Genomic DNA, 144,179 nt, shown 5'->3' with positions numbered 1-144,179 from the left:
ATCATGGCTGATCTATTTTTCCCTCTCAACCCCATTCTCCTGCCTTCTCCCCATAACCCCTGGCTCCCTTACTAATCAAGAATTTGTCAAACTCCACCTTAATATTTCCCGTGACTGCCTCCACATCCTTCTGTGGCAATGAATTCCACAGATTCACCACCCTCTGACTAAAGAAATTCCTCCTCATCTCCTTTCTAAAGGTCCTTTATTCTGAGGCTGTGGCCTCTGGTTCTAGACTCTCCCACTAGTGGAAACATCCTCTCCACACCCACTCTATCCAGGCCGCTCACTATTCGGTATGTTTCCACGAGGTCCCCCCTCATCCCTCTAAACTCCAGCGCACAGGCCCAGTGTCGCCAAACGCTCATTCGTACGTTAACCCAATCATTCCTAGGATCATTCTCGTAAACCTTCTCCAAAACCAGTACATCCATGAGGTGGTGTTAGTATGAGGCACCTTCTGTAGACAGTCAAACACTGCCCCCTAGGGGCTAGATGGAAGTCAAGCCTAATGCCAGTGTGGGACCTCCAGTCAAGTGTCACCGATTACTGAGTAACAAAGACAGGCTTCCTTGTCTAATGCAGAAACAAAGAACTGCAGATGCTAGTTTATACCAAAGATAAGACACAAAGTGCTGGAGTAACTCAGCAGGTCAGGCGGCATCTCTGGAGAAAAAGGATGGGTGACGTTTCGGGTCGGGTCAGGTCTGAAGAAGGGTTCCGTCCGACCTGAAACATCTTGCATCCTTTTCTTCCCGAGATGCTGCCTGACCCACTGAGTTACTCCGACACTTTATGTCCATCGTTGGTACAAACCAGCATCTGCAGCTCTTTGTTTCTTTATAACACAGCAGCCAGCTGTAGTTTGGGGTATGGGATGGTGCCCCTTTAATGAAAGTGCCTTGCATTAACAGGTTGAACTGAACCTAAAAGGGTATTACATTGGAATCTTTACATGTTCTCTCCCACCATTCCCACTGTGTCACACACAACCCGGACTTGGAAACTCCTTGGTTGTTTCTCAATGGCATTGCATCAACATTTAGACTGGCACAGTGTCCGTAAGTCAAAGAATGCTTCTGAAGGTTGATGAACACTGGTCTGTCTAGCGATGCCCACATCTCTTGGTTTCCTGTTAATAATCATGCTCCATTATTGAAATGAATGAAGCAAAGAACGTGTCAGTCTTGGTAAAAGGATGGGTGATGTTTCAGGTTGGGACCCTTCTTCGATCTGAAGAATCGAAGCTAACAAGATGAACTAACAAAGTTCACTGGGCTTTTTCTCCAGAGATGCTGCTTGACCTGCTGTGTTACTCCAGCACGTTGTGTCTGTCTTTGGTATAAACCAGCATCTGCTGTTCCTTGTTTCTATACTACGACTCGTTAGGTGAATGAGATGTGCTTCAGAACTGTCCTTCCGTTAAATCCATCAATTCCTATCTGTGGGTCCTAGAGATGGGATCGTCGCAGAGTTGGGTGGTCACGTTAGGAATGAAGTAGAAAAGATTTCCGCCCTCTTCCCATCCAGAATCCTGTCAATCGCCAGGGTTAAATTCTCCCTCAAGATACGTTTCAGGTCAAGAAGGGTCCCGAAGCATCATCTTGTCCATTCTCCTCCACAGATGCTGCCTGCCCGCTGATTTCTTCCAGCAGTTTGTGTTTTGCTCAAGGTTGCAGCATCTGAGCCCAGTGAACTTTGTTAGTTCATCTTGTTAGCCTCCACGTTATCCGATCCTGCCTCTTGTGTATGACACCCAATGTTATTGTAACATGCCCACCCTTCTCCTGGTGATAGTGTGTTGGGGTGCCAAAGATGGAAAGCAGACCTTGACTCCCGAGCAGACTTGTGGACCTTCTGGGCTCCAAGGTTGCGGGTCCTTCTGGAGAAATTGTGTCCGTTGTGGAATGTCTGCAGCTCGCAATTCACCTGAAAGAGAGGCCTTGGCCACTTTTGGCCAATGTTGGGCACTTCACTCAACTGCCAACTGTGAATCATCTCCTGTGTGGGGGGTGTTGGTCTTGAGGGAGAGAGGAATAGTTCAACAAGTGTGAAGTGCTAAATTCTTTTTCATACAAACAGTCCAGTGGTGTATTGCCACACCCCTGATCCCCGGTTATCAAGTGTACAGAAATACTCTACTGAGCCCACATGCAAGAGGCGCCATGTTTTGGCACCATTTTCAAAGTCCACTCTCCAGTTCTCATGAGCGGTGCCTGTTCTAGGCGAGCCCCAGGCTCCTGCAGGGCCTCCAGCCATCACTTTCCTTGTCCTGTAGCCACTCTTGATGTTTGAATAGGCTTTGTCCAAAGTATTTTCCCCCTGGTTGCACGTTTAATGTGTTGAATTATCTCTCCCTGTGATCCGTGGGTTTCCTTCGGATGCTCTGGTTTCCTTCCACATCCCAAAGACGTGCGGGTTTGTAGGTTAATTAGCCCCCTGCAAATTGCTTAGGGAGTGGATGAGAAAGCAGGATAACATAGCGCTAGTGTGAATGGGTGATCGATGGTCGGCATGGACTCGGTTGGCAGAAGGGCCTGTTTCCATGCTGTATCTCTCACAGACCATCAATCGCCCATTGGCCGTGGATGGGGGCTGGACAGGGGATTAAAAAGATTAGGGGATTAAGTTAACTCAATCCTACCACAGAAACACATCCAACCGACCCAAAGACCATTTCTCCCCAGGAACGATTCCAAGGCCATTGAAACAATGGAGAAACCAATTTGTTTCCCCCGCCCACCCTTTTGCCCAGTAGATAAGTAGCAAAAGCATGGGTACTTGGATAATGTAAAGCCCTTCCTTGCCTTGGGTTGACTGGAATAAGACTGAATGGTGTGTGAGAGGGAGAGAGAGAGAGAGCGCAAGAGTGAAGAAATGTGTATGAGAAAGAGAGGGAAAGCTATATTCTGAAGGTCAAAATTACCCCTAGTTGTGTTGTTTTCAAGTCTCCTTGTCACTGCCAGGAGACTAATGCATGATGGAGCTAGATTTTAGAATGTGGTTTACCTTTAAAAGTGCAAGCATTGAGTACAAGAGATTCGATCGCCTCTGGCCATTATTACGTTTTGTATGAATAGGTGATTATAACTGTAAGCCTCATTACGATGGTACTAAAAGTCTACTTCTGGTTAAATGCAATCAAATGGATTTTAATACTATATTAAGATTACTGATTAAATTTATAAAACTGTTTCAGACTTGAAACGACTGTGATGTCAGTGGTGCAGTGGGGCTCTGTAAATATCAGGCCTTCTTATTTTGAAGTCCAGCAGATTTGCTACTTGTACATAAACAGGGGCATCAGGAAAGATTAAACATTTTTGCTAAATAAAAAAAAAACGAAAGAGTGGTTGTGTTTTTTTGTTGTTGTTCATGCTGCCTTTGGAAAGACATCCACACAAGGAGCTACAGAGTGAGTGAGAGGGAGTTAAAGGAGACCATGGAGGAATTGGTATTGGTATGGTATATATTATTCACCTCAAAACTAATTAATACAAATAAAAACATAGAAATATGGAAAATAGGTGCAGGAGTAGGCCATTCGATCCTTCAAGCCATTCAATATGATCATGATCAGTCTGAAGAAGGGTCTCGACCCGAAACGTCGCCCATTCCTTCTCTCCTGAGATGCTGCCTGACCTGCTGAGTTACTCCAGCATGTTGTGAATAAATACCTTCGATTTGTACCAGCATCTGCAGTTATTTTCTTATATGATCATGGCTAATCATCCAAAATCAGTACCCAGTTCCTGCTTTCTCCCCATATCCCTTGATTCCGTTAGCCCTAAGAGCTAAATCTAACTCTCTCTTAAATATTCCAGTGAATTGGCCTCCACTGCCTTCTGTGGCAGAGAATTCCACAAATTCACATCTCTCTGGGTGAACAAGTTTTTCCTCATCTCAGTCTGAAATGGCCTACCTACCCCTTATTCTTAAACTGTGACCCCTGGTTCTGGACTCTCGCAACATCGGGAACATTTTTCCTGTGCCTGTCCAATCCCAAATACATTTTCACTCAGAGGGTGGTGGCTTTTATGGAACGAGCTGCCAGAGGGAGCAATTAAGGTATGTAGTCATTTCGAGTGGCACAGCTGGTAGAGCCATTGCCTCACAGCGGCAGAAACCCATGTACGATCCTGACTACAGGTTATGTCTGTGTGGCGTTTGTACACTTTCCATGTGTCCACGTGGGTTTTCTCCGGGTGCTCTGGTTTCCTCCCACGTTCCAAAGGCATGTAGCACGGTAGGTTAATTGGCTTTTGTAAATTGTTCCTAGTGTGTAGGGTAGAACTAGTATATGGGTGATCGCTGGTCGGCGTGGACTCGGTGGGCTGAAGGGCCTGTTTCCACACTCTTAAACTAAACTAAAGGTGCTAGAGCAGTGTATAAAAAACATTTGGACAGGTACATGGAGAGGAATGGTTTAGAGGGATGTGGGCTAAATGCGGGCAAATGGGACTGGCTTAGATGGGGCATCTTGGTCGGTGTAGACGAGTTGGGCTGAAGGGCCTGTTACTGTGCTGATTTGCTCTGTGAGTCTGACTGAGTTAATACCAAGTAGCAGGCAATGACCATCTCTGACAGAGTCTGGCCACTGGTGCTTGACATTCAGTGGGATGACGAACACCACCAACATCGCCAAGATCATCATTGACTAGAAACCCAATCAGACCAGCCTCAATGAGCAGCTGCCTTACATCGCCAGAGACCAGGTTCGATCCTGACCACGGCTGTTGTTTATACGGAGTTTGTACATTCTCCCAGTGACCGCGTGCATTTTCTCCAGGTGCTCCGGTCTCCTACCACATGCCAAAGAAGTACAGGTTTGTAGGTTAATTGACTTTGGTAAAAGTTGTAAATTGGCCCAAGTGTGTAGGATAGTGCTAGTGTATGGGATAATCATTGGCCAGCGTGGACTCGGTGGGCCGAAGGGCCTGTTTCTGCAAACTAAACTAAAAGTAGTTCAATGGTTCTTCATTATCACATGTACTGAGGTACAGTGAAATTTCTTTTTTGGCATAGATGTTCGGTAAATTATTACCATGCGTAAGTACAATCCATGATTAAGTGCAGAATGTATAGAAACGGCCCACTGAGACCATGTGCAAGAGTCACCAGGTTTTGACGCCATTTTCACAGTCCCAGTACTGCTGGCTGTAAAGGCCCATTGCAGCCGTCGCCTCCTTCCAGATCATCCCGCGAACCGTCGTCTCCCTCAGCCGCCCTTGAGGGCACGGAAGGTATGAGCTCGGTTCATTTTACTGACCCTTTGTCCAGCGGCCACCGTCGCCGATGATCCCCCATGGTCCTCTGGGATGAGCAGGGGCCGGGCTCGGCGGCTCCCTCTACAGGCTGCTTCCCGGTTTCTTAAGCCAGGCCTAGTTGGCCTGCTGCCGGCGGTTGGCAGTGGCCCAACGGGATCTTCTGCCGCGTGGCTGGAGGGCTACTGGAGACGGTCATGGACTGGACAGGGTGTGCCAGCAAGTGAATTATCTCCCTACTCCCCAACACCGTTCTGCCATCTACGAAGCACATGGAAAGTGTGATGCGATACCCCCCACCAGCCTGGGTGAGCAAGGGTGGTGGGTGCATGGAACGAGCCGCCAGAGGAGGTAGTTGAGGCAGGTACTATCGCAACGTTTAAGAGATAGGGGTGATATTATGGAGATGTGTAAAATAATGAAAGGAATTGATCGGGTCGACACACAGAGTCTCTTGCCCAGAATAGGGGAATCAAGAACCAGAGGACATGGGTTTAAGGTGAGGGGGCATAGATTTAATGGGAATCCGAGGGGCAAACATTTTCACACAAAGGGTGGTGGGTGTATGGAATGACCTGCCAGAGGAGGTAGTTGAGGTAGGGACTATTGCAACGTTTCTACACTAGTCCCACCTGCCTGCATTTGACCCATATCCCTCTAAACATGTCCTATCCATGTACCTGTCCAAATGTTTCTTAAAAGTTGCGCTTGTCCCTGCCTCAACCACCTCCTCTGGCAGCTCTTTCCATGCACCCACCACCCGTTATGTAAAAAGGTCGCACCTCAGATTCCTATTAAACCTTTCCCCCCCTCACCTTCATGTTTGAACAGCGATGTGCTGGAAAATTGTGAACGTTTAACTGCCGCTGCTTTGCAACTTTAATTGCGACTGCAATGCCTGATGATTTATGGTTCACCACTGCAACATTCATTCAGGAGAATGTGACTAATCTTCTGGATATAATACAACCATTAACGAGGAGAAACAACCAATTAAGAGCTTTTGAGATTGGACAGATCTCATCTGAAGTTGTTTATAACTGAGCTGCGAAAAAGGAGTTGTGAAATCTCAAAAGCTCAAATCCAATCAATCTCTACCTGTTAGCACAATAAAGAGTGATTTAGATTCTTCGCCTTCTCCACTTGAGATAGTTTCCAGATATTTGCTCTCTCTCAGAATTTGAATTTGTGTTGCGTTCCACTGACACCTATCATCACCTCCACCAAATGATGTATTTTAATTGCTTCTATTGTTCCTCACCCCCCCCCCCCCCACCCCTTAATTATGCGAGACTGGATTATTGTGACGCTCTCCTCTCTGGAGACTTTGAGCAGAATATTCTGGAATATGCAGTCACACCAGAGGCCTTGTCTTTTAGACGAGGCATGAAATCAAGGCTACACTGCTTTCTCCCTCCCTCAAGAATCCAGTGACATTATCCTGAAGATCTGGGGGATTTGTCCCGCTACCCTGTGGCCATTTTTTATCATTAATTATCATCCTTAAACTGCAGAGCTCAGCGCGTCTTGTACACAACCTATAATCACTCGGATGTAGACACCAGGTGTAGCCTCACAGCTAAATATAATTTTTTTAAAAAATTAAAAGTCATGGGGTGGCGCAGTGGTAAAGTTGCTGCCTCACGGCACCAGAGACCCGGGTTCGATCCTGACTACTGGTGCTGTCTTGTTTGTGTGGAGTTTGCACGTTCTCCCTGTGACGACGTGGGTTCCCTCCGGCTGCTCTGGTTTCCCAAAGACGTGCGGGCTTCTAGGTTAATTGGCCTCTGTAAATTGCCCCCTAGTGTGCAGGGAGTGGATGCGAAAGTGGGATAATGTAGAACTAGTGTAAAAGGGTAATCGCTGGTCGGCACGGACTCGGTGGGCCGAAGGGCCTGATTCCGTGGTGCATCTATCAATGATTCAATGAGTAAGCTGCTTGCAGCTAAGCACACTACACTCACTGCTCCACTCACTGTTCCACTCGCTGTATAAACTCTCCCCATCTCTTCAGACACCTCAATCTAATCAAGCATAAACAGCGCAGAGATATTTACTTTTGAGCAAGTTTGCTGGGAAATTATCTGTTTTTAATGAGCATGGTTTCAGCTCTGTAAACCTCTGCTTGCGATCAATAATGATGGAGAGGAAGGCAATTGATGTTTCCTTTATTTGATTTCCTCACTGAAGCCACACGACCAAGTCAGATGTAAACACAAGACTCTCGAGGGCTTTCTCACCGTTATTCACTGTCGTTCTGTGTAAGAGGAGAGTCATAGGGAGTCGGAGAGTGATACAGCGTGGAAACAGGCCCTTCGGCCCAACTTTCCCACACAGGCCAACATGTCCCAGCGACGCTAGTCCCACCTGCCTGCGTTTGGTCTGTATCCCTCCAAACCTGTCCTATCCATGTCCCTGTCTAATTGTTTCTTATGTGTAGGAAAGAACCGCAGATGCTGGTTTAAATCGAAGATAGATTCAAAATGCTGGAGGAACTCAGCATCTCTGGAGAGAAGGAAGAGGTGACGTTTCAGCTCGAGACCCTTCTTCAGACTGAGTCTTCAGATTGTGTCTGAAGAAGGGTCTCGACCCGAAACGTCACCTCTTCCTTCTCTCCAGAGATGCTGCCTGTCCCGCTGAGTTACTCCAGAATTTTGTGTCTATCTTCCGTTTAAACCAGCATCTGGAATTTCTTCCATGTTTCTTACAGCTTATTGAGCTTAGAAGAGTCACACAGAACACCCGTCACAGAGTGGGCATAACTTAGACTTTTTGGTTTAGCTTATTATTGTCACATGCACCGAGGCCCAGTGAGCAGTTTTGGGCCCCCATATCTGAGGAAGGATGTGCTGGTGTTGGAGAGGGTCCAGAGGAGGTTTACGAGAAAGATCCTGGGGATGATTTGGTTTAGTTTAGAGATACAGCGCAGAAACAGGTCCTTCGGCCCACCGGGTCCACGTCAACCAGTGATTCCCATACACTAGCATTATCCTACACAATAGGGACAATTTACAATCTTTACCAAAGGCAATTAATGTACAAACCTGTACTTCTTTGAAGTGTGGGAGGAAACCGGAGCACCCGGGGAAAACCCACGCTGTCATAGAGTCATTGGGTCATAGATTAATACAGTGTGGAAACAGACCCTTTGGCCCAACCTGCCCACACCGGCCAACATGTCCCAGCTACATTATTCCCACCTGCCTGCATTTGGTCCATATCCCTCCAAACCTGTCCTATCCATGTACCTGTCTAATTGTTTCTTAAATGTTGGGATAGTCCCAGCCTCAACTACCTCCTCGGCCAGCTTGCCCCATACATCCATCAATCTTTGTGTGAAAAGGTTCCTATTAAATCTTTTCCCCTTCATCTTAAACCTATGTCCTCTGGTCCTCAATTCACCTACTCTGGCCAAGAGACTCTGTGCATCTACCCAATCTATTCCTCTCATGATCTTGTGCACCTCTATAAGATCACCCCTCATCCTCCTACGCTCCAAGGGGTAGTGTCCCAGCCTGCTCAATCTCTCTCTGGCACACATTCTCGAGCCCTGGCAACATTCTCATAAATCTTCTCTGTACCTTTCCCAGCTTGACAACATCTTTCCTATAACACAGTGCCCAGAACTGAACACAATACTCTAAATGCGGCCTCACCAACGTCTTATACAACTGCAACATGACCTCCCAAATTCAATACTCAACACTCTGGCTGATGAAAGCCAATGTGCCAAAAGCCTTTTTGACCACCTTATCTACCTGCGACTCCACCTTCAAGGAACTATGCATCTGCACTCCTAGATCCCTCTGCTCTACAACACTCCCCAGACCCCTGCCATTCACTGTGTAGGTCCTGCCCATGTTAAGCCCTGTCCCGCTCATGGGGAGGACGTACAAACTCCGTACAGGCAGCACCCGTGGTCAGGAACAAAGCTGGTCTCTGGTGCTGTAAGGCAGCAACTCTTCCGCTGTGCCACTGTGGGTCCTGATTGGGTTGCACTGAACATTTTTTGGTGTTTATTATGGTGTTCACAGTGTACTATGTTTATATATCTGTTGTGCTGCTGCAAGTAAGAAATTCATCTTGACTTTTGTTTGCCACAAGGGGGCAAAAAGCCCCAGGCCTTGACGAAACTCATTCAACAGAATTCAAAATGGCCGCCCCTAGCTAGCAGCGTTGTGAGGTAGGAAAAAGGTTGATTTATTTTCGTATTTGTAAGCTGATTATTTTTTTCTGTTCACCTCAGGGAGGCACAGTGGCTCAGCAGCAGAGTTGCTGCGTTACGGCATCCAAGACCCGAGTTCGATCCTAATTACGGGTGCTGTCTGTACGGAGTTTGCACGTTCTCCTTGTGACTGCGTGGGTTTTCTCCGGGTGCTCCAGTTTCCTCCCACATTCCAAAGACATGGGTTTGTCGGTTAATTGGCTTTGGTAAATTTTAAAGTTGCCCCTAGTGTGTGCGATAATGTTAGTGTACGGGGTGATTGCTGTCCGGCGTGGACTCAGTGGGCCGAATCGCTTGTTTGCGTGCTGTATCTCTAATGTCTAACATCTCAGAAAGTGAAGGATTACAGGTAAGCTCTAGTAATCTTCTATTTAAGTTCTTAAGATTCTGCTTTATTGTTAATAAAATCATATTTCGCTCACGATTCCTTAAGTCGTTAATCATGACTTTGCCCATTTGCTTCACGTGTTTAAATACTCATAATCATGAGCACTTATCGTGAGTTTAAATTCACCTCAATCCCCTTCCCAAAGGGAACGAGTCCAGTCGGTACAACCCAGGTCTTTATTTTAGAAAGAAAAATAGGCTCTTCTTCCCAGAAATCCAAACGAAAAGCAGGAACAAGTGGGGATAACAGGGTGTTGTCTGGATTGGAGGGGTTTAGTTGCGGGGAGAAATTGGACAGGGTAGGCTTGTTCTCCCTGAAGTGAAGGAAGCTTCGGAGAGACCTGATCGAGGGATCATACGATTATGAGAGGCATCAGCAGTGCAAAACCTTCATAGCTGTTAGTGAGTTTGCAATTTTCATGTAGAAGCAAGGAACTGCAGATGCTGGTTAACGCACAAAAGGACACAAAAGTGCTGGATTAACAGTGGGTCATGCTTCATTTCTGGAGAAGATGCCTCGGTGGTGTGTCGGGTCAGGAAGCTTCTTGGTATGGAATGGTACTTTCTTTATTTGTCACATGTACCGAGGTACAGTGGAATTCATGTTTGTGTACAGTTCTGTACGTATCACTGTACATAAGCACTTAGATACATCGTAGGTAAGCATCTCAGACTCGACCCGACACGTCACCTATCCATGCACTCCGGGGATGCTGCCTGACATGCTGAGCTACTCCAGCACACTGTGTCGTTGTTGCATTCTTGCATGCAGTGTAACAGCGACAACACAAAATTGGCTTTGGGACATCCTGAGATCATGAAGGGTTGAACAGAAATGGAAGCCTGGTTTTATTTCTGTAATCGAATCCTTTAATCGTCTTAAATCGCTCAATCAGATTACTTCTTTAATCTTCTTGTCGCTCCTCAGTGTAAAGATTTTCAGGCCAATGGATTTTTGAGAAGGACAGTCTATCATTCAGCCCTCACCTTTTAGCTCCTCGTCCCTTTAATTCCTGGGCCTGTAAAGCTCTGGGATAGTGGGTGATGGATCCAATGTTAATGTTCAGTGTGTTTCTGCATTGTTTTTCATTAATCAATGTTTGATTGATTGAATGATACAGCATGGAATCAGGCCCTTCGGCACACCGACCATCGATCACCTATTCTCACTGAAAAAGATACAAAGTGCTGGAGTAACTCGGCAGGTCAGGCAGCATCTCTGAAGAACATGGATAGGTAACGTTTCAGGTCAATACCCTGCTTCAGACCGTTCCGACTTTCAATCAATCTCTCAGTCAATGGTTGCACTGTGCCTTTGGCTGGCCAGACCAGAGCTTTTGAAATTCCCTCTCTAATAACCTCCAAATTGGAGAAGTTTCCACCTCTCTGACCAAGCTTTCGATCATGGTCCCATGATGCTCTTGCATTGGCATGGTTCTGATTGTTCTTTTGTAAAGGGACTTTTGTGTGTTCACTGTGCTGTGTGAATGTAGTTTGTCACGGATATCAATGGATGGTACCAAAGGCCTTCTGGGCAGGCAGAGTGGCAAATGGCGTTTAATTCCTGACAAGTGAGGGGTGAGGGATTTGGGGAGGGGTAATTCATGATTATGGGTCTCACAATGAGAAGTTATATAGGACATATATACGAGGGCGACACGGTAGAGTTGCTGCTTCGCAGCGCCAGACACCCAGGTTCGATCCTGACTACGGGTGCTGTCTGTACAGAGTTTGTACGTTCTCCCCATGCCCTGCATGGGATTTCCCCAGCCCTCGTGTGTGTAAGATAGTGCTAGTGTGCGGGGACCACTGGTCGGCAAGGGCTCGGTGGGGCGAAGGGCCTGTTTCCAAACCAATCTAAACTAAAGTAAACTACAAATGTTGGCTGCATTTGGAGTATTGTGTTCAGATCAGAACACCATGTTATAGGAAGGATGTTGTCAAGCTGGATAGGGTGCAGAGTAGATTTACGAGGATGTTGCCAGGACTCGAGGGCGTGAGCAATAGGGAGAGGTTGGACAGGGTTGGAGTGCAGGAGGATGAGGGAGGGGTGATCTAATCGAGTTGTACAAAATCAAGACAGGAATCGATCGGGTAGATACACAGATTCTCTTGTCCAGAGTAGGCAAATCAAGAACACGAGGACATGGGTTAAAGTTGGTGGGGGGGGAAAGATGTAATAGGAACCCAAGGGATAACTTGTTCGCACAGAGGGTGGTGGGTATATGAACGAGCTGCCGGAGGAGGTAGTTGTGGCAGGTACTATTGCAATGTTTAAGGAACAATTAGACAGGTACATGGATAGGACAGATTGAGATGGATATGGGTCAGACCCAGGCAGGTGAGATTAGTGTAGATGGGACTTGTTGGCCGGTGTGGGCAGGCTGGGCTGAAGGGGATGCGAAGCAGTACTTGTTCTGCATTAGATTGGTCGGGCCGCACTTGGGGTACTGCATTCAGCTTTGGTCACCCTGCCGTCGGAAGGATGTCATTAAGCTAGGAAGAGTGCAGAGACAATTTATGAGGATGTTTCCAAGACTTGAGGGCTGAGCTACAGGGAGAGGTTGGGCAGGCTGGGACTCTATTCCTTGGAGCGCAGGTGGCTGAGGGAGGGGTGATCTTACAGAGGCGGCCAAGCCAGGTCATGAAGGGACTAAACAGGGTGAATGCACAGAACCTTTCACTCAGGGTAGGGGAATCCAGAACCGGAGGACAGGTTTAAGGTAAGGGGGGGGAAAGATTTAATAGGAACCTGAGGGGCAAATTCTTCACACAGAGGGTGGTGGGTGTATGGAACGAGCTGCCAGAGGAGGTAGTTGAGGCAGGTACTATAACAGATTTTAAAAGACACTTGGACAGGACAGGTACATGGATTGTAATGGTTTAGAGGGATATGGGCCATACGTGGGCAAATGGGACTAGCTCAGATGGGGCATCTTGGTCAGCATGGGAAAGTTGCACGGACGGGCCTGTTTCTGTGGTGTACGACTCTACACGAGAGGCACAATAGAAATGTTAATTCTCTCTTTAATATACAGATAAGCCACTTGCTCCATCCACCCAGCCAGTGACAGTGATAGAAGCAGTATTTGTTAATTCTGGAGGGGAAAATTGTAAGTGTTTGCAATTTTGTAAACACATATGGTTCAACTTCACAGCCTCGGTACACTGGTGTTCTGAGATATAATCAGCCAGCAGGTTTTCTGCAGCTGTAATTATGAGACTGTCATATATTATTCATGATTGATGATCTCTGAAATGTTAATAATTTTCTTGTTAATTGCCTTCTTCTTTATCTGAAGTCAGGCACCAGCAATGAACTGGGCGGCAGAGCAGTGATCATTGTAATATTGCAAGGGGTAAGCAGGCAGCAGAGGGTAAAGTAGTAGACGCAAGGAACTGCAGATGCTGCTTTGCAAAAAAAGAAAAAGACACAAAGTGCTGGAGTAACTCAGTGGGTCAGGGACAGTTTCCTCCCAGCAGTTATCAGGAAACTAAACTATCCTACCAGCAACTAGAGAGCGGTCCTGAACTACTATCTACCTCACTGGAGACTCTCGGACTATCTTTGATTGGACTTAACTGGCTTTCTCTTGCACTAAACATTATTCACGTTATTTCCTTTATCACGTATCTGTACACTGTGAATGGCTCGATTGTAATCATGTGTTGTCCTTCCGCTGACTGGTTAGCACGCAACAAAAGCTTCGGTACATGTGAGAATAAACTAAACTCAACCTCATCTCCGGAGACCATGGATAGGTGATGTTTCGGGTCAGATCCATCCTCACTCAGACCCATTGTAAGGGGGTAAGGGAGTGGGGGGTGGGGTGAGGGGGTAAGAAGGCTGGAAGAGAGGAAAGGGAGTACCGTTAGGTTGTAAGCTACCCAAGCGGAATACGAGGTGCTGTTCCTCCAGTTTGCGTGTGGCCTCACTCTGACAATGGAGGAGGCCCAGGACTGAAAGGTCAGTGTGGGAATGGGAAGGGGAGTTGAAATGGTTAGCAACTGGGAGATCCAGCAGGCCTTGGTGGACTGAGCGTATGTGTCTATGTGTGTGGGTGTGAGAGTACGTGCATTACTGTTTGTATGTTGTCTGCGCGTGTGTGTGCTTACCTCTGCGTGTGTGTGTTTGTGTATTACTGACTGTGTTATTGTATGTGCGCACATGTGTGTATGCATTTTTGTGTATATGCGTGTAAATGCATTTGTGTGTGCGTGTGCTTGTGCGTACATGTGTGTGTGTGCTCGTGTGGATGCATTTGTGTGTGTGTGTGTGTGTGTGTGCACGAGTGCGTGTGTGCATGCATTTGTGGGTGTGGGTGTATGTGCGTGTGTGTGCGTGCGCATGTGTGCATGCATTTGTGTGTGTGCGCGTGTATGTATGCGCGCATGTGCGTGCATGCATTTGTGCGTGTGTGTGTGCGTGTGTTTGTATGTATGTGTGTGTGCGCGTGTGATCTAATTAGTCTCCAGCTCCACACTCCCTCTCCTCATTCTCGCTTCCTTTGACTGACCCCAGCCTGGCTTTGAACGCTTGCAATCTATCGCTCCCTTGACCTTTAGGTGAACAATCGAGCCGTCCCCAGTCTCCCCGCATCGCTGGGACAATGAATGGAGGCAAACTGTGCAGTGAGGCGTTGCGTGGGAGGCTGCCGAGGGCTTTGCCTGCCGTGACTGAGGAATCATTGCCAATGTGCCGTCTGGCGCACCATGGTCGACTCTGGGAATTAAAACGATCACCCACCCAGGGTCCATCAGCTCATTGAAAACTCCACACTAATCATTTACTTGTAAGACCCTTACAAAGTAAAGCATTATCTAGCCCCATTCACTAGATGCAGCTATTACAATGCTAAATAATGGTGTGGAGCACAATAATGCAGTAATAATCATGTTGCTGTCTGCCCTGACCTTCTCTTGCACAATGTAGACCATTATTTAACTCACTAATAGCCCCGATCAAAAACAATTCCACTAAGTGCTTCAGAGAAATGTAAGGAATGGCATTATGCCTTGTAAGAGAGGAAGCATACGTTTTGTTCTGAGTCTCAGACACGAGGAAACCCATTCACATCTCCATCCTGAATCTCCACAGCCTCATCTGTAGTGGTGATGGAGAATTACTGGGGTAGTGTGTTTTATAAAAAAGGGGTGGAGTTGCTGCCTCACAGCGTCACCAGACACCCGGGTTCAATCCTGACTACGGGTGCTGTCCGTACGGAGTTTGCACGTTCTCCCTGTGACCATGTGGGTTTTCTCCGGGTGCTCCATTTTCCTCCCACATTCCAAAGACATACAGGTTCGTAGGCCAATTGGCTTCTGCAAATTGTTAAACTGTCTCCAGTGTGTTGGGTAGCGCTAGTGAACGGGGTGAGCGCTGGTCGGACTGCACTCAGTGGGCCGAAGGGCCTGTTTCCATCTCTAAAGTCTAAAGAGTGACATTATGTTTTGTAAGAGAGTGTGAGTAAGTTATTGTTCTGGATCACAGACACGAGGAAACCTGTACACATCTCCATCCATACTCTCCACAGTCTCATCTGTAGTGGTGATGGAAACTTACTGTACTGGCAGCGTCCGGGAATCAAGAGAACAGAGGGCATAGCTTGAAGGTGAGAGGGGATAGATTTAATTGGAACCTGAGGGGCAACTTTTTCTCATACAGGGTGGTAAGTATTGGGAACGAGCTGCCAGAGGAGGTAGCTGAGGCAGGTGCAATAACCACATTTAAAAGCCTTTGTTCCAACCATCTGCCTATCGACCACCCCCTTGCCTGTGTTACCAAGGTTGGTGAAATCATGAACTGGAGGCCGTAGACTGGAGATACATCATGTAAACAGGCCCTTCAGCTGACCGAGTCTGTGCTGTCCAGCTGTCAGCCCGTACACCAGCAGTATCCTGCACACCAGCGACTAGAATAGACTTTACAGGACTTCATCTTGCACTAAAAAACCTTATTCACATTATTCACTTTATCGTATACCTGTACACTGTGGACTGTCATCATGTATAGTCTTTCCGCTGACTGGTCAGCACGCAACTAAAAGCTTTTCACTGTACCTCGCTCGGTACACGTGACAATAAACTAAACTGAACTTAAAGTCAAACTCAAACTAAACGAGGCGGTGGCAACCTGTGGAATTAAGGTGAGAATCTAAGGCAGATTCCATCACTCCCTTTAGTTTTGCTTTAGTTTCAATCAATAAATGCCAGCATCAATATTTACAATCAGAGCCAATCCCCTCAGGGTTAACCAGTTCCTCAATCAATGATCAGTCAAGTGTTTAGTGTCCAGGCCCTACACTGAGCAGTGGTTAACTGAGCTGAACTTTAAGGTAATATGATAGTTTACACAGGGGGGTGCAGACCCTTATTGAATATTGTTAACGGCTCCCAAACTATGCAGACTAATTGGCCTGTTGTATTCGTGCAAAACACGGTTTGCCAGTCCGCGGTTAAGTCCACTGCCATGACCTGTCCACAACTCTCCCTGTGCTCAGAGTATGTTAGTGGGTCTGAAGAAGGGACCAGACCCAAGATGTCACCCTTCCTTTTTCTTCAGAGATGCTGCCTGACATGCTGAGTTACTCCAGCATTTTGCGTCTACGGTGTGAAGCAGCAGCTGCAGTTCTTTTCTACACGAGAGTATGTTTAGTTTGGCTTAGTTTCGAGATACGGGGTGGAATCACCCCTTCGCCCCACGAGTCCACGCCGACCAACGATCACCCCTTCACACCAATGCTATCCCACACACTAGGGACAGCTTACAGAGCGCCAATTAACCCACACACCTGCACGTCTTTGGAATGTGGGCGGAAACCGGAGCACCCGGAGAAAACCCACGTGGTCGCAAGGAGGACGCGCAAACTCCGTACAGACAGCATCCGTAGACCCCGGGTCTCAGGCGCTGCGAGGCAGCAACTCCACTGCTGTGCCACAGTGACGCCCAAATGTCCTTAAATGTATGTCCTTAAAAAATGGAGTAACTCCACGGGTCAGGCAGTATCCCTGGAGAACATGGATAATCATAATCATAATCATACTTTATTAGCCAAGTGTGTTTTGCAACATACGAGGAATTTGATTTGCCATACAGTCACACCAATAAAAAGCAACAAAACACACAAAATACATTTTAACATAAACATCCACCACAGTGACTCCTCCACATTCCCCACTGTGATGGAAGGCAAAAGAAGTTCAATCTGCTTCCCTTCTTTGTTCTCCCGCGGTCGGGGGCCACGAGCCTTCCGTTGCCGGGGCGATCTTGGCTCCCCGGTCGGGCCCTCACATCGGGGCAATCAAGCTCCTGCATCGAGGGGGATCTCAGCTCCCCCGCGCCAGGCGATCAGATCCCGGGTCGGGGCTAGTCAAACCTCCTGCGACTTTGAGAGCTTCCCGACATCGGTCTCTACCTGAGACTGCGGGCTCCTCGATGGTGAAATCCGCTGGCCGCGCGCGGTTGGAGCGTCGATCCCAGGCAAGGGATCGCAGGCTCCGATGGTAAGTCCACGCCCCGCGGTGGGGCTCAAAGTCAGTCTCGAGCAAGGCCGCCAGCTCCATGTTGTTAGGCCGCAGAGCGACCGGAGATACGGCCCGGAAAACAATCGCATCTCCGGCAAGGTAAGAGATCGGAAAACAGTTTCCCCCAACCCCCTCCCCCACATAAAACAAACCAGAGAACATTAACACATACTTCTAAAACACACTAAGAATAACAAGAAAGACGAAAAGACAGACAGACCGTAGGCGAGGCTGCCATCGCTGACGGTGCCATGCAGACTTGGCCCACCGAGTCCTCGTCGACCAGCGATCACCCTGTACACGAGCACTATCCGACACATTAGTAACAACTTACAATTTTACAGAAGCCAATTCACCTACATTTAATTAATGAATTTAATTAAAATTTAATTAATTTATTAATTAATTTACCTACATTTAATTCATTTAATTCACCTACATTTAATTTACCAATTAATTGTACGTTTTTGGAATGTGGGAGGAAACTGGAGCACCCGGAGTAAAAGCACACAGTCAAGGGAGAACGTGCAAACTCTGCACAGACAGGACCCGTAGTCAGGACTGAACCTGGAACTCTGGTGCTGTAAGGCAGCAGCCCTATCGCTGCGCCACTGTGCCGCTGAAGCACTGATGCTTTAATCATCAAGTGAGCTTACTTTCAGTCGAGTATCTAAGAGCTTGTGAGGTGTAACGATGAGTTTTTAATCATAAAATAATCACCTCATAATATCCCTGATTAATGCTGACTAATTGCAGTTAGGTCTCTGGAGAGTCCCCATGGGAAGGATGATTGTGATGTTTCTCTGGGTTAGGCAGCTGTTTTTCGAGGATGCGGTGCACGGAAAGTCATATTTCCTTGCTAATTCCCACCCCATCACTGCCATCTACTCCCAGTGTACTCTCCCACCCAGAACAGGACCCCAATACGCTATCCATGTCAATGGTCTTTAGACTTTAAAGATGCAGCACGGAAACAGGTCCTTCGGCCCACCCACCCCGTGCCGACAAGCGACCATCCCACACATTAGCACTATCCTGCACACTAGGGATAATTTACAATTCACAATTTACAGAAGCCAATTAACCTACAAACCTGCACGTCCTTGGGAGGTGGGAGGAAACCAAAGTACCTGGAGTAAACCCACTCGGTCATGGGGAGAACGTGGAAACTCTGTACAGACAGCACCGTAGTCAGGATGGAACCCGGATCTCTGGCACTGTAAGGCAGCAACTCTACCGCTGCACCACCGCGCTGCTAATGGTCAATGGCTCTTAATTATCGCATGTAGCGCGGTTCAGTGAAATCCGTTTTTTTGCATACAGTTTGGTAAATTATTACTATGCATTAACACAAATTAATTCCAGATTAAGTACAATATGTATAGGAATAGCCCACTGAGACCACATACAAGAGTCGCCAGGATTGGGGGGTGGGGCACGTTGGTTCAGCGGTACATTCCACACATGCAGACAGCACCCGAGGCCAGGGTCGAACCCTGATCTCCGGCGCAGCGAGGTAGCGGCTCTACCAGCTGCGTTGGAAAGTGCATTGTTTTAGTAAGTTGGAACCTGCGGAGAAAAAAACGACAAATGTTTTTGGAATGGAATCTTTGAGTAAGGTTGGATGCTGCTGTTTTGTATTACTGTTAGATGCATTTCCTCGTGATCATTATGGGAAGATTTTGTTTCTTCCATGCTGAGCCTTTTGGCTCTGGATGAAAGCAGGTGAACTTACTGTGCTTAATGTTTGGTTGTGTGGAGGAATTGTCCGACAATTGAGGCTGCAATGTGTGACTAAACACCACGAAATGCACAAAAGAAAATGGTTCAATGTACTTGGAAAAGCTGCTGCAAGCCATGGATAGCGTAGATTCCAGCTGTGTGTATAAAGGATGTCATTTAGGTGACCCTGCACGCAAGAGTCCAAAATGAAATGAGCGTTGGACAGTGTTAATCCTAACCACCTTCTGCATGACATCCTTTATGAGAAGGAGGCTCGCGGAAGCCTCTACGCCCATACATGGAGAGTCTGGATGCAGTGAGCAATGCAGCACTAGCTGTCCCAGAAAGACTCCAGCCATACTTTGAGACCTGGTCACCACACCCTCCAGGCTACAACCTCCGCAGGCAGGCCTGGGTTCAACTGAACAGGCTACGAGCTGGTGCTGGTCTCTTCGAAGCAAACATGAAAAGATGGGGCATTGCAGACACCGACCTCTGTCCTTGTGGTCAAGTACGGACCAACGAACATGTCCTAAGGGAATGTGCTGTGACAGGCCCTCCCTGCCCACTATCCCAACTTGATAACCCCCAATTAGAGACTTACCTCACCAATTGCCACTTTTGATTGTTGTAGTTGACATACGAACGAAGAAGGACTGTTAATCCTGTTTCTCGTAAGGTTGTAAATTTGCGATGCGACTCACCAAAGGTCTAGATTTTTATTGTGGCTTTAGCTTTAGAGATCCAGCATGGAAGCAGGGCCCGCGGCCCACCGAGTTCACGCCGACCATCGATCACCTGGTTGAACCGCAATAAGGGCGGTACAATAGAGCTGCTACCCTTGCAGCACCAGGGATCCGGGTTCGATCCCAGCCCTGAGTCCACACAAGGAGAACACTATCATTTACCTGAACTAGGCAAACATCAGATAAAGCCGGCTCACAATGCAGAACTGCCCTGGCATATTTCATTCTGTAATCCGTACTGAAACGTCTCATCTAATTAAGTATGAAGCCCAGATGGTGAAGATGTGAACACTGCGAACAGTCTTCCCCAATGTAAACCCATCCTGACATGTTCGGATTAAATCCGCCTGAGCAATATGTTTATTGCAGATAAGCTAATGGGATGCCTTTTAAACCCATTGCTTTATCATTCGCTCAAGTCAACAATGTGGCAGAGAGTAAGAAGGTCATGGCATCTGTAGAACCACAGAATCTCCGAGCATTTGTAACCATGGTGTTTTATTAACTTCCCTTCCCACGAAATGCAGCCCTAGGTCTCAATAGCTCTTTTTCGTTCTAACATTAACTGGTCTTTCCCACAAACTCATAGAACGAGGAACTGCAGAGGCTGGTTGCTGGAGAGAGGTGGAGAACATCTCCAAACTAGACGGTTCGGAGAGAGGAGGGTCCCAACCCAAAACGTTACCTATCGGTGTTCTCCAGTGATGCAGCCTGACCTGCTGAGTTACTCCAGCACTTTGTCTCCTTTTCCCACAAGAGGAACAGAGTGAAGATCTTGGCAAGAGAGCGCAGTGGCACAGCGGGTAGAGCCGCTGCCTGACAGCACCAGAGACCCGGGTGCGATCCTGACCACGGGTGTTGGCTGTGTGCGTGCGTGTGGAGTTTGCACGTTCTCCCTATGACCGTGTGGGTTTCCTTCGGGTGCCCCGGTTTCTTTCCGCATCCCAAGGATGTGTGGGTTTGTGCGTTAATTGGCCCTGTGTAAATTGCCCCTAGAGTGTAGGGAGTGGATGGGAAAATTGGGGTAACATAGAACTAGTGTGGATGAGCGATCCTTGGTCGGCCTGGACTCGGTTGGCTGAAGGAGGACTGAAGAAGGGTCCCGACCCCAAACGTCACCTGACCATGTTCTCCAGCGATGCTGCCTGAGCCGCTGAGTTACTCCAGCATTCCGTGTCGCTCATCAGTGGGCCGAAGGGCCTGTTTCCATTGTTGTATCTTTCAATCAAAGCAGGGAGAACGTACAAGCTGCACACGCAGACAGCAGCTGAGGTCGGGATTCAGCCCGGGTCTGTGGCGCTGAGAGGCAGCACTGTGACCAGCTCTTCCAGGGAGTTCCCCCTCCGAAGATCACCGGCCATTGAGATGCCAGGAATTGGTGCGCAGCCTCCTGATTTTGCGAGACCCAGGATAGCACGTGGCTATTCCCAGAGGAAGAGACAGAGGCACTCAGGAGGAACATCCTCCCCCACCCCACTGACACAATCAACGGCTGTCAAAGCAGATATTCAAGCTGAATGCTTGCGAACGCCACTGACAAGATCACAAAGGGCCTGTTTTAAAAATATGCGTGATGTTAAGAAAAAACATTTTCCAGAAGAATTAAGCGGTTGTAAAAGTCTGTGCAGATTAGAAAGGCAAACAGTAAGCTGGCCTTTATGGCAAGAAGATTTGAGCACAAAAGTAGAGACATTTTGCTGCAATTATATCCACTTCTTTGTCATCCCTTGGGATACAAGATAGTTTGCTCTCTCTCCAGCTTTGACGAGTGCAGAATGCCTGTGTGAATATTTTAAAGTTCGAGTGGGTGGATTGAACTGAGTGAGGTTTTTCACCAGTGGAAAAGGAGGTTCATAAGTTATCGGAGCAGAATGAGTCCATTTGGCCCATCGAGTCTACTCCGCCATTCAATCATGGCTGATCTATGTGATCCATCACAACCCCATTCTCCTGCCTTCTCCCCATAACCCCTGACTAATCAGGAATACGTCAAGCTCTGCCTTAAAAATATCCAATCATTCCTGGGATCACCTCCTCTGGACTCTCTCCAGCACCAGCGCTTCCTTCCTCAGATATGGGGACCAAAACTGCTCACAATACTCCAAATACAGTCAGACCAGTCCCTTACAAAGCCTCAGCATTACATCTCTTTTTATATTCTAGTCCTCTTGAAATAAATGCTAGCTGACTGGTCGTCACGCAACAAAAGCTTTTTGCTGTACCTCGGTACACGTGACAATAAACTGAACTGAAGGATCCCAGTGGAACCAGAGTGTGGTCAGGAGAGTGTGTGGCTGAAGAGAGGTTAGGCTTGTATGTGGAGGGAGTGCAGCAAAGCTTCTCCACACAGCAGGGATTGAGCAACTTGAGTATGTACACTGCGGATATAGTTTGATAGTGTCCGATGATGTAGATGGTGCTCTAGTTGCTCTCTAGTTGGTGATAGGCTAGAGTCATAGAGTCAGACAGGGTAGAAAAAAGGCTCTTTGGCCCAACTTGATGGTACAGTTGCCTGATAACAGCTGGGAAGAAATTGTCCCTGAATCTGGAGGTGTACATTTTCACACTTCTGTACCTCTTGCCTGATGGAAGAGGGGAGACGAGGGAGTGAGACTGGTGCTTGATTAAGCTGGTGGCCTTGCCGAGGCAACATGAGGTGTAGATGGAGTCAATGGATGGGAGGTTGGCTTGTGTGATGGTCTGGGCTGTGTCCACAATTCTCTGCAATTTCTTGCGGTCTTGGATGGAGCTGTTCCCAGATCATGCTGTGATCCACCCTGGTAAAATGCTTTCAACGGCTCATCTGTTGACGTTGGTGAGAGTTGTTGGGGACGTTCTGAACTTCCTAAGCCATCTAAAGAAGTAGAGGCGTCGGTGTGCTTTCTTGGCCTTTGCTTTGATATGGGTAGTCTAGGACAGGTTGCTGGTGATATTTACTGCTAAGAACTTGAACCTTTCAGCCATCTTTACTTTGGTGCTGGCTGAGGGAAATAGCCGGATGACGTTATGGTCAGAACCCTCCTTCAAACGTCTGTGTCTGAGAAAACCTCCCATCCATTTTCCTCCAGAGATGCTGGCAGACCTACTGAGTTCCTGCAGCGGTCTGTATTTTCCTTGAGATACCAGCATCTCAGAGAGCCATAGTGCATGGAAATAGGCCAAAAGGACACAAAGTGTTGGAGTAACTTTAAGGTCAAGCAGCATCCCTGGAGAACATGGATAGGTGACGATTCCGGTCGAGACCCCCCTACATGGGAATTTCTTCAGAGTACCTTGAGGAGACCGCAGTAGGGTAGTCATGGAAACAGGCCCTTCGGCCCAACTCCTCCATGCCGACCAAGATGCCCCATCTAGGCCAGTCCCATTTTCCTGCATTTGGACCATATCCCTCCAAACCTGCAGTCTCTTGTGCCTCTGAACCTGGTATAGAAGAACGTATGTAATGCACTCTGGTATAGAAGAACTTACGTAAGTCAGAGAGTGCCTGTACATAGACTTGAGTGCATTGTTTTTGTCTCTGCTCTATTACTGTTTTTATTTTAATATACTGAATTGCTTTTTTGTTTAACACAGTTTAGTTTAGTTTAGAGATACAGCGTGGAAACAGGCCCTTTGGCCCACCAGTTCCGCGATGGCCATCGATCACCTGTACACTAGTTCTATCCTACACTCTACAGACAATGTACAGAAACCTACAAACCGGGGAGAATGTACAAACTCTGCGCGGACAGCTCCTGTATTCAGATTGTAACCTGGGCCTCTGTCGTTGTGAGGTAGCAACTCTACTGCTGCGCCACCTTGCCGACCAGTGTTTACAGAGTACAGGTCCACCACCGATTTTCTGGCACCCCTGGTTCCAGAATCTTTCTAGATTATCAGCTATGGAAAAGAATCTGCCGGCTCCAGTCAGGCCGGGCCGGAGGTCCAGATCCTCGGGAATTGCCATGAGCTCCAGGTCGGCCGCCTCACCCGGCCTAGATACCACATTTTTGGGGGGGACTTCCAACAGGGGGGATTACGTTCAGATTAAAGGAGGGGCCGGACCACCAGATGCTGGAAAATCAGTGGTGGACCTGTACTATGTTTACTTACACCGATCAGCCAAAACATTATGACAGGCGAAGTGAATAACATTGATTGTCTTGTTACAATGGCACCTGTCAAGGGGTGGGATATATTAGGCAGCAAGTGAACAGTCAGTCTTGAAGTTGATGTGTTGGATGCAGGAGAAATGGGCAGGAGTAAAGACCTGAGTGACTTTGACAAGGGCCAAACGACTGGGTCAGAGCATCTCTGAAACGGCAAGGCCTGTGGGTGCTCCCGGTCAGCAGTGGTGAGTACCTACCGACAGTGGTCCAAGGAGGGACAAACCACAAACTGGCGACAAGGTGTTGGGCGCCCAAGGCTCATCGATGCGCGAGGGCAACGAAGGCTAGCCCGTCTGGTCCGAACTGACAGAAGGTCGACTGTGGCACAAGTCACAGAAAATGTTAATGGTGGTCACGGGAAGAATGTGTCACAATACACAGTGCATCGCACCCTGCTGCATAAGGGGGCTGCACACGGGGGACCAACAGCATATTAGGCAGGTGGTCATAATGTTTTGGCTGATCGGTGCATCTGTTGTGCGATAAGCGTTTCATTGTCCCACTGCCGGGATGTTCAACAATAAAACACTCTTGACTCTGGACGCTCGTCCTACAGAGCGTGTTCCAATAGCCGACAAACTTGCACGTCTTTGGCGTGTGGGAGGCAACCGGAGCTCCCGGAGAAAACCCACGCGGTCACAGGGAGAACGTACAGATTTGTACAGATAACAGCCATAGTCAAGATCGAACCTGGGTTCTCTGGCACTGTGAGGCAACAACTCTACTGCTGCGCCATCGTGCCACACAGTGTTTACACAGTATTATGTTTACATATCTGTTGTGCTGCTGCAAGTAAGAACTTCATTGTTCTGTTTCGGGACAAGAAGGGTCTCGACTCAAGTCATCACCCATCCATGTTCTCCAGAGAGGCTGCCTGACACACTGAGTTACTCCAGCACTTTGTGTCCTTTTTTTTAACATAGAGCTATACATTAGGGACACAGGCCCCTCGGCCCACCTTGTCCATGCCAAATAAGTTGTCATTCTTAAGTTGCCAAATAAGTTGTCATAAGGAGGGAGAGAGAAAATGGGAAATTATAGACCAGTTAGTCTGACATCAGTGGTGGGGAAGATGCTGGAGTCAATTATAAAAGACGAAATTGCGGAGCATTTGGATCGCAGTAACAGGATCGTTCCGAGTCAGCATGGATTTACGAAGGGATTTACTAATCTACTGGAATTTTTTGAGGATGTAACTAGGAAAATTGACTGGGGAGAGCCGGTGGATGTGGTGTACCTCGACTTTCAGAAAGCCTTCGACAAGGTCCCACATCGGAGATTGGTGGGCAAAATTAGAGCACATGGTATTGGAGGTAGGGTACTGACATGGATAGAAAGTTGGTTGACAGACAGAAAGCAAAGAGTGGGGATAAATGGGTCCCTTTCAGAATGGCAGGCAGTGACTAGTGGGGTACCGCAAGGCTCGGTGTTGGGACCGCAGCTATTTACAATATACATCAATGACTTGGATGATGGGATTAAAAGTACCATTAGCAAATTTGCCGATGATACAAAGTTAGGTGGCAGTGTGAACTGTGAGGAAGATGCTAGGAGGTTGCAGGGTGACTTGGACAGGTTGTGTGAGTGGGCGGATGCATGGCAGATGCAGTTTAATGTGGATAAGTGTGAGGTTATCCACTTTGGTGTAAGAATAGGAAGGCAGATTATTATTTGAATGGTGTCAAGTTAGGAAAAGGGGACGTACAACGTGATCTGGGTGTCTTAGTGCATCAGTCACTGAAAGGAAGCATGCAGGTACAGCAGGCAGTGAAGAAAGCCAATGGAATGTTGGCCTTCATAACAAGAGGAGTTGAGTATAGGAGCAAAGAGGTCCTTCTGCAGTTGTACAGGGCCCTAGTGAGACCACACCTGGAGTACTGTGTGCAGTTTTGGTCTCCAAATTTGAGGAAGGATATTCTTGCTATTGAGGGCGTGCAGCGTAGGTTTACTAGGTTAATTCCCGGAATGGCGGGACTGTCATATGTTGAAAGACTGGAGCGACTAGGTTTGTATACACTGGAATTTAGAAGGATGAGAGGGGATCTTATCGAAACGTATAAGATTATTAAGGGGTTGGACATGTTAGAGGCTGGAAACATGTTCCCAATGTTGGGGGAGTCCAGAACCAGGGGCCACAGTTTAAGAATAAGGGGTAGGCCATTTAGAACAGAGATGAGGAAAAACCTTTTTAGTCAGAGAGTTGTGAATCTGTGGAATTCTCTGCCTCAGAGGGCAGTGGAGGCCAATTCTCTGAATACATTCAAGAGAGAGCTAGATAGATCTCTTAAGGATAGCGGAGTCAGGGGGTATGGGGAGAAAGCGGGAACGGGGTACTGATTGAGAATGATCAGCCATGATCACATTGATTAAGCTGGTGGCCTTGCCGAGGCAACATGAGGTGTAGATGGAGTCAATGGATGGGAGGTTGGCTTGTGTGATGGTCTGGGCTGTGTCCACAATTCTCTGCAATTTCTTGTGGTCTTGGATGGTAAAATGCTTTCAACGGCTCATCTGTTGACGTTGGTGAGAGTTGTTGGGGACGTTCTGAACTTCCTAAGCCATCTAAAGAAGTAGAGGCGTCGGTGTGCTTTCTTGGCCTTTGCTTTGATATGGGTAGTCTAGGACAAGTTGCTGGTGATATTTACTGCTAAGAACTTGAACCTTTCAGCCATCTCTACTTTGGTGCTGGCTGAGGGAAATAGCCGGATGACGTTATGGTCAGAACCCTCCTTCAAACGCCTGAGTCTGAGAAAACCTCCCATCCATTTTCCTCCAGAGATGCTGGAAGACCTACTGAGTTCCTGCAGCTGTCTGTATTTTCCTTGAGATACCAGCATCTCAGAGAGCCATAGCGCATGGAAATAGGCCAAAAGGGCACAAAGTGCTGGAGTAACTTTAAGGTCAAGCAGCATCCCTGGAGAACATGGATAGGTGACGATTCCAGTCGAGACCCCCCTACATGAGAATTTCTTCAGAGTACCTTGAGGAGACCGCAGTAGGGTAGTCATGGAAACAGGCCCTTCGGCCCAACTCCTCCATGCCGACCAAGATGCCCCATCTAGGCCAGTCCCATTTTCCTGCAGTTGGACCATATCCCTCCAAACCTGCAGTCTCTTGTGCCTCTGAACCTGGTATAGAAGAACGTACGTAATGCACTCTGGTATAGAAGAACTTACGTAAGTCAGAGAGTGCCTGTACATAGACTTGAGTGCATTGTTTTTGTCTCTGCTCTATTACTGTTTTTATTTTAATATACTGAATTGCTTTTTTGTTTAACACAGTTTAGTTTAGTTTAGAGATACAGCGTGGAAACAGGCCCTTTGGCCCACCAGTTCCGCGATGGCCATCGATCACCTGTACACTAGTTCTATCCTACACTCTACAGACAATGTACAGAAACCTACAAACCGGGGAGAATGTACAAACTCTGCGCGGACAGCTCCTGTATTCAGATTGTAACCTGGGCCTCTGTCGTTGTGAGGTAGCAACTCTACAGTGGCGCCACCGTGGCGCCCAGTCTTTACAGAGAACAGGTCCATCACCGATTTTCTGGCACCCCTGGTTCCAGAATCTTTCTAGATTATCAGCTATGGAAAAGAATCTGCCGGCTCCAGTCGGGCCGGAGGTCCAGAGACCCGGGAATTGCCATGAGCTCCAGGTCAGCCGCCTCACCCGGCCTGGGTACCACATTTTTGGGGGGGACTTCCAACAGGGGGGATTTTGTTCAGATTAAAGGAGGGGCCGGACCACCAGATGCTGGAAAATCAGTGGTGGACCTGTACTATGTTTACTTACACCGATCAGCCAAATCATTATGACAGGCGAAGTGAATAACATTGATTGTCTTGTTACAATGGCACCTGTCAAGGGGTGGGATATATTAGGCAGCAAGTGAACAGTCAGTCTTGAAGTTGATGTGTTGGATGCAGGAGAAATGGGCAGGAGTAAAGACCTGAGTGACTTTGACAAGGGCCATATGACTGAGTCAGAGCATCTCTGAAACGGCAAGGCTTGTGGGTGCTCCCGGTCAGCAGTGGTGAGTACCTACCGACAGTGGTCCGAGGAGGGACAAACCACAAACTGGCGACAGGGTGTTGGGCGCCCAAGGCTCATCGATGCGCGAGGGCAATGAAGGCTAGCCCGTCTGGTCCGAACTGACAGAAGGTCGACTGTGGCACAAGTCACAGAAAATGTTAATGGTGGTCACGGGAAGAATGTGTCACAATACACAGTGCATCGCACCCTGCTGCATAAGGGGGCTGCACACGGGGGACCAACAGCATATTAGGCAGGTGGTCATAATGTTTTGGCTGATCGGTGCATCTGTTGTGCGATAAGCGTTTCATTGTCCCACTGCCGGGATGTTCAACAATAAAACACTCTTGACTCTGGACGCTCGTCCTACAGAGCGTGTTCCAATAGCCGACAAACTTGCACGTCTTTGGCGTGTGGGAGGCAACCGGAGCTCCCGGAGAAAACCCACGCGGTCACAGGGAGAACGTACAGATTTGTACAGATAACAGCCATAGTCAAGATCGAACCCGGGTTTTCTGGCACTGTGAGGCAACAACTCTACTGCTGCGCCATCGTGCCACACAGTGTTTACACAGTATTATGTTTACATATCTGTTGTGCTGCTGCAAGTAAGAACTTCATTGTTCTGTTTCGGGACATATTAAACAGGAAGGATTCCGACTCAAGTCATCACCCATCCATGTTCTCCAGAGAGGCTGCCTGACACACTGAGTTACTCCAGCACTTCGTGTCCTTTTTTTTAAACATAGAGCTATACATTAGGGACACAGGCCCATCGGCCCACCTTGTCCATGCCAAATAAGTTGTCATTCTTAAGTTGCCAAATAAGTTGTCATAAGGAGGGAGAGAGAAAATGGGAAATTATAGACCAGTTAGTCTGACATCAGTGGTGGGGAAGATGCTGGAGTCAATTATAAAAGACGAAATTGCGGAGCATTTGGATCGCAGTAACAGGATCGTTCCGAGTCAGCATGGATTTACGAAGGGATTTACTAATCTACTGGAATTTTTTGAGGATGTAACTAGGAAAATTGACTGGGGAGAGCCGGTGGATGTGGTGTACCTCGACTTTCAGAAAGCCTTCGACAAGGTCCCACATCGGAGATTGGTGGGCAAAATTAGAGCACATGGTATTGGAGGTAGGGTACTGACATGGATAGAAAGTTGGTTGACAGACAGAAAGCAAAGAGTGGGGATAAATGGGTCCCTTTCAGAATGGCAGGCAGTGACTAGTGGGGTACCGCAAGGCTTGGTGTTGGGAACGCAGCTATTTACAATATACATCAATGACTTGGATGATGGGATTAAAAGTACCATTAGCAAATTTGCCGATGATACAAAGTTAGGTGGCAGTGTGAACTGTGAGGAAGATGCTAGGAGGTTGCAGGGTGACTTGGACAGGTTGTGTGAGTGGGCGGATGCATGGCAGATGCAGTTTAATGTGGATAAGTGTGAGGTTATCCACTTTGGTGGTAAGAATAGGAAGGCAGATTATTATTTGAATGGTGTCAAGTTAGGAAAAGGGGACGTACAATGTGATCTGGGTGTCTTAGTGCATCAGTCACTGAAAGGAAGCATGCAGGTACAGCAGGCAGTGAAGAAAGCCAATGGAATGTTGGCCTTCGTAACAAGAGGAGTTGAGTATAGGAGCAAAGAGGTCCTTCTGCAGTTGTACAGGGCCCTAGTGAGACCGCACCTGGAGTATTGTGTGCAGTTTTGGTCTCCAAATTTGAGGAAGGATATTCTTGCTATTGAGGGCGTGCAGCGTAGGTTTACTAGGTTAATTCCCGGAATGGCGGGACTGTCATATGTTGAAAGACTGGAGCGACTAGGTTTGTATACACTGGAATTTAGAAGGATGAGAGGGGATCTTATCGAAACGTATAAGATTATTAAGGGGTTGGACACATTAGAGGCAGGAAACATGTTCCCAATGTTGGGGGAGTCCAGAACCAGGGGCCACAGTTTAAGAATAAGGGGTAGGCCATTTAGAACTGATATGAGGAAAAACTTTTTTAGTCAGAGAGTTGTGAATCTGTGGAATTCTCTGCCTCAGAGGGCAGTGGAGGCCAATTCTCTGAATACATTCAAGAGAGAGCTAGATAGAGCTCTTAAGGATAGCGGAGTCAGGGGGTATGGGGAGAAGGCAGGAACGGGGTACTGATTGAGAATGATCAGCCATGATCACATTGAATGGCGGTGCTGGCTCGAAGGGCCGAATGGCCTACTCCTGCACCTATTGTCTATTGTCTATTCTGGGCTAGTTTGTGGCAGCATTTGCCCAGATCTCTCTAAACCGTTTCTATCCATATATTTCTCCAAGTATCTTTTTGACAAAGAAGGCACTGCATCTGGGCACCATGCTATATTATCTCTGGAGATTCTTGACCCTCGTCCTACGACGGCATGCTCCAATTTCCCCCAGAAATGGTGCTGCAAGAGCGGAGAGCGGCGCTGTGCTGGAGCAGCTCCAGCAGAGTGACTGATCGGACAGCGACTCGGGCAGGATATTAACAGATTGGACGGCAACACGAGCAAGGAGCAGATGGACAGCCACACATGCCTGAGATCCCTCCTGTCCCCCCGAGCTTGCTTGATTCAATGAAGGATGACACCCTCTCTGCTTGTCCCCTCTCTGCTGCCAACTCCTTCAGGTGACTAATTGAATGTGATACCCAGTGGCAAAATACCCACCTACTCCTAGAACAGCTGTGGGAGAGTCACAGAGTCGCAGCCTTGCTGCCATCATATGTACGGTGCTTTCAGAAAGTATCCAGACCCCTTCACTTTTTCCTCATTTTGCTACGTTACAGCCTTATTTTAAAATGGATGAAAAAAATAATAATCATAGGCTGAGAAAAATGTTTTTTTTTGTATATGTATATATTTATATATATATATATATGTGTGTGCGTGTATATTATTTTATGCCTGTGTGTGTGTGTATGTATATGTATATATATCTATATGTGTGTATATATCTATATGTGTGTATATATCTATATATGTGTATATATCTATACATGTATATATATCTATTCACTCAATGATTAATGTGATTAATGCTGTTAATTATAAATATATATATACACACACACACACACACACACATATATATATATATATATATATGTGTGTGTGTGTATATATATATTTATATATATATATGTGTGTGTGTGTGCGTGTGTGTGTATATATATATATTTATAATTAACAGCATTAATCACATTAATCATTGAGTGAATTAAAAGCTTAATCACAGAATACAAATCAATTGAAAAATAGCGGTGTGGAGAACATTAAAAGCTTTGAGGATGTTAGTTGAGCTCTTTCTCCGGAGTTCGGCATCAGTTCTTATTAGTAGTTACTTATCAGGCTGTTCACTGTTTTATTAATACAATAAAGCTTTACAGGTAATGGAGGATCAGCGCAGGAATATCTGTTCCAGATACCTCACCAAGGATATAACTGTCTTGGATAACAGCAAGTGTGTATGATGGAACTGCAGATGCTGGTTCACACCAAGGATGCTTAGGGTCGTTGTCCTGTTGGAAAATAAACCTCCACCCCAGTCTGAGGTCCAGAATGCTCTGGAGCAGGTTTTCATCAAGGATCTCTCTGTACTTTGCTCGGTTCATCTTTCCCTCAATCCTGACTAGTCTCCCAGTTCCTGCCGCTGAAAAACATCCCCACAGCATGATGCTGCCACCACCCTGCTTCACCGTAGGTGTGGTATTGGCCAGGTGATGAGCGGTGCCACTTGGCATTCAGGCCAAAGAGTTCAATCCGAATTTCATTAGACCAGGGAATCTGTTTCTCATGGTCTGAGAGTCCTTAAGGTGCCTTTTGGCAAACTCCAAGTGGGCTGTCATGTGCCTTTTACTGAGGAGTATGATGGAACTGCAGATGCTGGTTCACACCAAAGATGCAATAGACACAAAAACCATGATCACATGGACTAGGAGGAAGGAGACTGTGGCAGCAAAATGGTGCCTGAGATCAACATTACCCAACTGCTCGCGACCAAGGTGAGTCCAGAGTTGAGAGCGTTTAAATGTCGACACAAAGAACTGCAGATGCTGGCTCACGAAAAAAGACACAAAGTGCCGGAGTAACTCAGCAGGTCAGGCGGCATCTCTGGAGAAAAGGGATAGGTGACATTTCGGGTCGAGACCCTTCTCTCAGTCTGAAGAAGTGTCTCGACCTGAAACGTCACCCATCCTTTTCCTCCAGAGATGCTGCCTGACCTGCTAAGTTAATCCAGCACTTTGTGTTTTCGAAACCAGCATTTGCAGTTCCTTGTGTCTAGCGCTATGTTACCTGGGCTTGTGGGCTTGAGTTATAGGAAGAGGTTACGGGTTTAAGTAAAGGGCTGTGGCAAGGTGGCACAGAAGTGGCGTTGTTGCTTTACAGCGCCAGAGACCAGGGTTCGATCCTGACTACGGGTGCTGTCTGTACGGAGTTTGTACGTTCTCCCCGTGACCTGCTTGGGTTTTCACCAGGTGCTCGGGTTTCCTCCCACACTCCAAAGGTGTACAGGTATGTAGGTTAATTGGCTTCGGTAAAATTGTACACTGTCCCTAGTGTGTAGGATAGTGTTAGTGTGTCGGGATCGCTGGTCGGCGTGGACTCGGTGGGCCGAAGGGCCTGTTTCCTCATTGTATCTCTAAACTAATCTCAACTAAAGGTTGCATAGTCTGGGACTTTATTCTTTGGAGCGTTGGAGGCTGAGGGGTGACTTTGAGGTGTACAAGATCATGAGAAGCATGGATATAGAGACCGCTCACAGTCTTGTTCCCAGGGTAGAGGATTACGCTAGAGTACATGTCTCTATGACTTTAAAATTGCAGGTACCTGGGAAGAACCAGACTTTGAACAGGAGAGGCATTGTTACAAGGTTATCAACCATTTCTCGACAATTGTGCTCTACCGTGGGCAATAACGGGTTATTTTTGGATCAGGAATTCTGAATAATGGAATTGAAAGTGATTTTCCGCGTGGTTGGGAATACCGCCAGCAGCTGGAATACATTAAGCTGGAGTTGGCCATATTGTGATCATCGCAAGATGTTAATCTAAATGAAGCAATAACATACAAATGCTTGAGCTATAATCTGGATGGATTAAAATTGGACTAAACCTACAAACATGCACTTGCACACGAAAGGATATAATGGAGAATGCACAGAATACAATGAGGAGAAACATAGACACATAGAAAATAGGTGCTGGAGGAGGCCATTCGGCCCTTCGAGCCAGCACTGCCATTCATTGTGATCATGGCTGATCATCCACAGTCAGTAACCTGTGCCCAACTTCTCCCCATATCCCTTGATTCCACTAGCCCCCAGAGCTCTATCTACGTGGGTAGGCTTTTCCCTTTGAGAGTGGGGAAGATTCCAACAAGGGGACATAGCTTCAGAATTGAGGGACAAAGGTTTAGGGGTAACATGAGGGGGAACTTCTTTACTCAGAGGGTTGTGGCTGTATGGAATGGGCTTCCGGTGGAAGTGGTGGAGGCTGGCTCGATTTTATTATTTAAGAGTAAATTGGATAGGTATATGGATAAGAGGGGATTAGAGGGTTATGGTCTGAGTGCAGGTAGATGAGACTAGGTCAGGGAGAATGGTCGGCGTGGACTGGTAGGGCCGGACAGGCCTGTTTCCATGCTGTAGTTGTTATATGTTATATGTGTTATATGTGTTAAATCTCTTAAATTTATCCAGTGATTTGGCCTCCACTGCCCTCTGTGGCAGAGAATTCCACAAATTCACAACTCTCTGAGAGATTCAATGGTATCATTGACTGCTCTGTATAATACAATAGACATTCTGCTTAATGGATCCCTGGGAGATGTAATCCGCAACACCTTCTGTTTTAGACTTTAGACTTTAGCGATACAGCATGGAAACAAGTACTTCAGCCCACCGAGTCTTCGCCGACCAGCGATCACCCCGTACACTTGCTCTATCCTACACACTGGGGGCAATTTACAATTTACAGAAGCCAAATAACCTACAAACCTGCATGCCTTAGGAGTGTGGGAGGAAACCGGAGCAACCGGGGAAAACCTACACGGTCGTAGGGAGAGCGTACAAACTCCATACAGGCAACACCCGTAGTCCGGATCGAACCCTTGTCTTTGGCGTTGTAAGGCAGCAACTCTACCGCTGCGCTACCGTGCCGCCCCAACCTTGCCCACACTTGTTTGGATCAGAGTTTGAAGAAGATTCCCGACCCGAAACGTCACCTATCCAAGTCCTCCACAGGTGCTGTCTGACCCATTGAGTTACTTGTAGAAACAAGGAACCCCAGGTGCTAGTTTACTCAGGGGATCGAGAACCCATTGAATATTGTAACGGCTTCCAAACTGTGCGGTCTAATTCGCCTGTTGTATGCATGCAAAATACGACGAGCCAGTCTGAGGTTAAGTCCACTGTCCCAACCTGTGCACAACTCTCCCTGCACAAAGTGTTTGTCCTTAATAAAAACTCAGCGGGTGAGGCAGCATCTCTGGAGAACATGGATAGGTGACATTCTGGGCCACGACCCTTCCAATCCTTATATCCATCTAAATGTTTAGTTTAGTTCAGAGAAACACTGCTTAAGTAGGCCCTTTGGCCCATCGAGTCCGTGTCGACCAGCGATCCCCGCACACTAACACTATCCTCCACACACTACGGGCAATTTCCAACTTTACCAAGCCAATTAACCTATATACCTGTCCGTCTTTGGAGTGTGGGAGGAAATTGGAACACCCTAAGAAAATCCATGTGACCACAAGGAGAACGTACAAATTCCGTGCAGACAGCACCTGTAGTCAGGATCGAACCTGGGTCTCTAGCGCTGTTAGAGCCAGGGCCGGATTAAGCTAGTGCGGGGCCCATAGCATTTGTTATAAAGGGGCCCTAAATACGGGACAAAGTGACGTCTCCGCCCACGCCCCACATGACCTCACCCAGCCAACGGTCACGTGCTCCTGTTCCACCAATGGCAGCCGCCCAGGCCGGGAGGCGGGTTGTATGCAACCTCCGTTTGGCGGCGCCCGGGCCTACAGTGTCTGGAGACAGACACAAAATGCTGGAGAAACTCAGCGGGTCAGGCAGCATCTCGGGAGAGAAGGAATGGGTGACGTTTCGGGTTCTTCAAAGGTCTCGATCTGGCAGCACTGGGGGGGGGGGGGTGGTTGAGGGTCTGTGTCTCGGGGTTGGCGGTTAGGCGGTGACGCGCCGGCTGCCTATTGGTCCGTGCAGCCCCGCCGCCAACACATTCTAACCGCGGAGGTTGGGGCGCTCAACACAACGCGGGACCCGTAGCAAATGCTACCTTTGCTGCTCTGTCAATCTGGCCCTGGTTAGAGCTCCACCACTGCATCACCGTGCCACCAACCTGTCCTTTAAACAGTCTTTGAAGAAGGGTCCCAACCCGAAACGTCACCTATCCATGTTCTCCAGAGATGCCGCCTGACCCGCTGAGTTACTCCAGCACTCTGCTTCTTTTTTTAAAATCCCTAAAATATGCTTGATGTAACCCCATCCGTCACGACCCCAACACGTCACCTTCTCCAGAGATGATGTCTGACCCGCGGCATTACTCCAGCCCTTTGTGTGATCTCTGCTGGATCGCTTTGTGTTTTGTTCAGAATTCCAGCCTCTGCAGTTCCCTGTGCCTCCCTCTGGGTCGTGGTTCTCCTCGTTTGCATCTGCCACTCACGGATGGACCTTGATGAGGTGACGATTATCCTGTTTTATTGCACATGCTAAACAGCACCCGCCATCACTCGAGAAGCTGACCAAAATCAGCTTTTGTTATTGGCACAGTCTGCATTGCCATGGCAACTGCTGGGCAGATACCCAACCTGGGACCCTATCCCCCCCCCCCCATGGTCAGTTTTCCATCTATCTTACCCCTGGTGAGGCAAATTTGTTCCCAGCCTTGGGTGGGTGGTTGAAGCAGGTATGTTGGTGGCGTTGAATGGACATTTGGATGGGCACATGGATATGCAGGGAATGGAGGGATGTAGGTTTATAGGTTCACAAGTTGTCGGAGCAGAATTAGGTGAGTCGGCCGATCAAGTCTACTCTGCCATTCAACCACGGCTGGAATAACTTCCCCTCTCAACCCTATTCTCCTGCCTTCTTCCCACAACCCCTGACATCCATACTGATCAAGAATCTATCAACCTCCGCCTTAAAAATACCCACTGACTTGGACTCCACATCCGTGAATTCCACGGATTCACCCGCCCTCTGACTAAAGAAATCCCTCCTTATCTCCATTCTAAAGGTATGTCCTTTTATGGATCAAGTGCAGGCAGATAAGTGATGGCCTTGGCATCATGTTCGGCACAGACATTGTGGGCCGAAGGGGCCTGTTCCTGTGCTGTGCTCTTCTCTGTTCTGTGTTCATGAAAGGACTTAGTTCTTTAGCAGGCTGTTTGCTGCATTATTGTCCAAAGCACGCATCCTTTCCCCATGTGAAGAATCAATTGTTTATTGATGACTGCTATTAAGAATTTGATTTCACTGTAGGTGACGCCTTGTCTACTATGACTTATAGATAGTTATTTTCTGCAAGGATACGCTATGAACATTGGATTAACAGTTACTTCACATCCCTGGGCATTTGAAATTAGTGTCCACATTCTTTTTGTTTTGATGAGAAATTTCTACCGCTATCCAAAAAAGATTCCACGAAAAAAAAAATCCAAAGGTTTTATTCAGGAATGTGCGGAGTATTAATCATAATATTGCGGATAAGTGAAATATGTGTATTGACTATTTAGGGCCAATTTGGTTGTGAATATATTGGACCTATCTGCAGTGCTGCGCTGAGCTTAATGAGGCCAATATCGGACATCTGTGAAAACAACCTGGAATGGGGAAAAAAAGCTTGAGATGAGTCATAAAACTCGATAGGATTACGTGGGCCATGCGACATTGGAGCATATCAAATGCTCCTCTGTCCTGCAAGATTTTCCACAATCGTTCCCTCTCCCCAAGTGTAGCCAAAGTCTGGAATAAGCCTTTGGAATAATGGAGTGCGGCACGATGGTGCAGCGGTAGAGTTTCTGCCTTACAGCGCCAGAGACCCGGTTTCGATCCTGACTACGGGTGTTGTCAGTCCTGTTTGTACGTTCTCCTCGTGACCTGCATGGGTTTTCTCCGGGTGCTCTGGTTTCCTCCCATACTACAAAGATGTACAGGTTTGTAGGCTAATTGGGTTTGGTGAAAATGATAAATCTTTCCTAGTATGTGCAGGATGGTGGTAGTGTACAGGAATCGCTGGTCGGCGCAGACTTGATGGGCCAAAGGGCCTGTTTCCATGCTGTATCTCTAAAACTAAAAAACTAAAACTAAAGTCAGTAAGACCCAAGGCTACCTCTCTGTGGCCTGTGAATGGGTCTCCATCTGAAACATCACCTATCCGTTCCCTCCACAAATGCTGCCTGACCCGTTGGGTTCCTCCAGCACGTTGTGCTTTGCTATCTGTAGTATATTTGATTCCACCAACAAATGTTCAGATAAAAGTCAAGAATAGAAACAATCAACTGCAGATGCTGGTTAATACACAAAAGGACACAAAGTGCCCTGGGGTAACTCGGCAGGTCAGGCAGCATCTCTGGAGAACATGGATAGGTGGCGATTCGGGTTGAGACCCTTCTTCAGTCTGGAAAGTCAGCAGAAAAACTATACATGATTACAATCGAGCCTTGGACAGATGCTGGATAAGGGGAATAACGTTTTGTGCAAGATAAAGTCCAGTAAAGTCAAATTAAAGATAGTCTGAGGGTCTCCAATGAGATAGATGGTAGGTCAGGACCTCTCTCTAGTTGCTGATTGGATGGGTCAGTTGCCTGGGCAGAAACTGTCCCTGAATCTGGAGGTGTGTGTTTTCACACGTCAGGGAGTGACCGGGGTGAGACTGGTCCTTGATTATGCTGCTGGCCTTGCCGAGGCATCGTGAAGTGTAGATGGAATCAATGGAAGAGAGGTTGGTTTGTGTGATGGTCTGGACTGTGTCCACAGCTACAATCTAATAGATGAGATTATCTTCGCAATCATGTTCGGCACGGCATTGTGGGCTGAAGGGCCTGTTTCTTTGCTGAAGCTTGTTCTGAGACAAAACTGGAATGTGACCATTGAAACTCACTGAAGAAGGGTCCTGACCCGAAACGTCACCCATCCTTTTCCTCCAGAGATGCTGCCTGACCTGCAGACTTACTCCAGCACTTTGCGCCAATCTTTGGTTTAAACCAGCATCTGCAGTTCTTTGTTTCTGCAGTTATTGGCTTAAACAGTATCTCCATTACAATGGCTGAAGAATTTGCCACAAGTGCACTGTGTGTCAAGTTTGGCATCTCGGTGCCAGGTTTATAAGCCTCAATAAGCTTGCTCAAAGAGTGACACGCAGAATGAGTGTTTTGTGATATGATTACTAAGGAGCCTTGAGACTCCAGCTGATGGATACAATGGGGCTCGTGGCAATTCATTCATGGTTTTAAAACCCCTGCTTAACTGCTCTGGAAAATCGCATTTACATTTGCAACAAATGAATTGTTTTATCTTCACTTTGCAGCAGTGATATGGACATAGGGAAGCTTAATGTGCCCGAGTTGTATGTGATGTGCCAACGGTGAGAAGCGGGTGCCTCGGAAGAGTGTGATGTGTGGTGTATTCTACCGGTGGGATATTGATTGATTAATTGAATCGTCGATTGATTGATTGAAAGGTGCAGCAGGAGTAACAGACCATTCGGCCCGCTGGGTCCACGCTGATCATCAATCGTACCCTATCCCTGACCTAGGGTTGCCAACTGTCTCACTCCCAAATAAGGAACGAAAGGTGACGTCACCGCTCCGCGTCCCACATGACCTCACCCAGCCAGCGGCCACGTGCTCCCGCTCCACCAATGGCGGCCGCCCGGGCCGGCATGGCGGGTTGCTATGCAACATCCGTTAGGCGAACACACTCGGCCCCGCTCCCCAAACACACTCCGTTAGCCTACACTGTCCTGGTCTACAGCGGCCCCTGGGCTTACAGTGTCCGGGTCTACAACGCCCTCCGGGCCTAATACGGGACAAGAGCGGTCCCATATGGGACAAACCAATTTAGCCCAATGTCCTGGCTAATACGGGACAGTTGGCAACCCTACCCTGACCCCCTTACCACAACGGTGTTGATACACTCATTGTGAGGCCTGTCACCTTTGATTGTATGATTCATTTAACCAGGCCTATCGGTCCACCGAGTCTGTGCTGACCATTGATCACCCAACTCTTTCCCTTCCTGCCCCCTATCTCTAACCCTGCCACCCCAGTGTGGGTACATTCATTGTGAAGCCTGTCACCTTTGATTAATTGAAAGATACAGCATGGAAACCGGCTCTTTGGCCCACTGAGTCCACAGCAACCTTCAATCATACGTTCACACTAATCCTTCATTCTCTCACTTTCCCATCCACTCCCTACACGTCAGAGGTGATGCAATTAACCTACAAACCTGTATGTCTGGGATTTGTGAGGAAACTCACGCAGTCACAGGGGATGACTACGGGTGCTGTCTGTATGGAGTTTGTACGTTCTCCCTGTGACCAAGTGAGTTTCCTCTGGGTGCTCCGGTTTCCTCCCACACTCCAAAGACATACAGGCTTGTAGGTTAATTGGGTTCGGTAAAATTGTAAATTGTCCCTGGTGTGTAGGATAGTGCTAGTGTACTGGGTGATCGATGGTCGGCGTAGAGTCGGTGGGTCGAAGGGGCCTGTTTCCGCACTGTATCTCTAAAATCTAGTCTAAAGTCTAAAGGCGCTGGCTGGGGCAGAGAGCAAGTTGGCCACATCCATGGCACTGGCTTGTGTAGGGACATCCTCCTTGTGTGCCCTGGCACGCCCTTCAATCTTTGCCCAACCCTTCATTCATCATCCGTTTGCTGTTACTGGGAGCTTACTGTGTACGAGTGGCCACCCACAGCTCCACCATTCCAACAGTGATGGTAGCGATGGTACCTCCAAACCAGAGGGGGAGCACTTGGGAGCAGCCTGGGATGTGAAAGGCACTATAGTAATGCAAACATATTTCAAATGTCCTTTTAAAAATAATGATGCACTTTATTCTTTCTGTAAATTAATGTGGAGAGAGGACTGTTGAGCAAAGATAATGACAAATAATGATGTGATGCAGCATTCCTGGCCCACTTCCATCACTCCAGCCAAGTAGAGAAATTACCTACTGCCTCGGGTTGATTATTTCTCTCTGCCACTCTCCTGTTCTCACTTTCTCCTTTCATTTCCTTTGCTTTCTCTGTCTCTCTCGCTCTGCCTCTCTCTCTCTCTCTCCCTCTCATTCTCTTTCTGTCTCCCCTTTCTGTCTCTGTCCGTCTGTCACTCTCTGATTCTCTCCCTCTCTCTCTGCTTCTCTCTCTGTTTCTCTCTTGTTCTCTTGTCTCTCTTTCTCTATCCCTCTTCTTGGTCCCCCTCCCCCCCTCTCTCTCTCTCCTGCTCTCTCTTTTGTTCTCTCTCTCTCTCTCTCTCTCTCTCTCTCTCTCTCTCTCTCTCTCTCTCTCTCTCTCTCTCTCTCTCCTCCCTCCTCTCTCTCTCTCTCTCTCTCTCTCTCTCTCTCTCTCTCTCTCTCTCTCTCTCTCTCCCTCTCTCTCTCTCTCCCTGTCCTTCTCTCCCCTCTCTCTCCCCCTCTCCTCTCTGTCTCTATCTGTCTCTCTCTCTCTCTCTCTGTCTCTCTCTGTCTCTCTCTGTCTCTCTCTCTGTCCCCTCTCTCTCTCTCTGTCCCCTCTCTTACCCTCCCCCCCCCCACCACTCTCCCTCACATACAACAGTAACCTGTTTCCCACTGTGACGCAGACAGGATTGGAAGGCCATATTATGCTGTATTGGTAGAGACTGTGTTGGTTGGACAGGCTCTGACTGGTACTCTTGTCACTTGTTGTCTCACTACTATTCCAGTCTGTTTGCTTCCCACCTCCAAAGCTGCTCCAACAAAGTCCAACATAAGCTCAACGACATCCTCGGGTTAGCACAGTGGAGTTGCTGCCCCACAGCACCAGAGACCTGGGTTCAATCCTGACTACAGGTGCTGTCTGTACGGAGTTTGTACGTTCTCCCTGTGACCGCGTGGGTATTCTCCGGGTGCTCCGGTTTCCTCCCACATTCCCAAGACGTACAGGTTTGTCAGTAATTTGGATTCTGTAAAATTGTCCCTAGTGTGTAGGATAGAACTAGTGAACATGTGATCGCTGGTCGCCTGGACTCAGTGGGCCGAAGGGCCTGTTTTCACGCTGTATCTCTCAAGTGAAATCTAAAGTGTAAAGTCTATGCCCTCTAGTATTTGACATTTGCATCCAGGGTAAAAGGTTCTGACTGTCTACCCTATCTTTGTCTCTCTTACTTTTATATACCTCTATCAGGTGTCCCCGCACCCCCAGCTTTCCAGAGCCTGGAAACTATCCAAGTTCATTGTTTCCTGTTTAGGAAATACTGGACCATGTGGACCCGTTGGGCCCAAACCTCTCCTGCATTGGTGCAGCACCCTCTCCTCCCTCCTTCCCTCTCCCCCCCCCCCTCTCCCCCTACCCCTCCCCCTTCCCCTCCCTCCCTTTCACTCCCCCCCTTCCCCTCCCTCCCTCCCTCCCTTCCTCCCCCTCCCTCCACCCCCTTCCCTCCCTCCCCCCCTCCCCCCCTCCCTCCCTCCCTCCCTAGGAGATGGATTTAAACTTTAAAATTTGAATAACTTTAAAATATAACACCGCTTTCAATGAAACTTCTTCCATTAGCACCAAAGGGACGACGGTGAGTAAGGTGGACCTAACATTGTCGTGCTATCGTGTACCGCTTTGGCTGTAGTTCAGGAACAAACAAACAAACAAACGAGAGTTTTAGTATATAGATAGAGTGAGTGCCAAATCTTCATCATACATTAACCCAATATTCCTGGTGAAGCATGGCGACTATGAAGCCTGCACCTTGGCTGAGCAAGGCTCTACAGAAGGATTTTATTTTCCTGCCGTTCCAGCATAAATTACTGTCAGTTCACAAACACTAAGAGAAGCACTGCTAACGCAGTTGGTGACAGCAACAAGAGAGGTTTTGTTTAAAGCCTGCAAGAAACAAAAGTTTTCACCGTGGCTTTGAAGACAGTAGGAGATAGACCCTTGATATAATCACATAAAACAACAGAGCCGGTTTGAACAGGTGAATATCCCTCTGTTATAGTTATAGAGCCATAGAGCACGGAAACTGTCCCTTCGGTCCAACTTGCCCATGCTGGCCAAGATGCTCCATCTAAGTTCGTTCCATTAGCCATGTTTGGCCCATGTCCCTCTAAACCTTTCCCATCCATGTACCTACCTGAGCGTCTTTTAAATGTTGTACCTTCAGTACTTGCCTCAGCTACCTCCTCTGGCAGCACTTTCCTCATACCCACCACTCTCTGGTGGAGGTTTCCCCTCAGGTTCATAGTACATCTTTCCTCTAGCATCTTAAACTAATGTCCTCTTGTTCTTGATTGCCCTACCCTGGGTAAAAGGCCATTCACCCAGTCTGTTCTATAAAGGCTTGGAGGCATTGTTTCTATCTTTACACTATTATTGTTGGTTTGTTTTACACACACACACACACACACACACACACACACACACACACACACACACACACACACACACACACACACACACACACACACACACACACACACGTATATACGCAGACAGATGCACACATATGTATATAAACAGACACACACTACGATCCACCTCTTTGATGACCCTCAGACTATCCTTGATCAGACTTGCTGGCTTTATCTTGCACTAAACGTTATTCCCTTATCATGTATCTTATACACTGTAAATGGATCGATTGTAATCATGTATTGTCTTTTTGCTGACCAATTAGCGCGCAAAAAAATGCTTTTCGCTATACCTCGGTACGCATGACAATAAACTAAACTGAACACACACACACACACACGCACACACGCACGCATGCACGCACGCATGCACGCACACACACACATGTATAAACACAGACACACACACACACACATGTATAAACACAGACACACACACACACACACACACACACACACACACACACACACACACACACACACACACACACACACACACACACACAGACACACACACACACACACATGTATATACACAGATACCCACTCATTCACTCACTCACTCACTCATTCACTCACACACACACACACATTTATATATATGTGCACACATAAAATGCTGGAGTACCTCTACAGGTCAGGCCGCATCTCTGGAGAAAAAGAATAGTAAAGAATTGTAAATCTGTGGAATTCTCTGCCTCAGAAGGCAGTGGAGGCCAATTCTCTGAATGCATTCAAGAGAGAGCTAGATAGAGCTCTTAAGGATAGCGGAGTCAGGGGAGAAGGCAGGAACGGGGTGCTGATTGGGAATGATCAGCCATGATCACATTGAATGGTGGTGCTGGCTCGAAGGGGCGAATGGCCTCCTCCTGCACCTATTGTCTATTGTCTATTGTCTATAATAGGTGATGTTTCGGGTCGAAACCCTTCTTCAGACTGCTTGTTGGTATCTGTAATCCGGGTTGGGTCTGAACTGGGATCTCTGCAACTGGAGTTGGAAGCCACGATGCCTCAGATCCAGGCGTAGGCAAGTGCCGAGGATACACGCAGTGCTGTGGTAGCGTGTCGGGATTGAAAGGTGGTGGTAGAGCCGGCCAACAGTGGGAATCACAGGGGGGGGGGGGGGGGGGGGCAATGAGAGAGGGTGTTGCAGAACTCGCGTCGGGGAGAGGAGGAGAACTTCAAAGTAGGCATACCTTGGGGAGATTTAACATTGGAGCAGACAAAATGTATAGGAAGGAATTGCAGATGCTGGTTGTACCGAAGACTGGAGAAAAAGATAGTTCTATCTGCTGACCTGTGGGCTAATATTAACTCTGACTCGTCATGTTCATAAGTTCTACGGGCAGAATTGGGCCATTCGGCCCATCAAGTCTGCTCCGCCATTCAAACATGGTTGATCTATCTATCTTTCCTTCAAAATCCCATTTTCCTGCCTTTTCCCCCTAAACTCTGACACCCTTACGAATCACGAATCTGTCAATCTCGGTCTTAATAAAATATCCATTGGCTTGGCCTCCACGGCCGTCTGTGGCAATGAATTCCACAGATTCACCATCCTCTAACTGGAGAAATTCCGCTTCATCTCTTTTTTAAAGGTGCGTCCTTTTATTCTGAGGCTGTGTCCTCTGGTCCAAGACTCTCCCACTAGTGGAAACATTCTCTCCACATCCACTCTATCCAGGCCTTTCTCTATTTGGTAAGTTTCAATGATATCCCCCCCCCCCCCCTCCTCACTGTTCTAAACTCCAGTGAGTACAGGCCCGGGGCCTTCAAATGGTCACAATTTGTTAACCCGATCATTCCTGGGATCATTCTCGTAAACCTGTTCTGAACCCTCTCCAATGCCAGCACAACCTTGCTCAGATCTGGGGCCCAAAACTGCTCACGATTCTCCAAATGCGATCTGACCAGCGCCTTGAAAAGCCACAGCTGAATGAGCCGTAGTCACTACTTTCTCGTCATGGAAACGGTGCTGGTCATGGGATCTTGCTGGGCCTTCGCCATTGTCAACTGCATTGGCATTTCAATAACCTCGTATTAGGCCCTGACGGATTTTGAGGGAAGGGTTCAGATGCCACAATAGATGCTGTAGTATTGCAAGCATTTTCTGTTCTGAGAGACAGATTTCAAGATCTGAGGCTGGGATATCAAAGAGATTACAAACCCTCCCTCATAAATATTTTATGGTCCACCGCTTGTCCATGTTTTTACCTTTTGTTTCTGCATTTGATTATTTTCGTGAATAAATCAGGAGCAATAGACTTGCCCTAACAAAGCAATCTGGCTCTGTTATTTGGGCCGCACTTTGACAAGATCCACTCCCTTCAGGGGCTGGGACCTCAGCTCCTTGTTATACCGAGGATGCACTCAACACCGTGAAGTTGAGTTCATGCAACATTCTGCTTGTAGCAACTTGTCACAGTGCTGACACGGTAGACTGGTAATTCAGAGGACTACTGGTGAATAAATAGCAGGTGCCAGAGATCTGTGCTGAAAACAGAAGGTGCTGGAAACACTCAGCAGGTCGGGCAGGATCCGTGGGGAAAGAACCCGGCGTCAACGTTGCAGATCGATGGCCTTCTATTTGATCTGCAGTCGCTGGAAAACTGAATCTACAACAGTAAATGCTGGGAATACTCAGAAGTCAGGCAGCATCTGTGGAAAGAGAGAGAAACGGAGTTTGTGGGGCCTTCACGCCACGTTGGTTTTACATACCGCTGGCGACTCGCCAGCAGCCTCACGAGAAGGTCCAGCCACAAGAGCTCAACAACAACTCCAAGGTCAGACACACTATTAGGCCTTATCTGTACACGGGTTATGATTGGCGAGAATGTAGGTAAAAGGGGCTTCTGGAATAAACGTGACTGGCTCAGCTAAGTGCCGTTTGTTCTTTGCTTTCTGTCGTGGGATTCAGTAGATCCTACAACACTGCATCCTCAGGTAAACACAACGGTTTCTTTGAAAACGATTTGTCCAAACCTTTGAGTAAGTTGGTCAAGGGTAACATGGAACCTGCAGCTTTCGGCGGTGGAAATTCATCATCCCCAAAGATCGCCGTAATTGGTTTAACGGATTTGGCGCTGGGTAGTTTCAGATTTCCTGCACCTTTGATTCACGGGGCAGGATGCCGTACTCCGTCACGCAATGCCCGAGGAAAGTGAGTTCGCGAGCGCGAAACACGCATTTGTTCATGTTAATGACAATCCCATATTCGTCGAGACGCCGGAACGCTAATCCGAGGTGTTTCTTGTCTTCGTCTTCGCTGGAGCTCGCGACCAACACGTCGTTGATGTGTGCATAGAGGAGATCGAGGCCGGAGAGCAGGTGCACCTGGACTTGGTCAGCCCACTCCCTCCGTCAAGAAACGACACGTATCTGCTGACTTGTGAAGAGCAGTGCACAAGATGGCAAGATGCTATCCCAGCAGGCAACGTTTCAGCGGACGAAGCCCGTGCTTTTGTTGACCGATGGATTTCGGTCTTTGGGGTCCTATGTACGAGTCTGCGCTGTTTCGAACACTAATCGACCTCTTGGGTACGAACTGGATTCCACAAGCGAGCGACCCGATTGAATGGTTCCATCGCCAGTTGAAAACCGAACTGGAGTGAACGGTTCTGCTTGGCATTCGTACGGTGGTGAAAGCAGACCTAGGGTATTCGTCGGTGGAAATGGTTTACGGCACAACTCCGAAGCTCCCCGGCGAATTTGTCGAACCGATCCTCCCAGCCAGATCCTGTGATCCAAGCAGGTATGTTGATCGATTACGGGAACTGTGCAGCTACTCAGGCCAACGTCGACACGGCCAACACCTGCAATGGTCTACATCCCTGATGACCTCCAACGCTGCACACATGTGTTGGTCTGACACGGCACCGTCCACCGACCTGTTCAGCAAACATACGATGGCCCTTACCAAGTCATCCAACGCCAACCCAGGAGTTTCGTGATCTATCGGAGTGGAAATACTGACACCGTATCTGTCGACCGGTTCAAGCCAGCGTACGTCGAGAACCAACCGGCTACCTCACCCACCGAACCGGCAAAGTCACAAGACCCCAACACCTCCTGTTAAAGACCTCCCAGTACTGCAGTACCAAACAAGATCAGGCCGTAAAATCAACCCACCAGACCGATATGGGATAGGACAAAGCCGGGCAATCGTCACCTTGTATGACTCGTGGCTGATTGAGGAGCTGTGGGGCCTTCACGCCCACGTTGGTTTTGCATACAGCCTGTCACCGCTGGCGACTCGCCAGCAGCCTCACGAGAAGGTCCAGCCACAAGAGCTCAATAACAACGCCAAGGTCAGACGCACCAATTGGCCTTATCTGCACACGGGCTATGATTGGTGAGAATGAAGGTAAAAGGGGCTTCCGTAATAAACGTGACACAAGGAGGCTGGCTCAGCTAAACGTTGTTTGTTCTTTGCTTTCTGTCGTGGGATTCAGTAGATCCTACAAGTTAATGGTTAAGGTCAATGATCTTTTAAGGGCGGCACTGTGGCGCAGCGGGTAGAGTTGTAGCCTTATGGTGCCAGAGACATGGGTTCGATCCTGACCTCGGAAGCTGCCTGTATGGAGTTTGTGCGTTCTCCCTGTGACAGCGTGGGTTTTCCCCGGCTGCTCCAGTTTCCCTCCACACTCCGAAGACGTGCAGGTTTGTGGGTTGATAGGCTTCTGCAAATTGTACATTGTCCCTAGTGTGTAGGATAGTGCTAGTGTACGGGGTGATCACTGGTCGGTGTGGACTAGGTGGGCTGAAGGGCCTGTTTCCACACTGTATCTTTAAAGTCTAAAGTAAATCAGGCATAATGTTTACAGCTACGTTCTATTCTAATGGTTTAATGGTTCTTACTTATAGATTTGTGGTATTGTTACTAATTTGAATTTTGCATTGTGAAAGAAATAAAATGCCTGCCATATCTACTCAAGCAAGGAACTAATAATAAGAAGCATGAAACAGCCAAAGTTAGCTGGTAATGAGGTGCTGGTGTGTGGAAAATATGCCATTAAGGACCATTTGGAACGATTTAAAAGCTCTGCTTTGGAAGAGGAATGTTTAATTAGTAATCTACTGTGTATGTTGTGCAGCCTTCGACAGTGTCATTCTTTGCAAGAACTATGGGAATTCAATATCATTGACTGCACTGCAAACACAGAGGAGTTGTAGACGTTGGAATTAATCAGTGATTCGTTTTAACGAGCTAACCATCAAAAATGATAATTTATTGACGGCACTATTCCACAGAGAGCTGACCACAAATGCCAGGCAGCTGCAGCGCTGAGGGGATGTCGTGGTAGCAGGGATCGCTGTCTTCCAGATGAAATGTTAAACCAAAATCCATTCAGACGGCAGTAAAAGGAGGTGTTGTACAGCCCTTAGGGCACAGTGGATTTCGCCCCAGCGACCTTGAACTCCATGATCATCCACTGGTTCATAATTCCCCTAAGACAGACACAAAATGTTGGAGTAACTCAGCGGGTCAGGCAGCATCTCCAGAGAAAAGGAATAGGTGACGTTTTGGGTCGAGACCCTTCATCAGACTGAGAGTCAGGGAGAGGGTAACTAGAGGAATGGGAAGGTACAGCACAAAGCAGAGCTTGCATCGATGACACAGGAAAGGTGGAGTCCACAATGGTCCATTGTTGGCTGGAGACGATGTGATAACAAAGGAATAGCAACGGTGAAATTAGCACGACAAGGGTGGGGGAGGGACAGAGAGAGAGGGGATGCAAGGGTTACTTGAAGTTAGAGAAATCAAGTTCATACTGCTGGGTTGTAAGCTGCCCAAGTGATATACGGGGTGCCGTTCCTCCTATTTGTGTGCGGCCTCACTCTGACAGTGGAGGAGGCCCAGGACAGAAACTTTAGCATGGGAGATTGCATAGGCCCTGGTGGGCTGAGAGAGGTGTTCAGGGAAATGGTTCCCTACCCTGGGTAAAAGACTCTTTGCATTCACCCTGTCTATTCCCCTCATTCAAAGCAAGTTTCTGAGTGAATTTACGATGCATTGTGCTTTAGACTTTAGCGATACAGCGCGGAAACAGGGCCTTTGGGCCACCGAGTCCACACCAACCAATGATCACCTCATACACTAGCACTGTCCTGCACAATAGGGACTACCCACCAGGGCTGCACAGCGGTAGAGTTGCTGCCTCACAGTGCCAGAGACCTGGGATTGATCCTGGCTACGGTTGCTGTCAGTACAGGGTTTGTACGTTCTCCCCGTGACCTGCGTGGGTTTTCTCCGGGATCTCTGGTTTCCTCCCACACTCGAAAGACGTGCGGATCTGTAGTTTAATTGGCTTCGGTAAAATTGTAAATTGTCCCTAGTGTGTGCCGGATAGTGTCAGTGTGCATGGATAGCTGGTCGGTACAGACTTGGTGGGCCGAAGGGCCTGTTTCCGCGTTGTATCTCTAAACTAAACTAAAAAAGACTTCTGAGTGAATTTACGATGCAAGCCACAATGAGATGTGGTGCTGAGTTATCAGGGTCTTTACCGCCTGCATCTTCCAACACCCATTATCAGTTGTCTCCTTTATCTGCCTCAGACACAAATGAATGTACAGGCCATCCATTGGGGCAGGGACTAATGTGTCTTTTGGCAACAAACCCAGCCCTTGTTTTCCCATTGAATGCTCCAAGTTCCATCTTGCCTGGATCGATTTGCCAACTCGGGACTGCCTCTTTGGTCCATGGATCGTTATCGTCTGATTAATTAGGCAGCTTACAACCCAGCCGGAGGAACGTTGATTTCTCTAGTTTCAAGTAACTCCTGCATTCCCTCCCCTCTCCTTCCTCTCTTCTCCTACCTATTCTGCTTGGTATCACACCTTCCCCAGTCAACATTAGGCCATTATGGACACCACCCTTCCTGTGGCCATCTGTTGCCGCCCCTGATTTGTTCTGGTCTTTTCTTGCCTCCAGTTTACTTCCTAACCCCCCCCCCACCACTTCTACTCTCAGTCTGAAGAAGGGGTCTACTCCTTTTCTTCCAGGGATGCTGCCTGACCAGCTCAGTCACCCCGGCACTTTGTATCTATCTTCGGTATCAACCATAAATTCATAAATTCTAGGAACAGAATTAGGCCATTCGGCCCATCAAGTCTAATCCACCATTCAAACAAAGCTGATCTATCTATTGATCTCAAACACATTCTCCTGCCTTCTCCCCATAAACCCTGACACCCGTACCATTCACGAATCTGTCAATTTCCTCCTTAAAAATATCCGTTGACGGCCTCCACAGCCGCCTGTGGCAATGAATTCCACAGATTCACCACCCTGGATTAAACCAGCATCTGCAGTTTCCTTTCTATGCGTTTATTTGTGTGTTTGTTGGTTGCTTATATCAATGTTAGGGATTCGAAGTTCCTAAGTGACAACTAATGAAAGTGTCGACTCATCTTGCGTTGCCTGGGTAACGGGAATCCAAGAGAGAGTTGTTTGTTCGGTCTTGCCATGTGTGGGCTGCAGTTCAAAACTATCGCAGATGGAAATTCTTTATCTTTGGTGAAGCATTCTAATCTTCTTGAAATACTTCACAGTGTTACAAATTTATTTCAAATGCACTGTGGTAATTTTAGGGCTGTAGCGGTGCTGTCATCTCTTAATAAAATGAAAGTGAATGCATTTTTTAAAAAAAGTACAGGCCTCAAAGTCTTGGCAAGAAACTCCACTCCATATTTTCACCAGTCTACATTTCTGATGGGGATTTTGTATGTAAACGTCACACTGTGGTGGTGGTGTTGTAAGGAGGTGAGGTAGTCCCCATCTTCGGTAGGGGAGGCAAGGTAGCGCAGTGGTATGTTTCTGCCTTACACCGCCAGAGACCTAGGTTCGACCCTGGCTGTGGGTGCTGGTCTGTGCAGAGATTTTTACGTTCTCCCTGTGACCCGTGTGGGTTTTCTCCGGGATCTCCAGTTTCCTCCCACACTCCAAAAATGTACGGGCTTGTAGGGTAAATGGCTTGGTATATTTGTAAATTGTCCCCTAGTGTGTGTAGGATGCTGTTAGTGTACAGGGATCGCTGGTCAGCGTGGACTTGGTGGGCCAAAGGGCCTGTTTCCTCGCTGTATCTAAAGTAAAGTAAACTAAACTAATCTATGTCCTCTAGTTCTTGATTCCCTTACACTGGGTAAAAATACTTTTGAGCATTCACCCTATCTAACATCCAGTGATGTTACCTGGAGACAATTATTCACAAAATGCTGGAGTAACTCAGCAGGTCAGGCAGCATCTCGGGAGAGGAATGGGTGACGTTTCGGGTCGAGACCCTTCTTCAGACTGAGACAAGCTGTGTAGGGAGGCATTGAGCAGTCCTAGAGAACGACTTATTCTTCTTGAATTAGCCTTGTAGAACCACTCTTCGCCCTCTACGTCTCATCCAGTTCCCCTCCACTGATACTCTTCAGCTTGGCGGAACTTGTCCTCACCCTCAGAAACTGAGTCTGACGGAGAATCTTGACCCGAATCGTCACCTCTCCATGTTCTCTAGAGATATTGCTAAATCCTCTGAGTTACTCCAGCACACGAAAAGTGAAAGGCCTGGATCGAGTGGATGTGATGTTTCCACTAGTGGGAGAGTCTGGGACCAGAGGCCATAGCCTCAGAATAAAAGGACGCACCTTTAGAATGGAGATGAGGAGGAATTTCTGTACTCAGAGGGTGGTAAATCTGTAGAAATCATTGCCAGGGTGTCAGGGGTTATGGGGAGTAGGCAGGAGAATAGGGTTGAGAGGGAAGGATAGATCAGCCACGATTGAATGGCGGAGTGGAGTCGATGGGCCGGATAGCCTAATTCTGCTCCTTGAACTTATGAACATGAATACTCTGTGTCTTTTTTTGTTGTTGCAAATTAGCACCTGCAGTTCCGTGGCTTATCATCATATTCCAAAAACTCCATATGTAACTGATTTAAATGAGCTCTTGCCATAATGCCATACGTCTTATGAATCTTAATCATTCTCCAGCACAAGACTTTTTATATCCAAGCTAATTTAATTGAGCTTCCTTGCAAGAAGTCTGGGGTCTTAAGATCTAGCAAATTAATTGAGGAGGAAGTAATCAATAAGAAGAAAAAGGGAGATGATCTCTAGTGGACTATAGCTGGTAATATCTTCAAATGAACAGATTATAGTCCCCAGCTCCTTACAGTGAGAACAAGACCACTGGGTCCCGCCGACTAATCCATACAAAGAAGAAATGAGATTAATTAATTGTAATTTCAAAGAGGAAAACTCATCTTCACTCCCAGCCTTTAAACACTTAATGAGCTTAAGCAGTTAGGTTAAATGATTATACGCGAGATTTACTTCATAAATTAAAACTCTGCCGCATTTCGGCTGGGCCTGGCAACAAATTTTAGGAAATCTTTTTCTGCAAGGTCGGGGAAATGTCTGTTTTTTTTAAAAGGACACCTCAACTTTGATATAATTCAGGCCAGGACAAGCAAGTTCCCCTCCTCTCTCTGACAAAAGTTCTTCACCACCCCCTCTCTCGCTGCTCCCCCTCTGTGATTGCCACTCTTCTCCGGCTCCACCACCATGTTTCGACGCAGACCTGAGACATCGGTCGGTGCTGGCTCTGATTTGTTCTGTACCTTGTCATACCCAGTCTCTCTCTTCCCTGACTCCCAGTCTGAAGAAGGGTCTCAACTCGAGACGTCACCTGTTCCTTTTCTCCAGAGATGCTGCCTGACTCGCTGAGATACTTCAACATTTTGGGGCTATCAAGTTGACCTTGCACCTCTAAGATTAGACACAAAATGCTGGAGCAACTCAGCGGGACTGGCAGCATCTCTGGATAGAAGGAATGGGTGACATTTCAGGTCACCTCCAGCATTTTCTGTCTATCTTCGGTGTAAACCAGCATCTGCAGTTCCTTCCTTCACACCTGACCTTGGACCTCGGTTCGACCCTGACCTCGGGGGCAGTCTGTGCGGAATTCACATATTCCCCTTGTAATTGGGTGTTCTGGCTTCCTGTGGGTACTCCGGTTTCCTCCCACATCCCAAAGGCGTTTGGGTTTGTAGGTTAATTGGCCCTTTGTAAATTGCCCTTAGTGTGTAGGGAGTGGATGAGAAAGTAGGATAAACTAGGATGGTTGATCGATGGCCAGCATGGACTGAGTGGGCCGAAGGGCCTACTTCCATGCTGTATCTCTAGAGTGTAACGTTTGGTTTAGTTTTGAGACACAGTGCGGAAACATGACCTTAGGCGCACTGAGTCCATGCTGGCCAGTGATCCCCGTACACTAACACTATCCGACCCAGTGAGGACAATTTACAATTTTTTTAACAAAGCCAATTAATCTACAAACCCATATGTCTTTGGAGATGTGGGAGGAATCTGGAGCACCTGGAGTAACCCCATGCGGTCACAGGGAGAACGTACAAACTCTGTACAGACAGCGCCCGTAATCAGGATAGAACCCGGTTCTCTGGCGCTGTAAGGCAGCAACTCGACCGCTGTGCCACTGTGCAGCCCTTGAAGTCCAAAGTCTAAAAGTAAATGTACATTTGATAACACTCCCGCAAAACGGTTTGTGATGGTGGTTCACTACATTGAAGCGACGGCGTTAGCAGCAGTTGTTTTGGTGCGAGCAACCGTTTTGGCAGCCTCAATAAACATTATATTACAGTATGTAGTAGGATCCAACAGAGTTTGGGTGTGAATTGTAGCTTTGGGGAGAGAAAAATTGATTTTGTCTGCATAGCTGATGAAAGTGGCCTGCTGGGAAGGAATATGTTATACGTGATCTTCCTCTTTGGGTTCCCAAACGTCACCATGGAAACCAATGGTGTGGCCAAAATCCCTGGAAAGACCTGTTGTGATCGAAGCAAACCAATATTCCTATATCATACAACACGGAGCATAGACGAATACAGCACAAGAACAGGCCCTTCGGCCCACAAAGTCCACGCCAAACATGAAGGCAGGACAATCTCTTATCTGCCAGCGCATAATCCATATCCCTCTATTTCCCTGCATATCCACGTGCCTGTCTATAAGCCTCGTATACGCCAGTATTGTGTCTGTCTCCACCACCACCCCTGGAGCACATTCCAGGCCCCCCACCACCCTCTGTGTAAGAAAGTTGCCCCACGCATCTCCTTTAAACTTTGCCCCTCTCAACTTAAAGCTATGCCCTCTAGCACTCATGGTCATAAGTGATAGGAGCAGAATTAGGCCATTCAGCCCATCAAGTCGGAATATACATTCAATCGTGGCTGATCTATCTCTCCCTCCTAACCCCATTCTCCTCCCTTCTCCCCGTAACCCCTGACACCCTTACTAATCATGAATCTATCTATCTCTGCCTTAAAAAGTATTGTATATGATTTTTCCAACCTGGGAAAAAGGTTCTGACTTTCTACCCTATCTATGCCTCTGATAATTTTATATGCCTCTATAAAGGTCCCCCCCGCAATTTCTGATGCTTCAGAGAAAATGATCCAACACGAAGTAATTTTGAAACTTGTCTCCATCACTAGTTTACTTTAGTTTAGGGATACAGCATGGATACAGATCCTTTGGCCTACCAAGTCCACTCCGACCAGCCATCACCCATACACGTTCTATCCTGCACACTAAATATCCTACATCTACAGAAGTCAATTAACCTACAATACTACAAACTCCTTGGAGTGTGGGAGGCAACTGGAGCACCCGGAGAAAACCCATGCTTTCTTTCACAAGGAGAATTTGGACACCCCGTACAGACAGCACCCGTAGTCAGGATCAAACCCGGGTGTTCCGGCGCCGTAAGGCAGCAACTCTGCCGCTGTGCCAGTGTGCCACCCTCCTTGAAAGGGTAGAGATTGAATGATGGGGTATGGTGAGGGGTTATAAAACATCTCCTCTGACCATTGTAATGGGGCGCCAGCTTGATCGATTGAAAGGTATCAAAAATTACAGCAAGATCGTGATCAGCTGGGCAAGTGGGCTGAGGAATGATCAATGGAGTTTACTCCAGGTAACTATGAGATATTGCATTTTCAGAATGGAAACCAAGGCAGGTTCTTTACAGTGAATGGCAGGGCTCTGGGGAAGGGGAGGGATCTATGAGCGCAGGTACATAGCGTGAATTAACTTCTATGGTTACTCTGTGGAACCATAACTTCTATGGTTACAGAGGGGGGGGATCTATGAGTGCAGGTACATAGTTCCCTGAAAGTGGCGTCGCAGGTAAATCGGGTGGTCAAGAAGGCTTTCAGAACATTGGCCTTCATTAGACAATAGGTGCAGGAGTAGGCCATTTGGCCCTTCGAGCCAGCACCACCATTCAAGGTGATCATGGCTGATCATTCTCAATCAGTACCCCGTTCCTGCCTTCTCCCCATAACCCCTGACTCCGCTATCCTTAAGAGCTCTATCTAGCTCTCTCTTGAATGCATTCAGAGAATTGGCCTCCACTGCCTTCTGAGGCAGAGAATTCCACAGATTTACACACAATTTGATTTATTCAGTCTGAAGAAGGGTCTCGACCCGAAACGTCACCCATTCCTTCTCTCCCGAGATGCTGCCTGACCTGCTGAGTTACTCCAGCATTTTGTGAATAAATCGATTTGTACCAGCATCTGCAGTTATTTTCTTATACCACAGATTTACAACTCTCTGACTGAAAACGTTTTTTCTCATCTCCATTCTAAATGGCCTACCCCTTATTCTTAAACTGTGGCCCCTGGTTCTGGACTCCCCCAACATTGGGAACGTGTTTCCTGCCTTTAATGTGTCCAACCCCTTAATAATCCTATGTTTCGATAAGATTCCCTCTCATCCTTTTAAATTCCAGTGTATACAAGCCTAGTCGCTCCAGTCTTTCAACATATGACAGTCCCGCCATTCTGGGAATTAACCTAGTAAACCTTCGCTGCACGCCCTCAATAGCAAGAATATCCTTCCTCAAATTTGGAGACCAAAACTGCACACAGTACTCCAGGTGCGGTCTCACTAGGGCCCTGTACAACTGCAGAAGGACCTCTTTGCTCCTATACTCAACTTCTCTTGTTATGAAGGCCAACATTCCATTGGCTTTCTTCACTGCCTGCTGTACCTGCATGCTTCCTTTCAGTGACTGATGCACTAGGACACCCAGATCTCATTGTACGTCCCCTTTTCCTAACTCTATTCACCATTCAGATAATAATCTGCCTTCCTATTCTGACCACCAAAGTGGATAACCTTACACTTATCCACATTAAACTGCACCTGCCATGCATCCGCCCACTCACACAACCTGTCCAAGTCACCCTGCAACCTCATAGCATCTTCCTCACAGTTCACACTGCCATCCAGCTTTGTTTCATCTGCAAATTTGCTAATGGTACTTTTAATCCCTTCATTAATCAAGGTCTTGAGTCTAGAAGAATATAGAAATGGCGAACTGCAGATGCTAGTTTACAACAAAAAAAATGACACAAAGTGTTGGAGCAACTGAGCTGGTCAGACAGTATCTCTGGAGAATATGGATAGGCGATGTTTCACGTCGGGACCCTTCTTTCAGACTGGAGAAGGATCCTGAGCCGAAATGTCACCTATCCATATTGAGTACAGAAGTTGGGACGTTACATTACAGTTGTATAATATGTCGGTGAGGCTGCATTTGAGGTATTATGTTTTGGTCACCCTCCTGTAGAAAGGATGTTCTTAAGCTGGAAAGGGTGGAGGGTCGGATGTCGCCAGAACCCGAGGGCCTGAGATATAGGGAGAGGTTGCGCAGGCTACGACTTCACTCCGTGGAATGCAAGAGCCTGAGGGTGATGCTACAGAGAGGTATATGATCAAGAAGATTCAAGATTCAAGATTCAAGATAGCTTTATTTGTCATCCAAATTGGACGAAATTCAGTCACCCACAGTCCAACAACAAAAGCACTAAATAGGCATTAAAATTACACAACCCCAAAAACACACAAAAAAAGAAACATCCATCAAAGAAACATCCATCAAAGAAACATCCATCACAGTGAGTCTCCTCCAGTCCTCTCCTCACTGTGATGGAAGGCCACAATGTCTTTCCCTTCTCCTGCTGTCTTCTCCCGCGGTCAGGTTGTTGTGGTTGCAGGCCGCGCCGGACGGTCCGCAGCAGCCCGAGCCTAAGGCGAGTCGCAGCCGCTCCCGCAGCCTCCGAAGACGGCCGGCTCCGCCGATGATAAGTCCGATCCGGAGCGGGCGAACACGCTGTTGCTGCCGCTGTTGCTGCACGTCGGGGCGGTCGTGGCTCCCGACATTGAAGCCCCCGCCCAGCAGAGAAATATCCCGCGGCCTATTTTAGGCCGCGCCAGACGGTGAAATGTCCGCGACCCAAGCCCCGTGATCCGGGGCGGGCGAACACGCTGCCGCTGCCGGAGCTCCCGATGTCGGCATCCACGCGGCCCGAGCCTAAGGCAAGTTGCAGCCGCTCCCGCAGCCTCCGAGGACGGCCGGCTCCGCTGATGGTAAGTCCGTTCTGCGGGCTCTGCGAACCAGAGCCCTGGAGGCCGCCAGCTCCAGGAGTTGGGCCGATGGTAGGCCGCAGCGGGAACGGAGACCCGACCCAGAAAACAAAGGTCGGGTCTCCGTTCGGAAGGGACACATATTTACAATTTTACAGTTCCCCCCCTCCCCCCCACACACACACATAGTACACAAACATAAAAACACGACATCACAACTACAATTAAGATTTAAAAAAACAACAAAAACACAAAGACAAATGGACCGCAGGTGAGCCGCAGCTGCTATGGCAGCGCCGCCATTTTGGGTCAAGAAGGGAATAGCCTCTCCCTTTTGCCATCCAACACTGGCCTCATCCCATCTCCGTCTCCAGTCCACCCACCAAACTCAGCCTTCATTCCACACCAACTCCTGACCCTTTGACAGAGACATTAATTTGACCCCCAAACCGTGACAATGTCCTGAAGAATTTTCAACTTTACAATGAGTCTTACAGTCACACAGCGCAAGCTGACCCTTCGGCCCAACTCTTCCATACTGACCAAGATGCCCATGTACGCTAGTCCCATTTCCCCACTAAACCATTCCTATCCATGAATTTCACAGAAATCACCTTATAATTTAGTTTGGTTTAGTTTAGTTTAGTTAGTTGTCATGTGTACCGAGGTCCAGTGAAAAGCTTTTGTTGCATTCTAACCAGTCAGCGGAAAGACACTACTTGATTACAATATTTCCACTGCGCTCTACTGAGTTGAGGCCCATTTCATCCCTGGATTTCTTTTTCTTCAGTCACTGTTGACAAGGCCTCGGAAAATCGGGAGAGCAAGTTATCCCTATAGATTACCCTATCTGCCATTTGAGTCCGTAGACTTTATAACTTGGTGTCCTGCCAGGTAGAACGTGTAAGAGACAGGTTTGGACACCCACCACAATTTCCTGATGTTGGATCGAATAACCTCGGGCAAGCTCTGAGCTGTGGCGACCTGCTACATTGGAAACTTGGAGTCAAGGAAAATGCAGCTGTTAGACTCAGACATTTCCATCCCAGCACTCGATGAGGCAGGCTCTGACCACCTGCTTCAGCAGTGAGTCACTGCTAGTGGATTCACCAGCGTGGACTTGGAATTAGAGTCATAGAAAGAAATCCTTTGGCTCATTGAGTCTACTCTGAGCGACCCGAAACGTCGCCTGTCCATTCCCACCAGAGATGGTGGCGGTGGCGCAGCAGTAGAGTCGCTGCCTCACAGCGCCAGAGACGAGGGTTCAATCCTGACTACGGGTGCTGTCTGTGCAAAGTTTGTACGTTCTCCCCATGATCTGCGTGGGTTTCCTTCGGGTGCTCCGGTTTCCTCCCACACTCCAAAGATGTACAGGTTTGTAGGTTAATTGGCTTTGGAAAAAATTGTAAATTATTCCTAGTGTGTAGGATAGTGGCAATTAAACTAAACTAAACTAAACTAAACTAAACTAAACTAAACTAAACTAAACTAAACTAAACTAAACAACATTCAAATGGCATTTGCACAGGTAGATAGACACAAAGTGCTGTAGTAACTCAGCGGGTTGGGCAACACCTCTGGTTAAAAAGGATGTGTGACGTTTTGGATCAGAACCATTCTTCACACTGATGCATGGATAAGAAAGACTTAAAGGGGCACAACGTGCTGGAGTAAATCAGCAGGTGAGGAGGCATCTCTGGAGAACATGGATAGGCGATTGATAAGTCATCGGAGCACAGAATTAGGCCATTCAGCCTGCCATCGAGTCTTCTGCAACATTCAATCATGGCTGACTATTATTCTCTCTCAACCCCATTCTCCTGTCCTCTCCCTTTAACACCCCTACTAATCAAGAGCTTCTCCTTCTCCTTTCTAAAGGCATGTCCTTTTATTTTGAGGCTATACATCTGGTCCTAGACTCTCCCACTAGTGGAAACATCCTCTCCCCATCCACTCTAGGTCTTTCACTATTCGGTAAGTTTGAATGAGGACCCCCCTCATTTTTCTAAAATGTTGTTTCGGGTCGGGACCCTTCCCCAGTCTGAAGGTAAATGCTAGACGCACTGAGCAGCCTGAATCTGGGCAATGAAAATATAACTTGACTTCAATCTTCTGTTTCACTTGGCAGAAGATGTTGAGAGAATGCAGTCAGACAAAGACTCAACCTGCCAAAGCGTGTACTGCGATACTTTCATGAGTTTCCCACGGGCTGCGTTTAGTCCACAGAAGATTGGATTCTGTGCAGGAAAATAAACAGAATAAAACACATTCATAACAGACCTCCATCGCAAGCCAGGCCATCAAATCAACGCTGGCCTCTGGAGGCCATTTCAGAGGATCACGTTCCACCTTATGCTGGCTGTTTCTGGATACTTTCTGAGGAAATTCCTAGCTAATGCAGTGGTTAATGGAACACAGAGCAGCACAGCACAAGAGCAGGCACTTCAGTCCACAGTGTCCGTGCCAAACATGATGCCAAGATAAACTCATCTCCTCTGCCTGCACGTGATCTATATCCCTCCACTCTCTGCATATCCATCTGCCTATTCAAAAGCCTCTTAAACGCCACTATCGTATCTGCCTCCACCACCACCCAGCACGATCCAGGCACCCACCACCCTCTGTGTAAAAAACCTCCGCACATCTTTGAGGGACTTTGGTCGGGCCACATTAGGAATATTCCAATACAGGAAAGATGTGGAGGCTTTGGAGAGGGTGCAGGCGAGGTTTACCAGAATGCTGTCTGGATTCATGGGTATCAGCTACAATGAGTTGCACTTTATTCTGTCTTAAAACTGTTACAATTTGTTTCGTTGGGTTGCTGTTGTTTAAACTAACCAAATCATTGCATCGTATGGGAGGCGCATTCCTAATCTCGTTGTACCCCTGTACAATGACAATAAAGATATATTGTATTGTATTGAGAGATTAGAAAGACTTGATTTGTTTTCTCCAGAATCTTGGAGGGTGAGGGAAGACTTGATGGAAGTCTATAAAATGATCAAAGCCACAGATAGGATAGATTGCCCCAATACATGAAGAATGTGGAAAGGGTGCAGACCAGGTTTACCAGAATGATTCCAACCGGCTGTGGAAGGCCCCGGTGAGATCGGGATCGGCTGCCCCACCCGGCACAGGAACCATTGACTTCCAGGGGGCTTTTCAAGTGCACTCTGGTAATTTAGTCCAGATTAAAGGAAGTGCCGGACCATCAGTTGCTGGAAAATCGATGGTGGACCTGTACTCGAATGCTATCCTTTCCAAGTCCACTCTATCTAAGTCTTGCATTATCCGGTAGGTTTTTAATGAGATCCCCCTTCATTCTTCTAAACCCGCCAAGTTATAGAGTCAGAGTCAACAGCCCAACTTGCCCACACCGAAAAATGTTTTCATCTACACTGGTCCCACTTGCCTGCATTTGGCCCTTATCCCTCTAAACCTGTCCTATCCCTGTTCCTGTCTAATTGCTTCTTAAACGTTGTGATAGTCCCTGCCTCAACCACCTCCTCCGACAGCTCGTCCTATACACCCATCACCCTTTGCGTGAAAAAGTGACCCCCTCAGTTTCCTATTAAATCGTTCCCCTTAAACCTCTGCCCTCTGGTTCCGGATTTCCCCTCTCCGGGCAAGAGCCTCGGCCTGATCTATTCCTCTCATAAATTTGTACACCTGTAAAAGATCACTCCTCACCCTCCCGCTCGCTCTGAGTTACTCCGGCACTTTGTGTTCTTCCAGCATGTGTAGTTCCTTGTGTCTCCCTTTTAACTCACTGCTCGACTGTGTGTCTTATACATTGTCTGCAGTCAGATCCAGGATCCTATTGCTGCCGTTACACACTGTACACGCTGTCAATTCATCACACAAATGCGAAGCATGCTTTGAGATACCAGGGTTGGCGGGAGGGATCACTCTCAATTAGTGAAATCTAAAGCACACCAGCGCAGATGTGGGTTACAACAGCTTGCATTAGGCAGTGTAGTTTGTATAAATTACTTTTTAATTTGCAGTATTAGAAAGAGGGACCTTGGTCTCCATCTATTAACAATATAAAGAAAGAAATATTTGGTGCTCCCGGTGGAGTACACGACTGATTTGAAATTCCGCACACATTTTCCTGTTCATCAGACAAGCACATCATGATTCTGTTGGACTGCCAAGTATCTGAGCACTTGCTCGGCTTGGATTATACAGTCAGCAGGACTTTGAGCCAGGCAATGAGGCACGTTGATTGACTGTTGGTTCTGGAGACGCTGAGCTTCAGGAGCAGGTTGACAACACTCTCGCTGCACGATAAAACAAATCACGCGTCCACGCCCAAACGTTTGTTGGCAGCATTGCGTGCATTTCCGGTTGCTCCGTTACGTGCGCGGCGGAGTGGGCTCCCAGCGACCCGGGGAAATACAGCGTAGAACCGTGAGAGGGAAGCCACCTGCCCAACCCCGATGATACCAAAGTTAGCGGGCTTTGCAGATAGTGAAGATGGCTGTGAAAGATTGCAGCAAGATCTGGATCGATTGGCCAGGTGCGCAGAGGAATGGTTGATGGAATTTAATACAGAGAAGTGCATTTCGGGATGTCGAACAAGGGCAGGACCTACACAGTAAATGGGAGGCCTCTGGGCAGTGTTGTGGAGCAGAGGGATCTAGGAGTGCAGGCGCATGGTTCCTTGAAGGTCGAGTCGCAGGTAGATAAGGTGGTCAAAAAGGCTTTTGGCATTTTAACCTTCATCGGTCAGAGTATTGAGTATAGCAGTTGGGAGGTCATGTTGCAGTTGTATAAGACGTTGGTGAGATCGCATTTAGAATATTGTGTTCAGTTCTGGGCACCATGTTGGAGGAAAGATATTGTCAAGCTTGAAAGGGTTAAGAAAAGATTTACGAGGATGATGCCAGGACTAGAGGATGTGAGCTATAGGGAGAGGTTGAGTAGGCTGGGTCTCTATTCCATGGAGCGCAGGACGATGAGGGGAGATCTTATAGAGGAGTACAAAATCACGAGAGGAATAGATCGGGTAGATGCACAGAGTCTTTTGCCCAGAGTTGGGGAATCGGGGACCAGAGGACATAGGTTCAAGGTGAAAGGGAAAAGATTTAATAGGAATCCGAGGGGTAGCTTTTTCACACAAAGGGTGGTGGGTGTAAGGAACAAGCTGCCAGAGGAGGTAGTTGAGGCTGGGACTGTCCCATTGTTTAAGAAACAGTTAGACAGATACCTGGATAGGACAGGTTTGGATGGATATGGACAAAGCACAGGCAAGTGGGACGAGGGTAGCTGGGACATTGTTGGTTGGTGTCAGCGAGTTGGGTTGAAGGGCATGTTTCCACGCTGTATCACTTTATGACTCCATGACTATGATCTGGAGCAGAGGCATGGAGGCGAATGCTGGACAAGGGACAGCGGGAAGAACTGAGAGGGATTTTACCTTCTGTGCCTTCAAGGACGGCTGGGGGAGGCACCCCTGGGGCATGAAGGCTGAAGGTGGCCGGGTGAGGAGAGGGACAACTGCTCACGGGATAATCCGGACGGAGGTGAAGGCTGCAACGGTCCTTTATGGCCAGCTACAGCAAGGACTGCGAAATGGCGTCAAAACCTGGCGGCTCGTTCTGTATGTGGTCTTAGTGGGCTGTCTCCATGCGTTAGGTGCTTAACCAGGGATTGTACTTCAGTAGAGCAACAATCTGTACTGAAACCAATTATCCTACAGTCTGAAGAAGGGTCTCGATCCGAAACATCTCCCATTCCTTCTCTCCAGAGATGCTGCCTGTCCCGCTGAGTTACTCCAGCATTTTGTGTCTACCTTCAATTTAAACCAGCATCTGCAGTTCCTTCCTACACAACCTACAAACTTATATGTCTTTGGCATGTGGGAGGAAACCAGAGCACCTGGAGAAAACCCACGTGGTCGCAGGGAGAACGTGCACACTCCGTGCAGACAGCACCCGTATTTGGGATTGAAAGGGGTTTCTGGCGCTGTGAGGCAGCAACTCTACTGCTGTGCCAACCATGACGCCCCTAACATGAGACAATACAGTATCATTGAATCATTGAGACATCTCCACAATGGTTTACCAGGAGAAGGTGCATCATCTGGCTAGCATTCCTACCTTTCAGCATATCCAGCCAGTTGGGAATGGAGAGAAGATAGACATAAAATGCTGGAGTAACTCAGCAGGTCAGGCGGCATCTCAGGAGAAAAAGGCACCAAAGATAGACACACATGGAGGGATATGAACCACTTGCAAGCAGATGAGACCAGTTTAACTTTTCATTATGTTCAACATCGGCATTGTGGGCCGAAGGGCCTGTTCCTGTGCTGTACTATTCCATGTTCAATGCTCCAGCTCAAACCTCTCTAGGTACCATGTTAATTTTTTCTCTGATTTATTGTTATTCTGACTAGCAGGTAGTCAGAAGAAATATATTTTTCATGACAAACTTGCAATTTTGGATTCTGATGAAAGAAAATCATCTTTCGGCAAGGGCTGCATGGTGGCACGACAGTGGAGCACAATGTTCCTTCTTTGTTGTAAAGGAAGATGAAGCAACCTCACTCACACAAGGCAGCATGGAGGCGCAGTGGTAGAGTTGCTGTCTTACAACCCGGGTTTGATCCTGACTACCTCCTCCGGAGGCTCGTTCCATTCGCCCGCCATCCTTTGCGTGAAAAAGCTACAGATTCCGATTAAATCTTTCCCCCCCCCTCACTAACCTGCGGGCTCTGGTTCTCGATTCCCCTACTCTTTCCCCTAGGTCTACCCGACCTATTCCTCTCATGATTTTGTACACCTCTGTAAGATCACCCCTCATCCAGCTGCGCTCCAAGGAGTAGAGTCCTAGCCAGATCAACCTCTCCCTGCAGCTCAGGCCCTTGAGGCTTGGCGACATCCTCGTAAATCTTCTCTGCACCCTTTCCAACAGGACAACATCGCCCCTGTGTCCTGGTGCCCGGAACTGTTGTCCAGAGATGCTGCCTGACCCGCTGAGTCACTCCAGCACTTTGTTCCTTTTTTGGTAAAGCTGCAGTTCCTTGTGCTTCTAATTAAATGCACGTCAGCTCAGAGACGTTGAGAGCTTGCGTCTCCCAGACCCAATCTACCACGCCACAGTCATGCTGCACTTGTGTTTATAACCCTATGGGGAGGGATCCAGACACTTTGAATCATAACCAGATCAATCCATTACGCTTCTCCCCAAATACATTACCTAAAACAGGATCAGCTCGCCGTGACCAGCTGCTGGAGCTTGATTTGAGTTTCTGGTGTCGAACAGATTTGAAATGAATTTATCATTTGAATAATTCCTTGTTAAATGGTTTATCAGTTTCCACTCTCTCTGAAGATGTCTCCGTGCGGTAGGATTAAGGAGCTAGGAATATGGCTGGAAGTATTTCTTTCATCTTTACACCCACACCGTGTGGCTAAGTATGGCCCCAATTCCCCGTAACGCTCAGTTCTACAAATGATAAACGTTGATTGGTTGATGGATTCAGCATGCAAACAGGCCCTTTAGCCCACTCTGTTCACAGCGACCTTTGATCACCCGTTCGCACACTAGTTCTATGTTATCTCACTTTCTTGTCCATTCTCTACACTCCTGTGGCAATTTACAGGGGAACAATTAACCTGCAAATCCGCACATTGGGATGTGGTAGGAAACTGGAGCACCCGGAGGAAACCCACTTGGTCACAGGGAGAACGCGCAGACTCCACACACACAGATCAGCCCCCGAGGTCAGGATCGAACCCCAGGTCTCTGGCGCTGTGAGGCGGCGGCTCTACCAACTGTGCCACTGTGCTGCCCAGCTATCTCTACCTTTCTTTCCTGCACTTGACTCATCTCTCAATCAAAACTCTCACGTGGATCAACCTATCACTTGCTAGCTCTTGTTCCACCCCTTCCCCCTCACCTCAGTGTGAAGAGGGGTCCCGACCCGAAAAACACCGCCTGTCCATTCCCCGCGCGGATACTGCCTGACCTGCTGAATTACTCCAGCACTTTGTGTTTTACTCAAGATTCCAGCATCTGCAGTTCAATGTGTCTCCATCTCTCCACACAAAGAAGATTCTAATGACTGCAGGCCTAGAAAAAACCCTCTGCTTCCTCAGGCGTGACAGAGAGAGGGTTTTAAGACAAAGTCAAATATAGTTTGTCTCTTTCTTTAAAAAAAAAGCAGATCAAGTTCCCAATGACTGACCTCATTTCTAACAACTCGGCCCTCTCTCTTTGATCCTATACTTGAAAATCCAAATTGCCTATTCCTCTTCTCTGGCAAGAATGTTACACTGAAAATGAGACTTTATTGACCGCCAGAGCCTTTGTCAATGAGAAGATTATTTTCTCAAACATAGACCAAACACACAGTTTCCATTTATATTGCTGCTTTAACAAAGAAAACACCTGCCTGGTCACGTCCTAGAAATGGATTTGAGCAAGGCTTGAAAAAAGGAGCCGTCTCGAAAGATGTCCAAAAGTTCAGTGTAAAATTTAAACTGAGAATGCTACAAACTTTCAGCAGGTTAGACGGTAACTGTGTAAAATGGAATGTGAGTTAATGTTTTAGAGATACAGCGTGGAAACAGGCCCTACAGCTCCAAAGAGTCTGTGCCAACCATCAGATTACCTGTTCACACTAGTGCTATCCTACACTCAAGGAATAATTTATGGAAGCTAATTACATTTTTACTGAAGCCAAATAACCTACAAACCCGCACGTCTTTTGAGTGTGGGAGGAAACCGGAGCACCCGGAGAAAACCCACGAGGTCATGGGGAGAACGTACAAACTCCGTACGGACAGGTCCCGTCGTCAGTATCGATCCCGGGTCTCAGGCGCTGTAAGGCAGCAACTCTACTGCTGCGCCACTGTGCCACCAATATCTGTATACTAAAACTCTTGTTTGTTTGTTCCTAAACTACAGCCAAAACGGTACACGATAGCGCTGTCGCGACCATAGGGAGTGGTCCTGGGATGTCGAACCCTCAGATTGGCCAGCAAGGTCACGTGTGGGTGCGACCATAGGGATTGGTCCAGGGAGTGAGACCGCTGATTGGACAGCGTGGTCACATGCGGTTTTGGCGCCCAAAAGAGTCAGTTGGGAGACTTCTTCGAAGTAAACAGTTAGAGTTAATGGTTGTCTGTAATTTCGTTCGTTATACTTTGTAATCGAATGTTGCTGTCGCAATAAACTTCTTCAACAAAGAACAAGCCTCCAGACTCGCCATATTGGTGACCCCGACGTGATCCAGCCGATCACCTACCATGAGTGAAGAAGACGCCTCGTTTTTGGCTCCTACGCCCGGCACACCGGAGCTAACCGCGGTCAGCGTTCACCTTCCGTCATTTTGGGCACATCAACCACAATCTCGGTTTGTCCATACCGAAGCCCAGTTTCACTTAAGAAACATATCAGTGGACGCGACAAAGTACTACTACCTCGTCAGCGCTCTACCGCCGGAGACGACCGCGCGGGTGATGCGGTTCATCGTCAACCCTCCCGCAGAAGACAAGTACGAGGCAATGAAGGCGCTGTTGTTACGAACCTTCGGATTCAGTAGGCATGACCGAGCTAAGAGGCTTATGCACCTACCGGATCTCGGAGTCGGCTGCCGTCCGTTCTCATGGCTGAAATGTTAGCGCTAGCAGGTGAACACATGGAGTGCCTCATGTTCGAGCAGGCATTCCGAGAGAAGCTTCCAGAAGATGTCAAACTCATGCTCACGGATTGTTCTTTTAAGGACCCCGTGGCATATGGAGAAAAAGCCGATGCGCTCATGGCGTCCAAATCAAAAAGAAGCGATTCGATCAACAAGGTCTCGGCATCAGAGGGCGGGCCGCAGCGGCAGCAAGATGGCGCCGCGTCTCCCGCCATTTCTCCAAAAGCCCGCCAAAAGGATCCGCACAAGCGCGGCTGGTGCTATTACCATCTACGATGGGGTGGAGAATCCCGCAACTGCCGCTCACCTTGTACCTTCGCGGGAAATGCCTCGGCCGATCGTACATAGAGGCGGTTGCGATTGGCCAGAACCGACGCCTCTACGTCCGAGATCGATTCACGGACACGGAATTTTTGTTGACACGGGAGCCATAGTCAGTATCGTACTGCCGACCGACCTCGAGTCCAGATCGGGTAAGACAGGTCCTACCCTCATCGCGGTTAACGGCAGCCCCATCCGCATGTATGGTACGCGGACAATGTCCCTGGCTTTCGGCATCCGCACGTACGAATGGCCATTCATTATCGCAGACGTCAGCCAGGCGATCCTAGGCGCAGATTTCCTCTGGGCCTTTTCACTAATCCCCGATGTCCGCGGTAACGACCTTCGACCCTCCACCAGCAGCGATGAGCCCGCCGCTCCGCCGGCCGCCACCCCGCCCAGCCCAACTGTCCAGGCCGTCGTCGCGGCCCCCGACCCGTATGCTGAGGTCCTGGCGGAGTTTCCAGAGCTGCTCATCCAACGGTTCGACGCCCTTTCGGCCAAGCACGGCATGGTCCACCACATCCGCACCGAGGGCCCCCCCGTTTTCGCTCGGGCCAGGAGGTTACCGCCCAACAAGCTGGTGGTGGCGCGGGCAGAATTCAGGAAGATGGAAGAAATAGGCATTGTTCGTCAGTCCGACAGCCCGTGGGCCTCGCCGTTGCATATGGTCTCCAAAGCATCTGGGGGTGGAGACCATGCGGCGATTACCGGCGCCTCAATGCCATCACCACGACCGACCGCTACTCCATACCGCACCTCCAGGACTTCTCGTCTGGACTGGAAGGTGACGTGGTGTTCTCCAAGATCGATTTGGTGCGGGGCTACCACCAGATCCCTGTGCGTCCGGAGGACATTCCAAAGACTGCCACGATCACTCCGTTCGGGTTGTTCGAATGGTTGCGCATGCCTTTCGGTTTAAAGAATGCGGCACAGGCTTTCCAGCGACTCATGGACCGTGTTGGTCGAGATTTGCCTTTTGTTTTCATTTATTTAGATGATATCCTGGTCGCCAGCCCCTCGGAGCAGGAACACCTGGCCCACTTGCGGACTGTATTCCAGCGGCTCCAAGACCACGGTCTCATCATCCAACCCTCCAAGTGTCAATTTGGCCTTCCTTCTCTCGATATCTTAGGGCACAGAATCACCCCTGCCGGCGCCACCCCTTTGCCCGAGAAGGTGGAGGCTATCCGTGCATTCCCGCGGCCCACCACAGTGAAGGGTCTGCAAGACACCGCCTCAGTATACCAGTCCGCCATTTCAGGGTTGAAGTTGGCTCAGGTGGCCTGCGGGCCGGCGGGCACAAAAGTCTGGTGTGATGTTTCCCTTCCCCGTCCCAGGCCGGTGGTGCCGCCCTCCCTTCAGCGCCGGGTGTTTGATGCCATTCACGGGCTGGCGCACCCGTCCATCCGCTCCACCTCTGCCTTAGTAGCCGCTTGGTTTGTGTGGCAGGGCCTGCGAAAGCAGGTAGCCGCTTGGGTCCGTTCCTGCGTCCCCTGCCAGACCGCTAAAGTCCAACGCCATGTCCAGCCCCCGGTACAAGAGTTTGAGGACCCAGCGGTCCGTTTTTTCCATATCCATGTGAATTTAGTCGGACCTTTACCTTCCTCCTGGGGCTACACCCATCTGCTCACGGTGGTGGATCGGTTCACCCGGTGGCCGGAGGCTTTCCCATTGTCAGATACCTCCGCTGCCTCTTGTGCCAGGGCCCTGGCCCTCCATTGGGTGGCCCGTTTCGGGGTTCCGTCTGTTATTACCACCGACAGAGGGCCACAGTTCACCTCTACCCTCTGGGCCACGCTAGCAGAGCTGTACGGCTCCCGGTTGCAACACACCACGGCGTACCACCCTCAGGCTAATGGGCTCGTGGAGAGGTTCCACCGACAACTCAAGGCGGCCCTCAGTGCGAGGCTGGAGGGCCCTGACTGGGTAGACCAACTTCCCTGGGTCCTTTTGGGCATCCGGACCACTCCTAAGCAGGATCTCGGTGCTTCGTCCGCGGAACTAGTATATGGCTCGCCACTTCGAGTACCCGGAGATTTGCTACCGGAGTCCTCTGGTCAGCTGCCTTCAGTTCCGTCGGTTTTAGCAGCACTCCGGGCACGCGTGGGTTCCCTGGCTCCGGTTCCTACTTCGCGTCATGGGTGTCTCATGGTGCATGAACCGCCTGCCTTGAAGGACTGTGAGTTTGTATTTCTGCGTAGGGATGCCCATCGTTCCCCGTTGCAGAGGGTCTATGAAGGGCCGTTCCGGGTTTTGCGTACCTTCACCTTAGACGTGGGCGGCAGGAGTGAGCTCGTCTCGGTGTCCAGGCTCAAACCTGCGCACTTGGATCCGGACAGCCCTGTCCTGGTTGGCCAACCGCCTCGACGGGGCCGTCCTCCTGCAGTTCCACCCGGTCCAGGAACCCCCGCTCCAGTGGTTCCGGCTGCCCCTCTCCTTACTCGTTCTGGTCGAGAAATCCGGCTCCCTGCTAGGTTCCGTACCTCAGGTTCTGGGGGGGGGTCATGTAGCGACCATAGGGAGTGGTCCTGGGATGTCGAACCCTCAGATTGGCCAGCAAGGTCACGTGTGGGTGCGACCATAGGGATTGGTCCAGGGAGTGAGACCGCTGATTGGACAGCGTGGTCACATGCGGTTTTGGCGCCCAAAAGAGTCAGTTGGGAGACTTCTTCGAAGTAAACAGTTAGAATTAATGGTTGTCTGTAATCTCGTTAAGTAAACTTTGTGATCGAATATTGCTGTCGCAATAAACTTCTTCAACAAAGAACGAGCCTCCAGACTCGCCATAGCGCAACAATTTTAGGCCCACCTTCCTCACCGTCGTCCCTTTGATGCTAATGCAAGATGTTTCATTGAAATCTGTATTATATTTTAAAAGTTATTCACATTTTAAACTTTAAATCTATCTCCTAGGGAGGGAGGGAGGGGGAAGGAGGAAGGGGAGGAGGAGAGAGGATAAGGGGGGTTGAGGGGGATGGAGTGGGGGGGGGGGAGGGGGGGGGGAGGGGGCCGAGGGGAGGGACGGTAGAGGGGAGTGGGGGGGAGGAGAGGGTGCTGCACCAATCCAGGACCTAATGGGACCACTTGGACTAGTATATCTCTAAAACAGAAACTAAAACACCCTTAAGATGGCCGAATCAGCCATTCGATGCTCAAACACTCTGCATGCTGTCTGCTGCCAATCAATAAATTACCGTTTAAACACAGTTTACTTTTATACCGGCTCCAATTTCAATTCAGCTGTCCCTCCAGCACAGTTGCAATGTCATTTACTAACAGTGCAGCAGAAAGCACTATGCTGCAATTTAGTTCTGTTAGCTTAACACCCATCACCACTGGCATCTTAACAGCCCCGTCCGTCTCTGTGCCCACAAAACCGTGTGCGGTTGGCAGCGCACAGTAATTAATGGTCGATTTTTCAGGGAGTGTTGTAAATAAAACGATGGAGCAATTATTAAAGCCCCCCCCCCGGTCTAGGTGCCCTGAGCCCTGTTGAGTGGGTGTACATTGCAGATATATCCCTATCAGAGCAAAGAGACCTCAGGCCAGACTTATAATGAGGTCTTCCCACGAACTCTCAATTGGATTTTCTTTATTTAAATAGAAGATTTATTTTGCAGTATGAAGGTTATACATTACTAACATATCGAGATACTTTGGTGGCCACCTATATGCTTAAGATTATCGCAAGTCATTGAGTTGAGAAGGCAAAGATTTATGTCATATTGCACTACGAAACAGATTATGTTACTGACAAGTGGCTTACGGAGGCCTCTGACAGAGAGGCTGGTTTTTCAGCTGAATAAAAGCCTTGAGCATAGCCTTTGGTGAATCGAAAGCTCATCCTGAACAGGAGCGTCGATTAAACGGTGCCCAGCGTGGGGTGGAGAAGCAAGAGGAGGAAATGGCTACTTCCCCTCTGGTATCAGGCTTCTGAATGCTTCTTCCATAAGCCAGGGTACTGTCCGATTCACCTCCACCCCATCGCACACATTGGACTTTGTCTCTGGAACTGATGCTCTACGATGCTGAGAACTATATTCTGCACCCTGTCTCTTCTCTTTCGCTCTATCCATCAGTGTGACGAAGGGTCCAGACCTGTAATGTCACCTCTCCGTGTCCTCCACAGATGCTGCCTGACCTGCTGAGTTCCTCCAGCACATTGTGCTCCACACAGGATTCCAGCATCTGCAGTTCCTTGAGTCTACTCTTTGCTCTACCTATTGGACGTGAGTTTGGTTTGATTGCATTTATGTATAGTATTATCCTATTTGACTGGACAGCATGCAAAACTGGACCGTTCAGAAACCTGGTAGTAGATGGGAAGAAGCCATTTCCTCTTCTTTTCACTGTACCTCAGTGCACTTGACAATAATCCATCCAAATCTAACCTAAACCTAAAGAAAAATGCATTTCCATCGTCCTTTTCACAACTTCCCACGGGCTACTCAATGCTTCTTGAGGTGTCGTTCAATTAGAGTCATGGGGTCATATAGTGCTGAAAGCAGGCCCTTCGGCCCACCTTGTCCATGCTGGCCATTAACTACCCATCTGTACTAACCCCATTTATCAGTCCCATATACCTTTCCATTGCAAGTGCTCATCTGCATCTCTCTCCAGTATTGTGAGAGTTTCTGCCGCCACCATTTCCGTGAGAAGCATGTTCGAGATTCCAAGCTTCCTCTGGGTGAACAAAATCATCCTCAGATGCCTTCGAACATCCAACCCCTCCAGTTTCAACCATCTCTGCAATGGGGGAAAGGTTCTTATTATTTTCCCGATCTATGCCCCTGTTGTGTTCCTGTGCGTTGGAATTGTCGTACCAGTCAATGATGCCACCAGTCAGGATACTTTATAGAGACCATCTGTAAATGGAGATATATCTCGTTCAGATACTACCTCGATTATGGTTAGTTTAGTTTGGTTCAGATTACTACCATAATCGAGGTAGTATCAGTTTATTTCAGTTGATTTGCGTTGAGTTGCGTTCAGTTTAGTCCAGTTCAGTTTAGTTTAGTGTAGTTTTTAGTTTAGTTAAGTTCATTAGTGCACTGAGGCAATTGATGTTAAGAACCTATGAATTGATGGGGTGGTACGGTGACACAGCGGCAATGTTGCTGCCTCTTAGCTCCAGAGACTCGGGTTCGATCCTGACCTAGGGTGCTGTCTGCACGGAGTTTGTGCGTTCTCCCTGTAGCCGCGTGGGTTTTCTCCGGGTGCTCCGGTTTCCTCCCGCACTCCAAAGACGTGCAGGTTTGTAGGTTAATTGGCTTCTGTAAAACAAATTGTAAATTGCACCCAGTGTGTAGGATAGTGCTAGTGTACGGGGTGATTGCTGGTCGGCGCGGACTCAGTGGGCCGAAGGGCCTGTTTCCACGCTGTATCTCTAAAGCCTACAGTAAAGTCTGAAGCTGCTGAGCGCTAAAAAAGGTGGGATGATGGAGACTGGGTAGTCTGCAGTCACAACGTGCTTGACATGAGTGGATTTATTGGTGTGGGCATGTACGTGTGTAGTGCGTGTTTCAGTCATGTGTACAGTAGCTTGTTAATTGTCATAATAAATTATAAATGGTATTTATAACCAAGTTGCTCCTTGCTCCTTCTCTCTCCTTCAGCAGCTGCACCACAAGAGGCCTAATAAATTTTATATCAAAATAGGCCGGGCTGTCAGAGAGAGCGATGCTTGTAATTTATTGAAGCACAAAAGCCAAGGCAAAGGGGAAATATTTCACAGATTTGTTACAAGGTAAATTGGTTCAGGGAAACAGGACAGAGAAATCTCCCCTGCAGGTGAGTGACCCCTTTTCCCAGGATGGAAAAGTCAAAGACCAGAGGGCATAGCTTTAAGGTGAGAGGGGCAAAGTTTAAAGGAGTACAGGGCAGCACAGTGGCGCAGCGGTAGAGTTGCTGCCTCACAGCGCCAAAGACCTCGGTTCGATCTTGACTACGGGTGCTGTCTGTACGGAGTTTGTACCTCTCTCTGTGACTGCATGGATTTTCTCTGAGCACTTCAGTTTCCTCCCACACTCCAAAGACCTGCAGGTTTGTAGGTTAATTGGCTTTGGAAAAAATTGTAAATTGTTCCTATTGTGTAGGATAGTGCGCGATCGCAGGTCGGCGTGGACTCGGTGTGCCGAAGAGCTGTTTCCGCACTGTATCAATAAAACTCAACTCAAAGTACAGGTTTGTAGGTTAATCGGCTTTGATAAAAATGGTCAATTGTCTTTAGTGTGTAGGATAGCGCTAGTGAACTGGTCGGCGCAGACTCAATGAGCTGAATGGCCTGTTTGCACACTGCATCTCTAAAGTCGAAAGAGATTTGCGTGGCAAGCTTTTTAAACAGAGGGTGGTGGGTGCCCAGAATGCTTTGCAGGGGCAGTGGTGGAGGCAGGTACCATAGTGGCATTTAAGAGGGTTTTAGACAGGCACATGGATAAGCAGGGAATGGAGGCATATGGATCAGGTACAGGCCAAAGGGACTAGTTTAACTTGGCACAGACCGCAGTCTGAAGAGCCTATTCCTGTGCTGCAGAGTATAGAACATAGAACAGTACGACTCAGGAACAGGCCTTATGTTCCATGTAGTCTCTGTCTAGTAGTCCTTTCCTAATATTTTAGGCACCTCAATCAGTTTTCCATTCAGCATGCCCCCATCAAGATCCCCCTCAGAGAGTTGTGAAACTGTGGAACTCTCTGCTTCAGAAGGCAGTGGAGGCCAATTCCCTGGATGCTTTCAAGAGAGTGTTAGATAGAGCTCTTAATGATAGCGGATTCAGGGGGTATGGGGAGAAGGCAAGGACGGGGTACTGATTGTGGATGACCAGCCATGATCACGGTGAATGGCGGTGTTGGCTCGAAGGGCCAAATGGCCTACTCCTGCACCTATTGTTTATTGTCTATTGCCTTCTTTCAATCCACAAAACTAACAATGGACAGGACCTACGTAGTGAATGGTAGGGCTCTGGGAAGCGTTGTAGAGCAGAGGGATCTACAGTCCGAGCGCAGGTACATAGTTTCTTGAAGGTGGCGTCACAGGTAGATAGGATGGCCAAAAAGGCCTTGGGCACATTGATCTTCATCAGTCAGGGTGTTGAGTAAAGAAGTTGGGAGGTCATGCTGCAGTTACATAAGACATTGGTGAGGCCGTATTTAGAGTATTGTGTTCAATTCTGGGCACCATGTTGTGATGTTGTCCAGCTGGAAAGGGTGCAGAGACGATTTACAAGGATGTTGCCAGGACTCGAGGGTCTGAGCATAGGGAGAGGTTGAGCAGGCCTGGACTCTATTCCCTGGAGCGCAGGACGATGAGGGGTGATCTTATTGAGGTGTATAAAATCATGAGAGGAATAGATCGGGTGGACGCGCAGAATCCGTTGCCCACAGTGGGGAATCGAGAACCAGAGGACATAGGTTTAAGGTGATGGGGAAAGATTTAATAGGAATCTGAGGGTAACTTTTTTTTTACACAAAAGGTGGTGGGTGAATGGAACGAGCTGCCGGAGGAGGTAATCGAGGAGGGACCATCATAATGTTTAAGAAGCAATTAGTCAGGTACATGGATAGGACTGGTGGCGCAGCGGTAGAGTTGCTGCCTTACAGCGAATGCAGCGCCGGAGACTCAGGTTCGATCCTGACTACGGGCGCCGTCTGTACGGAGTTTGTACGTTCTCTCCGTGACCTGCGTGGGTTTTCTCCGAGATCTTCGGTTTCCTCCCACACTCCAAAGACGTACAGGTATGTAGGTTAATTGACTGGGTACAATGTAAAAATTGTCCCTAGTGTGTGCAGGATAGTGTTAATGTGCGGGGATCGCTGGGCGGCGCGGACTCGGTGGGCCGAAGGGCCTGTTTCCACGCTGTATCTCTAAATCTAAATCTAAAGAACAGGTTTAGAGGGATAAGGGCCAAATGCAGGCAGGTGGGATGGTGGCATGTGGCTCGGTTTGGGCAAGTTGGGCTTGTTTCCACGCTGTATGACTCCGTGACTCTCCATGACTCGAATCATTTTTAGGCTAAAGCAAATTACACCACAAAAAAAGCTGGGGAAAGTGGATATTCTCACTACAGGGGCAATATCAGGAAGATGTATGAACGTATACAACATAATGCAAGTTTATTCAGACAGATTGACAATGAAATGGACAAATTGCCTGTGCAGGCTCAAGTGGTCAATAGGCTGCTTTTAAGGTAGGAATGCAATAGATTTTAATTATAAATGGTGTTGCCAAATAGTCAATTTAGTTTTTCTCTCCTTGAAGGCAGGACCATACCTCAGTCCCCACATTTGCCCCAGGGTAGCGCAGTTCAATTGACAATGATTCGAGCAGGGACACGTTCTTATGGTCTCTAAATGAAAATGCATTGAATATTAGACAAGCTTATGCTCGGAGATGGTAAATGGAGTTTTAAAACGCAAGGGCTGTCTTATTCCCTATGCCGAACGCCAAGAGCAAATTGCATCGCAAATATAGGTCTAGCTTTCTGTAACTGGACTTTACTCACTGTGTGGGTGGTCCAAGACGTACAGGCTTAGGGGGTGTCAGCTATCACGATGAGGCTGGACGAACTCGGTTTGTTTACTCTGGAGCATTGCCTGTTGAAGGGAGGCTTTAGACTTTAGTGAGACAGCGTGGAAACAGGTCCTTCTGCCCACCGGGACATGGTCGATGTACGTTCAAGGACATTACGTTAACGGAGTGCAGAATGAGGAGACTGGCTCTGATTGTTTGATTAAATGGTTAAAAATGTACGGTGTATCTGATTTTTAGTTTTATAGATAGATATAGCTTGGAATCAGGCCCTTCGGCCCACCTAGTCCATGTTGACAGTCGATCACCCTAGTTGTATGTTATCCTGCTTTCTCATCCACACTAGGGGGCAATTTAGGAATTCAATTAACCTACAAACCCGCAGGTCTTTGGGGTGCGGAAGGAAACCGGAGCATCCGGAGGAAGCCCACGCGGCCACAGCGAGAACGTGCAAACTCCACACAAAGGCAGCACCTGAGGTCTGGATCGGACCCGAGTCTCTGGCGCTGTGAGGCAGCAGCTCTACCAGCGGCACCACTGAGACGCCCTATTGTTACTGGTGAGTCAATGTTGAGAACTATATTCTGCATTCTTTATCTTCCCCGTTGCTCTTTCTGTTGTACTTATGTTTGAACTGATTCTATCAGCGCATGGTATATCTGATCTGTTTGGACAGCACACAAAACAAAGCTTTTAACTAAACTAAACAAGGTAGAAGCAAAGAACCGCAGATGCAGGTTTACGAGAGAAGAAACAAAGTGCTGGAGTATCTCAGCGGGTCAGGCAGCGTCTCTGGGGAACATGGACAGGTGACACTTCTTCAGACCTTCAGCCTGGTCAACAATCTTTCATCTCCGGATTTATGGAAACAAACTCTACCCACTTACCCTGCTCCTCACCTTCGTAAGAGATCAGTCATGATCGAATGGCGGAGTAGACTCGATGGGTCGAATGGCCTAATTCTACTCCTATAATTTGTGAGCGTGTGAACTCATCTCCATTCCTGAGTCCCTCATTCCCCCTCATTCCCCCCCTCCATTCCCCCCCTCCATTCCCCCCCTCCCTTCCATTCCACCATATCTTTACATGTCACTCCTCTTCTCTCCGTTTCTGACACTACTAGTTCACCTCTTTCCACCAACCACTGTAGACACAACAAACAGCAGATAGAGACATAGAGTCGTACACCATGGAAACAGACCCCTTCAGCCCTACTTGCCCACACCGACCAACATGCCCCATGCGGTGCTAGCTCAAAGGGCCGAATGGCCTATTCCTGCACCTATCGTCTATTGTCTATCTCCACTAGTCCCACCTGCCAGCGTTTGGCCCATATCCCTCGAAACCTATCCTATCCATATATCTGTCTAAATGTTTCTAAAATGTTGCAGTAGTACCTGTCATAGATGCTGGAGTCTGTGTAGAACACAAAGCGCTGGAGTAATAGGCTCTGGAATGGGTCAGGCAGCTCTCTAGAGGACTGGGATAGATGACGTGGCCCTTCTTCAGTCTGAAACATCGTCTACTCATGTCCTTCAGAGATGCTGCCTGACCCGCTGAGTTACTCCAGCATTTTATGTTCCACCTATCATGTGCCAGGCTTTGTCCCACCCCGACCTCTTTACCCTCTCCAATAAATCTGTAGAAAGGTCCCGACGTGAAACATCGTCTGTCCATCCCCTCCACAGATGCTGCCTGTGTTCCTCAGGCATTTTGTTCAACATTACAGATTAATTGCAGTTCCTTCTGTTTCCTTGCCCCTACTTACAGTGAAATCTCCCACTAATTCTTAACACTGAGTTTAATTAAATGTCACTTTATGCAGATTAACATCGAGCCAGTCTGAACTTTGACCTTGTTTAAATTATTTTGCGATCTATTACATTTTAAGACACCACTTAAGAGTGCTGTGATTCCTTGTCTCTGTGTGCGTGTGTGTATCTGTGTGTGTGTGTGTGTGTGTGCGTGTGTATATCTGTGTGTGTGCATTGTGTGTAAGTGCATATCTGTTTATCCATGTGTGATAGTCTGTTTGTGCATCTATATCTGCATGTGTGTGTGTCTGTTTGCCTGTGCCTCAGTCTGTGTGTATGTCTATGTGCATGTGTGTGAGTGTGCGTGTGTATATGCATGTGTGTATGTGTGTGTGCGTCTGTGTGCGCCTGTGTGTGAGTGTGTGTCTGTGTGTGTGTGAATGTGTGTGTGCGTGTGTGTGTGTACGTGTGTGTGCGTGTCTGTGTGTGTGTGTATATCTGTTTATCCACGTGCAATAGTCTGTGTTTGTGCATGTCTACATCTGCATGTGTGTGTCCGTTTGTCTGTGACTGCCTGTGTGTGTGTGTGTCTTTATGCAGGTGTATGTGTGAGTGTGAGTGCGCGCAAGTCTGTGTGGGTATGTGTGAGTGTGTGCAAGTCCATGTGGGTGTGTGTGAGTGTGTATGTGCAAGTGTTTGTCCGTTTATCCATGTGTGATAGTCTGGCTGCGTGTGTGGCTGCATCTGCTTGTGTGTATCTGTTTATCGTGCACCTCTGTCTGTCTGTGTGTGTCTCTGTGCATGCGTGTTTGTGTGCGTGTGCATGATGTGTGTATGCAGGTCCACATGGTTGCATGTGTGTATGTGCATGCGCATGTATACCTGTGTGTGTGTATGTGTGTGTTTGCATGTGTGTGTGTGCTTGTGAGTGTGCACGCGTTAGTGCATGTGTGTGCGTGCATGCGTGTGTGCGTGCGTGCATGTGTGTGTGTATGCCTGTGTGAAGCCCAGCAGGTTGCTATGTTGCATTAAATGGTGCAGGAGCCGGGGAACGTGTGCAGCGGGACGTGGGCTGTAGTTCGACCCGTGGGCAGAGACCATCCCGACCACTGCTGCCCTGGTCAGACTCCATCAGGAAGAGGAGGTGTTGGCGCTGATAACGGCCAATAATGCAGTGGCCCAGGCAGGCAGCGATCATTATTATCTTCATCTGCAGGCAGAAGCGGCGTTGGGCAGGATTGATCGCGGGGCCCCGGCAGACACTCCTTCTGCGTGTCATGTGTAACCATGCGTGTAATGAGCGGCTTGACAGAGACTCGGGCAATCGTTCCATGTCCGAGCCCACACACTACTGCACATAACTCAGGCTGACATCCACCGCCACAGGAGCTGACCCACACCAGCGGCTAAACCCAGGCACCTCATCGCTCCCAGCTGACCGCTGAAGATTTAGCTTCGTTTTTGTTTTTACAGCTACAGCACGCAAACAGGCCCTTCAGCCCACTGAGTCTGTGCCAACCAATGATCATCCATTCATTCTAGCTCTATCCCACACACTAGGGACAATTTACAATTTTACCGAAGCCAATTAATCTACAAACCTGTCCGTTTTTGGAGTGTGGGAGGAAACCGGAGCACCCGGAGAAAACCCTTGCAGGTCACGGGGAGAACGTACAAACTCTATGCAGACAGCACCCGTAGTCAGGGTGGAACCCGGGCCTCTGGCGCTGTAAGGCAGCAGCCCTACCACTGCGCCACTGCGCCGCCCTTGGCACCATTTCCCTTGTACCTTGTTTCCAATGTTCAGCCCAACGTACGACCCTCAACTATCCTCAGACTGAACACGGAACAGCAGAGGCTGATTTACAAAAAAAAGGACACAAAGTGCTGGTGTAACTCAGCGGGCCAGGCAGCACCTCTGGAGAACAAGGACAGGTGACCTGAAATGTCACCTATTTCTTTTTCTCCAGAGATGCTGCCTGGCCTGCTGAGTTACTCCAGCACTTTGTGTCTATCATCGCCTTGTGAGGGTCGATGTCATCGAACTAGTGCGGCAGGTTTTACAATGTTGGTGCAGGGTATGAATGGAAGGTGCTGTTATTAGGAATGTTTGACCACATTACGTAAAGCTTCCACATTCAGCGCTCCGTTTGCATAAAGTAAGGGCCTTTGACAGCTTTGATAGCAAGACCTTTCTTCTATTGACCTTTCAATGATGCCTTCATTTAATGTGAAAGCATACAACAAGCTTTAGTGCTGATAAGAGTGTATTGGCTCATTCTCAGGACTAGAGGGATTAAACTAGGCTTTCAATGCTCCTGCACAATCAGCGTGCCTGTGAGGAAAGGCTTTTATGGAGTCATCGAGTCATACTAGTACATGCCCCATCATAAACAAACCAGCACCAACTAGAAAATGGCTGTTTATTGTTGGTGGGATGAAGGCTGGCATGAATAACTTTAGTTTTGTTTATTGTCAAGCTTCTTTATCGTGTGATATCCAGTCAGCGGAAAGACTGCACGTGATTACTTTCAAGCCGCCCGCAGTAGACAGATACAGGATAAAGTGAATAACGTTTAGTGCAAGATAAAGTCCTGTAAAGTCCAATTAAGGATAGTCCGAGGGTCCCCAATGAGATAGATAGTAGCTGAGAACCGCTCTCTAGTTGGTAATAGGATGATTCATTTGCCTGATAACAGCTGGGTAGAAACTGTCCCTGAATCTGGAGGTAGACACAAAATGCTAGAGTTACTCAGAGGGTCGGGCAGCATCTCTAGAGAAAAGGAATAGATGACCCTTCTTCAGACTGAGAGTCGAGGGAGAGGGAAACTAGAGGAATGGAAAGGTACAGAACAGATCAGAGCCGGCACTGAGGACCAAAGAGCCCACAGTGGAGGAGCTGATAGCGATGGGATACGAACAAGACAAATAGCAAGATAACCAGGGTGGGGGTGGGATGGAGAGAGAAGAATGCAAGGGTTACTTGAAATTAAGTGGAATACGAGGTGCTGTTCCTCCATTTGAGCGTGGCCTCACTCTGACAACGGAGGAGGCCCAGGACAGAAAGGTCAGTGTGGGAACGGGAACGGGAGTTACAGGGTTTGGCAAGCGGGAGATCCAGCAGGCCAAGGCGGACTGAGTGAAGGTGTTCAGTCAAACGATCGCCCAGTCTGCGCTTGGTCTCGCCGATGTATCGGAGTCCACACCAACAACAACGGCGTACCTCTTGCCTGAAGGGAGAGGGGAGAAGAGGGAGTGACCGGGGTGTGACTCATCGATTATGCTGGTGGCCTGGCTGAGGCAGCATGAAGTGTAAATGGCTGAAAGCAAACAACCAGTTAGTGGGTGGGGAACAATAATTGAATAAGAGCCCCAACTCCAGCAATTTGTTTCCATTTAATGTGTGGTTTAGTTTTAGTATACAGAAATACAATCAAGACAAAAGTCAAGTACAATAAAATGTGGAAACAAGGAATTGCAGATGCTGATTATTACACAAACGTTGGAGTTACTCAGCGGGTCAGGCGGCATCTCTGGAGAACATGGATAAAGAGGGAGAGAAAAGAGGGAGAGCTAGAAAAGAGAGAGGGAGAGAGAGAGAGAGGTGGAGTGAGTAAGTGTATGTGAGAGGGAGAGAGAGAGAGAGAGAGAGAAGCAGGGAGAGAAAGAGAGAGAGAGAGAGAGAGAGAAGAACTGAGAGGAACAGTGAGAGAGGAAGAGCCAAGTACTGCATTAGTAGCGTAGGTTTGATGTGACACCCATCAGTGAGAAGCTGGCAGTGGCCTGGGGCGAGTGCGGAGACAGCAAGGGCTTCCTGAGGCAGCGCAGTCCCCAGCGGGACTCACGTCCACTTGCTGTCAGCAGTTCACCAGGCTTGTCTCCGAAGGCTTCACTTCAGCTCCACTTTCAGAATGGCAGGCAGTGACTAGTGGGGCACCGCAAGGCTCGGTGCTGGGACCGCAGCTATTTACAATATACATCAAAGACTTGGATGAAGGGATTAAAAGTGCCATTAGCTATGAGGTTGCAGGGTGACTTGGACAGGTTGTGTGAGTGGGCGGATGCATGGCAGATGCAGTTTAATGTGGATAAGGTTGAGGTTATCCACTTTGGTGGTAAGAATAGGAAGGCAGATTATTATCTGAATGGTGTCAAGTTAGGAAAAGGGGACGTACAACGAGATCTGGGTGTCCTAGTGCATCAATCACTGAAAGGAAGCATGCAGGTACAGCAGGCAGTGAAGAAAGCCAATGGAATGCTGGCCTTCTAACAAGAGGAGTTGAGTATAGGACCAAAGTTGTACAGGGCCTAGTGAGACCGCACCTGGAGTACTGTGTGCAGTTTTGGTCTCCAAATATGAGAAAATATATTCTTGCTATTGAGGGCGTGCAGCATAGGTTTATTAGGTTAATTCCCGGAATGGCGGGACTGTCATATGTTGAAAGACTGGAGCGACTAGGCTTGTATACACTGGAATTTAGAAGGATGAGAGGGGATCTTATCGAAACATATAAGATTATTAAGGGGTTGGACACGTTCCCAATGTTGGGGGAGTCCAGAACCAGAGGCCACAGTTTAAGAATAAGAGGTAGGTCATTTAGAACGGAGATGAGGAAATACTTTTTCAGTCAGAGAGTTGTGAATCTGTGGAATTCTCTGCCTCAGAGGGAAGTGGAGGCCAATTCTCTGAATGCATTCCAGAGAGAGCTAGATAGAGCTCTTAAGGATAGCAGAGTCAGGGGTATGGGGAGAAGGCAGGAACGGGGTACTGATTGAGAATGATCAGCCATGATCACATTGAATGGTGGTGCTGGCTCGAAGGGCCGAATGGCCTACTCCTGCACCTATTGTCTATTGTCTATTAATGTAACTCAGTTTGTGCCTTAACTCTGATCTTAAAATAAGCTCCCACAAAGCTTCAAGGAGGTTTTATTTTTGGTCCAGCCTTCAGACTACATGGGTTTCTGCTGGGAATCTGAAATCCACATTAGTTTTTTATGATCAGTTGATCACTGTGCCCATTTTCCACTGCAGTATCCCTGTTCACTGACACAGTGCCTTTAATACAGGTCAGATGCCGTCTATGGACAGTCATAGAGTCATCCAGCATGGAAACATGCAATTTAGCCCAAGTCACTCATACCGACTAAAATGCCCGGTCTGGGCTAGTCCCACCGGCCCATGTTTGGCCCACATCCCACTAAACCTTTCCTATCCATGTACCTGTCCGAGTATCTTTTAAATGCTGGTGTAGTGCCTGCCTCCTCTGGCAGCTTGTTCCACACACCCACCACCATCTGAGTGGAAAGGTTGCCCCTCGGGTGCCTATTGAATCTTTCCTCTCTCACCTTAAATCTATGTCCTCCAGTCCTTCATGTTCGAAACAAAGAACTGCAGATGCTGATTATTACTATCCCCATCCGAAACGTCACTTATCCTTGTTCTCCAGAGATGCTGCCTGACCTGCTGAGTTACTTCAGCACTTTGTGTCCTTTTAAAAAAATTCTTGATTAAAAAACTTTGTGCATTTACCCTCTCTAAACCCTTCCTATGTTTCCATCTCACCAATTTAAACAAAAATGAAATATACAGCACAGAAACAGGCCCTTCGGCCCACCAATCCATGCCAACCATCATACACCCGTTCTCACTGATTCTACGTCACCCCATTTCCTCATCCATCCCCCACTCACTAGGGGGCAATTTACACAACTGGAATTGCACAAACATTAAGAAATTGTTAATACCTATTGCAGAGTTGCAATGTGACTTGGACAAGGAACTGAATATTCCAAGATATTGAAATAGAAATTGAATATAGAAAAGAATAGTTGAAAATGGAAAAGAGGGGGAATGGCATCAAGACTTTCTAGAAGATAATAGCTATTTCTTTAGTTTTGAGAAACACCATGGAAACAGGCTCTTCGGCCCAACGAGTCCACACAGACCCTCAATCATCCCTTCACACACCAGTTCTATGTTATAGATTACATCAAACGAGTGTGATCGTGTGATCGATGCATGGCGTGGACTAGATGGGCCAAACAGACTGCTTCCATGCTGTATTTTTAGTTTTAGTTTCAGATATATAGGCTCTTCGGCCCACCGATCAACACTCATCTGTACTAGTTCTATCCTATACACTAGGAACAGTTTTCAATTAATCCACTCACCTGCACATCTTTTGAATGTGGGAGGAAACCGGAGCACCCGGAGAAAACCCATACAGTCACAGTACAAACGCCACACAGACAGCACACGGAGTCAGGATGGAACCCGGGTCTCAGGTACTGTCTCAACCCGGGTCTCAGCCCTTAGCGTTCTGCTTGGAACGTCTGGCTCGAAACCATCTCGGGATGGTTCTCGCATTTGCAATTCATATTTCGTCCTCACCTGTGAACTTGTTCTTTCATTCTGCACATATTCAGTCCCGTTTATATATGCCATCGCAGCAAGAACGAGAGTTTGCTAATGTCGTGACATATGCAAATATACACAGTCACAATATTTGCTGCTTCGTCATCATGAATGTTGCAACTACACTGCCTGAAGCAATTCAATTGGCCAATTTAGCCTGATTGTATTGGGTTTAGTTGGAGACATCTCAGGATCTAAGTGTGAGAATTCACTTGCTCAACTTTCGTAAAGGCGGTGCAGTGGTAGAGTTGCTGCCTTACAGAGACAGAGACCCGAGTTCCATCCTGACTACAGGTGGTGTCTGTACGGGATCTGTACGTTCTCTGTGACTGCATGAGTTTTCTCCGGGTGCACCAGTTTCCACCCACACTCCACAGATGTACAGACTTATAGGTTAATTGGATTTGGTAAAAATTACATTTTGCTCTAGTATGTGTAGACTAGTGTTAATGTGCAGACTTGATGGGCCAAAGGGCCTGTTTCCACACTGTATCTCTAAAGTCTAAACATTGAATATAGAACAGCACAGCACAAGAACAGCCCCTTCCGCCCACAATATCTGTGCCGGACATGATACCAAGATCATCTCTTATCTACCATAATCCACATCTCTCCATTCCCCGCATATCCATGTGCCTATCCAAAGGCTTCCTAAATGCCACTATCATAGCTGCCTCAATCACCAACCCTGGCACTCACCACCCTCTGTGTAAAAAACCTGCCCCCCATATCTCCTTTAACCTTTGCCACTCTCACCTAATACTACGCCCTTTAGTCTTTGATTTTTCCATCCTAGGGAAAAGGTTCTGGCTGTCTACCCTATCTATGCCTCTCTTATACACTTCTATCGGAACTCCTAGCAAACGCCAGTGATCCAGAGAACACATTCTTGCTATTGAGGGCGTGCAGCGTAGGTTCACTAGGTTAATTCCCGGAATGGCGGGACTGTCGTATGTTGAAAGGCTGGAGCAATTAGGCTTGTATACACTGGAATTTAGAAGGATGAGGGGGGATCTTATTGAAACATATAAGATAATTAGGGGATTGGACACATTAGAGGCAGGAAACATGTTCCCAATGTTGGGGGAGTCCAGAACAAGGGGCCACAGTTTAAGAATAAGGGGTATGCCATTTAGAACGGAGATGAGGAAGAACTTTTTCAGTCAGAGAGTGGTGAAGGTGTGGAATTCTCTGCCTCAGAAGGCAGTGGAGGCCAGTTCGTTGGATGCTTTCAAGAGAGAACTGGATAGAGCTCTTAAGGATAGCAGAGTGAGGGGGTATGGGGAGAAGGCAGGAACGGGGTACTGATTGAGAGTGATCAGCCATGATCGCATTGAATGGCGGTGCTGGCTTGAAGGGTTGAATGGCCTACTCCTGCACCTATTGTCTATTGTCTATTGTCTAATCCAAGTTTGTCCAGCCCTGTAGCGTATATCTCCTAATCCAGGCAATATTCTGGTAAACCTCCTCTGCACCCTTTCCAAAGCCTCCACATCTTTCCTGTAATGGAATGCCTAGAACTGCGCACAATACTCCAAATGTGGTTTAAGCAGAATCTTATAAAGCTGCATCATGCTCTCTTTTATCTCTTAACACACATCTCTAAATCTCCCTCACCAATCAAGAATAGTGTCGCAGAGCCAGAGAGACATACAGAGTGGAAACAGGCCCTGTGGACCAAGTAGCCCACACTGTCCAACATGTCTCATCTACACTAGTCCCACCTGCCTTCATTTGGCCCATATTTATTTAAACCTATCCTATCCATGTATCTGTCTAAATGTTTCGTAAACATTGTGATAGTCCCTGTCTCAATGACCTCCTCCAGCAGCTCGTTCCATACACTCACCGCCCTTTGTGTAAATAATTACCCCTCAGGTTCCCATTAAATCTTTCTCCCCTCTCCTTAAGCCTATGTCCTCTGGTTCTTGATTGCCCCTACACTGGGCAAGAGACTCTGAGCGTTTACCCGATCTATACCTCTCATGATTTTGTACACCTCTGTAAGATCAAAGATACTTTGAGCAAGGTGTGTTCTATGAGGAATTGACGATCATTTCAACCCTTGTGAAACCCGAGAATTCCAAACATGCGTCTTTGCGTTGTTTCACAAAGACGTGTCCCACATATGGCATCAAATTTATTAATTTGCGCAAAGTAACTTCTGTCTTTCGTGGATTTATTTGCATAGTTTTGTTTGAGACTTTGCATTTAACGATGTAAAGCAGCAATCGCTGCCCTTCCTGCTAAGTAAGACAAGCTCGAGACACATACAAGTGAGAAAGGAATAGAAGTGGTAGTCACAGAGAGAAGCAGCGTGGAAGCAGGCCCTTCTGCCCGCCAAATCCATGCAGACCGGTAACCACCCAGGACGTTGATGGTGTAGGATGGAGGTGACATGTAAACACCAAGATTGGACACTCTAGCTGGATTGGGCCCCGATCTGAAAACGTTGCCTACCCATGTTCTCCAGAGATGCTGCCTGACCCGCTGACTTACTCCAGCACTTTGTGTCCCTTTTTGTAAAACAGCTTCTGCAGTTCCTCGTGTCCATGTCTTTGTTTGATAACCCTTGGTAATGCGTCTTCTCAATTTGTCAGCCTAGGTTATTATCTCCAAAAGGACACAGAGTGCTGGAGTAACTCGGCAGGTCAGGCAGCATCTGAGGAGAACATGGATGGGTTCCTTGGAAAGCTTCAGAAATCGGGCATGTCCCCAACAACCCTCACCAACCTCTACAGATGCGCCGTAGAAAGCATTGTATCGAGATTACATCACGGCATGGTTTGGGAACAGCTCCATCCAAGACCACAAGATATTGCAGAGAGTCGTGGACGCAGCCCAGACCATCACGCAAACCAACCTCCCGTCCATCGACTCCATCTACACTTCACGCTGCCTCGGCAAGGCCACCAGCATAATCAAGGACGAATCTCACCCCCAGCCACTCCCTCTTCTCCCCTCTCTGATCAGGCAAGAGGTACAAAGGTGTGAAGACACACACCTCCAGATTCAGGGACAGTTTCTTCCCAGTTGATATCAGGCAACTGAACCATCCTATCACCAATGAGATAGCAGTCCTGACCTACCACCTACCTCAGTGGAGACCTTCGGACTATCTTTAATTGGTCTTTACTTTAGACTTTTGACTTTACTGGACTAAAAGTACCCAATATTCTGTATGTGTACACTATGGATGGGTTGATTGTAATCATGTATAGTCTTTTCGCTGTCTGGATAACAGGCAACAAAAAGCTTTTCACTGTACCTCGATACACATGACAATAATAAACGAAACGAAACTAAACTAGGTGACGTTTCAGGTCAGGAACTGAATCCAGATTCATCTCCACTACCTCCACCTACCTCTCCCCTTTGACTCATCTGGCAATCAACCCCCCTGACCTCGACCCACCTATCTCTGGCTAGGTCTTGCCCCTTCCCTCACCTCTTTCTACCCTCTATCTCCTCTCCACTCCATTAGCCTGAAGAAGGGACCCAACCCAGAAGTGTGAAGACACACACCTCCAGATTCAGGGACAGTTTCTTCCCAACTGTTATCAGGCAACTGAACCATCCGACTAGAGAACAGCCCTGAGCTACTATCTACCTCATTGGAGACACTCAGACTATCTTTGATTGGACTTTATTGGACTTTATCTTGCACTAAAAGTTATTCACTTTATCATGTATCTGTACACTGTGGATTGTAATCATGTATTGTCTTGCTGCTGACTGGTTTACATGCACCACAAGCTTTTCACTGTACCACTAAACTCAAACTCCAACTCAGGTGCTGCTTGATCCACTGAGTTCCTCCAACACTTAGTTGAACTTCTAGCCAACTATTTTACTGATAGGTAGATATGTAATGTAAGTCGTTTACATATGCAAATGATTCCAGTTTCGAATAATCCATTCACATTATCCTTTGATGTTTGACAGCGCTTAAGTAGAGAAGACAATCAATATTAATGATTGTAATTTACATGCGTAAATCAGCTCTTAACTGTTTAATGAATCAATTATATTCCTTCTTATCAGATGATATATTCCCAAGATGATGTGCTCTGCTTCAAATTACTGGCAATGAACTAATAATTCAGCTGATTAGAATTTAGATATTAACCATAATTCATGATAATCACATGTAGATTATTGATCTTATGGTATTTTTATTTGATGTTTATTTTGTAGTTCATCTTGTTAATATATTTAAATTAAATCGCATTTGCTTAGCATTAATAATTTCATCATTTCCTCATTAGACATAATAAATATGCTTAGGAGATTATGGAGGGGGATTAATTTATGGTACTTTTGTAAATCTGTAAGTTTTCATTCATAGAACATGGGTGTCAAGGGCAAGGCCAACATAGCTTGAATCTTGGAGGTACAAGGAACTGCTGGTGCTGGAATCTTGAACCAAACACAAAGTGCTGGAGGAACTCAACACTTCCCGAGGAGACTGAGGAATTCTGCACATCTCCAGTGACTCTTACAACTTCTACAGATGCACCATAGAAAGCAAACTGTCGGATTGCATCACATCTTGGTTTGGGGAACAGCTCTGCCCAAGTCCGCAGAGTTGTAGATGTAGTCCAGTCCATCACACAGACCAGACTCCCCAACATTGACTCCATCTACACTTCACGCTGCCTCGGAAAATCAGCCAACATAATCAAAGGCTTATCCCACGCCCCGGTCATTTCTTCTGTGCCTCAGTAGAGGGAAATGGGCAGATGACATTTCAGGTCAGGATTCTTCTTCAAAGTAGGTGGGGGAAAGCTGGAAAAGAGAGGTGAGGGACATGGGTGGGGCAAAATACTGGTGAACGGCACAGTGGTGCAGTGGTAAAATTGCTGCCTTACAACGCCTGAGACCTGAGTTCGATCCCAACTACCGGGACTGTCTGCACAGAGTTTGTACGTTCTCCCTGCGGCCGCGTGGGTTTTCTCCGGGTGCTCTTGTTTCCTCCCACACTCCAAAGACGTACAGGTTTGTAGATTAAATTTCTTCTGTAAATTCTCCCGAGTGTGTACAATAGCGTAAGTGAATGGTGATCGTTGGGTCAGCATGGACTCAGTGGGCTGAAGTGCCTGTTTCCAAGCTGTATCTTTAAAGTCTGATGGGTGGATTCAGATGAGGAGGGGTGAATGGAGGATGGATGGCGATATTGACAAAGGGTAGAGGTGAAATGGAGACCAAAGGCTGCAGATGTGGAATCGAGAACGGAGGGAAGAGGAGGAGTGAAATGTAAAACCAGAGGGAGAGGCAAGTCTTTTACACAGAGGTTGATGGGCACCTAGAACACCTAGGGGCGGTACAGTGGTGCAGCGGTAGAGTTGCTGCCTTACAGAACCAGAGACCCTGGGTTTGATTCTGACAACGGGTGCTGTCTGTAAGGAGTTTGCACATTCTCTCTGTGACCCCATGGGTGTCTTTCACATTCCCAAGACATGCGTGTTTGTAGGTTAATTGGGTTCTATAAATTGCCCCTAGTTTGTAGGATGCAAAACAGGGATAACGTTGAACTAGTGACCGGGTGATCAGCGTGGATTTGGTGGGCCGGAGAGCCTGTTTCCACGCTGTATCTCTAAGTTAAACTCAACTAAACTGGGGGTGATGGTGGAGTCAGATGCGTTCGTGGCCTTTGTATAGGGATAGGGATATGCCGGGAATGGAGGGATATGGATTATGTTCAAGCAGATAAGAGTTGGTCTTGGCATCATGTTCGGCACAGACATTGTGGGCCGAAGGGCCATGTCCTGTTCTATGTTCCATTCTCCATGTTCCATGTTCCATGTACTATGTTCTAAGTTCTACTCTGAGTCCCTCTGGGCTTTGTGTACAATGGCTTCTACTCCCTTTAAACAAGTTGCAGAGAAGGTATATAAAGATGGTGCGTTATCGGGCATTATGGTCAGCATTCACAAGTTGGGTTGAAGGGCCTGTTTCTGTGCTGTATGACTGTATAAGTAGCTTCCCCCAGCAAGTAGAAAAAGGGATGGCACAGTGGCGCAGCGGTAGAGTTACTGCCTTACAGCGCCAGAGACCCGGGTTCGATCCTGACTACGGATGCTATCTGCACGGAGTTTGTACGTTCTCCCTGTGACGGCATGGGTTTTCTCCGGGTGCTCCGGGTTCCTCCCACACTCCCTAAAGACCTACAAGTTTGTAGGTTAATTGGCTTCAGTAAAAATTATAAATTGTGCCTGGCGTGTAGGATATTGCTAGTGTGTGGGGATTGTTGGTCAGCGCGGACTCGGTGGCTGAAGGGCCCGTTCCTGAGTTGCATTTCTAAACTAAACTAAACTATACTAAAGCCTCTCTCAGACACTAACTCTAAACCTCCCACTGTGGTTCTCTCTTTAACTCTGATATTCTGGCCTTATGTATGGCCAGAATAATGACCAAGCCAATTTAATCGGAGGCATTTTTAAATTATCACCATGGTATCAAATTATCCGAGCCAATTTACTGCAATATAGATTTCAATTTATTCCTATTTTGGTGCAGCCTTAAACAATCAATGTACTTAATAAATAGCCGTTGATGGATTTTGACCTCAAGTGCTGGCTCTTATTGATGAAGCCATTTACACAGTGCACAGTGTAACCAGACAATTAAAGTGAACAACCAGTCTGGGTGGTTCAACGCTATGGGGGACCTTTCATCTTCAGCCACTGTGTCGGCTGTGAGGCTTAAACCCACACACACCATCTCTCACAGCTTGCCTTCCTGGTCCAGACCCTCACCCACGTTGGGTGGCAACAAGTGGCGCAGCAGTAGGGTTTCTGCCTCACAGCCCACAGGCACAAAATGCTGGAGCAACTCAGCGTGTCAACCAGCACCTCTGGAGAAAAGCAATAGGTGATGATTCGGGTCAGACGGTGTGAAGAAGGGTCTCAACCCGAATCGTCACATAACTCGTTTCTCCAGAGATGCTGCTTGACCCGCTGAGTCGCTCCAGCGTTTTACATCTATCTTTGGTGTAAAGCGACAGAAACCTGGCTTCGATCCTGACCTCAGGTGCTGTCTGTATGGAGTTTGTACGTTCTCCCTGTAACCACATGGGTTTTCTCTGGGTTCTCCAGTTTCCTCCCACATTCCAAAGAAATGCAGGTTTGTAGGTTGATTGGCTCAGTAAATTGTCCCCAGTGTGGGATAGAATGTGTATGCGTGATCGCTGGACGGTGGAGACCCGGTGGGCCGAAGGGCCTGTTTCCATACAGTATCTCTAAAACTAAAACTAAAACTCTGCCTATGGTATCGCTGTTGTATCCCTTGTCAAAGTTAAAGCACAGAAACAGTCCCTCCAGCTCACCCACACCATACCAATGATCAAATACCCACTCACATCCATCCTACACTATTCCCATTTCATTCTCCCCTCCTTCCCATCAACTTCCTTCAGGTGCACACCTGCATGCAACGACAAAAGACTTTTCACTGTACCTCGGTACATGTGACAATAATAAACTAAAGACATTAAATAATAAAGACTTTTGGACATGTTCATCAATAGGAAAGGTTTCGAGGGGCATGGGCCAAATGTGGGCTGGTGGGACTAGTGTTGGTGGGGCATCTTGCTTGTCATGGGTAAATTGGGTGAAAGGACCTGTTTCCATGCCGTAAGACTCTATGACTATCTTTAATTATTCATTTTACACCTCGCCCATCTCCTGTGACCCAACACATGGACAACCTAACCACAGGTAACTCTTCATGTCCATAAGTTCATATGCTCATAAGTGATGGGGCGTAGAATTAGGCCATTTGGCCCATCAAGTCTACTCCGCCATTCAATCATGGCTGATCTATCTTTCACCTCCATTCTCCTGCCTTCTCCCCATGACCCCTGACACCCGCACTAATCATGAATCTGTCAATGTCTGCCTTTAGAAAATGTCACATGCCTTCTGACTCAACATACTCTGACCTTTCTCATCAATTGTTTATAAACCCGTCAACGATCACCTCAAACTCCATGTAAATAACATCAACTGTACTACACTTCTTAATCTTTGTCATTTCTTCAAAGAATATAGAGAGGTCAACCAAGCAACATGCGACTATTCATCGTTACATTTTTGGTTTCTGGATATTATTCTCATTTTTCATCAGCAGGAATTTCATTAGATTTTTATATTAATATCTATAGATCCCTTGACATCTCTTTTAAACATTGGGCATTATGTTATGGACTCATGATTTCATTCCCTTACAAATTATTAAATATGTGTAATAATGATGTTATCTCTTCTTTAGGCTCTTTTAAAATGCCTGGTATAATCTGTCCAGATAAGACATTTTATCCTTTTTGAGTTTGACAACTTTAATTAATATATCTTCTCTTTTTATTTCAATGTGGCTGTATTATTCCTAAGCTTATCTTCCAGTCCAACATTTATTGGATCATTCTCTCTGGTCCACACCAAAGCAGAACTATTGTTTAATTTAGGGTGGCACAGGATATAGCCTCATAGTTTCAGTGACCTGGGTTCGATCCTGACCTCCGATGCTGTCTCTGTGGAGTTTGCATGTCCTTCCCATCACCATGTGGGATTCCTATGGTGCTCGTTTCAAGAGTCAAGAGTGTTTAGTTGTCAAAGGTACCAATAGCGGAACAATGAAATTCTTACATTCAGCGGCTTAATAGGCCTATTAATGCAAAACACATAGATAATATATAATAAACAATTCAATAAATAAATAACCCCAATACTAGTGCAAAACAGGTCCGAATTCTTAGTGCAACCAAAAACAGTCCACAGTTCATAGTTCCCTCCAACACCAGGCTAGGACTCTATTCCTTGGAGCGCAGGAGGATGTGGGGTGACCTGAAAGAGGTGTACAAAATCATATATGAGAGGAATGGATCGGGCAGAGTCTCTTGCCCAGAGTGGGGAGAGATTTAATAGGACCCGAGAGGTAACTTTTTTACACAAAGGGTGGCGGGTGGATGGAACGAGCTGCCGGAGGAGATAATTGAGGCAGGTACTATCACAATGTTTAAGAAACAGTTATACAGGTAGATGGATAGGTAGGTTTAGAGGGATGTGGACCAAAAGCAGACAAATGGGACTACAGTTGATGGGACATGTTGGGTTGTTGTGGGCCTGTTTTCCCTGCTATATGACTCTATGACTCTATGTCCAAGATGTTTGGGTTTGAGGGTTAATTGGCTGCTTTGAATCATCCCGAGTGTAAGTTGATGGGCGGTGGGAACATTGGGATGGAGTCAATGGTCACATATATGAATAAAAAACAAACTTTGGGATTAATTCAGCAGATTTGACAGTATCTATGGAGGGGAACGGACAGACAACCTTTGTGTTCGGGACCCGTCTTTCAACCTGGCCGTCTGTCTATTTCCCTCCACAGATGCTGCCTGAATTGCTGAGTTCTTCCAGCATTTGGGTGGCACAGTGACGTGGCTGGTAGAGCCGCTGCCTCACAGTGCCAGAGAGCCGGGTTCGATCCTGATCCCGGGTTCTGACTGTGCGCGGAGTTTGCACATTCTCCCTGTGACCGCCTGCTTTTTTCTCCGGGTGCTCCGGTTTCCTCCCAATTCCCGAAGATGTGTGGCTTTGTAGGTTAATTGGCCCTCTGTAAATTGCCCTGATTGTGTAGGGAGTGGATGAGAAAGTGGGATAGCGTAGAACTAATGTGCGCGGGTGATCAATGGTCGATGTGGGCCGAAGGGCCTATTTCCATGCTGTCACACTAAATTAACTAAACATTTGATTTTTTTAGCTTGAGATTCCAGCATCCGCAGTCTCTTGTGTTTCCATAACATGTGAGAGAAACTCTGTTGCAGGGAAACAAGAGGAGAGGTAGGATGTCTCTGTTCAATGTTATCATGAACTGAATGGCCTCACGTTACTGTGTGGGGACAATGCAGATAATCTATAACATATAAGATTCTATAGAATTCTAGGATTTTGATCCTTAGGAACAGCCCCTCTGTTATCAGGTTTCTAAACAGTGCTTCCATAGGCTAGGGTCCTGTCCGATTCACCTCTACCCCATTGCGGACATTGGACTTTGTCTATGGAACTGTTGCGCTACAATGCTGAGGACTATATTCTGCACTCTGTGTCTTCCCCTTTCCTCTGCTTATTACACTTGAGTTTGATTTTATTGTATTTATGTATGGTATATCTGATTTAGACACTAAATGCTGGAGTAACTCAGCGGGTCAGGCAGCATCTCTGGAGAAAAGGAATAGGTGACTTTTCAGGTCGAGACCCTTCTTCAGACTGACCCTTCATCAGTACATCTGATCTGTTTGGATGGCATGCAAAACAAAGCTTTTCACTGTACCTCGCTCGGTACACGTGACAATAATAAACCTAAACTTAATCTTGGCATGTGCTGTTGTGAACCGTGACTTTAGTTCCCCCCCATCCCTCACAGAGACACTATTCCCACCCTGACTTCTCATCATTTATTTAAAGCCTCTGGAATATTTTAAACTTTTGTTCTATGTCCCTTTCCGAATCAATTCCTTTGTTCGTCCTTGCTTTCCTAATTGTTTTTGACTTTGCTACTAATCTTGGAACATTCTCCTGTCTCACTCGCCTGCTCTTCATGCACTTGCTCAACATCTCTCTCTTCAACCTTTCCGTTATCTCTTTATTCATCTGCGGTGGCTAATTAATGCTCCCTTCAGTCTTCGGCCTTGTGGCCATGAATTCAAAAGCGAACTACTTGCTTTCATAGATCGAGGCATTGAGAGCAAGAGTCAGGAAGTCATTATGCAGGACCTGGGTCAGGCTACAGTTACAGCATTGTGTGCATTTCTGGTCACCCCACTGCAGGAACGGTATGGAGGCTTTGGAGAGGGTTACAGAGGAGGTTTACCAGAATGATAGGCACAAAGTGCTGGAGCAACTCAGCAGGTCAGGCAGCATCTTTGGAGAAAAAGGATGGGTAACGTTTCGGGTCGGGAAACATCACCCATCGTTTTGCTCCAGAGATGCTGCCTGACCTGCTGGGTTACACCAACACTTTGTATTTACCAGAATGATGCCTGGATTAGAGGGTATTAGCTAAAAAGGGGAGACTTGGATTGTTTTCTCCAGAATAGACAATAGACAATAGGTACAGAAGTAGGCCATTCGGCCCTTCGAGCCAGCACCATCATTCAATGTGATCATGGCTGATCATCCACAATCAGTACCCCGTTCCTGCCCTCTCCCCATACCCCCAGACTCCGGAAATTGGAGGAACAGCAGCTCATATTTCGCCTGGGCAGTTTGCAGCCCAGTGGTATGAACATCGACTTCTCCAACTTTAGATAGTTCCTCTGTCCCTCCCGTCCCCTCCTCCTTCCCAGATCTCCCTCTAGCTTCCTGTCTCCACCTATATCTTTCCTTTGTCCCGCCCCCCTGACATCAGTCTGAAGAAGGGTCTCGACCGAAACGTCACCCATTCCTTCTCTCCCGAGATGCTGCCTGACCTGCTGAGTTACTCCAGCATTTTGTGAATAAAAACCTTCGATTTGAACCAGCATCTGCAGTTATCTTCTTATACCCCCTGACTCCACTATCATTAAGCTCTATCTAGCTCTCTCTTGAAAGAATCCATTGAATTTGCCACCACTGCCTTCTGAGGCAGAGAATTACACAGATTTACAACTCTCTGAGTGAAAAAGTTTTTCCTCATCTCCGTTCTAAATGGCCTACTCCTTATTCTTAAACGGTGGCCCCTGGTTCTGGACCCCCCCCCAACATTGGGAACATGTTTCCTGCCTCTAGCGTGTCCAATCCCTTAATAATCTTATATGTTTCAATAAGATCCCCTCTCATCCTTCTAAATTCCAGTGGATACAAGCCCAGTCGCTCCAGTCTTTCAACATACGACAGTCCCGCCATTCCGGGAATTAACCTAGTAAACCTACGCTGCACTCTCTCAATAGCAAGAATGTCCTTCCTCAAATTTGGAGACCAAAACTGCACACAGTACTACAGGTGTGGTCTCACTAGGGCCCTGTACAACTGCAGAAGGACCTCTTTGCTTCTCTACTCAACTCCTCTTGTCATGAAGGCCAACATGCCATTAGCTTTCTTCACTGCCTGCTGTACCTGCATGCGTACTTTCAGTGACTGATGAACACCCAGATCTCTTTGTACTTCCCCATTTCCTAACTTGACACCATTCAGATAATAATCTGCCTTCCTGTTCTTAACACCAAATGCTGGAGCTTACAGGGAGACAGACCTCAGAGAACTATGTAAAATTATGAGTGGCACAGATAGGGTAGACATTCAGAACCTTTTTCCCATGATGGAAAAATCTAATACAATACGGCATAATTTTACCATGAGAGGGGCAACGTTTAAAGAGAACATGCAGGAGCAAGTCTTTTTACACAGAGGAAGATGGGTGTCAAGGAAGCTGGTGGAGGTAAATGCAGCGGTCGTATTTTAGAGGCTTTTAGGTAGGGACATGGAATTCAGACTTTACTTTAGACTCTGGAGATTCAGCGTGGAAAAAGGCCTTTCGGCCCACCGAGTCCGTGCCGACAGCGATCACCCCGTACACTAACACTATCCTACACGCCAGGGATAATTTACAATTTTTTTTTACCGAAGCCAATTAACATACAAAACCCATCAGTCTGAAGAAGGGTCTCGACCCGAAACGTCACCCATTCCTTCTCTCTCTGGAGATGCTGCCTGACCTGCTGCGTTACTCCTGCATTTTGTGAATAAATACCTTCGATTTGTACCAGCATCTGCAGTTATTTTCTTATACAAAACCCATGCGTCTTTGGAGTGTGGGAGGAAACCAGAGGACACACACACTTGGTCACAGGGAGAATGTACAATCTCCGTACTGACAGTAACCATAGTCAGGATTGAACCTGGCTCTCTGGCACCGTGAGGCAGCAGCTCTACCACTGCACCAATGTGCCGACCCCATGGATATGCAGGGAATGGAGGGTTATGGATCATCTGCGTGCAGGTAAGAGTATCGTGTTCGGCACAGACATCGCGGGCCGAAGGGCCTATTCTTGTGCTGTACTGTTCTATGTATGTTCTATTTAGCCGATCAAAAGAGAAAACCCCAAAACTCTTGAGTGCAGGCTCAAGAGTCAAATGGTTAATTCTCAGACGTACCGACAATAGGGCAACAACATCCCTCCTTGCTGCAGCTTAACAGACTCGTAAACGCAACTCTAGCAGCTGGGCCGCTGTGCCACCTTCCTCTGCAGCCTCTGACACTACACCCCCGTGTTTAATTCTCAGCGGTGGTCTGCATTGGGTCCTCTGTCATTTCAGCACCATTTTATTGGCCATCACTTCTGCTGATTTACTGTCAACACAAGACTCACTGCCGCTTGGTTCACTTACTTCACTTGCGTTTCGTGCCGTCGTATATTTAACCATCTTTTCACACTCCCACGCGCTAATTCTATTTATCCCCGACCTTTTCGTTCCTCTTCTAATTTTGCCTTCTCTCTGCTCTCTCAGTTACGTTCTGCCAATTATATTAAAAAAAACTCCCTCCACCGATTAAAGGCCGGTCTATATCTCCGGTACCACATTGGGGCCAATCTTGTACAGGTTTGCTCCCATTTGCTCCACACTCCCTCTCATTATCACCTTCCTTTGGGTGTCCATGCATCGCTTACACTCCCCTCTATTCCAAGAGCATCTGTTCATCCCCCACCTCCTCCCTGTACCCCTTCTCACCATCTCACGCACCCCATCAATCTTCTAGTTACACTCTTGCTATGTCAGATTATGAGAGGCGTAGATAGGGTAGACAGTCAGAATCTTTTCCTCAGGGTGGAAATGTCCAACACTAGAGGACACAGCCTTAAGGTGAGAGGGGGAAAGTTGAATGGCGATGTGCGGGGCACGAGTTTTTACACAGAGGGTGATGAGGGCCTGGAACGCGCTGCCAGGGGTGGTGGTGGAGGCAGAGAAAATGGTGGCGTTTAAGAGGCTTTTAGACAGGCACATGGAAATGCAGAGAATAGAGGGATATGGATCATATACAGGCAGAACAAATCAGTTTAATTTGGCATTATGTTCGGCACGGTCATTGTGGGATAAAAGGCCTGTTCCACTGTTCCAGTGCTGTACTCTTCTATGTTCTGTGTTGTATGTAATCCCCAACCTCTCTCCTCATCATCACCTTCTCTCCCCTTCAGCTTCCACACACTATCCCCATTTCCCCATTATTTCTCTCTCTCTCTCTCTCTCTCTCTCTCTCTCTCTCTCTCTCTCTCTCTCTCTCTCTCTCTCTCTCTCTCTCTCTCTCTCTCTCTCTCTCTCTCTCTCTCTCTCTCTCTCTCTCTCTCTCTCTCTCTCTCTCTCTCTCTCTCTCCCCATCATCATCTCTCTCCCCCCCATTATTTCCCTCTCTCTCCATCATAATTAACCGAGTTGTATGCAAAACAAAGCATTTCACTGTACCCAGGTGCATGTGACAATAAAATATCATTGAACCATCTCCCGCTCATCTCTCTCTACTTCTCTCTCCCCATCATCTCCTGCATTCTTCCATGTCATCCCACTGACAGGCCCTTTGACCCAGCAACAGACCCTTCAGCCCATCAACTGACCCACCGCAAGCTCTTTGGCTCATTGACTAGCCCTTTGGCCCATTGACTAGCCCTTTGGCCCATTAACTAGCCCTTCGACCCATTGACTAGCCCTTCTGTCCATTGACTGGCCCTTCGGCCCATTGACTAGCCCTTTGGCCCATTGACCAGCCCTTCGGCCCACTGCCTGCCTTGTGCTAACCCAGCGTGGCAGCACAGAGCCCGGGCCAGGAGAAGATTCCTTCACATGGCAACATCAAGAGATATTATGTCGGTGTAAAGGGTCCCATAAATCTTTATTTAACACCCAGTCATTTGGGAAATAGCAAAATAATAAAGCTTCTTCTCGGGATTCAAGCATCCAGTGATCTATTATAGTCTGGCTTATTTCTGCAGTCTCATTACTTAAGGCTGACACAACCCATCACCATGACGATCGGGCCTTGCCCGGGAAAATCTTTTCACTCAAATTCTAGTCCTTATTGCTGCTCTCTTCCTCATTTAGCTCTTTGCAGGGCTCAGCGTTTGAGTGTTCTGTTGATGCTGCTGCCAATTCCAGTGCTAGGAATACGAGTAAAAGCACTCAGATGGAACGGCTGCACGAAAAGGCAGGGTTTTTACACAGATGACGGTGGGGGCCTGGAACACACTGTCAGGGGTCGTGGTGGAAGCAGATACATAGTGGAGTTTAAAAGGCTTTTAGATAGGCAAGTATGCAGGGAATAGAATTATTAAGGGGTTGGACACGTTAGAGGCAGGAAACATGTTCCCAATGTTGGTGGAGTCCAGAACAAGGGGCCACAGTTTAAGAATAAGGGGTAGGCCATTTAGAACTGAGATGAGGAAAAACTTTTTCAGTCAGAGAGTTGTGAATCTGTGGCATTCTCTGCCTCAGAAGGCAGTGGAGGCCAATTCTCTGAATGCATTCAAGAGAGAGTTAGATAGAGCTCGTAAGGATAGTGGAGTCAGGGGGTATGGGGAGAAGGCAGGAGCGGGGTACTGATTGAGAATGATCAGCCATGATCACATTGAATGGCGGTGCTGGCTCAAAGGGCCGAATGGCCTCCTCCTGCACCTATTGTCTATTGTCTAGAACGATATGGATCACGTGCAGGCAGAGGAGATCAGTTTAACTTGGGATCTTGTTCAGCACAGACGTTGTGGGCACAAATTCATAAGTCAGAGGAGCAGAATTAGGCTATTTGGACCATCAAGTCTATTCTGCCATTCAATCAAGGCTGATCTATCCTTCTCAACCCCATTCTCCTGCCTTCTCTCCATAACCCTCAACACCTGCACTAATCAAGATTCTGTCAATCTTAAAAATTCCCAATGACGGCCTCAACAGGCATCTGTGGCAATGAATTCCACAGATTCACCGCTCTCTGACTAAAGAAATTCCTCCTTTTTAAAGGTATGCCCTTTTATTCTGAGGCTATGCCCTCGATCCTAGACTCTCCCACTGGTGGAAACACCCTCTCCACATCCACTCTATCCAGGCCTTTCACTATTTGGTAAGTTCTATGATGAGTCCCCCCCTCATCCTTCAACCTCCAGTGAGTACAGGGCTAGGGCCCTCAAACGCTCATCATTTGTTATCCCAATCTTTCCCGGGATCATTCTCGTAAACCCTCTCCAACGGCAGCCCATCCTTGTTCAGATATGGGCTCTCCCTGTGACCATGTGGGTTTTCACCTGGTGCTCTGGTTTCCTGCCACATTCCAAAGACGGCGGGTCTGAAGGTTAATCGGCCTCTGTAAATTGCCCCTATTGTGAATCTTGAGATGGGATAAACTCTATGTATAACTCTATCATATCATATCATATCATATATATACAGCCAGAAACAGGCCTTTTCGGCCCTCCAAGTCCGTGCCGCCCATTAACACTATCCTACACCCACTAGGGACAATTTTTACATTTACCCAGCCAATTAACCTACATACCTGTACGTCTTTGGAGTGTGGGAGGAAACCGAAGATCTCGGAGAAATCCCACGCAGGTCACGGGGAGAACGTACAAACTCCTTACAGTGCAGCACCCGTAGTCAGGATCGAACCTGAGTCTCCGGCGCTGCATTCGCTGTAAAGCAGCAACTTTACCGCTGCGCTACCATGCCGCCATGACTCTATAACTCATGTGAATGGATGATCGATGGTCCGTGTGAACTTTGGTGGGCTGAAGGGCCTCTTTTCATGCTGTATTTCCAAGCTAAACTAAAAGAGAATTGTGGATGTAGACCGGTCCATCACTCGGACCAGACTATCCACCACGATCTCCATCCTCAGAAGAGCAGCCGACATAATCAAAGACTTGTCCCAGTCATTCTCTCTTCTCCCCGCTCCCATCCAGCAGAAGGTACAGAAGCTTGAAAGCGCGCACCACCAGACTCAGGAACGGCTTCTTCCCCTCTGTTACCAGGCTTCTGAATGGTCCTGCCATTAGCTAGGATACTGTCCGATTCACCTCTAGCCCATTGTAGCCATTGGACATTGTCGCTGGAACTGATGCGCTGCAATGCTGAGAACTATACTCTGTACTCTATTTTGAGGTGATGTTCCACCATACCATGAAAGGTCCGCGGTGGGCCGACCCAAGCCCCGCAATTCGGGGCGGGCGAACACGCTGCCTCTGCCGCTGCCGGAGCTCCCGATGTCGGCCCCCATCCAGGGGCCTGCGGGCTTCCGACGTCCACGCGGCCCACGCCGGAGCCTCCGGAGACGAATCGCAGCCGCTCCCGCAGCATCCGCAGGCAGCCAGCGTCGCAGGTGGCGAGTCCGGGCCGCGGGCTCTGCGAACCAGAGCCCCAGGTGGTCCCAGGTGCATGGCCGGTGGTAGGCCGCAACGGGAACGGAGACACGACACAGAAACAAAGGTCGCGTCTCCGTTCGGGAGAGAGAATTTTACAGTTCCCATTCCCTCCCACCCCCCCCCCCACATAACATACAAACACTACACCATATTAAAACTACAATTCATACAAAAACAACAAAAAACACAAAAGACAGACGGACTGCAGGCAAGCCGCAGCTGCGACGGCAGCGCTGGCTCCCACAGGGAGAACTCCGTACAGACAGCACCCGAAGTCAGGATTGAACCCGTGTCTCTGGCGCTGTGAGGCAGCAACTCTACCGCTGCATCACTGTGCCGCCCCTAAAAAAGGGATGTTGGAATCGAACTTGGGTCACTGGAGCTTTGAGGCAGCATCACTACTTGCTGCATGATGATAGTTTCCTCCACATTTCTATAAATTCTAATCAATGACTGGAATTTTCACTTTTTTTTTTTTTAACAGAGGAATTTGAAGTCAGGTTTCCTTTGCGAGTGGTGGTGTGAACAGACGGCTCGCTGCCTCGCTCCTGGCTATGTGTCAGCGAGCAGCACTCTCGCGTCTGAGTCAGAGATTGGCGGGTTCAAGGCCCGAGACATGAGCACAAAGGTCTTGGCAGATGGTCGAGTGTGGTGACGAGGGAGAGCTTCAGTCCTGGAGTTGTTGCCTTGGAACATAGAACGTAGAACGGTACAGTACAGCACAGGAACAGGCCCTTCAGCCCACAACGTCTGTGCCGAACATGACGCCAAGACCAACTCTTATCTGCCTGCACATAAACCACTCCCCTCCATTTCCCGCATATCCACATACCTATCGAAAAGCCTTTTAAACGCCACTGTCGTATTTGCCTCCATTACCGCCCCTGGTAGCACATTCCAGGCACCCACCACCCTCTGTGTCAACAGAAATTGCCCCGCACATCTGTAAACTTTGCCCCTCTCACCTTAAAGCTATGCCCTCTAGTCTTTGATTATTCCACACTGGGAAAAAGGTTCTGACTGTCTATCAACAATCATACGACCAATAACTAGAGAGCCGTGTACTATCTACATCACTGGAGACCCTGGGACTATCTTTAATCGGACTTTACTGGACTTTATCTTGCACTGCACGTTATTCCCTTTTATCATGTATCTGTACACTGTGGACGGCTCAATTGTAATCGTGGATAGTCTTTCCGCCGACTGGATAGCACGCAACAAAATAATTTTATTGTACCTCGGTACACGTGACAATAAACTAAACTAAACTATATCATACTAAAGAGTAGTGACAGCAAACAAAAAGGGGCAAGGGTGGTATTGTCAGTATTCACCTCCCAACCATTAAAATCATTTGGACAGATATGTGGATAGTCAAGTCAAGTCAAGTCAATTTTATTTGTGTAGCACATTTAAAAACAACCCACGTTGACCAAAGTGCTGTCCATCAGTTCAGGTACTAAGAAACGAACATACGATGGCACACAAACATAACAGCACATACATAAACAGTTCACAGCGCCCCCTCAGAGGGCCTCAAACGCTAGGGAGTGGAAATAGGTTTTGACCTGTTTAGGAAGGAGGGGGAAGGGCTATGGGCCAAATGTGGGTAAATGGGACTAGCACAGTATGCCAACCTGGTTGGCACGGGCAAGATGGGCTGAAAGGGCTGTTTGGGTGCTGTACAGTTCCAGGACACTCTTTGACTCCATTTACCATGAATGTCCCCGGGCGCTGTCTGTGTGTGTGAAGTCTGTACATTCTCCCTGTGACCGCTTGGGTTTTCTCCGGGTGCTCCGGATTCCTCCCACACTCCAAAGACGTACAGGTATGTAGGTTAATTGGCTGGGTAAATGTAAAAATTGTCCCTAGTGGGTGTAGGATAGTGTTAATGTGTGGGGATCGCTGGGCGGCACGGACTTGGTGGGCCGAAAAGGCCTGTTTCCGGCTGTATATATATGATATATGATATGATATGCCAAAGACGTGAGGGTTTGGAGGTTAATTGGCTCTCTGTAAATTGCCCCTAGTGTGTAGGGAGTGGATGCGAAAAGTGGGACAACATAGGACATAGGTTTAAGGTGAGGGAGGAAAAATGTAATAGGAAGCTGAGGTGTAACGTTTTTACACAAAGTGTGGTGGGCGTATGGAATGAGCTGCCGGAGGAGATAGTTGAGGCAGGGACTATTGCAATGTTTAAGAAAAATTTAAACACAGGCAAATGTAGGCAGGTGGGACTAGTGTAGATGGGACATGTTGGTCGGTGTGGGCAAGTTGGGCCGAAGGGCCGGTTTCCAAGCTGTATAACTATGACTTTATGACTCTATAACTAGAGAGATAGAGACAGAGAGAGAGAGACAGAGAAAGTAAGCATACAGGTACAACAGGCAGTGAAGAAAGCCAATGGAATGTTGGCCTTCATAACGAGAGGAGCTGAGTATAGGAGCAAAGAGGTCCTTCTGCAGTTGTACAGGGCCTGGTGAGATCACACCTGGAGTACTGTGTGCAGTTTTGGTCTCCTAATTTGAGGAAGGACATTCTTGCTATTGAGGGAGTGCAGCATAGATTCACCAGGTTAATTCCCAGGATGGCGGGACTGTCATATGATGAAAGAATAGAGCAACTGGGCTTGTATTCACTGGATTTTAGAAGGATGAGAGGGGATCTAAAAAAAAAATTTAAAAATTTTTTTTTTTTTAAATGGCGGCGTGTGCAGACGCAGCGGCCCCACGCTCTCCCGATTTTTCGAGTGTTTTTAATGTTTTTTCAAGTTCGTCATGTTTGTCACTTCAACAACTCTGGACAGTCAGCAGTAGACAGTATAGTCGTGAGTTCTTGCTGGACAAGAAAACAACATCATCAACACTGGACGCTATGCTTGCAGAGGAACTTAGCGGCCTCAGAATACTCTGCCTGACCTCGACCTCGGCCTCGAGTGCTGCCCCCCGGCTGGAAAGGAGACGCCGCAGGCGGTGTGAGAGGAAGCAGAAGAGGGGTAAGCGCGGAGGCATCCGGGCTAGGCTAGCGGCTAGCCCACACAGACCGGCTATTCCGAGCATGCTAATGGCTAATGTACGCTCACTGGACAATAAAATGGACACTATAAGACTTCTCCGGTCGACCCAGCGTGAGGTGAGGGAATGCTGTGTTTACGTTTTTACGGAAACATGGCTTAATGACAACATCCCGGACTCCGCTGTTCAGCTCGACCGGCTAACATGCTACCGATCGGACAGAGCTACGGTTAGCGGGGGGAAGACTCGCGGCGGCGGTGTGATTGTTTACATCAGTGATGCTTGGTGTCGGGACGCTGTGTTGGTCTACAAACACTGTTCACCGCTGGCGGAGTTTATGTTTGTGAAGTGCCGGCCTTTCTACCTCCCGAGGGAGCTAACAGCTATCCTGTTAGTCGCTGTTTACATTCCTCCCAGTTCCAACAACAAGGACAGAGAGGAGGCACTCTGCGAACTGTACCGGGCCATCTCTGAGCAGCAGACAGCACACCCAGATGGCTTTCTCATCGTAGCTGGGGACTTCAACCATGCTAACCTAAAAACTGTCATGCCCAAAGTATACCAGCATGTTGATTTCCCAACACGAGAAAACAACACCTTGGACCTTGTCTACACGACCATCAAAGGAGCATACAAGGCTTCCCCCCTCCCCCACATCGGCCTCTCTGATCACCTCACCGTTCTGCTGAAACCGGCATACAGACCCCGGGTGAAAGTCACCAAACCGGTTTCAAAAGAGGTACGTGTGTGGTCAGCTGCACTCCAAAACTGCTTTGAGACTACAGACTGGGACATGTTCAAGCAGGCAGCAACATACAACAACACAACCAACATCCAGGAATACACAGAGACAGTTACAGGCTACATCACCAAATGCATTGATGATGTGACCCACACCAGAGCCATCACCATCCGGGCTAACCAGAAGCCATGGCTGACAGGGGAGGTCCATGGGCTGCTGAGGGTCCGCAACGTTGCCTTCAGAGAGGGCAATCCAGCCGGTCTCAGAGCAGCCAGGGCCAACCTTTCCAGTGGCATCAGGAAAGCCAAACAACACTACACCCGGCGTATCACAGCCCACTTCAGTGACAGCAGAGACACACGGAGCCTGTGGAAGGGTATTAGGACTATCACGGACTACAAACCCTTACCACAGACCTGTGACAGTGACACCTCTCTCCTGAACGACCTCAACGGCTTCTTCGCACGCTTTGAAGCACAGAGCAACACACCTGCGCAGAAAACAATTCCCCCCCCCAACGACCAGGCTATTTGTCTGTCTCCAGGCAGTGTGAGGAGCGCACTGTTAAGGATTAACACCCGGAAAGCTTCTGGACCTGACAACATTCCTGGTCGTGTGCTAACAGACTGCGCAGCTGAGCTCACAGATGTCCTCACAGACATCTTCAACATCTCCCTGAGCCAGGCTGTTGTTCCCTCGTGCTTCAAAGAAACCACCATCATACCTGTGCCCAAGAAGTCTTCTCCATCCTGCTTCAACGACTACCGCCCTGTAGCGCTGACTTCAACCATCATGAAGTGCTTCGAGAGGCTGGTCATGAAGCAGATCAGATCCAACCTCCCCCCCTCCCTGGACCCGTTTCAGTTTGCATATCGAGCTAAGCGGTCCACTGAGGATGCCATCTCCTCTGCTCTACACCCAGCCCTCACCCACTTGGACACTAAAAACTCATATGTTAGGATGCTGTTCATAGACTTTAGCTCAGCATTCAACACCATCATCCCCCAGCAGCTGGTTTGTAAACTAACAAATCTGGGCCTCAGCCCCCTTCTCTGCAACTGGCTGCTGGACTTCCTCACTGCCAGACCCCAGTCTGTACGGGTCAGCAGCAACACATCGGACACCATCACACTGAGCACGGGTGCCCCACAAGGATGTGTGCTAAGCCCCCTGCTCTTCACCTTGCTGACCCACGACTGCACACCCACCTACAGCTCCAACCACTTCGTCAAGTTTGCGGATGACACAACAGTGGTGGGTCTCATCAGCAACAACGACGAGACCCACTACAGGAAGGAGGTGAACCAGCTGGCCGCGTGGTGCACAGACAACAATCTCTTCCTGAATGTGGAGAAAACAAAGGAGATTGTTGTCGACTTCAGGAGAACGCACACCCAACACCCCCACCCACTGACCATCAATGGTGCTGCTGTGGAGCAGGTGAGCAGCACCAAATTCCTGGGGGTGAACATCACCGAGGATCTCTCCTGGAGCAACAACATCACGTCCATCGCCAAGAAAGCCCAGCAGCGCCTCTACTTCCTCCGCAAACTGAAGAGAGCGGGAGCCCCCACACCCATCATGTACACTTTTTACCGAGGCGCCATCGAGAGCATCCTCAGCAGCTGCATCACTGTGTGGTTCGGAAGCTGCACAGTCTCCAGCCGCAAGACCCTACAGCGCATAGTGAGCACTGCTGAGAGGATCACTGGCGCCTCACTCCCAACACTCCTGGTCCTTTACACCACCCGCCTCACCCGCAAAGCATTGAGCATTGTGGGTGACCCCTCCCACCCCTCCAACAGCCTCTTCACCCTCCTGCCTTCAGGGAGAAGGTTTCGCAGCCTGAGGTCGAGCACCACCCGACTAAAGAACAGTTTTTTCCACCAGGCTGTCAGGATGCTGAACTCTCTCCCCTCCCTTCCTCCTCTCTCCCCTGCCCCCATTGGACCTGGACTTTAACACCCCACACACACGCACATCCAGCACCAGACACTTTTTTTTAAACGCATTTGAAGTGACTATATTTTATATTTTATGTTGATTGTTGTTTGCTGTGCCTTTTTAATTTTAACTTAGTTTTATGCACTTTGTTCCTCGGGATTGTGGGAAATGGTATTTCGATTTTCTGTCTGTGTAAACTGGCTGAGGATTGACAATAAAATTGACTTTGACTTTGACTTTGACTAATAGAAACATATAAAATTATTAAGGGGTTGGACACGCTAGATGCAGGAAACATGTTCCCAATGTTGGGGGAGTCCAGAACCAAGGGCCACAGTTTTGGAATAAGGGGTAGGCCATTTAGAACTGAGATGAGGAAAAACCTTTTCACACAGAGTTGTGAGTTTGTGGTATTCTCTGCCTCAAGAAGGGAATGGAGGCCAAGTCACTGGATGCATTCAAAAGAGTTAGATAGAGCTCTTAGGGCTAGCGGAATCAAGGGGTATGGGGAGAAGGCAGGAACAGGGTACTGATTGTAGGTGATCAGCCACGATCACATTGAACAGTGGTGCTGGCTTGAAGGGCCGCATCGCCTACTCCTGCACCTATTGTCTATGTATCTATGTAACATGCAAACTCCACACACACACACACACACACACACACACACACATACATACAGACAGCGCCCGAGGTCAGGATCAAACCCGGGTCTCTGACGCTGTGAGGCAGTGGCTCTACCAGCTGTGCCACTGTGCCGGCTTTGCACGCCTTGGACAGAACTGTTCCCAAACCAAGCTGTGATACAACCCGGCAGAATGTATGTAGGCAAACGGGAGAGAAAGCTCCGACGGGGCGGGATGAAGGAGGAGGGGTGGAGAATTGTACGGAGATAAATGCCACACACCAGATGGTGGGCAAGGGGCCGTTTCTGCAGAGTGCACAGAGCGAATCTGTCCTCTTGTTCCCCCAGCCTGCAAAGCTGTTTCAAGCAATCGTGGCACCAGCACTCGGATTATTATTTACAAAGTGTTAGCTCCCTGTAGCGAAGGATTTTATTAACCGAGCCACATGCAGGGAGAGTATTAATTTTGGATTGTCACACTCTTTATCGGAATGCTAATAAAACTGAGTGATTGCAAAAGTCGCTGCCACAAAAGCTTTGTTTACTCTCCGAGTCCAATTTCGCTGAGAATTAACTATTACAGTCAAAATACTCCTGGGACTCAATCAGGAGAGACGCAGAGAGGCTGCAAGCTAATGTGACATGGATTTGTGAGGCACACGCACTCGGGAGTTATTTTCAGCCTCTGACTGGGTAGTTCTTCACCTGGGATAGACACAAAATGCTGGAGTAACTCAGGGAGAACCTCTGGAGGACACGGATGGGTGACCCTTCTTCAGACTGAGAGTCAGAGTCAAGTCAAGTCAATTTATTTGTATAGCACATTTAAAAACAACCCACGTTGACCAAAGTGCTGCACATCTGACTAGGAAAAAAAAGAAACATACAGTGGCAGGCAGCCAAAACACAACGGCGCGGCCATCTTGAACAAAATGTTAATTCAATCACCCACAGTCCAACAATAAAAGCACTAAACAGGCACCCAAATTACCCAACCCCAAAAAACCCCCCAAAACACAGTCCAACAATAGAAGCATTAAATAGGCATTCAAATCACACACCCCAAAACCCCCAAAAACACAGTCCAACAATAAAAGCATCAAACAGGCACTCAAACCACCCAACCCCAAAAACACACAAAAAAGAAACATCCATCAAAGAAACATCCATCACAGTGAGTCTCCTCCAGTCCTCTCTCTCCTCACTGTGATGGAAGGCCACAATGTCTTTCCCTTCTCCTGCTGTCCTCGCCCGCGGTCAGGTTGTTGTGGTTGCAGGCCGCACCGGACGGTCCACAGCGGGCCAAGCCCAAGGTGCGTCGCGTCGCAGCCGCTCCCGCAGCCTCCGAAGACGGCCGGCTCCGCTGATGATAAGTCCGATCCGGGGCGGGCGAACACGCTGTCGCTGTCGCTGCCGCTGTTGCTGCACGTCGGGGCGGTCGTGGCTCCCGACATTGAAACCCCCGCCCAGCAGAGAAATATCCCGCGGCCATCTTAGGCCGCGCCGGACGGTGAAATGTCCGCGCCCCAAGCCCCGCGATCCGGGGTGGGCGAACACGCTGCCGCTGCCGGAGCTCCCGATGTCGGAATCCACGCGGCCCGAGCCTAAGGCAAGTCGCAGCCGCTCCCGCAGCCTCCGAAGACGGCCGGCTCCGGTGATGGTAAGTCCGATCCACGGACTTGGATGGTAAGTCCGATGGAGGCTGACAGCTCCAGGAGTTGGGCCGATGGTAGGCCGCAGCAGGAACGGAGACACGGCCCAGAAAACAAAGGTCGGGTCTCCGTTCGGAAGGGACACATATTTACAGTGTTAGTTTCCCCCTCCCCCCCACATACACACATAGTACACAAACACAAAACACCACATCACAACTACAATTAAGACAAAAAAAACAACAAAAACACAAAGACAAATGGACCGCAGGTGAGCGGCAGCTGCTAGGGCAGTGCCGCCAGAGGAGAGGGAATCTAGAGGTTTGAACAGGTACAGGACAAATCAGAGCCGGCACCGACGTCCCAGGAAAGGTGGAGCCCACAATGGTCCACTGTTGGCTGTGGAAGAGGTGATAACGAAGGGATATGAACAGTGAAACTAGCAGGATGACTGGGGGGGGGGGGGGGGGGGGGGTGAAGAGAGGAAATGCAAGGGTTCCTTGAAATTAGAGTAATTAATTATTATGCCGCTGGGTTGTAAGCTGAAATATGAAGTGCTGTTCCTCCAATGTGTGTATGGCCTCTCTCTGACAGTGGAGGAGGCCCAGGACAGAAAGGTCAGTACGGGAATGGGATATAAGAATTCCATTGTTCTATCTGGGATATATGACAGTAAAACACTCTTGACTCGTGAAGGTCTTCACCTAGTTCCTCACCCCTCACCCCTTGTCCGAGTGTGTACATAGAACATGGAACAGAACAGCGTAGGAACGGGTCCTCCGACCCGTAAATTTGTTTAGTTTTCTTTCGTTTAGTGATACAGCACAGAAACAGGCCCTTTGACCCACCAAGTCTGTGCCAACCAGCAATCCCTGTACCCCAACACCATCCCTCACACTAGGGACAATTTACAATTCTTATCGAAGCCAATTAACCTACAACCCCGTCCGTCTTTGGAGTGCAGGAGGAAGCCAGAGCTCCCAGAGAAAACCCACGCAGGTCAAGGTGAGAACGTACAAACTCCGTACAGACAGCACCCGTAGTCAGGATTGAACCCGGGTATCTGGTGGTGTAAGGCAACGGCTCTAACGCTGCACCACTGTGCCACCCCATAATTAATGTTTGAGAAATAAATAGACAGGCAGACAGACAGACAGGCAGGCAGACAGACAGGCAGACACTCAGGCAGGCAGACAGACAGACAGACAGACAGACATACATACAGACAGGTGGACAGACCTAAAGAGAGAAATGAAAGATAGAAGGAGAAAGATAGATGATAGTTAAATAAATAACAATAGAGATTGAAAGATGGTGATAGACAATGTTAATGGACAGACAGGTGAATAGTTGATTGACAAATGACACATAAATAAGGGATGATAAATAGATGGTTATAGAGATGGTATTGATGAATGGAAAGAGGATAGTGATAGATTGCACGATCGATTGGACTCCAGCTTTATGCTACGAAGCACTAGCCGCTAAGAACTATCGTTGCTAAAAGCAAATAAAAGGACGGGGTTTTGTGAAGAGACCGTGAAATGAAGCAATTTCAGCATTAATTGCTTTTCTCTCCAGTCGCCGGCGAAGCTGTGTGTCTCTGTTTTTCGATTTGGAGTCAATGGCGTGATGTGGGGAGGCAGAGGAAAAGCACCGAGGAGGTGCTCTGTTTCAATTACACTCTGTTAGCGCTGAGACTTATTGAACCCGGGTCAATTGGACCTGGCTACTGACCACAGGCACGTGTTTTACTTTAGTTTAGTTTAGAGATACAGTGTGGAAACAGGCCCTCCAGCCTCGCTGGCCAGCGATCACACGTACCCCAGTTCTGTCTTACATACCGTGGACAATTTACAGAAGCCAATTCCCCTACAAACCTGCACATCTTTGGAATGTGGGAAGAAACCGGAGCACCCGGAGAAAACCCACGCTCTCACAGGGAGAACGTACAAACTCCATACAGACAGCACCCGAGGTCAGGATGGAACCCGGGTCTCTGGCGCTGTGAGGCAGCAACTTTGCCGCTGCGCCACTGCGCCGCCCAAAGGTGTTTTAGTTTAGTTTAGTTTAGAGATACAGCATAGAAACACCCTTCAGCCCACCAAGCATCGATCATCCATTCACAATAGTTCAATGTTATTCCACTTTCTCATCCACTCCCTCACCACTAGGAGATTGTAGACCAATCAGTCTGAAGAAGGGTCCTGACCCAAAACCTTCCCTATCCATGTTCCCCAGAGATGCTGCCTGACCTGCTGAGTAACTCAAGCACTTTGTGTCTTTTTTTTGTAAGCCAGCACCTGCAGCTCTAAGTTTCTTTAAAAGTTATGTTTGGTTCGTGCATCAGTGGTGTAGTGGTAGAGTTGCTGTCTTACAGCGCCTGAGAACCAGGTTCGATCCTGACTCTGGGTACTGTCTATAAAAAGTTGGTACGTTCTCCGTGTGACCATGTGGGTTTTCTCCGGGCGCTCTGGCTTCCTCCCATACTCCAAAGACGTGCACTTTTGGAGGTTAATTAGCTTCGGTAAAATTGTCCCCAGTGTGTAGGATAAAACTAGTGCCCGGGGATCGGCCAATAACTGCAGATGCTGGTACAAATTGAAGGTATCACAAAATGCTGGAGTAACTCAGTGGGTCAGCCAGTATCTCCGGAGATAAGGAATGGGTGACGTTTCGGGTTGAGACCCTTCAGAGTTGTGAATCTGTGGAATTCTCTGCCTCAGAAGGCAGTGGAGGCCAATTCTCTGAATGCATTCAAGACAGAGCTGGATAGAGCTCTTAAGGATAGCGGAGTCAGGGGGTATGGGGAGAAGGCAGGAACGGGGTACTGATTGAGAATGATCAGCCATGATCACATTGAATGGCGGTGCTGGCTCGAAGGGCCGAATGGCCTCCTTCTGCACCTATTCTCTATTGTCTATTGTCTCGACCCGAAACGTCACCCATTCCTTCTCTCCTGAGATGCTGCCTGACCCGCTGAGTTACTCCAGCATTCTGTGATACCTTAGTGTACAGGGGTGATCATTGGTCAGCACAGACACGGTGGGCCAAAGGGCCAGTTTCCACACTGCATCTCTAAACTAAACGAAACCAAGATTCTAATTTCAATGTTGAATCCACATCAGAAGCCAGGCAATGTTTGCCCAGACTTCTGAGGATCCAAGATGGACACAAAGTGCTGGAGTAACTCAGCGGGTCAGGCAGCATCTCTGGAGAGAAGGAATGGGTGACGTTTCGGTTTGAGGCCCTTCTTCAGACCGGGGATCCATTCCCAACGGGGCCAACATTGACAAACAACCTGCTATCATGCCTGCCGACCATCTCACCACTCTCAGGCATGGTGGGGACGAAATTGCAGTAAATCTCATTGAGTTTATGATACAATCAACATAGCATCAACGTTCCAAAGATATGGCAATGCACCGAGGCAACTGAAGGGCATGGAAATAGACCCAACAGGGTCATCTGCCAAGTTGAATAACTCAAAGGGTCGGACTGGAAAGGAACGAGCCTGTTCGCACATGCAGTCATCAAGTAATTGCCAGTGTCAGGAGAAAGAGTGTTTGTGTGTGTGTGTGTGTGTGTGCGCGTGTGTGTGTAACCTGCCAGTGGGAAATGGACGGGCACTGCAAACGAGAGGCAGAATTATTTTTTTCCCCTCTCGTCGGTACTGTATGATTTTCTGACAGTTCTAAAATTCGAAGGGTTGTTAGTGATCTGCAAGCAATCTGCAATTGTAATTAATGGATGAATGGTGAGAGGCATGGGGCAGGCTCTGAGCATTGGGAGTTTTCTTTCAGAGAATGAAGTGTAATAGGAATAGAGTGATCCACTATCCAATAGAAACTCTGACAGCAGTGACCCTTCACATGCATTTGATAGCGGTTGACAGGCAGTTAATTTTAATTTGCAATGAATCATTCGAGCAGTGTAATTTGTGTTGAATTTGCTCACTTAATTGAGGTTCATTGTGGGAGTATTAAAATGTTCCCCTGAAGGAGAGAAAAAAATCACTAGATTTGCTCTTCAGTACCACTTACATTTTGAAACGTCTGTTGCATTTCAGGGGTTCCCAGCTTTCCACGCGCGAAGGTCTGGTGCGGAGTTTCACAACGCCTGTCCCCTCAGCCAGGGGGGATGTGATTGCTGCCGGCACAGTGTGGTGGGCGGCATGGTGGCGCAAGCAATGTGGTGCCACCACAGTGTGGTGGGCGGCATGGTGGCGCAAGCAATGTGGTGCCACCACAGTGTGGTGGGCGGCAATGTGGTGACACCACAGTGTGGTGCCACAGCAATGTGGTGGTCGGTAATGTGGTGCCACCACAGTGTGGTGGGTGGCAATGTGGAGCCACCACAGTGTGGTGGGTGGCAATGTGGAGCCACCACACTGTGGTGGGTGGCAATGTGGAGCCACCACACTGTGGTGGGTGGCAATGTGGAGCCACCACACTGTGGTGGGTGGCAATGTGGTGACACCACAGTGTGGTGCCACAGCAATGTGGTGGTCGGTAATGTGGTGCCACAGCAATGTGGTGCCACCACAGTGTGGTGGGTGGTAATGTGGTGCCACCACAGTGTGGTGGGTGGCAATGTGGTGCCACCACAGTGTGTTGGGTGGTAATGTGGTGCCACCACAGTGTGGTGGTCGGTAATGTGGTGCCACCACAGTGTGGTGGTCGGTAATGTGGAGGCACCACACTGTGGTGGTCGGTAATGTGGTGCCACCACAGTGTGGTGGTCGGTAATGTGGTGCCACCACAGTGTGGTGGTCGGTAATGTGGTGCCACCACAGTGTGGTGGGTGGTAATGTGGTGCCACCACAGTGTGGTGGTCGGTAATGTGGTGCCACCACAGTGTGGTGGTCGGTAATGTGGTGCCACCACAGTGTGGTGCCACAGCAATGTGGTGCCACCACAGTGTGGTGGGTGGTAATGTGGTGCCACCACAGTGTGGTGGGTGGCAATGTGGTGCCACCACAGTGTGTTGGGTGGTAATGTGGTGCCACCACAGTGTGGTGGTCGGTAATGTGGTGCCACCACAGTGTGGTGGTCGGTAATGTGGAGGCACCACACTGTGGTGGTCGGTAATGTGGTGCCACCACAGTGTGGTGGTCGGTAATGTGGTGCCACCACAGTGTGGTGGTCGGTAATGTGGTGCCACCACAGTGTGGTGCCACAGCAATGTGGAGCCACCACAGTGTGGTGGTCGGCAATGTGGTGCCACCACAGTGTGGTGGTCGGTAATGTGGTGCCACCACAGTGTGGTGGGCGGCAATGTGGTGCCACCACAGTGTGTTGGCGCAGCTGGTGCAGGTGCTGCCTCGCCCCGCTTCGATCCTGACCCAGGGTGCTGTGTGACTGGAGTTTGCACATTGCACACACCCGCACACACGAAACGCACACCTGCACACACACACATAACCACACAAACACACACACACACGTTCAAACACACATGGACACACGCGCACACACACACGCGCTCACACATAAACACCTGCACACACACATGCACACACATTACCACACAAACACACACTCATTCAATCACACACGGGCACATGGACACTCACACACACATAAACACACAAACACACTCATGCGCACACACACACACACACACACACACACACACACACACACACACACACACACACACACACACACACACACACACACACATTCACACACACACACAATTAAATAGCAAGAGCGATTTCTACAGATACTCATCATAGGACACAGTGGCACAGCTGGGAGACCCACTGCCTCTCAGCATTAGAGACCCCGGTTCGATCCTGACATCGGGCGCTGTCTGTGTGTGGACATCGCACGTTCCTCCTGTGACCGTGTGGATTTCCTCCGGGTGCTCCGGTTTCCTCCCACATCCCAAAGACGTGCGGGTTTGTAGGTTAATTGACCCTCGGGAATTGCCACCTAGCATGTAGGGATTCTGTGGGACAACATCGAATTAGTGTCAGTAGGTGATCAATCAATCAGCATTGACTCGGTGGGCCGAAGGGCCTGTTTCCATGCTGTATCTATCAATCAAGAACTCTGTGGGTTGAGCAGCATCTGCAGAGGCAACGGAAGGTCAACATTTTGGGTAAAGATCTTGCAACTGAGAGGGAAGATAGAAACATAGAAACATAGAAAATAGGTGCAGGAGTAGGCCATTCGGCCCTTCGAGCCAGCACTGCCATTCAATATGATCATGGCTGATCATCCAAAATCAGTACCCCGTTCCTGCCTTTTCCACCGTATCCCTTGATTCCCTTAGCCCCAAGAGCTAAATCTACCTCTCTCTTGAAAAGATAGACTCATACATGCAGCAGGGAAAGAGGCCCTTTGGACCAACTAGTCCATGTAGACCAAAATGAGCCATTTATGCTTGTCCTACCTGCCTGCTTTCGGCCCATATCCTTCTGAGCCTTTCCTATCCAGGTACATGTCCAAACGTTGTAGATGGCAGGTCAGGACTGCTCTCTAGTTGATTTATAGGTTGGTTCAGTTGCCTGATAACGGCTGGGAAGAAACTGTGCCTGAACCTGGAAGTGTGCATTTTCACACCTGTACCTCTTGTCTGATGGGAGAGGGGAGAAGAGGGGGTGACCACAGTGAGACTGGTCCTTGATTACGCTGGTGGCCTTGCCGAGGTATAAATGGAGTCAGTGAAAGGGAGGTTGGTTTATCTAGACACCAAAAGCTGGAATAACTCAGCGGGACCGGCATCATCTCTGAAAGGAAGGAATGGTGACGTTTCGGGTCGTGACCCTTCTTCAGACTAGTCATGGGAAAGGGAAAACAGAGATGCTGCCTGTCCCGCTGAGTTACTCCAGCTTTTTATGTCTATCTTCGGTTTAAACCAGCATCTGCCGTTCCTTCCTACACAGGTTTGTTTACGTGATGGTCTGGGCTGCGCCCACAGTTCTCTGCAATTTCTTGCAGTCTCGAATGGAGCTGTTCCTACACCATCCTGTGATGCATCCCGATAAAATGCTTTCCTCTGGAGTCTCGGGGCCGGATTACATCCATTGTGTTCTTCAGGGAAGAGACTCATTTGTCATTTCAAATGCAATTCCAGACAAATCCCCAATCTGGAATCACCTGGCCTGAAGCGGTCAGGGTGGCACGGTGGCGCAGCAGTAGCCTTACAGCGCCAAAGATCGGGGTTCGATCCTGACTACGGGTGCTGTCTGTATGGAGTGTGTATGTTCTCCCTGTGACCTCGTGGGTTTCCTCCGGGTGCTGCGGTTTCCTCCCACACTCCAAAGACGTGCGGGTTTGTAGGTTAATTGGCTTCAGTACGAATCGTAAACTGTCCCTAGTGTGTAGGATAGTGCTGGTGTACGGGATGATCACTGGTCGGCGTGGACTCGGTGGGCCAAAGGGCCTGTTTTCGCACTGTACCTGTAAAGTCTGTTGTCTAACGATCACTCTGAGTGAAACAACACCAGGCAACTCTCACTTCTTTTCATAAAAGGAGAGCTTGATGTTTATCTGTGCAAATAATATATGTGATTCTTTCTGTGATACAGAAGAACATTAGTCATTTATCTGTGAAGTCAAAGTTTCATATCACAATGACCCTGGAGTGCATAAAGAGATTATAATCAGTGAGTGCATGTCTGTCAACAAATTAAATCTCATCCATTTGAATTCCACGCTACATAAGCCCCTCTGGTTTAGAGTCCTCGGGTCATACATCATAGAAACAGGCCCTTCAGCTCAATTTCCCAGTGCCCACCAAAATGCCCCATCTCTTCTTTTGAAGAAGGGTCTTGACCCGAAACGTCACCCATTCCTTCTCTCCTAGATGCTGCCTGACCTGCCGAGTTACTCCAGCATTTTGTGATACCTCTGGTGAGACCATGATCATCTGAGACGTGGTTATCTCTGGTGAGTTCACCTCCATCTCAGACGTGGACATCTCTGGGATGTGGGCATCTCTGGTGAGTCTATGTCCATCTGAGATGTGGCCAACTTTGGTGAGGCCATACCCATGGTTCCTGGTGCCTGATGCATCAGCCTTCTGGTCCAACCCATGTTCCTGCACATACTCCAGTCCCTTTCACACTCTTCTTTCAACAAGCGCCATCACAAAACAGCTAAGTTGTTGCCTCTTCCCAGCAGCAGATACCCCCACCACCTCAACCCGCACCAACACATTGGACCATTCCTTCCTTCTGCTTAATTTTGCAAAGGGTGCCGTGGCAAGTAACCCCTTTTGTTTAGGCTCGCAGGCTACGTTATTGCTGCACTGTTCCGCACGGGTGGAAATAAATTGCAATTTACGGAGCTTCTATCAGCCAGTCTTTGTTATAATAATGTCTCTGGTGAGTGCTTCTGAACAGAGGGCTGAGGAGGGTCGTCTAGAGAGCAGATTGATGGAACAAATGGCGATTTTCAATGGTGATAGTTTATTTTAATTGCACGACAATTAAACAGGGAATAATTCGACTGTCCATACAGAAGAGTTGTCCGTTTTCTTTCTCTGGGGATTAACAGGAGACCAATTAAAGAAAAAACTACACACACGCACAAACAATATTGAACAGGACACTGCTGTGTCAACCTATTCCTTGGCCTTGTTTTGTTGCTTTTAATCTTACTGTTAGCTAAAAGCTTTCACTGAACACCTTCGCTCAGTCTACCATGGCCTAGGTGATCTCCCATTTGCCAAACACTTTAACTTCCCTTCCCATTCCCACACTGATCATTCTGCCCTGGGCCTCCTCCACCACCGGAGTGAGACCACACACAAATTGGAGGAACATCACCTCATATTTCGCTTGGGCAGCTTACAACCTCGCAGTATGAACTTTGATTTCTTTAACTTCAAGTAACCCTTGCACCCCCCCTCTCTCTCCGTCCCTCCCCACCCCCCAGTCACAGTACTAGTTTCACTGTCATCCTGCTTAGTTTCACTGTTTGTATCAATCGTTATCACCTTCCCCACAGCCAACAATGGACCATTGTGGGCGCATCCTTTCCTTGATTACCGTGGCTGGCTTTGATTTGTTCTTTTGCATTTCGTTCATTTGCATTACATTTCATTCATTTGTCCCATGTACCTTTTCATACCTCTAGTTTCCCTCTCCCCTTGACTTTCAGTCTGAAGAATAGGCCCCGACCCGAAGAAGCTGGAGTGATTCAGCGGGTCAGACAACGTCACCTATCCATGTTCTCCAGAGATGCTGCCTGACCCACTGAGTTACTCCAGGTTTTTTTTTCTGTCTATCTTCAGCCAAAAGCTTTGTGTTTTTGTGAAGTAGAACCAAGCCGATATCACAGGTCTTTACAGTAATAACAAGGAGCACCGGGTCAAAGGATCATTTTATTTAAAGTACATAAATGATGATGAAAGTCCTCTGTGTGGATAGCGTGCTATTAATGTCCCATTGAGTAGAGGCACTGTGCTCCCACACATCGGCTGTAGTCTCACTGAGGCTTTCAACATTAATTGGAAAGTGAAATGACAGAACTGCATTTAATGAGGCAGCCTGTTGTAATTTCTAAAGTTACACATTATTTACAGTGATACTGCTAATGGCACAATCCATCACCCACACGCTGGATCCAGACTCCGTGATCCAAGCTGATGTACGTTATAGACTGGACTTGCAGATCTGCTGCATAAGTAATAAAGCTGCCGCAGAATATTGTAGCTGCACACACTTCCCCAGGGGAGCTCCATGTCACTCACGTTGTGGGGAGGCTGGACTAAGGTGGACGGGAGAATGAAGGGTGGTGGTGGTGAGGGGGGGGGGGGGGGGGTGGGGGGGGAGGAGAGATTAGGTGAAGAAGGGGAAGGGTACTTTTTGTAACTCTGTGGCCTTTGTGGCGACTCTTTTGTGTACTTTGTATGCATGAATAAAGAGTTTCACAGCACCTCGGTTCAATAATTAACTAAATTATGGCATCGTAAGGGAGGCGCATTCCCAATCTCGTTGTACCCCTGTACAATGACAATAAAGATATATTGTATTGTATTGTATTGTAGTGTGACCATAAAGTATCATCACCATCCAAGGTGTGGAAAGACAAGACTGACAAGCAAAGGCAAGGGTTAATAAAGTGCAGCGCGCAGTCCAGGGTTCTGCCAGAGTCGATTGCCTGCCCCTCTTTCGGCCCTAGGTCCATGCCCGCATGTCCCTGGAGATGCAACACGCATTGTCCACGGGCACTCTGGAGACCTGCCATGAACGCTGGTCGCTGTGGCAGGGGGGGTCGAGCGTATTGTGGATAAGATTTTTATTCACAAAATGCTGGAGTAACTCAGCAGGTCAGGCAGCATCTCGGGAGAGAAGGAATGGGTCTCGACCCGAAACGTCACCCATTCCTCTCCCGAGATGCTGCCTGACCTGCTGAGTTACTCCAACATTTTGTGAATAAAAACCTTCGATTTGTACCAGCATCTGCAGTTATCTTCTTATACGTATTGTGGATAAGGTTGGCAACATTGTAATTGGATGACTGTTTGGTTGATGTTTGCAAACTGCCAATGGCTAAAAGCTCCTTGTTAAGGAAACAAAAGGGTTAATGAACTGAACACTTGTGTGCAGTCAGCCAAGACCTACTGGACCTCTCGGTTGCTAACCATTGTAACTCCCCTTCCCATTCCCATACTGTCCTGGGCCTTCTCCTTTGACAGATTGAGGTCACATTGCAAACTGGAGGAAAGCACCTCATATTCCCCTTGGATAGTAAGCTAGTTTATTTTAGTTTAGTTTTGAGATACAGCGCGGAAACAGCCACTTGGCCCACAGAGTCCACGCCGACCAGCGATCCCTGTGCACTAGCACTATCCTACAAGCTAGGGACAATTTACAATCTTTACCACAGCGAATTAACCTACAAACCTGCACGTCTTTGGAGTGTGGGAGGAAACCAAAGCACGTGGAGAATACCCACATGGGCAGCACCTGTAGTCAGGATCAAACCCAGGCCTCTGTCGCTGTGAGGCAGCTACTCTACCGCTGCGCTACCGTGCCGCCCTCAAAGGCATCTGCCTTAGATCAAAGTCACGAGGTTAGAACTTTGCCAATGTGCCACCCTTGTATCCTTACCAAAAGGCAGCAACTGTACCACTGTGCCAATGTGCTACCCTTATCCTTACCAAAAGGCAGCAACTCTACCACTGTGCCACCCTTATCCTTACCAAAAGGCAGCAACTCTACTGCTGTTTTCACGAGAGAGAGTTAGATTTACCTCTTAGGGTTAAAGGAATCAAGGGATATGGGGAAAAAGCAGGAATGGGGTACTAATTTTGGATGATCAGCCATGATCATATTGAATGGCGGTGCTGGCTCGAAGGGCCGAATGGCCTACTTCTGAAACCACTTTCTATGTTTCTATGTTTTTATGTGCCACTGTGACACCCCAAGGTTCCATCTATTTTAAAACAGAAGTCTATGTGCACCTGTCAAAACTCTCCATTAAAAGTGAGGAGTGCCTTTAGCAAGTGTATTTGGACTCGTTGCCGAACCTTTCCCTCTCAACAATTGCTCGCACTACTGCTTTTTAACTATCGCTGAAATATTAACAAGCTGTCAGTGTTGAACATGGGAAGCGCCACTGGAAGGTTATGCATGCTCCCGCTATTTGTAGCCCATGTTAGTTCTAGGCCACTGCTCCTCAGGAGGTGACAACGTTGGGACCATGTTACTGCACAGTGTGCTGGTTGGCGTTGGAGTGACACGTCGTGGGAGGGCCAGGGGGAAGTCAGTGACAATGAACGGCAGGATCTTGTCTTGCTAAAAGTGCAAACAGCAGCTACATATGTTCTCTGTCTTCCGGTTTTGAGAGATCAGTGTGGACCTTAACAGGGCGGCATAGTGGCGCAGCGGTAGAGTTGCTGCATTAGAGCGCCAGAGACCCGGGTTCAATCCTGACCTCAGGTGCTGTCTGTACGGAGTTTGCACATTCTCCCTGTGACATTCTCCATGGGTTTTCTCCGGGTGCTCCGGTTCCCTCCCACATTTTAAAGACGCGCAGGATTGTGGGTTAATTGGCCACTGTAAATTGTGCCTATTGCATAGGATAGAACTAGTGATCATTGGACGGTGCAGAATAATGGGGGTCGAGGGACCTGTTTCCATGCTCCATCTCTAAATTAAACTAAATTCTAAACCAGAAGTGGGAGATAGGAAACACTTCTCAGCTATAGATCATCTTTGAATTGCTTCCAATTCATCCACTGCCAACATTCTACAGACGGCTGTGGAGGCCAAGTCAATAGATATCTTCACGGCGGAGATTGAAGGGTTCTTGATTAATTTGGGCGTCAGGGATTACGAGAAGAAGGCAGGAGAATGGGGTTGAGAGGGAAAGATAGATCAGCCATGATTGAATGGCGGGGTAGAAGACTTGATGGGCCGAATGGCCTAATTCTGTTCCTTGAATTTATGAATTTACAGACTTCTTCCCTGAGATTTAGTCTGATTTAGTTTGGACAGACTGGAGCCCAAGTTAGCCTTCTCAATGAAGGATGACACATCTATGGTTGGTGCATCTCAGGGCAACGGACCCAGTGCTGTGAGGTGGGGTTAGGCTGGGCAGCACTCTTTGACCAGTACAGGCCTGATGGTCTTAATATCCTTCAATTCCATCAATTCCCAGGAAGTTTCCAATGTCTAGATTGAATTTGGCAATTAAAACAGAAAGATACCAAGTCAAAAACAGACACAAAGTGCTGGATTAACTAAGTGAGTCTGGCAGCATCTCTGGAGAACATGCGTAGGTGATGTTTTGTGTCGGGACCCTTCTTCAGACTCGGACCTTCTTCGGACTGATCCATGAACTCCAGAGATGCTGCCTGACCTGCTGATTAACTCCTGCACTTTGTATTTCTTTGTAAACCAGTATTTGCGCTTCCTTGTTTCTACAAGATGCTAAGTCGCCCTTTTTGACGAAAAGCGGTTCTGAGTTAGTTTAGTTTAGTTCAGAAATATTAGGGAAACAGGCCCTTCGGCCCACTTTCACGCTTAACCTATGGATAGGATAGGTTTTGAGAGTAATGGGCCAATCGCCGGCAGGTGGGACTGGTGTAGATGGGGCATGTTGGTCAGTAGGGGCAAGTTGGGCTGAAGAGGCTATTTCCATGTTGTTAGACTCTTGTGACTCTATAACCAGCGATCACACGTACACAAATTCTATCCTACACACTAGGGACAATTTACAGAAGCCAATTAACCTACAAGCCTGCACGTCTTTGGAATGTGGGAGGAAACCAGAGCACCCGCAGGAAACCAGAGCACCCGGAGAAAACCCACACGGTCACAGGGAGAACATACAAACTCCGTATAGGCAGCACCTGTAGTCAGGATCGAACCCAGGTCTCTGGCACTGTGAAGGCAGCAACTTTATCACTGCACCACTGTGCCACCCTTAAGTATCCTTACCAAGAGTTAAGAGTGTTTAATTGTCATGTGTACTGACAATGGAACAATAAATTCTTATTTGCAGCAGCTTAACTGGCCTATAAACCTGATAATGTGTAAATAAAAATAGCATTATCAAAATATGCTAGATTAATAACAGTAACAAATTAATAACCAAGAGGCCAACAAGCCTTTATGGCCAAGTTAAAACTCTAATAATTTGCACTTTGCACGAGTTTGTGCTTAGAACGTGGCGACTCTTGTTTACAGACTCAATGTAATCTATTATCATACTCTTGCACTTCAAACGCTTTAAGGCAGCACTTCCTATAGACCCTTTCGAAGGTGCCCAATATCTATCTCTCTGTCAAAACTTGGCAAAGGATGCCCTGCCCATTAAACTGCTCCTTTTCTGGCAAATTATCTGCTGTATTTCCTACATGACACTTCAAAAGTAATTAATTAGCTGTAAAGTGATTTTGGATGTCCCGAGGTGTGATAAAAGCATGCCTCTCTCTCTCTCTCTCTCTCTCTCTCTCTCTCTCTCTCTCTCTCTCTCTCTCTCTCTGTGATCTCGATGCCAAATGGGGAAACAAAAGTAATTACTGCACCAGTGCGGATTTTAATCTCCTCAGCCTATCGTCTCTCGCTGCCCGATACTGTCAATAAGCTTGAAAACATAGCAAATCTAAAGTGAATCACGCTCATCTCAGATCTGATCTCTATCGTCATTGACAGAGAGAGAGAGAGAGAGAGATAGCACAATATGAACATGAGATTCAGAGAGGGTGAGGGTGAGCGAGAGGGGGGTGGGAGAAATGGGGAGGGAGAGAGAGGGAGACAGGCACAGAGAGAGGGAGAGAGAGAGAGAGAGAGAGAGAGAGAGAGAGAGAGAGAGAGAGAGAGAGAGAGAGAGAGAGAGAGAGAGAGAGAGAGAGACATAGGTACAATGTGAACAACATATTCAGAGAGAATTACAGAGAGAGAGAAATGGAGGGAGAGAGAGAGAGTGTAGGGGGAAAGGTACAGTGTGAACAGGAGATTCAGGGAGAGAGAGAGTGTGAGAGAGGGGAGAGAGAAAAACAGATAGAGAGAGGGAAGTACAGTGTGAACAAGATATTGAGTGAAAGAGAGAAAGATGTACAGTGTGAACAATATACTCGGAGAGAGAGATTCAGAGAGAGAAGGCGAGAGAGAGAGAGAACAAGAAAGAGAGAGCAAGTGCAATAAGGTACATTTTCATTCCATCACTAGGCTGATTGTAAGTCAGTGGGATTGGGCTGAACCCCTAACTGTCACCTAGAATTACTTCTGAACGATGACAATCCTTCGTCAACTTCCTCCATTTTAATGCAGAATTGATGTGCTTCTTTTCAATGCATTACCAGCCTGACAACACTAATAGTATAAGAAAATAACTGCAGATGCTGGTACAAATCGAAGGTATTTATTCACAAAGTGCTGGAGTAACTCAGCAGGTCAGGCAGCATCTCAGGAGAGAAGGAATGGGTGACGTTTCGGGTCGAGACCCTTCTTCACACCCGAAGAAGGGTCTCGACCCGAAACGTCACCCATTCCTTCTCTCCCGAGATGCTGCCCGACCTGCTGAGTTACTCCAGCACTTTGTGAATAAATGACAACACGAATGGACCATTCTGTGAGCAGTGCAATAATATAGAGCAGGGGCCTCCAAAATTTTCGGCATGAGGGCCACATTATACATTTGGCACATTTTTGCGGGCCGTAGGAAAAAATAAAGAAATGTCAGTTTTGTAAATTTAATGAACTCAAAAAAGAACTTAAGTAAAACAAATGGAAGAAATTCAAGCCATCTGGAGTACATGGCAGCTTCTGCATGCACTAATAACACATGCAACAGGTACATTCTTACCATGAAAAATACGCCAAAATGGTCAATTTTCGTGCTGTTATGGCGAGTCCGAAACTTGTTGGTTGTAGAAGAAGTTTATTGCAGCCGCAATATTCGAATACAGAGTTAAACAACAAGGTAAAGGACAACCATTACAAACTTACTGTCTTCCTTGAAGACTTCGCCGAACTGACTGAATCGGGCGCCAAACGCGCACATGACATCGCTGGCCAATCAGCGATGTCGCTCCCTGGACCAATCCCCATGGTCGCGTTCCCACGTGACCTCGCTGGCCAATCCGAGGGTTCGACGACCTGGACCATTCTCTATGGTCGCTACATGACCCCCCCCAGAACCCGAGGTGCGGAACCTAGCAGGGAGCCGGATTTCGCGACCATAACGAGTACAGAGAGGGACAGCCTGAACCACAGGAGCCGGGGGTTCCGGACTTGGCGGAACAGCCGGAACGGGAGGTGCTGGAGGAACTACCGGAACGGGGGGTCCTGGAGGAGCTGCCGGAACGGGGGTTCCTGGGGGAGCTGCCGGAACGGGGGGTCCAGGAGGGACTGTCGGAACGGGGGGTCCTGGACTGAGCGGAACTAACGGAGGTCGGCCTCTCCTAGGGGTTTGACCGACCAGGACTGGTTGATCCGGATCCAAATGGGCAGGTTTTAGCCAGGACACCGAGACGAGCTCACTCTTGCCGCCCATGTCTAAGGTGAAGGTAGCCGTTCCCTTACGCAAAACCCGGAACGGCCTTTGATAGACCCTCTGCAACGGGGCGCGATGGGAATCTTTTCGCAGAAAAACGAACTCACAGTCCTTCAGGGAAGGCGGTTCATGTACCATGGGACACCCATGACGTGAAGTCGGAACTGGAGCCAGGGAGCCCACCCGTTCCCGGAGAGACGCTAACACTGATGGGACTGTAGGCAGCTGGTCTGAAGGGTCCGGAAACAGATCTCCGGGTACTCGAAGTGTCGAGCCATATACTAGCTCTGCGGACGACGCACCGAGATCTAGCTTGGGAGCAGTCCGGATGCCCAACAGAACCCAAGGGAGTTGGTCTACCCAGTCCGGGCCTTCAAGCCTTGCACTGAGGGACGCCTTAAGTTGGCGGTGGAACCTTTCTACGAGTCCATTTGCCTGGGGGTGATATGCAGTCGTGGGTTGTAACTTGGACCCGTACAGTTCTGCAAGCGCGGCCCAGAGGGACGAAGTGAACTGTGGCCCTCTGTCAGTGGTAATAACTGCCGGGACCCCGAAACGAGCTACCCAATGAAGGGCCAAAGTCCTAGCACAAAACGCTGACGAAATATCAAACAATGGGAAAGCCTCTGGCCACCGGGTGAACCGATCCACCACCGTGAGGAGGTGGGTGTAGCCCCGGGAGGAAGGCAAGGGCCCGACCAAATCCACGTGGATGTGGAAAAAACGAACAGCCGGGACCTCGAAATCCTGTACGGGGGGCTGGACGTGGCGCTGGACTTTAGCGGTCTGACAGGGCACGCAGGAACGTGCCCACCCCGCCACCTGTTTCCGTAGGCCATGCCAGACAAACCTCGCTGCTACCAAGGCAGAGGTGGAGCGGATGGACGGGTGCGCCAGCCCATGAATGGCATCGAAAACCCGGCGCTGAAGGGAGGGCGGTACTACCGGCCTGGGACGGGAAAGAGAAACATCGCACCAGACTTTTGTGCCCGCCGACCCACAAGCTACCTGGGCCAACTTCAATCCCGAAGTGGTGGACCGGTAAGCCGAAACGGTATCCGCCAGAAGCTGTGCCTCCGCAAGCTCTTGGGGATCCACTTCGCAGTCCACCGCCGAAATAGGGGAACAAGCAGGTCTAGACAGGGCGTCAGCAACGGCATTAAGCTTACCCGCGACATGACGGACATCGGTGGTAAATTCGGAGATAGCAGTCAGGTGCCGCTGCTGGCGGGCCGACCATGGGTCAGACAATTTCAAAAAAGCAAATGTTAATGGTTTGTGGTCCGTAAAGGCCACAAATGGGCGGCCCTCGAGGAAGTACCTGAAATGACGAACAGCTAAATAGAGAGCCAGAAGCTCTCGGTCAAATGCGCTATACCTCAGCTCGGCCGAATTTAGTTGCCGGCTGAAAAACGCTAAAGGCTGCCAACGGCCACCGACCTGCTGCTCCAGAACCCCGCCCACCGCCACGTCAGAGGCGTCAACCGTCAGGGCCGTGGGGGCGGAGGGGCTCGGATGGACCAACATGGTGGCGTCTGCCAAGGCTGCCTTAGCTGCTGTAAAAGCCGACTCAGCGGTCGGGGACCACAACAACTCTACCGGATTCCCTGCAAGGCATTGGAAGAGTGGGCGCATGACTCGCGCAGCTGCCGGAACGAACCTATGGTAGAAATTAACCATGCCTACGAACTCCTGTAGCCCTTTTACTGTGGTGGGCCTGGGAAATGCCCGGATAGCCTCCACCTTTTCGGGCAAAGGGGAGGCGCCGGCAGGGGTAATTCTGTGCCCTAGAAAATCAAGAGCAGGAAGGCTGAATTGACATTTGGAGGGTTGGATTATGAGCCCGTGGTCTTGGAGCCGCTGGAACACGGTCCGCAAATGGGCCTGGTGTTCCTGCACGGAGGGGCTGGCTACCAGGATGTCGTCTAAATAAATAAACAAAAACGGTAAACCCCGTCCCACGCGGTCCATCAGTCGCTGGAAAGCCTGTGCCGCGTTCTTTAAACCGAAAGGCATACGCAACCATTCAAACAACCCGAACGGAGTAATTGTTGCAGTTTTCTGTATGTCCTCCGGTCGCACCGGAATCTGATGGTATCCTCGCACCAAATCGATTTTGGAAAACACCACCGCTCCTTCCAGCCCAGATGAAAAATCCTGTAGGTGCGGTATGGGGTAGCGATCAGCCGTGGTGACAGCATTGAGACGCCGATAATCGCCACATGGTCTCCACCCCCCAGATGCTTTGGAGACCATGTGTAACGGCGAGGCCCACGGGCTGTCAGACTGACGGACAATTCCCATTTCCTCCATTTTCCTGAACTCCGCCCTTGCCACCACCAGTTTGTCTGGCGGTAGTCTCCTGGCCCGAGCGAAAACGGGAGGGCCTTCGGTGCGGATGTGATGGACCACACCGTGCTTAGCCGAAGGCGTGTCAAAACGTTGGACGAGCAGCTCCGGAAACTCTGCCAGAATCGCAGCATACGAGTCGGGGGCCGCGATGACGGCCTGGACAGTAGGGCTGGGCGAGGAGGCGATTGTCGGAGCGACGTGCTCATCTTCGGCGGAGGGTCGGAGGTCGTTACCGCGGACATCAGGAACCAGTGAAAAAGCCCAGAGAAAATCTGCGCCCAGGATCGCTTGTTTGATGTCGGCTATGATGAATGGCCATTCGTACGTGCGGAGGCCTAACACAAGGGACATCTTCCGTGTACCGAAAGTGCGAATTGGGCTACCATTAACCGCGATGAGGGTGGGACCTGTCTTTCCCGATCTGGTTTCGAGGTCGGTCGGCGGCACTATGCTGACGATGGCTCCCGTGTCTACCAAAAATTCTGTGTCCGTGAATCGATCATGGACATAGAGGCGCCGGTTCTGGCCAATCGTAACTGCCCCTATGTACGATCGGCCGAGGCATTTCCCGCGAAGGTACAAGGCAAACGGCAGTTGCGGGATTCGTTACCCCATCGTAGGTGATAATAGCACCAGCCGCGCTTGTGCGGATCTTTTTGGCGGGCTTTCGGAGAATTGGCGGGAGACGTGGCGCCATCTTGCCGTCGCTGTGGCGTGGTCACTGATGTCGAGACTTTGTTGATCGAACCACTTGCCTTGTTTTTTGCCGCTATGAGTGCGTCCGCTTTCGCTGCATATGCTTCGGGGTCCTTAAAAGAACAATCCGTGAGCAGCAGTCGGACATCCTCGGGAAGTTTCTCGCGGAATGTCTGTTCGAACATAGGGCAATCCGTATGCTCACCGGCTAGCATCATCATTTCGGCCATGAGGACGGAAGGCAGTTGGTCTCCAAGATCTGGTAGGTGCAGAAGTTTTGCCGCACCACCATGCTTATTAAACCCGAAGGTTCGCAGTAATACTTTCTTCATGGCCTCGTACTTGTTTTCCGCAGGTGGATCCACGATGAACCGCATCACGCGCTTGGTTGTGTCCGGCGATAGAGCGCTGACGAGGTGGTAGTACTTCGTGGATTCGTCCGACACCTTCTTTATATGAAATTGAGCCTCGGTGTGGATAAACCAAGCTTGCGGTGCGTGCGTCCAAAACAACGGAAGATGAACGCTTCCGGCGCTTGACTCCGGTGTGCCCGGCTCGGTCATCGTCAACGAGGCGTCGGGTTCCTGCTCAGTCGGTGATCGTCCAGATCACGTCGGGGTCACCAATATGGCGAGTCCGAAACTTGTTGGTTGTAGAAGAAGTTTATTGCAGCCGCAATATTCGAATACAGAGTTAAACAACAAGGTAAAGGACAACCATTACAAACTTACTGTCTTCCTTGAAGACTTCGCCGAACTGACTGAATCGGGCGCCAAATGCGCACATGACATCGCTGGCCAATCAGCGATGTCGCTCCCTGGACCAATCCCCATGGTCGCGTTCCCACGTGACCTCGCTGGCCAATCCGAGGGTTCGACGACCTGGACCATTCTCTATGGTCGCTACACTGTAAAACATGGAGAAGAAGCTGGAGGATCCGGCGGAGGATGAGGAGCCGGGAGAAGGGTTGCCAAGCCCGCTGACGCAAGAAACAGCTGGGAAGACGTCTGGCCAGCCGGCGGGAGAATGGGGAAACGTGGCTGGGAAGGGAGGCAGGAGAGCAAGGCCGAGAAGCAGGAACGGGGTACTGATTGAGAATGATCAGCCATGATCACATTGAATGGTGGTGCTGGCTCGAAGGGCCGAATGGCCTCCTCCTGCACCTATTGCCTATTGTCTATTGTCTATTATTGTTCCTGAATCTGGCGGTGACGCTTTCAAGCTTCTGTACCTTCTGCCAGACAGGAGCAGGGAGAGGAAGGAATGACTGGGGTGGGACAAGTCTTTGATTATGTTGACTGCTTCTTTGAGGCAGCGTGAAGTGTAGGTGGCGTCAGTGGTGGGCAGTCTGGTCTGTGTGATGGACCGGGCTACATCCACACTCTCTGCAATTTCTTGTGATTATGGGCAGAGCTGTTCCCAAACCAAGCTGTGATGTGACCTGACAGTATGCTTTGTACAGTGCATGTAGAAATATGTAAGAGTCCCTGGAGACATGCCGTTTCCCCAGTGTGCAAGGTTTACCATTAAGATGTACCTGATAAGAACTGAAAGCATGTCTTGGTATGACCTTGATATATTGTTGTACCAGACGCCACTGTTTATTTGAGAGTTACTGCCTTCAATAAAGAATATTCTGTGTGCAGTTCCATTATTATTTTCCTTTGCAAGAAATGGAAATGAAAGAACGACAGAGATAATACACTCACTGCTCTTTACCTTGACCACTGTTCAACATAGAACAGTCGAGCACAAGAACAGGCCCAACGGCCCACGATGTCTGTGCCGACCATGATGCCCAGACCACCTCTTATCTACCTGTGTGTAATCCATATCCCTCCATTCTCTGTAGTATATCTATGTTCCTATCGAAAAGCCTCTTAAACAACACTATCGCAACTGCCTCCACCAACATCTCTGGCAGTGCGTTCCAGGCACTCACCACCCGCTGAGTAAAAAAGTCGCCCCACACATCTCCTTCAAACTTTGCTCCCCTCACCTTAAAGCGATGCCCTCTAGTCTTTGAAGAGCTAAGGGTAATTTTCATTACTCTTCCTTCTGAAACACAAATGAGGGTCGCTGTAAACCCCTTCATCAGTTCAATGGTTCAATGGCGCTTTATTTGTCACGTGTGTGACCGCACGGTGAAATTCGTTTTGCAGATTTACACATGCTGACGCCGCCATGTTTTGGCCACATTTCCACAGTCCAGAGTCTGTCGTGGTGTGTGGCTGGAGAGAATCAATTGGTCACTGAGTCAACTCTCCTCTTGTTGATGCTGACTGACACTACTCACTGCCAGTGTTTCCGAGGGTGTCTTACCACATGCACTGTGTCCATCCATCTGAGAGTGACTCCAGACATCAATGGCTAGGTCCCATGGGATGCAAGAACAACTGATCTTCCACTTTCCACTGACAGATTAGATTAAGATTGGCCCATTTCAGATCTTCAGCCTCTTTGATTTTTCAGTGTGTTTCGATGTTTTCAAAGCTTGTACACACTGTGGTACATTTACCGTGTAGAGAGCACGTCTATTGTCACCTCAAACTCTCCCGGGAAAATGCGCAATAAAGATTAGGTATTGAGTAAAGCTCCCTCCACACCGTCCCATCAAACGTGCCTAAGGCAGGCACGGCATTGAATGGATGCAGGACAAAGCTCCCTCCACACTGTCTCATCAAACGTTCTCAAAGCAGGGATGCCATTAGTTGGATGCAGAGTAAAGCTCCCTCTACACTGTCCCATCCAACATTCCCAAAGCTGGGACAGTATTGACTGGATACAGAGTAAAAATCACTCTACCCTGTCCCATCCAACATTCCCAAGTCAGGAAGAGCATTGGTTTGATATTGATTACAGCCCCCTCTACATTATCTCATCAGATGTTGCCAGGGCAGGGATACCGTGGATTGGATACACACCAAAGTTCTCTCCACACTGTCCCATCAAACATTCCAAAGGCAGGCACAAGATTGACCGGATACGGTGTAGAGCTCCATCGACATCTGTACCATCAAATATTCCCAAGGCAGGAACACTGTTGGTTGGATACGGAGCCAAGCTCCCTCTACACTGTCCCATTAAACACGGCCGGAAGGGAGGTCCGGCGGGGGTGGGATACAATGAATGCTCCTTCTGCATTGTCTCAACAAATACACCCATGGTGGAGTCGTCATGGGTTAGGTACAGAGCCAAGCTACCTCCACAAACTCTCCCCACCCACATCAGGGGCAGAGCAGACTGGACACAGGGTACAACCCCCACCACACCTTGAGATGCTTGATACTGAAGGCAGGCAGAAGATACAAATTTTTAAGTCTTTAGAGATGCAGCGCAGAAACAGGCCCTTCGGCCCACTGAGTCCGTGCCATCCACTGTACACTAACACTGCCCTACACATGAGTGACAATTTACAATCTTTACCAAAGCCAATTAACCTACAAACCTGTACGTCTTTGGAGGAAACCGGAGCATCCGGAGAAAGCCCATGCAGGTCACAGGGAGAACGTACAAACTCCATACAGACAGCACCCATCGTCAAGATCGAACCCAGGTCTCTGACGCTGTAAGGCAGAAATTCTACCGCTGTGCCGCCATGCCACCCTTTCCGTTTTAACTTTACCTTATGTTTCTTTCAAAATAGCCTGTGAATAGAAGATTAGAGCAGTCTTCCTTCAAAAGCCATTGATGGGAAAATGCATGGGCCAGCTGGCGGCCTGGCAGTAATTTGCTGACAGCATCAATATTTCAAGTTCATTGTATTCTATGAAAGCAATTGCTGGTGGAATTGCTGGCACTGCCCCTCTTTCATGCAAGGTATACAAGCTAATTGGTGCACAGTCACTGGACCTGTGGCTGAGATTGGATGGCTGCCCTTCATCAAGCCACTAGACTGGGCAAGACAGCCAAGAGCGGTCCTGGCTTAACAACTTAAGATGTTTGAAGGTGTCTCGGTGGCATTTAGTCTTTTTGCTTTGGCACACGCTGATGTGAGAGGAGTGAGAGCAGGTGTCAGATATACTCCCAACACCTGTCTGATACCCGGGTGGCACAGTGATGCAGCTGGTAGAGCCGCTACCTCACAGCGCTGGAGACCCGGGTTCGATCCTGACCTCGGGTGCTCTCTGTGCCTGTGGAGTTTGCATGTTCTCCCTGTATCCACGTAGGATTCCCCCACTTTCCTCTCACGTGCCAAAGACGTGCGGGCTTCTAGTTTAATTGGCCCTCTGTAAATTGCTCCTCGTGTTTAGGGAGTGGATACACACGATACGATGGAACTTTATTTATCCCAGGAGGGAAATTGATCTGCCAACAGTCATGAAACACAAAATTCATGAAAGATGAAATTAAAGTGACGAGTGGAAAGGATTGGGGATGTGCAAAGATTGGGGAGGGGTGGGAGGGGCCCTGTGGACGGCGGAAGCTCGCAAGTCCCTGGGTGGGGGCCGACCTCGGGAGCTCCGGCAGCGGCAGCGTCTTCGCCCGCCCCGAATCGCGGGGCTTGGGTCGGCCCACTGCGGACCTTTCACCGTCCGGCGCGGCCTGGAATAGGCTGCGGGATTTTCTCCGCCCGGCGGGGGCTTCAATGTCGGGAGCCCCGACCGCCCCGACGTGGCAACTTCAACAGCGTGACCGCGGGAGATGACGGCACGGATGAGAAAGACATTCTGGCCTTCCATCACAGTGAGGAGGTGACTGGAGGGGACTCACTGTGATAGATGTTTTTTGGTTTTGTGTTGGTTTTTGTGATTGTGTGTGTTATTGCTTTATTTTTATTGCTCCTTATTGTAGGACTGTGGGTAACGGAATTTCGTACAAAAGACTTGTTTTTTTGGATAACAATAAAGGCGATTCCGATTCTGACAGAAGGGGGAGGAGTTGTACAGTTTGAAATTGGGATAACATAGAACTAGCGTGAACATGTGATTGATGGTCGGTACAGACTCAATGGGCTGAAGGGCCTGTCTCCATGCTGAATGTCTAAAACTAAAACTCTATGTCAGGGCATGTCCGGAGAGATCTGACGATGCTTTGTCACAGCACGCCTATGCACAGAATCATAGAATGGTTACAGCACAGCAGGAGGCAATTCAACCCATCGAGACCCTGCTAGCCTTTTCCCTAGAACCTCACAATTATTTTTCTCTTATGGCAATTCTCTAATGAAGGAGGTATTGTGTGTGGGGCTGTGCATGTGTGTGTGTATATATGTTTGTGTGCGAGAGTGTGTGTGTTTGTATGTTTCTGTGAGAGTGTGTGCTTGTGAGTGTGCATGTTCATATGTGTATGTGTGTGTGTGTGCACGTGTGTGCACGTGTGCATATGTGTGTGTATGTGCATGTGCATGCATGAGCGCATGTGTAAGCAATTGTATTTAGGTGCACACATATACATGCTTGGATTTTTGTGTACATGTATGTGTGTGCAGTTATATATGTTTGTGTGCACTCGTGTTTAATGTGCATGTGCGTGCCTGCTTAATTACGTGTGCGTGTGTCAACAATCAAGACACAAGAGTGTTTCATTGTCATATATATCGAAGCAGAATGGTGAAATTCTTACTTGCAGCAACACAACAGGTTTGCAAACACAGTACTCAATACATAATATAATGAACGAGCAGAAAAAAATGTTCAATAAATAAAAGACCCAATATAGTGGTTGGCATGGGCTAGTTAGGCCAAAGGGCCTGTTTCCGTGCTGTGTGACCCTATGCCCCTGTGAGAAGATGGTGGTGAGTCGCCTGCTTGTACCTCTATAGTCATCCTTTAGACTTCAGAGACAGCACGGAAACAGGCCCTTCGGCCCACCGAGTCCGCACCAGCCAGCGATCACCCTGTACACTAGCACTATCCTACATGCTAGAGACAACTAACAATTTTACCAAAACTAATTAACCTACAAACCTGTACATCTTTGGAATGTAGGAGGAAGCCACAGCAGACGGAGGAAACCCACATGGTCACGGGGAGAACGTGCAGACTCCGTACAGACAGCACCCGCAGTCAGGATCGAACCTGGGTCTCTGGCGCTGTGAGACAGTAACTCCACCACTGTGCCACTTTCCTTGTGAGGGTCTTCCCATAGCGTGGGTGGGGAGGGTGCTCCAAGGTTTAGATTCAGTGACCATGGAGAACAAGAGGTACCTCTCCAAAAAAAGACACAAAGTGCTGGAGTAACTCAATGGGTCAGGCAGTATCTTTGGAGGACATGGATAGGTGACATTTCATTCAGGTCACGTCACCTTTGAAAAGCCACCTACCCATATCCTCCAGAGATGCTGCCAGACTCGCTGGGGCACTCCAGCACAATGTGTCTTTTTTTTTCTTCCGTTGCCAACCAACATCTGCAGTTCCTTTTGCTGCAGGTGTGTCTCTAAGTCAGGATGGTGGAACCTGCAGGTGGTGGTGTTCCCCTGTGTCTTGTCCTTCTTGGAGAGGAGGTTGCAGATTTGAGACGACCTGTTAAGAGTGTCGTTTCTTTGGTCTGGGAGATCGCAGGGGAGTCTCACCGCAATCTGCATCCTCTGAATATCAGCCACCGACGATGAAACCAAGTGCGACTCCCACACATGTTAGAAACACAGAGATTAACAATGCAATTTACGGGCACTGGTAACGGAATAAATCACGGAGTTATAAATGAGTTAGTACTGTGCGCTGACATGGCTATTAAAAGACTAATTAACTATGATAATATAAGTGCCATTTTAAATCAAACACAAGATTATTAAATTGCATTGTTGGGAGTTACATGTTAGTGTTGATTTGAACAATAGGACACATTATAGTCTGCACCGTCTCTCTGCAAGCAGCAAGATAGGACCTCAGTCAACCTGAGGGAGATGATGCATTTATGTAGCACCTATCTCGGGACAACACGATGTGAAGCAATTTCTAGCTGGTCCAGTCATATTGAAGTGTGGATTCCACTGCGACATCGAGGATGGGCCTGGATAGAGTGGATGTGGAGAGGATGCTTCCACTAGTGGAAGAGTCTGGGACCAGAGGGCACAGCTCAGAATAAATGGACGTACCTTTAGGAAGGAGATGCGGAGGAATTTCTTTAGTCAGAGGGTTGTGAATCTGTGGAATTCATTGCCGCAGATGGCTGTGGAGGCCAAGTCAGTGGATATTTTTAAGGCAGAGTTTGACGCACTCTAGACTAGTACGGGTGTCAAGGGTTGTGGAGAGCAGGCAGGAGAATGGGGTTGAGAGGGAAAGATAGATCAGCCACGACTGAATGGTGGAGTAGACATGTTGGGCCAAATAGTCTTATTCTGCTCCTATACCCTATGAAATGCAACAAGCAATTAGTTCAAAGTAAGCTCGCACTGATGGTAACACAGATCGTCAGCTTAATGGCATTGGGAGTGGATGGTGTTCCTTCGCCAAGAGTTAGTCAATGTCTTCCTGACAGAATTCTATCAAATGATGAGAGGCACAGATAGGGTAGACAGCCAGAACCTTTATTCCCAGGGTGGAAATGTCAAAGACTGCAGGGCTTAGATTTAAGGTGCGGGGAGCAAAATTGAGAGGAAATGTGTGAGGTGATTTTTTTACACAGATGGTGGTGAGTGCCCAGATTGTGCTGCCAGGAGAAGATAGAATATTGGCAGTTAAGGGGCTTTTGGATAGTTCAGATGAGTTCAGTTCAGTTTAGTTAAGTTTAGTTTAGTTTAGTTTAGACTTCAGAGATACAGCGCGGAAACAAGCCCTTCGGCCCACCGAGTCCATGCCAACCAGCAATCACTAGCACTACCCTACACACTAGGGAAAATGTTACAACTTATTGAACCTGGATTTGCACCCATTTTTCCCCTTACCCCTCCCCTGTCCCCTTCCACCTATATTCCTTCCTCCGGCTTCACATTTCACGCGTCTTCTATCCTTATCGCCTTGCCTCACACTTTTTGTCTGTACATCTCTGGCCTTTGTCCAACCATTTGCCAATCAAAAACACTCCTCAGCTGTATCCACCTATCACTTGCCAGGCTTTAGAGTCACCGAGCTGGAGAGTCTTACAGCGTGGAAACAGGCCCCTCAGCCCAACTTGCCCAGCAACGGCCGAGATCTCAGGATTAGACACAACTCATCACCAACTGCAGGCTCGAGCAGCAGAGCGAGTTCCAGGTTTGTGAAATGTTCGAGAAGTTTGGCTCCCTCGACCCTCGGATGACATAGACCAGAGATTGGAGGTCACAACTGTAAAGAATTGCGTAAGAAATATTTTCTTTTCATGCATTTGATGGAAATTATGACACCAATTACGTGCGGGAAACTGAGAGAGAAATGAATCTTTTTTTAAATGAAGACTTCTGAAATTGAAGCTTTTTATTTTTAACATGCTGTTTGTTAACTTGATGCCTCTCGATGTGGAGGCGATGAGCTGTGCTCGATGGCAATTGCCAAAGATCTAGTTTGTCTCCACACTTTCAGATCTAAAGACTTCAAAGACTCCGCCGGTTTTCTCTGAGGAACTCTGCTCTTCCACTGTAGCTCAGTCAGCCTCCCCGCCTTGCAGACAGAGACTTCAAAGTCTTCCTCCCATCCCTCACTGGACCTGACATGGCAGAAAGCAGGAGATGAAAAGCTGCCGCATTTACTATGCAACGTTTTAAATTAATGTCTGCAGCTCACGGGTTGGTGTTTCAACATGCCAACTCTTGCACCCACAGAAGGAAAAAAAATCAATTTTGACTTATCTCCTCTCGGTTTTAACCTTTAAAGAGCTGGAATCTCTCCAAATGTCAAGAATCAACAGTCAAAATTATTCTAAAGGGGCGGCACAGTGGTAGTATAAGAAGATAACTGCAGATGCTGGTACAAATCGAAGGTTTTTATTCACAAAATGCTGGAGTAACTCAGCAGGTCAGGCAGCATCTCGGGAGAGAAGGAATGGGTGACGTTTCGGGTCGAGACCCTTCTTCAGACTCTACAGTGGTAGAGCTGCTGCCTCACAGCGCCAGACTCCCGGGTTCTATCTTGACTATGGGTGCTGTCTATACGGAGGTTTGTACGTTCTCCCTGTGACCGCATGGGTTCCCTCCAGGTGCTCCAGCTTCGTCCCACATCGCAAAGCTGCGCAGGTCTGTAGGTTATTTCACAAAATGCTGGAGTAACTCAGCAGGTCAGGCAGCATCTCGGGAGAGAAGGAATGGGTGACGTTTCGGGTCGAGACCCTTCTCTCCCGAGATGCTGCCTGATCTGCTGAGTTACTCCAGCATTTTGTGAATAAATCGATTTGTACCAGCATCTGCAGTTATTTTCTTATACTACAGGTCTGTAGGTTAGTTGGCCTCTCTGTAAATTGCTCCGGGTGTGTAGGGAGTGGATGAGAAAGTGGGATGACATAGAACAAGGGTGAACGGGTGTTTGATCGTCGATGTGCACACTGGGCCGAAGGGCCCGTTACCATGATGTATCTCTACACTAAACATTCCCCACCCTCTACTACATGTCTGACGAGTCCCCTGTAGAAGGCCTGACTGACTGTGTTTCTAACACCCACAACACCACAGACCACCTCTCACACTACCTTAGACTCGTTGTTGGAATCTTTTTTGCAATTATGTTTGGGGTTTTTTGCAGTCTTTTTTCTTTTTTCTTGTCTTGCAGAATTGATGAAAATGTATGATTTTGCGCGTTTGGCTGGATTGATGTGTCTCTGAAGCTGCCGTAAGCAAGATTTTCATTGTACCTGTATCTCACTGTACTTGTATAAATGACACTACTTGGAAATCCACTTCATAAAAATGTTTTTCCTGCATTTCCTTCATACTTTCCAACAATTTTTAAAGTCTCTGCCCCCTGCTACTTGAATGATCTGCTAATGGGAACCGATTCCCTCTATCTATCTTACGATTGGAATATGGATAAGATTCTGTCAGCCCCCTTTCAATCTTCCTCTTGAAAGAGACCAAAGTTCGGCTTGTCCAGTCTAACCTTGGAGCTGAACTCCCTCTTCCCCGGAGTCATTCCAGTGAATCTTCGCTGCATCCGTTCTAGAACATTCTTACAATGTAGTGGCTGGATTTGAAAGCAAAATTGCAGTTAAGCTCTAGGTTTATTATTGTCACACGATAATGAAAAGTTACAGTGACTGTGACCTACGCGATCTACAGTGAAAAGCTTGGTTTTGCCTGCTAAACAATCAGATCGGATACACCACACATGGATACAATCGAGTTAAACTATTCTCCTCGTCATTTTATAAAGTTTTTAGCTGTTGTCCCCTCAGCCCCTAATACTCCAGAGTATTGCTCCTTATTGCTGACTCCCTCTAATCTAAGCAGCATTCCAGTAAACCTTTTCTGCACCCTCTCCCCACAACCTCCTAATCGTTCCTATACTGGGGCAACCAGAACTGCACGTGATACTCCAAACGCAGCATCGTGACTTCCTGACCATTGTACTCAATGCCCCGACCAATATAGGTAAGAATACCATACGCCTTCTTTAGGTGTCAAGGGTTATGAGGAGAAGGCATGAGAATTTGGTCGAGAGGGAAAGACAGACCAATGGCGGAGTAGACCTGATGGGCCGAATGGCCTAATTCTGCTCCCGTGACGTAATAAATTAACCACTTTGTCTACTTGTGTTGCCACTTTCATCGAGCTCTGAACTTGATCCCAAATTCCATCTGTGCATCAATGCTGTTGAAGGTCTTGACTTTGACTCTATACAGTTTGACCACCTAAAAGGCAACGCCTCACAGATGCTCGGATTAAACTCCATTTGCCATTTCCCTGCCCATACCTGTAACCGATCTACATCGTGTTGACGGTCTGCGGCACTGTCTGGGACTCCACCCATATTTATGTCATCTGCAAACTTGCTAACCAACCCATGTTGATAAAGCATCAGAACCCACTTGGCATACAGTGAACCTGGAATGATCACTTTATGTGCAGAAGGTAGACACAAAATGCTGGAGTAACTCAGTGGGTCAGGCAGCATCTTGGGAGAGAAGGAATGGGTGACGTTTCGGGTCGAGACCCTTCTTCAGTCTGAAGAAGGGTCTCGATCCGAAACGTCATCCATTGATCAGTCTGAAGAAGAGTCTCGACCCAAAATGCCATCCATTCCTTCTCTCCCGAGATGCTGCCTGACCCGCTGAGTTACTCCAGCATTTTGTGTCTACCTTCGATTTAAACTAGCATCTGCAGTTTTTTTCCCTACACGTTATGTGCAGAGATCTCTTTTAGTTTAGTTTAGTTTAGTTTAGATATAAAATGCAGAAACAGGCCCCTCTGTCCACTGAGTCCGTGCTGACCAGCGATCACCCCGTACACTAGAACTATCCTCCACACTAGGGATAATTTACACATTTTACCGAAGTCAATTAACCTATAAACCTGTACGTCTTTGAAGTGTACGTCTTTGGAGAAACTGGGAAACTGGAGCACCCGGGGAAAACCCACGTGGTCACAGGGCGAACGTACAAACTCTGTACAGGATGGAACCCGGGTCTCTGGCGCTGTAAGGCAGCAACTCTACCGCTGCGCCACCATGCTGCCCCTTCTGTTCCATCAAATTTATTTGGATTTCAGATTGCACAAAATGAAGATTTTCGGAACGAGTGGCTCCTTAACTCCGACAGGGCGATTGATGTGTGTTTTTATATATTTTCTGTTCTCAGGAAATTTGACAAGTAGTAAAGAACAGGAAGGCTGCAGTGGTCAGGAAATGAATAACGTCTGTGGGCCTGATTATGTGCCGTGTATTGATTCCAGACAATCATGGCATAAAACTGAAATTGCTTTTGATCTTTCGGGGGGCAGGCCTAGCGTTCTGCTCCCAACTATCAGCCCTTGTTTCTATGGCAACAAAGCGGCTTTGCATCTTTACCAATCAGGAGTGAACACGGATATCATTCCCGATAGGAGTGGTTGGGGTGCGCGGACAGAGGTACTCTTTAGACTGTAGAGATACAGCATGGAAACAGGCCTTTCAGCCCACTGAGTCGGCGCCAACCAGCGTACACTAGCACTATCCTACACACTAGGGACAAATTACAATATTACCGAAGCCAATAAACCTACAAACCTGTACGTCTTTGGAGTGTGGGAGGAAACCGGAGCACCCGGAGAAAACCCACGTGGTCACAGGGAGAACATATACACTCCGTACAGACAGCACCCTTGGTCAGGATCGAACCCGGGCCTCAGGCGCAGTGAGGCAGCAACTCTATCGCTGCGCCACTGTGCTGCCCGAATGGGAACACTGGATGAGACCAAGCAGGGAAGGGAAGGGAAAGAAGGGTCTCGACCCGAAACGTCACCCATTCCTCTCCAGAGATGCTGCCTGTCCCGCTGAGTTACTCCAGCATTTTTGTGTCTACCTTCGATTTAAATCTGCAGTTCTTTCCTGCAGTCCGTCTGTCTTTTGTGTTTTTTGTTGTTTTTGTCTGAATTGTAGTTTTAATATGGTGTAGTGTTTGTATGTTATGTTTGGGGGGAGGGGGGGGGGTGGGAGGGAACGGGAACTGTAAAATTCTCTCTCCCGAATGGAGACGCGACCTTTGTTTCTGTGTCGTGTCTCCGTTCGCGCTGCGGCCTACCACCGGCCATGCACCTGGGACCACCTGGGGCTCTGGTTCGCAGAGCCCACGGCCCGGACTCACCACCTGCGGCGCTGGCTGCCTTCGGATGCTGCGGGAGCGGCTGCGACTCGTCTCCGGAGGCTCCGGCGCGGGCCGCATGGACGTCGGAAGCCCGCAGCCCCCTGGATGGGGGCCGACATTGGGAGCTCTGGCAGCGGCAGAGGCAGCGTGTTCGCCCGCCCCGAATCGCGGGGCTTGGGTCGGCCCGCCGCGGACCTTTCACCATCCGGCGTGGCCTGGAATAGGCCGCGGGATTTTCACCGCCCAGCGGGGGCTTCAATGTCGGGAGCCCCGACCGCCCCGACATGGCAAGTTCAACAGCCTGACTGCGGGACAAGACGGCAGGGGAAGGGAAAAGACATTATGGCCTTCCATCACAGTGAGGAGGTGACTGGAGGAGACTCACTGTGATGGATGTTTCTTTTTGTTTGGTGTTAGTTTGTGATTGTATGTGTTATTGCATTTTTATTGATTATTCTTATTGGTCTTATTGTTCAACTGCGGGTAATGTTTCATTTCACTACACATTTATGTGTATGTGACAAATAAACGACTATTGAATATTGACTATTGAATGCTGAAGGGAGTGCAAAGAAGAGTGATAGAGGCATACAGCACAGAAACAGGCCCTTCGGCCCAATTCATCCATCCCGCCAAAGATGGCCCATGTACACTAGTCCCATTTGCCTGCACTTGGCCCATATTCCTCCAAAGACCTTCCCATCCATGTAGCTTTCCAAGTGTCTTTTCAATGCTATTATTGCCTTTAAATGCTGCTGCAAAAAGAATGAGTATTAACATGGATTGCATGAGCCATCTTTGTAAAACCCATTCTATGTGCTTTGGTGTGGAATTTGATCTGAAACATTTAATTTCTTTGTCTGTTTTCCATACTGTCCCCACTCCCATTAACCTTCCTTATGAGTTACTCTCTCTGAGTCACACACCGACGTCGTGTGGAATCTATTGCGTGTAGGGAGTGGGTGCACAAGTAGGATAACATGGAACCAGAGTGAACGGGAGATCAATGATCGGCGAGGACTCTATGGGCTGAAAAGCAGATTCTTTGCTGTGTCCTTCAATCAATCAAAAGCTGCCTGATTCTCTGAGTGTTTTGAATTTAATTTTTTATGAGGAAAGCGTTAAGAAAAACCCGCAAAGAATTATTGGAGTCATTCAATTACTGCTTGTGGCACCAGGTCGGAGTTCCCTCTTCTCTGGCAACAATAATCATTGCTTTTAGGTTAATGGTCACTCCATTATACGTTCCCCATTCTTGGTGCAAAGTTCCAACAGTTAAGGGCTTGTCCCACTTAGGCGATTTTTTAGGTGACTACAGGCGACTAGGCTGTCGCCACACGGTTGCCGGGGTGTCACCCGTAAGGTTGTGAGTCGTCTCCAAAGAGTCGTAGCGTTTTTCTGGTCGCGGCTGGAGTTTAAGATGTTTAAAAAAATTTGGCCACTGTTAGTTTGACGCCAATGAGCGTAGCTTGACGTCTCCTGACATGGGCGCTGTCGTAGGTTGGCGCCAGGTGACGTAGGTTGTCGCCGGTGCTGACTTCGGTGAATTCCATTGGCGACTACCTACGTCAACCTACGTCAACCGGCGACAGGTGCCGGCATCAAAACCGGAGGCTAAAATGACGTGAATTGTCTTCAGTTGTCGCCGACAGGGTCGTAGCTTGCCGCGGGTGGACGTAGGTTGACATCAGTTGTCGTAGGTTGTCGCCTGCGTGGTTGTAGGTTGTCGTAGGCGTGGTGGTAGATGGACGTCCTAAGTCGCGACGATTGAGTCGCCGTTTGTGGGTAGCTTGCCATAGCTTAACGTCGACTAGGTGGTAGGTTGTTGTAACTTGTCGTAGACATTGTCATAGGGGGGGTCCAGTCGCCGGTTTTTCGGCGACCTGTTACGACTAAGACAGTCGCCGGCAGTCGCCTAAAAAATCGCCTAAGTAGGACAGGCCCTTCAGTAACCTGCTTCCTACTATATTTGATGTTAATAGTATTTATCTTCAGTTGGGAACAGCTTATCTATGAGGATGAAAGCTCTTACTCTCTGCACCGCCCCCCCCCCCCCCCCCCTCATCTCTGTCTAGGGTGGCAGAGTGGCACAGCGGTAGAGTTGCTGCCTCACAGCGCCAGAGACCTGGGTTTGATCCTGACTATGGGCGTTGTCCGTACGGAGCTTGCACATTCTCCCCGTGACCGCGTGGGTTTTCCCCGGGTGCTCCGGTTTCCTCCCACACTGCAAAGGCCTGCAGGTTTGTAGGTTAATTGGCTTTGGTGAAGATTGTAAATTGTTCCTGTAGAATAGTGCTAGTGTACGGGGTCGGTGCAGTCTCGGTGGGTCGAAGGGCCTGTTTCCACGCTGTATCTTTAAACTAAACTAAACTGTTAATCTCGTAAGAGTATGAAGTGGCTTTTTGAGCTTTTACGTAGCATAATGAACAACAGAGTTCGTGAAAGAGAAAGTCTCAATGGAATAGCAATTAAATATCACTTTATAACTGAAAGACTGCTGTACACCAATAAAGTGGATCAGGACTTGAGGGGATGCAATCAAATAAAATGTTAATGCTTGTTTTACCGCAGCATTTGAGCGCAATAGTTTGGAAGATTTACCACAGCTGTTTTTAGATCTATCTTGCAATCTGTCCAACTTCCCCAAATGGAGTCAGGATGATCCAAACGTCTTCAAAGCCAATTAAAAATTCTTTTTGAGAGGCACAAGGAACTGCGGAAGCTGGAAGCCTGCGTCAGACACAAACTGTTGGAGTAACTCAGCGGGTCAGGCGGCGTCTGTGGAGGCAGGAGAGGCAGGAGAGGCCGGCCCCCTGCCGGACCCCTGCCGGTCACCTGAATGTGAGAGAACCGGAGAGGAGAACGGAGGGAGGCGGCGACAGTGGACGCAAGCAAGGGCCAGTAGGATAGCGAGCCGAGCCTTACATTCCTCGCCCTCAGGGTCGGGTGCATGAGGTGACCCCAGGGCACAAGAGCTGAAGGTGACCGGGCGAGGAGAGGGACGATGGTTCGCTGGATGATCCGGATGGAGTCGGCGGATGGAGGCCCTGCAGCAGCCTGGGCCTTGCCTGGATCTGGCACCGCTCCAGGAGACCGAGCACACGGACTTTGGAAACGACGCCGAAAACCTAGCGACTCTTGCATGCGGTCTCAGTGGACAGTTTCTGTACTCTTTGTACTAATCGAGTATTATGCTTAAGCAATGCAATACTTTACTGAACTGAATGCAAGGAAAGAATTTCACTGTACGTCTGCACATGTGATAATAAAGAATCATTGAAACCTAAACCTAAGCTCTTAGGTGGGACATTAAGTGCTGGACTAACTCAGCAGGTCAGGCAGCCTCTCTGGAGAACTTGGATAGGTGACGTTTCGGGTTGAGACCCCTCG

This window comes from Rhinoraja longicauda, chromosome 17 (assembly GCF_053455715.1).
Source record: "Rhinoraja longicauda isolate Sanriku21f chromosome 17, sRhiLon1.1, whole genome shotgun sequence".
NCBI lineage: Eukaryota > Metazoa > Chordata > Chondrichthyes > Rajiformes > Arhynchobatidae > Rhinoraja > Rhinoraja longicauda.
Note: the sequence above shows the minus strand (reverse complement) of the source record.